Source organism: Delphinus delphis, chromosome 1 (assembly GCF_949987515.2).
Source record: "Delphinus delphis chromosome 1, mDelDel1.2, whole genome shotgun sequence".
NCBI lineage: Eukaryota > Metazoa > Chordata > Mammalia > Artiodactyla > Delphinidae > Delphinus > Delphinus delphis.
In genome coordinates, this window is record NC_082683.1 from 19,044,482 (window position 1) to 19,188,660 (window position 144,179).

The following is a 144,179-nucleotide window of genomic DNA, read 5'->3' on the forward strand; positions in this document are numbered from 1 at the left end:
TTCAATTTCAAATTCTAGGAGAGTGAACCTGATTGGCCAGCTGAGGGGCCACCGCCCATGACCTAGTGTTGTGGGAGCAGACCCTGAGAATGGGGGTATGGTTGCCTTCTCTAAAAGACACGTGGAGGGTGGAGGAAGTGATGCCTTCCCAGCATCTAATCCCTTCCCAGCCCCCATTCTGCAGACAAGAAGTCTTGAATATCTCCTGTGATCATGCTCTAACTACCCATACAGCACAATGCCATCCATTGTCCCTTATTACTCATTATTGGTTGAGGGCTCTTAAGTCATCCCTTCTTCTGAACTAGCCATTGCTCATTTGCTCACGTCTGTGGCTGCACTATTTACACAATTTTAAGTCAAGGCAACCACCTGTTCCCTCATTCTGCTTCTTTGGCTGTCATAAACCATGCTTACACCTTCTAGAGCCAAACCTCATATAAGACAGGATCTGACTGGTTCTCTCACTCGCCAGTTTGTCACGGCTTCCCCTGTTGGCCAGAGCATTCACACCAACTCCCCCATTGGTTGCCATCCAACCTATAGAATGGCTGTCCAAGGACCAGAGGCCCACTCACCCCTGGACACTGACGTTTGGGGTCATTTTTTAGCTTTGTCTTTTTCAAGTGTTTTCTCCTCTTATCCGGATTTTCCTGTGGGCCTGAGCCAGCTTCCTGGCTCCTACCCCCACCCCAATTCTTTGTTCATTGGTTACGGAGGCTTATTCTTCTCCTTCCTGGTGTTTCCCCACCTTTTCCCTGCCGATTGCGCATTTTGGACACAGCTCTGATCGTTTCAAGCAATGGCCACATGTATTGCTTTGGGCAAGTCTCTTCCCCTCTTTGAGCCTCAGTTTTCCTGTGTATATATTGGGGCTACTAATTCCCAACTCACAGGGTTATTGAGAGGATGAAAGGAGTCCATGTATTGGCGAGCTCCTGCCACAGAACTGGACCCTAAACAAACTCAGTGTCGGTTTTTCCTTTTGGTGTCAACCCTTAGTTAAAGCAGTCAAAAGACATGAGAGGTAGAGCTGGACCAGGAGAGAGGTTTGCATTCAAGCCTCAGCTGGGCATCTAACTTGCTGTGTGACCTTGGGAAAGTCCCTTCCCCTCTCTGGGATCAGTTTTCCCATCTGTTAAATGAGGATTGGACCAGAGAAGGATTTCCCAAACTACAAAACAGGGGTTAATAGCACACCATACGCGAAAAGAGAAAGAGATTGAATCTTTGATCAAGCATGTTGGGAAAAGCCGTTTAACACCTATTAGAATATAAAAGGCTTTGGGGCTGTGTTCTCCAATATGGTGCCCACTAGCCAAATGTGATTATTTAAATTAAATTAATTTAAGTGAACTAGATTTTTTTTTGGCTGCGTTGGGTCTTCGTTGCTGCACATGGGCTTTTCTCTGGTTGCGGCAAGTGGGAGCTACTCCTAGTTGCGGTGCGCAGGCTTCTCACTGCGGTGGCTTCTCTTGTTGTGGAGCACAGGCTCTAGGCATGTGGGCTTCAGTAGTTGTGGCACACGGGCTCAGTAGTTGTGGCTCGCGGGCTCTAGAGCGCAGGCTCAGTAGTTGTGGCGCACAGGCTTAGTTGCTTCGTGGCATGTGGGATCTTCCCGGACCAGGACTCGAACCCGTGTCCCCTGCATTGGCAGGCAGATTCTTAACCACTGAGCCACCAGGGAGGCCCTAAATGAACTAGAATTTAAAATTCAGTTCCTCACCAGCCACATTTCCAGCGCTCAATAGACACATGTGGCCAGTGGCACCGTATTGCACAGAAGTGATCAGAGGCTTCCCTTGATAGCAGGAAGGCGTCTGATGGTACTGAAGTCAGAGGAGGCCTGCTTCACGTGAACCCAGCATTTCCCACACACATTTGATCACACTACCTCTACAGAACATCTATGAGCAGTGTAAGAAATAAAACTGCTCCCAGGAACACGGTCTGGAAGATGTTGAGCTAGAGGATGTCTCAGGGCCCCTCCAACTCCAAGAGCGGAGAAGGGGAAATGTTCTGGCCCTTGATTTCCTCTTAGGGGAGGGAACTGCCTGTTTCCAGCAGTTCTCTTGGCTAAAAAGACATTGTAATTGTGGGAAGAGAACCCCCTGTATGCTGCTGGGATGCCCTGGGAAGGAGAGGGGGCAGAGAACATAATTGTTCAGGGAAATAATAATAATCTGTACACAGCTGCGTTGCCAGGCAACTCCCCTCACCCACCACCCATGAATCAGTGAATGTCTACCACATCTTGACACGTGAACTTGGGGAAAGTTTTTACAAAGGGAAGGCTATGTTCAACCTTTGGGCTGCCAGTGGTGCGGAAAGAGCCTTCAAGGGAGTTGAGAACTAAAGGAGATAAAGGATTCAGCAGAAGCAGGTTATAGGGAAGGAGGAAGTGAAGAGGTTGACTAAGAGAAATGGACCCCTTCCTAAGAGTCCTCAGAGAGATTAGGAGGTGTGGTGGTTCTAAAACGTGGTCCCCACATGCTTTATACTCCTCCCATCAAAATGTGGGGTTGTGTATGTCCTCCCCTTGAATATGGATTTTGTGACTGCTTGACCAATAGAATACGAGAAGTGACCCAAATCTTAAGAGACTGGAAGGTTTACTTCCTATTTCTAGGAACACTTATTCTTGGAATCCAGCTGCCATGCTGCGCCCAGGGCACATTAAGAGGTCACGTGTAAGTGTTCTGGCCAACAGCCCCAGTTGACATCCCAGCTGACAACCAGGGTCAACTGCCAGATGTGTGAGCGGAGGAAGCCTCTACGTCACTCCAACTCCATCCACCGTCTGATCACAGCCACACGAAGAACCCTGAGAAAGAACCCAGCCTAGCTGAGTGCAGTCAGCCCATAGATCCGTGAGACATAGTAACAAAATGATATTGCTTTAAGCCACTAAGTTTTTTGGTTAATTCATTTTCCAGCAATAGTTTAACTGGAACAGGAGACCAGCCACGAGTCCCATCACAGTGAGATAAGATATGAAAGCCCATTTTTCATGAAATCCTAAAACACAGGGGGCCCCTAGCAAGCTGTTATATTTGGAGGATGAGACGGGTGACATCTGGAGGAAATTGCTGTGAGATAAAGTTTCTGCTGTGATCTTGAGCAGTTGGCCAGAGACTCGCCAGGTGAGAGAGAGAAAAGTGTCAACAATGACTTGGAAGTTTCTATCTTGAGCAACTGTCCTCAGTGGTAGCAGGAGCTGAGATTGGGAAAGAGGAGAGGAAGAGGACGAGCAGGTTTGGAGGAAGATGATGAGACCTGTTTTGAACACAATCTTGCATTTGCAAAGTGTCTTCTATAAACACCAGAACTTGCTGATAGACTGAGAAAAAAGAGGAATTCTTGCTGGAAGCTTCAGCTCATGTTCCCAAAGCAAAGATTTGCGGACCCTGAACCCCAAACCTCATTCATAAATGCCCATGCTAATTCATTCATTCATTCACTCATTCATTCATTCACTCATTTAGTAACTCAGTCAGACAGGCATGCTTAAGAACCCAGGCCCTAGAGCCAGACTGCCTGGGTTCAAAGCCCAGCTCTACATCTTACTGCCTGCATGGCCTTGGGCAGGTGACATAATCTCTCCGTACCTCAGCTTCCTTATCTCTAAATGGGAATGATAATAACAGTGCTTATATTATTATAAAGATTAAAAGAGTACATACTTGGAAAACTTTAGAACTGTGCTTGGAACATAAGTACATGTTACATGTTAGCTATTAATATTCAACAAGTAATTTTTAAATTTTTTATTTATTTTTATTTTTTTGGCCGCATCGGGTCTTTTGTTGCCGCGCGTGGGCTTTTCTGTAGTTGCAGCGAGTGGGGGCTACTCTTTGTTGCGGTGCGTGGACTTCTCATTGGGTGGCTTCTCTTGTTGCAGAGCACAGGCTCTAGGCACGCGGGCTTCAGTAGTTGTGGCACTCGGACTCAGTAGTCGTGGTGCACGGGCTTAGTTGCTCTGCGGCATGAGGGATCTTCCCGGAGCAGGGCTCGAACCCATGTCCCCTGCACTGGCAGCCGGATTCTTAACCACTGCACCACCAGGGAAGCCCCAACAAGTAATTTTTGTGCTGGACCCCAGCAGTGAACAGGCACTGCCCCATGAGGTTTACCTTCTTGTCCTTATCCAACACCTGGGCCCTATGCTTCCTCAGGTTTTCTTTCATGTGTACTGTTCCATTTGATCCTCAGAAAGGCCCCCTGAAGTTGGCATGACAGTGACCTTCTCCCCATTTGATAGAGGTAGAAACTGTGGCCCAGAGAGGAGCATTGATGTCCTCTTTGCACGGCGCCTCAGTCTGCTGGCACAAATCGATGTGTCCCTTTAACAAAGGCACTCTGACTTGAGCAGCCCCCTGTCTCCTGTCAGCTAGCTCTGCCTCCTCTGCCCAGAAGCCCTCCAGCAAACGAAATCTCAACCATGACTAACCTCTTGCCCCCCAGCAGGGATCTCTGCAGCCCTCTTGAGGCAGAGGTTCTGGAGGCATGAGGTCAGGGCCCTGTGTTCACGTTGCCCCTCTGCTTGCTTGGTCTCCTAGGCAAACTGGGTGTTTTTCCACTTGGTGGGACCACACTAAACCCCACCCAATATCGTCTTCATGGATGCCTGAAATTCTACCATCCATGATTCATTCTTTCAAGTTGAGCAATGGCCCCCAGGAACATCTTGTAATAACCAAAATCCCTCTGGACTGGGTTACTAACACCTTAGTGAGCTAAAAGCTGGCCTTGAAGATGATCACCTTCCTCCTACAGATGAAGAAACTCTGGTCCAGAAGGAAAAGTGAACTGCCCAAGGGCACATAACCAGTCAATGGCCAAGCCAGGGGCCCTGAGGCGGGACCCGTGATGCTCCCGTGCGTCTCCTGCTCCTTTACAGCCTGCAAAAGCTTCCCCACCAGAGCTCGCCTGATTCAGGCCATCCCTACAAGCAGGCCACCCTCCTCCCAGATGCGCACATGAGTTGCTTTGGGCTGCCGCAACCATGCCCTCTTCTTCCGGTAACAGGACCTGGTTTATTATTTAGGGAACTAGGCTAAAGGTGCTGTTCATTGGTCCCTGCTGCTGGATGCCAGTGGCCCTAGTTCAGCTCCTCCTTCCATTCTCCGGGCAGCCCCAGATCCTTCCGAGGCATTCCTTTTGTTTGTTGTCATTTAAGGAAAAGCCAAAGCTGCTTTCTGTTGCTGGCTTCTCAAGAACTCTAACGGACATACCCACATTACAGATGAGAAGAATGAGGTGTGGAGAGGAAACGTGAATAATAAACGGTAGAACGGGGACTGCAACTCAACCCAGGTGAGTTGTCCTGCCGCCCTGCACAGGCTTTTCCTCCCCACCACAATGGCGGCTCTGCGCAGCCGGGGCCAGAGGAAAGAAGATGGTAGAGAGGAGTGCAAGTGAACAGGCCTGAACCCAGCACTGTGGTTACTGGAGAGGTTTAGGAGTCAGATAGCTCTTTTTTAAAAAAATTTTTTTATTTACTTATTTAGGCTGCAAAGGGTCTTAGTTGCAGCATGTGGGATCTAGTTCCCCCACCAGGGATAGAACCTGGGCCCCCTGCACTGGGAACGCAGAGTCTTACCCACTAGACCACCAGGGAAGGCCCAGGAGTCCGGCAGTTCTGAGTTTAAATACCAGATCTGCCACTTACTAGTTAAGAAGCCTTGAACAAGTCATTTAATTTCCTCAGAACCTACCTTCCCTCAGCTGTAACGTAAAGAGAAAAGAACATTTTAAAGACACAGACCTCCGGGAATACCATTGGTGATTAGAGCACTGGGTGGATTGGAGTCTTCGCACACCTGCCTTGGCTGGGTCCCCTTGTTCAGTGAACAACCTGCATTACTGTACACAACAGCCCTACAGATAGATAACGCCCGCCTTATATGGTTGTTCTAAGGACTAAATGAGATAAAGTCTTCAGCACTGTGCTCAATAAATAGTAGCTAAATATTATGACATCGTCATCACAGGCTCTGTCTGGAAGGTCTCTGGCAGTCAGTGGTGAAACTGCTAGTCCTAGGTTCCTCCCTTCTCCACCGTCCACCCCCAAACCTCATAACCTTTCCTAGATGGCCTGCCTCTCCCTCCAGAGCTCTGCAGGCTTGGCTGGCCTTTCTGGGGAACAAGGTTCTGGCCTCGTCTAGCACACCATGGCTTTCAGGTTGGTGAAGGCCCCAACTATGCCAGGACCAGATGACAAGTGCTTCCTGCTCCAAGGTTCTAAAGGTACCAGCAGAGTGCTCTGCCCTCCAGCCTCCTCCTTCAGCCCTGAGGCAGGTTTAAATCAGAACATATCTTCGGGGCCCCCCTGCAGGAGGCCCAATAGCCCCGACAGCAGCCCAAGCCTCCTCACGCCTCCTCCCTCCCGTCCGGGCAGGCCCAAGCAGCCAGAGGCAGGAACGGCTGGACTCAGGGCCTCTGGGAGAGCCACGTGTGCCAGCCCAGCGCCTGCCAGCTCCCAGGCTGATCTCACAATGGCTCCTTTCACCAGGGGGAGGAGGTGGCCCCTCTGGAGCCCGAGGGGTGATGTCCCAGGCCCCAGGGGCATGGAGGAGGAGGTCAGAAACTCAGGAAGGGGTGGCTAAGGCGGGAGAAGGGAAGGTGCTTAGCCCCTGCCACCACTACCACCTGATGCTGAGGTGACCGCCCCATAACCAGGCCCACAGAGATCGGATTCCCTGGGGCCTGGGGGCGGGGGGACGAGTAAGTGTGGGAGCAGATGGAGGGAAAGAGTTAGTCATGGGGTTCTAGGGGGAGGAAGGGAGGCTGGGCCCTCAGCCCACACTCTCGCTGGCATCTGCAGGCCCATAGCAAAAGGGTGACGTGGTCTTGGTCCCTGAAACAGCCCTTCCAGTAACAGCTGGGGCATCCCAGCCAGGCATCTTTTGCCTCTCCCCCTGGTCTCCATGCCTTCTGCCCCGGCCTGGCACATAGCAGGGGCTCAGGAAATACGTGTGAAATGATCTGAATTGCCATCAGACTGGGCAGGCCCCGGCTGGGTGTTGGTACGGTGGGGATGGGACCCTGACTCTGGCACTACTACCAGGCAGCTCTATGGCCCATTCCCCCCTCTGTGCGAATGCTCTTTCCTCAACTTAAAATGTCTGTCTCCCTTCCATCTAAAATCCTCCTCACCCATCAAGGAGCTCGATGCCCTTAATGTGTGATGTGAGGGCTGCTTTGAAATTGAACAGACTTGAGTCCAAGTCCTGGCTCTTCCATGTGGCACTCGTGTAATATGGGGCAAGTCATAGAACTTCTTTGAGCCTCAGTTTCCTTAAAATGGCAAATGCATAGTGCTTATTACGTGCTGGGCGTTGTTCTAAGTGCTTCACATGTCCTGGCACCTCTAATTTTTTGTCCACCCTCTGAGTGTAGGCACTAGTATTTTTTTTTTAATTTATTTTTATTTTATTTTATTTTTGGCTGCGTTGGGTTTCCATTGCTGTGTGCAGGTCTTTCTCTAGTTGAGGTGAGCGGGGGCTACTCTTTGTTGTGGTGTGTGGGCTTCTCATTGCGGTGGCTTCTCTTGTTGCAGAGCACGGGCTCTAGGCACATGAGCTTCAGTAGTTGTGGCACACAGGCTCAGTAGTTGTGGCACGCGGGCTTAGTTTCTCCGCGGCATGTGGGATCTTCCCGGACCAGGGCTCGAACCCGTGTCCCCTGTACTGGCAGGCGGATTCTTAACCATTGAGCCACCAGGGAAGCCCACTAATATTATCCTCATAATAGATGAGGCAACTGAGGCCCAGAGAGATTAAGTGTTGCCTGAGGCCGTGACTAGGAGACGGAATTTGGAACTCTCACAGCCTGTCTCCAGAACTGTCCTGCCCCTTGCAAAATGGGGACAAAACTAGAACCTTCTTCATAAGGTTGTGAAGTTCAACCTTCATATAATGTGTGTGGAGGATCCAGCAGAGCTGAGCACTGCTGTTCCCACTAGTGTGTTCTGAGCCTGAGAGAGTCCAGTCTTCCCAGAGAACCCTGGACCTCAGGGTCAGGCTGGAGGGAGTGGGGCTGTGGCTGGTCCAGGACATCGTCCACTTGGCTCTGGCTACATTTTAGGGCTTTCTGTGCTTGGCAGAAGGACTCGACTCATAATGCTCATTTGTCCAGATTGTGGTTCAATGGCTTCTGTATTCTCTGCACGCGCTCCCTTGGGCCCAGAAAGGATGGAGGGGGACAACACGGGCTCCAGCCAGGCTAGGAAAAGCTGCTGGGAATTAATAGTTCTGGGGTGGCCAGATGGTCTAGTTTCTAGAAACCCCAGCTCTGGCACTGCCTGGATGTGAGAACTTGACCACATAATAACCTTGGGCCTCAATTTCTTCATCTGTGAAATGGGGACAGTAATGGTACCTACTTGATCCGGTGGTGTGAGGGTAAAAGAAGATGATGTGTTTTGCAGTGTGTGTTGTGGGTACTCAGTGAAAGACAGTTGATTATTAGTCTCATTTTGCTGTTTGCTCAGCCAGGCTGTCTGGGGCTCAGTCCTGGCTCTACCATTTCCTAGCAGTGTGACCTTGAGCAAGTGACTCAACCTCTCTGTGCTCAGTTCCTCTCTTGTGAATCGGGGACAATGACAAGACAATAATAAAACAACTATACGTCTGGCACATTAAGGATGCGCTTGTTTTTATCATTCTCCAGCTATAAGACTTTGGGCAACAACCTGTCCCTCCCCAAGGCTTACACTTGGCTATCAGGGCCATTTCCTAAGAGATTACGGGTTCCAGCCTACCCTACTGAATCACTCACTCTGGGAGAGAGGCCAGATTTCCTTTCTTCAAGGGAGCTGATGTGTCCTTCTTGTTCTTGCTTTGCTCACCACTGTGTCCCCACAGAGCCTGGCCTGGACCTGGCACATGGTGGACCCTCACTACATGTTTACTGAATTTATGTTTTTCTATGAAACAAACACTGACTTAGTGCTTTTTATGTTCCAGGCACTCTTCTGAGGTCTTTACAGATATAAATGCATCCACTCTTTGCAATCTTGGAGGGAAGGACTCTTATTATCCCATTTTTTCACAAATGAGGCAACTGAGGCAGGGAGTTAGTGTACTCGGGATTCACACCCTCTGGCTCCAGATTCAGTTTCCGACCTTCTCTGATCCTGTCCCCTCTGTTCAGGAGCTGAAGTGCACAGATTCTCCCATCCTTGGGGTGAGAGGCGGGGCTTGGCCGTGAGATGTGGAGAACTGAGCAATGGGTCCAGGCTCTGGGCGACAGCCTGCCAACACCTGCCACTCTGTCAAGTCAAAAAGCAGCCTGGGAGTAGCTCATATCCTGCTGTTCTTCCGGAGCCCAAGGAGAGAACAGGAAAGGCTGAGAGGCCTGGCTTCGCTGCTGACTCACCAGGAGGTGGGGCAAGCAGCCAGTAGGAAAGGGCGAGGAGTGCATTAAATTCATCCTTCCTTTCTCGGACACTCACTGGAATAAGGCTGTGCCCTGGAGCCAGAGGCCCGAATCCCCCCAACCCAGAGCTGCAGGATGCTCCCAGACCACGGGGGGAGGAAACATGTGTTCGATTAAAACCTGGACATGGCACCCCTCCGGGAAGGTGAGGGTCTCTGCAAGGCCAAATACAGTAATGGCCACCTTGGGCACTGCCCTCTCGCTGACCACAGCTGGAGGCCTGGAGGGTGGAGGGAGGCCTTGGGCAAGAACATAAGGGGAGACTTGAGGCCTGAAAGCAGGAGGAGGGGATGAGAGCAGAGAAATGCAGCTGCAAGAAAGAAGCAACCTGTCTAGAGGCTGAAAGTTCCTAGGATGGAAATGTTTGCTGGACTTTTAAGAAGAAGGATATTTAATATTCAAATTTTATCTTTTACTGGTGGCTCTCCCCATGGTCACCACCAACCTTCCAGACCATCTGCCATACCCCAGCCTCGTGGGGTAAATTGTGAGGGTGGGAAGGATGGAGCCGTGTTCCAGGAGTGGGACTGGGGGTGTGTACAGCACACACAGGACACTAGAGTCATCTGGAGACTGAGAACTCAGTAAATGCAGCCCTGGGAGGCTGGTGAGACAGGCTGCCTATAACCTGCACATCTCCTGGGCTTCTTACCAGGCAGGCCCTGGGGGTTTGAGCCATGTGGTTAAGACTGCAAACTTTAAAGCTAAGTTATGCAGGTTTGATACACTTACTACGTGTGTAAACTTAGGTCCTGTCATACACTCCCTGAGCCTTGGTTTCATCTGTAAAATGGGAATAATAACACAAAGACTAATATTTTTCAGCCCCTACTATGTGCTAGGCACTGATATTAGTATACCTTATGTGGATTACCCTATTTTAATTCTTACTGCAACCCTATGAAACAGGTTCTATTTTCGGATGAGGAAAGTGAGGCATAGGAAGGTTAAGTTTATATAATAAGTAGCAGAGATGTGAAAACCCAGGAGGTCTCACTCCTGAAAATGTACTATTAACTATGACACAGATCACATCTACCTATTAAGGTAGCTGTGTTTAATGGATTTATGCATGTAAATCTCTCGGAACAGTGCCTGGCACATAGTAAGTGCTCAATAAATTAGATGTGAGCTCTTGTGCTGGGATCAGTGAAGATGTGAACACCTGACTCAGTTGGCGTAAACATTAAGGGAATTTGTTATTTCACCAACAGGAAGTCCCTGGGCATTCCTGGCCTCAGGAGTTGAACCTCAGTGGTTCAATGATGGCATAAGGACCTAGAAGCTTTCTGCCTCCTGCACTGCACATTGGCTTCAATCCAAGGGTAGCTACCCTCTTGGTGGCAAGGTGGCTGCCAGCAACACCTGGAGCATCCTGCATCCTCACTCTTCCTGAGCAAGAGAAAGAGGCTGTGTCCCTAAACCAGACAGTAAAGGCCTTCCCTTCAGTCTGATTGGGCAAGCTGTGTCATGTGGTCATCCCTGGTCCAATTACAGCACCAGGACAATGCCAGGAGCTGATTGGATTAGCCGCCTCTGGCTCCACCCATGGAGCTGAAATTGGGGCAAGCTTTCCCAGAATAGGGGGGCTGGCAGGAAGAGGACTCTGTTGGGAAGGTATAAGGGGGATGTGGATGCAACTTTAAATAACTAGTGACCCTAGTTAGCTGAGGACCTGGGGGACCCCTGGGTTACACAAATAATTTCAATACAGTGTGCCCATCCAGTGTCCGGTGGTGCTGGATCCAGAGGAGGAAGAGGTTTATTTGGACTGAGGGTGGAGGTGTGTTTCTGGGAGGATCCCTGGAGGCTTCGCCTCTGAATCCTGAAATGTGAGAAAGATTTCCTCAGCCTGGAAAGCCTGGGAAGAGGGTCAGAGGGTACAGCATGAGCAAAGATCTTGGGCTTGGGGAAGCTGGGGCTTGTAGGCAGAGTAGCCTGGGGCAGGGACGTGGAATGTGAGACAGGACCCTCAGGGCACAGAACTCACTCTTCCCCACCTCACCTATAGGCTGAGAGGACCAGAATAACAGCTAACATTACTGAGCACTTGCTGTGTGTGCATACTTTCTGGGCATTTAATCCTCATGACAGCTCTAGGAGGAAGTACTATTACTATCCCATTTTACAGATGGGGACAATAAGACACAGAGAGATAAGTAATTTGCCTAAGATCACACAGCTGGCCACGGCAGACCTGGGCTTCAAATCCAAGCAGTCTGACCCCAAACCCTGTGCTTTCAACATGCCCTGTACCTTCCTCGCTGGTCACCATCCCAGCAGGAGGAGAGCAGCAGTGGAGAGAGAGACGTTCCAACAGGCCAATGCGTCATTCTGTGAGTCACTGCAGCTGGTGGTGGCTACAGCAGGGGGACCTGCCTCTGGCAGACAAAGGTTCAAGAAGGTTTTGTCTCCAGTGGGCAGGGAGCTGGCCCCCCTCCTGAGGCCTGGGAGACAGGGAGACGGTGGGGGAACTGATGTGAAAGAGGCTCTAGAGCCAGGAGACCTTCTTTCCTAGGACTTGAGTTCTCCAGGTCTCCGTTCTCTCTTTTGAAATAATAATAATTCTCATTATTTCAAATATCATGCCATTAGGAGGAGGCAGGTGGAACTTGGTAAAGAATACAAAGTTTGGGCTTCCCTGGTGGCGCAGTGGTTGAGAGTCCGCCTGCCGATGCGGGGGACACGGGTTCGTGCCCCGGTCCGGGAAGCTCCCACATGCCGTGGAGCGGCTGGGCCGGTGAGCCAGCCATGGCCGCTGAGCCTGCGCATCCGGAGCCTGTGCTCCACAACGGGAGAGGCCACAACAGTAAGAGGCCCGCATACCGCAAAAAAAAAAAAAAAAGAATACAAAGCTGCTTTTTACCATGCCATTCAAAGGTTAGTTTTTCTTATTAAAGCAGAGATCCTGGGTTGGAAATTTTAGCAGTGATTGCCTTTGCAGCTTAGTTCTTTGTTCTGCTTTTCTTTTCTTTTAGTTTAGTTTTGTTTTTTCCCAACCTTCTCTACAATGAATATATTTTACATTTTAATGATTCTCCCCCAACAAAGAAGAACATTAAAATTCATTTTCAAAATTCCTCTATTGGCTGTATCTACATAAACCTATGCACACGTGCATAGAATATCTTTGGAAGGAAACCCAGGAAAATGATTGTGTGCAGCCTGAGGAAGGGGAAATGAGAGACTGTGGGGGAGGGGCTGCCCTTGGGCTGTAGGCTCCCTGGGCTGCTTGAATTATTATTTATTTATCTTACCATATGCTTGCATAACCTCTCAAAAAAATTTTGTGATTTTTTTTTTTCAATCAAGAAGAATAACCAGACCCAAGCCCCAAACTCCCACTGGGTCCCATGGTTGCCATACTTGGGATCCATCTCTGGGCTCCCCCCTCCACTTCTCTGTTCTGGTTCTTTAAGAGACATCCCTTTGGGAGAGACCCTGGGTCAGACTGGAAGGCTGACTTGCCTTGTCTCCCAGCCAAGTGGCTGATTCCTCTGAAGTGGGTGCCAGACAGCTTGGGGAGCAGAACTGCAAAGATGCCCCACCCCCCTGCCTGCCCCACTTTGCACTCCTTCCCCCTCAAAGTGTTTGAATTCATGAGGTTTCTTCCCCCTCTCAAACCTGGAGCTCCTCACTGAAACCGCCACACCATGGAGAAAGGGCACATTTCTTAGGGCAGTACAAGGCCCTCCCTGAATGACCCTACCCTCTGTCCAGCTTCATCCTCTCCACTCCCTGATCTCAGACTGATGGCTGGTGCCAAAAGGGCACCTTCTCTCACTTCAGGCCCATGCACAGGCTGTTCCCTCCACCTGAACAGTCCTTCTCCCCCATCTGCACAGCTAATAGCTACCATCTTGCAAACCTCATCTTAGATGGGACCTCTTCCAGGAAGCCCTCCTTGATCCATCCTGTCAGGGGCGGGCCCTCTTCCACACTGGGATTCTTTAGTGCAGAATTCTAGCTGTACCACTTTTACACTGACTGTGTAACTCAGGGCTAATGACCTAACCTCTCTGGGCCTCAGTTTCCTCATTTGTAAAATAGCACTTAGCTCAGAGTTGTTGTAAAGATTATACGGCTTAATACAGATAAAATGTTCAAAATAGTGCCTGGTACATAGTAAACTCTGAATAACTCTTAGTTCTTATCACACGATATTTGGAATGGCTTGTTTATCTGTCACCTCCACTAGGCTATTATGAGCTTCACGACTGTGGCTGGGTCATGTCCTAATGTTCACTCAGGGTCTGGTACATATTAAAACATTCTTGTTAAATAAATGAAATAATCCATTCGGATTAATAAACATTTCTTGAGCACTTGCAAATCATGTACAGTACCTAACACTCCTTATCAGACGCTGGGCTACTAAGTACCTTCTATGCAATATTTCATTTGATCATTGTCACAGGGGTTTAAGTTAGGTACTTGCAGTATTCCCATTTCATAGATGGGTAAACATTCTGTCCCCTTAACCTGTTTCATTTTTTTATCATAGCACATCACCTCCTGACATATTACGTGTTTATTCATCTGTTTGTGAGGAGCCTGCCTTCCCCCTAGAATGACAGTTCTGTGAGATCAGAGACTCTATTTTGTGTTCTATTTTGCGGTGTTCACAGGGCCCTAGCAGTGTCTGGCGCAGAGCAGATGCTCAGTTTATGTCTGTGTTAAACACTCTTCCCTCTTGAAAAAGCTTTCTTGACTGTCCTCCACCCCAGACTAAGATAGATGCCCCCACTCTGTGCTTTCATAACACCTGGAAATTATGTGTACTTCCCCTAACCCAGCAGTTATCAGGCTTTACTGATATTTCTTCTTAAATTTGTGGTTTTCTTGGCCAGCTGCAGACTCTGAGAGGGCAGGACCTGTGGTTAATAATAACAATAACAACGAACATTTGTTGAGTATTTAGCATGGGCCAGCTCTTTCCATGAGGTATCTATCCCATTCAGTAGTTTCAAGGAGCCTATGAGGTAGCACGTTGTCCTCATTTTACAGAGGAGGAAAACTGAGGCTCGCAGAGGTGAAGAGACTTACTGCAGGTGAAGTGGCTAGTGAGTCACATGCTAGCAGTGCCTGGCTCAGGCACTCCGAATTTAGCACTGGGCTCCTTAACCACAAACTGCCTCTTCAGAAAAGACAACAGTCATTTATGCCACAAACTGAATGGGGAGCACTTGACAAATGTCTTTTGAATGTCTGACTAGCAGGAAACAAAAAGGTGGTTCCCAGTTCCGGTTCTGCTGATTCCTGGCCCACTCAAGACAATAGGGGGTGGGGTGCTGGACCAGTCTCTGCGGAGAGAGGAGTCATGAGGGGCTTTTTGGAAAGGGCATAACGGTGCTTCTTCCCCCTCACTCTACAGCTCGGGTCCCAGAGGCTCCAAATTCCTGGAAAGGCCAGTGGGTGAGCCGACCGCCCAGCCCCTACAGCCAGAGTCGGGGTGGCCCCAGTGGTGATGATCTAAGAGGCTGGTGTGTCTTCCTGGCTATTAACAAAAGGGAAACCAACCAACCCACAAAAAAGTCTTTCGGAAGAGAGAAGTCATAGAATGAGTTCTGCCAGTTCAGTCACTCCAAGATGAGGGGAAAAAATTCCCTGGATTTCAGTTAGGGACCCAGCTTTTCCTCCCTCTGGACTACTATGATGTTTATTTTAATTTAAAATAATTTCAAACCAACAGAAAAGTTGCACGAATAATACAAAAGCTATTAAATATCTTTCACCTGGAATCATAAATTTTTTACATTTTGCCATGTTTATTTTTCTCTATATACATAGACAGATAGAGATAGATAGATGATAGATATTAGATATAGGTAGGTAGGTAGGTAGATAGATAGATAGATAGATAGATAGATAGACACATATAATTCTAGGATACATACTCTGGTTTCTGAACCATTTGAGAGTAGATTGCAGACATCACATCCCTGTACCCATTAACACTTCAGTACGTATTTCCAAAAAACAAGGATATTCTCTGACATAGCCACAGTACGACAATGAAATTCAAGAAATTTAACATTGATATGATACTTTAATTACTATCCATGTTGCAATCCTGTCAATTGACACAGTACTGCTCTTTATGGTATTCTTTTCACTCTAGTACGAGCTCCAGGCCAGGTTGTGTGCTGCACTTGGCTGTCACATCTTTTTACTCTCCTCTAATCTGGAACAGCACCCTGCCTTTCTTTGCCTTCGTGACATTGAAATCTTGAAGAATACAGAGCAGTTATTTTATAGACTGTTGCTCGATTTGGGTGTATCTGATGTCTACTCACGATTAGATTCGGGTTATGCATTCTCAGCTGGTATATTACCAAAGTGATACTGTGTGTTTGTCAGGATATCACTTCCCCGAAGCCCCCAATGCCTCTGCCTGGAGAGGGTACTCATTTTGATCACCCCATTAAGAGGTGGTCTGGTTTCTCCACCTTATAATTTACAATTTCCCCCCTTGCCAGGAAAAAGCAAGGGGAGACTTTAAGGTCATGTAAATATCCTGTTCCTGCTGTTTCTTGTAGTGTTTATTTCTGCTCTGCAGGAAGAGGTGCCTAGTCCCCTTTCACCTTCTTGTCCCAGTCATCTTCCTCACTGTGGAACTGGGATGTGGCCTCTCCTAGCATACTATATCAGCATTATGTGGGACTTGGACATGTTTACCCCACTTGGGAGCCCTGTTGGTTGAATCCAGGGACTCTGGTCTCTGCCTTGACAGGGTGGATCCAGCTGAAGGGTATGGGCATGTTCCGGGGAAGAAAGGGCTCCCTTTAGAGCCTCACTCGAAAACGAAGAGGCGAACCTAATGGGAAAGAAAATAAGTGTTGGGCTCAACCTTCAGGACCCTGGCCATGTCTATGATCAGCTCAGGAAAGGCTGTTGGCCTTCTGTTAGGGACTGTCCCCTGTGTGTACACAAACACTGGCGGTCCTGGTCCAAATACGGACACTGCGATAGGAAGCGCAGCACTATTTGAAGAGATTAGCAGCTGTTTTATATGGGAAACAAACAAATCAACCAACCAAGCCTGCACCTCCAAGGATCACCAACAAGTGAGGGAACTGCACCACGGGGCATGGGATGCAGCTGGGAAAACACAGACCCGCTGCATCTCCTGTTCCCCTGCTTGCGGGTCTCCTCTGGCTGCTGAGATTCAGCACAGCTCCAGAGCTGGGGATGTGTTTATTCTTTTGAAGCGTGAAGGACACTTCTCAGCTTTGAAAAAATACACTTGCCTGCTTGAATTTCAAATAGTTTAACGCCCCCCTCTGCTACCTAGCTGTGATCTAAAGAACCGACTGTTCAGGCCTCAAAGTACCAAAGTACCACCCTAATAAATGAGCTGTGGCTACCCAAGGAGGGAGAAGAAATGTCCTTATTCAAATCAAATTTTATGGCTGGAAAGGATTGTCAATTTTTGGTCTGATGTTGCAGGGAAGCAGCTGGGTGGTGGAGACCCACCCCTGACATTCTCCTGGGGCGACAGCTGGCTGTCCCTGCACCTTTAGGCAGTAGGAAATGGGCACCTTATCTGAGTCAAGGTCACCATATCTAGCGGTGAGAGCTATTTCTCTATGTTGAAGGTCGTGTCCGTGGTCTTAGGTCAAGGGGCAAAGGGCAGAGCAGGTACATGGGGGAAGACTGCTGAACGCAGGGCACTGCCCACAGGGTGTCTGTGGGCGATGGGAGGCGGCAGTGTAATAAAGTGCACTGTCTGGAGTCAGAATAGACTTGGATTCAAATCCCAGCTCTGCCTCTTACTTACCAGCTATTTGACTTGGGCGAGTGATTGAATTTCTCTAAGCCTCAGTTTCCTCCCCTGGAAAATGGGGTTCAATAATAATACTGGACTTGGGTTGTAGGTATTAAATGAGATTGTATATGCAGGCACATATTAAGTGTAAACTCTAATAATAATAATAGTGACGATGATGGTGGTCATTATTATTATTTCTGAGCCTCCAGGCTATGTTAGGCTTGGCTAGGAGGTTGGAGCTGGGGTGGAGGTAGGAGTGGGGATGTGGGCTGAGGGAGCAGTGAGTGGCACTGAACTGAGGCCACCAGGCACAGAATGCCATCATCCTGGTGGCCAGCTCCACTAGTTCCTACCACCATCAGCAGCTCCATTCTCAGCAACCTTAAACATCATTTTAAGTGACTGTGTATTATTCCATTATATAGATGAACTATAGTTTTTTTTGTTTTGTTTTTGTTTTTGCTGTACGGGGGCCTCTCACTGTTGTGGCCTCTCCCGTTGCAGAGCACAGGCTCCGGACGTGCAGGCTCAGCGGCCACGGCTCACTGGCCCAGCCGCTCCGCGGCATGTGGGATCCTCCCGGACCGGGGCACGAACCCGTGTCCCCTGCATCGGCAGGCGAACTCTCAACCACTGTGCCACCAGGGAAGCCCTGTAGTTTTTTTTTTTAACTATGTTTTATTTTAGTAATTTTTAAGAGTTGCTGAATATTCCAATGATTTGTTGGATCGTATTTTGACAGGGAAGCAAAGTGGCGTATGAGAATCTGAACAGGCTTTGAAGATAGAGATTTTCAACTGTTTAGTCAACATTTTTTGAGCATCAGCTTTGGGCCAGGCCCTGTGTATGTGCTGGTCATACAAGGGTAAAGCAGATAGATATGGATCTGTCCTCACAAGCTTAGGGTCTAGAGGGGGTGACAAGCATACAAGTGCACCTGAATTTAAACCCTGGCTGTGTGATCTTAAACAAGTCTCGTGTCTTCCCTGAGCCATAGCTTCCTCCTTTATGGAGGCTCAGTGTAGAGTGTTATAAGCACAGTGTTCCACCTACAAACATTAGTTCTCTCTTTTAATCATTAGTGGTTTTATATAGATATAGATACGCATACATATAAATATTTATATATGCATATCTATCTATGTATGTATATAACATCTATATTTTATATATATAATATATATACATATCTATGTTATATATACAACAATAGAAACATAATTATTAATATGTAAATTTTTTTTGCCCTTATGGGTAATATAGCCATGGATAGCCTCCAAAAATATCAACTTTTTCTTCTGGGGAGGGGTTATTTATCATCATGGAATAATTTCTTTGTCCAGCTAAAGAAGTTTTTCTTGTTTTTGGCTGCACCCTGTGGCTTATGAGATCTTAGTTCCCCGACCAGGGATTGAACCCAGGCCCCAGCAGTGAAAGCACAGAGTCCTAACCACTGGACTGCCAGGGAATTCCCTAAAGAAGTTTTTCTAAACCCTCTGTTACTCTTCAGTGTTCACTAGACAAAGAAACGGACAAGAGCCACTGAATTGGTAGGAGGTCTCAGCAAACAAGTCAGACCTTTTATTTCTCATCTGCCTATTTAGTGTTCCTCCAACACACCAAGGAAATTCTTGCCTCAGTGCCTTTGCACTTGCTGTTCTCTCTGCCTAAAGCACTGTTTGCCTAGATATTGCCTTCCCTTCCTTCAGCTATTTACTTAAATGTCATCTTATCAGAGAAGCTGTTCCTACCCCCAACGCACAGCACCTCTCTCCATCCTCTTCCTCTGATTTATTCTTCTTCACAACTCTTATTACCTCCTGACATAGGCATATCGGCCTGGGTGTTGGTTTGTTATCTGTCTTCCTAAATAGAATGTAATGTTTGTGAAAGCCAAGATGTTGTCTGTCCTGGGCCTGGAACAATGCCTGGCATATAGGAGGCCCTCAATAAAAATTTGTACCATGAGTAAATAAAGAGATCAAATGTGACTACTACAATGCTTACAGTGTATGCTAGTGTCTGGAAACAGTAAAGAGCTGTTCAAATGGAAGGGAGAATAAAAATAATTGGAAACTTAATACAGTACCTTATTTGGGTGGTAGGCCACTGAAGATCTTGGCTGGTGTGTATGTGAGTGGGGACTGGGGTTGGGGAGGCAGTATTTCCTCCCTGCCAAGCTGGAGTGAGAGGCTAATGGCCTTCATAGGGATCCAATCCAATTAAGGCCCTGGCTCCAAGTCAACTCGGGTTCCCTTCCTGGCTGCAGCAGCTTCCAAGTGACAAAATGAAACCTGTAACTTTCCCAAGACAAGACAGTCTCCAGGCGAGCAGGGCAGAAAGGGGCTCAGGGTAGGGTTTCTGCTCCCAGGGGAATAGCTCTGCATTGCACCCACATGGTTCTAATATTGTATGTGTGTGTGTGTGTCTGCCAGGCACAAAAGCTTGTCACCATCCTCAAAACCAGTGCTCACAGAAAAACAGCTGGATGCAGTGCAAAGGCATCAGAGGCAAAGCAAGGGGACGTGGGTTCTCAGTTCTGCTCCCACCCAGCTGTGTGACAGGGCAGGAAACCAAGAAGGTACGGAGGGTGAGCCCTGCCCCGAGTCACATACCTCCCTACTGCAGAGCTGGAAAGGTGACTGTCCACAAGTTTAGGCTTATTTGCACTCACTCAGAATGGTCTTTCAACTGTTGTTTTTTTTCCTTTTTTTTTTCTTTTGTGGTATGCGGGCCTCTCACTGTTGTGGCCTCTCCCGTTGCAGAGCACAGGCTCCGGACGCGCAGGCTCAGTGGCCATGGCTCACGGGCCCAGCTGCTCTGCGGTATGTGGGATCTTCTGGACCGGGGCACGAACCTGTGTCCCCTGCATCGGCAGGCGGACTCTCAACCACTGCACCACCAGGGAAGCCCTTTTTTTTCCTTTTTTAAGCTAATTTTTGGGAGACATAATACATACCCAAACAACAAAATTTTAAATTTATGTAAAAACAGTATATACTAAACAAATCTACACCTCTGTCCTCAGTGACCTAGTTTTCCTTTCTGGGGATAAACACTTGTGCCCAATTCCTTGCGTATCCTTCCAGAGAGAAATGCACATGTGATATATAGTTATGAAAAGATGAGTATGGTATGAGAATATGATATACAGGCATGCAAAGATGATATATGAGGATCACATTAAATTTTTGACTAATATATCGATAGAAAGACCTACTGTCACAATGATTTTGAGTCTTCCTATCCAAGAATAGATTATGCTTCTCCATTTATCCAAGCATTTTCAAGGGTTTTTTGGTGAATATATATATCGTCTCACATATATATGTTTCTCAAAAGCATTAACATTTTTTCGAATAGAACTTCACATATTATTGAGATGATTTCCTATTTCCCAGATAGTTTTATGTTTTTGGTTGCTTTAATAATTGGGACATTTTCTTCCAAATTTCTAACTAGTGGGGCTTTGAGTATAGGAAGGCACTGCTTTCTAAAAAAATATTAACTTGATACCTTATCACATTCATGAGGTTGTTTATTGTTGGTAATAGATTTCCAGTTGTTTTTCTTTGGAACTAACATTGAAGACAGTCAGCCCAGTAGATCCTGCACCCATGGATGCTTCGTTAATAAACTCTTTTTGATGTGAATGGTGACCTCTCACATCTGTGTAAACTTTCCCTTCTCTCCCTGACTCAACATAAGCCTCTGTTATAGACATTATTCCCACACTTGACAGAAGAAACTGAGGTCTGGCAAGGTGAAATGATTTGCCTTAGCTGGTGAGTGGCAGGGTTGGAATTTGAACTGAGGTCTGTTATGTAAAATTTTCCATCTTAGGATGGTGAAACAAAAGAGAGAAGGGGTTAGAGAGGGGTTTGTGCAGAAGCAGCAGAAGGTGACATATTTTGAATGCCTACCCTGTGCCAAAAACTTTACGTACCATCTTTCTGAATGCTCCTAAGAACTCTTGGAGGCCAGTATTATGAGCAGATGGCTGGCCAGGGCCTGGGCACAAGGACAAAGAGATCTGGGTTTGATTATTGGCTCTGCTGCTTTTCCAGCTGTGTGACCCTAGGTACACTGCTTGAGTCTCTGAGCCTCAGCCTCTCTGCTGTATCCTTGTTACAAATGGTACCTGAATGGTCCCCCTTTCAATAAAGGTCTGTGTAGTAGAGCCTGTGGCCGGGAAGAACACCTCAGTCCTTGGACCCACACACTGGAGCTCCATTTCTAGAACCTAGAAAAGCTGAACTGAAATGTGTCTCCAGCTCCTATGTTTGTTGAGTGACTTTGCTTCCTCCAGGGGAGTCCATATCTACAGGGAGGCTGGAAAGTTGGTGCTTCTGTGGACACAGCATTCAGGTTAAACTTTAGCCAAAATGATGGCTAAGTCACAATTAGCAGGATTTTATAGGACCTAATTCATATCATTGGGACACATTTGAAGTTCAAAGCTGCATTGGAATTTTCCATAGCTGGGTTGACTGACATCACTAGAGATTAATTAAGCACCTATTATAGGCGCAGTGAGAGAAACAATGATGTGAAACTTAGGACATGGGAAGTTAAAGGCAATGTTTAAATTTTATTTATTCTTTCACTCAATCTTATCAAGATTATTATTTTATTATGCCCCAGGCACTGAGTTAGGCATAGGAGAGCATAAATAATGACTATAGGCATACATGATCTTATCATACTTTATTGTGCTTTGCAGATATTGCATTTGTTACAAACTGAAGGGTTTTGGCAACCCTGCATAGAGCAAGTCTATTGGCACCATTTCCCAACACCATTATTTTAATTTATTTAATTTATGTATTTTTAAAATGTATCTCACACCTATAATGTGCCAAGTACTCTGTTAGATCCTTTACATGTATTATCTCACTTAATCCTTACAATTACCCTGTGAAATTAGTATTATTATCATCCCTATCTCATAAATAAAGAAACTGAGGCTTAGAGACTAATTTGCTATTTTTCCCATTGTCACTTAGCTAGCAAAGAAAAAGTATTTGAGACCCAGGTCTAGTGTACCAACAGCATTATTTTTTATTTTTAAGTAATTAATTTTTAATTTATTTTAAAAATTAAAAAATTTAATTTTTAATTAAAAATTTGTTTTAACTTTTTATTTTATATTGGAGTATAGGAGATTAACAATGTTGTGATAGTTTCAGGTGCACAGCAAAGTGCACTCAGCCCTACATATACATGTATCCATTCTCCCCCAAACTCCCCCCGACCCGGGCTGCCAGATAATATTGAGCAGAGTTCCCTGTAGGGAACCAGTAGGTCCTTGTTGGTTATCCATTTAAAATATAGCAGTGTGTACATCCTAAACTCCCTATCCCTTTCCCCCACCCTTCCCCCCACCCCCATAACCATAACCATAAGTTTGTTCTCTAAGTCTGTGACCCTGTTTCTGGTTTGTAAATAAGTTCATTTGTATCATTTCCTTTTAGATTCCACATATAAGGGGTGTCATACAATATTTCTCTTTCTCTGTCTGACTTACTTCACTCAGTATGACAATCTCTAGATCCATCCATGTTGCTGCAAATGGCATTATTTCATTTTTTTAATGGCTGAGTAATGTTCCGTTGTATATATGTACCACATCTTCTTTATCCACTTCTCTGTTGATGGACATTTAGGTTGCTTTCATGTCTTGGCTATTGTAAACAGTGCTGCATTGAACACTGGGGTGCATGTATCCTTTTGGACCATGCTTTTCTCTGGATATATGCCCAGGAGTGGGATTGCAGGGTCATATGGTAGCTCTATTTTTAGTTTTTTGAGGAACTCATACTGTTCTCCATAGTGGCTGCACCAATTTACATTCCCACCAACAGTGTAGGAGGGTTCCCTTCTCTCCACACCCTCTCCCGCATTTATTGTTTGTGGATTTTTTGATGATAGCCATTTTGACTGGAGTGAGATGATATCTCATTGTAGTTTTGATTTGCATTTCTCTAATAATTAGTGATGTTGGACATCTTTTCATGTGCCTCTTGGCCATCTGTATGTCTTCTTTGGAGAAATGTCTATTTAGGCCTTCTGCCCATTTTTTTTTTTTTTTTTGCGATACGCGGGCTTCTCACTGTTGTGGCCTCTCCCGTTGCGGAGCACAGGCTCCGGACGCGCAGGCTCAGCGGCCATGGCTCACGGGCCCAGCCGCTCCGCGGCATGTGGGATCTTCCCGAACTGGGGCACGAACCCGTGTCCCCTGCACCGGCAGGCGGACTCTCAACCACTGCGCCACCAGGGAAGCCCCTTCTGCCCATTTTTTGATTGGGTTGTTTGTTTTGATGATATTAAGTCTCATGAACTGTTTGTAGATTTTGGAGACTAATCCCTTGTTGATTGTGTCATTTGCAAATATTTTAACTTTTTTTGGCTGTGCCGCGCGGCTTGCAGGATCTTAGTTCCCCATCCAGGGATCAAACCTGCACCCTCGGCAGTGAAAGCACAGAGTCCTAACCACTGGAACGCTGGGAATTCCTTAACAGCATTATTTATTTATTTAAAGAGCTTTTTTTAAACATAAATTTATTTTATGTTGCGTTGGGTCTTCATTGCTGCGTGCGGGCTTTCTCTAGTTGAGGCGATTGGGGGCTATTCTTTGTTGCGGTGCATGGGCTTATCACTGCGGTGGCTTTTCTTGTTGCAGAGCACGGGCTCTAGGCGTGCGGGCTTCAGTAGTTGTGGCACGCGGGCTCTAGAGCACAGGCTCAGTAGTTGTGGCGCACGGACTCAGTTGCTCTGTGGCATGTGGGATCTTCCCAGCCAAGGGATCGAACCTGTGTCCCTGTGTCCCTTGCATTGGCAGGCAGATTCTTAAACACTGCGCCACCAGGGAAGCCCCAAAAGCATTATTTTTAAATTAAGGTATGTACATTATTTTTTCAGGCATAATGCTATTGCACACTTAATACACTACAGTATAGAGCAAACATAACTTTTATATGCACAGGGAAACCAAAAAATCTGTGTGACTTGCTTTATTAAGATATTCACTTTAGGGCTTCCCTGACAGCCTCCTGGCATTTACTTCTTTCCAACAAACAAGCTGGTCTTGGAGGCACTTGAATATGATGCCATCCTAGCCTACAGGGGTGGACAGGGACAGTACAAGGCCCAGTGCAGTGATAACAGCTACCACTGACTGAGCAGGATGTGTGGTAAGGCATGGACCAGTAACAGTCCCACCCCCCATCTAGAGAATGAAACTGAGGCTTAGGGATTTCAGGATCTTGCAGTTTCAGGACTTAGTCTGACTCCAGATCATGTGCTCTGGGGTAGGATGCTTCTTTAACAGAGTCCCTGCAAGAATATTTGAGCAACTTGCTACAGACTGGGAGAGGGAGAAACTGCAGGTTTCACTGTATTTTCACGCATACCTTCAGTTTGTTCAAACATTCTGACATGTGCTATGCACTGAGGATGTGGAAAGACAAACCTAGGGCTGGCCCTCTCAGGACTCAGCCTTCAACTTAAACTGAAAGGTGAGGAGAGGCTGAGTCATGTATTACCGAAAGTCAGAAGAGGGGACAAGTAACTGTTTCCAGAGGGGGTGACATTTGCCCCAGGCATTCAACAGTAGCAAACCCAGACCCGGTTCCTGGCTCAAAGTATCACAGCCCCTGTCCTCAGCGGCTTCAAACCCCAGTACAGTTTTTCCAGTTTGAGGACCACCTACATCAAAAACGTCCTGGTGCTATCTTTAGCAAACAGTAGACTCTGTTGTTAATCAGCCAAACGTATTCATTGACTAAGATTGAAAGTGTAGGTAGATTTAGAGCAACAGTACCAAGTAACAGTGAAAAAAAAAAAAAGTCCAGGTGCTTGTTAAAATGTGAATTTCTTCCTTCCCCACCGGAGGAGAATCAGAGAATTGGGTAAAGCAGGTCTGGCAAACCACACTCAGGTTTGCCAGGTGAATGGGGAAAGAAATCACGCCAGGAAAGGGGAACTGTATCGACAACGGCTTGGGAGTTCGTTGTAGCCTTCAGGCACTGGGGTCGCCGTTCAAGACTGTAGGCTCTCAGAGGAGAGGGATCGCGTCCGTGCTGTTTATCACCGTGGGCTCGGAACACTGTAGGGCCTCATAAATATTTGTGAATACGCTGGCTCCCAAGGCAGAAGTGACGGGAGAGTCAAACGGGAAAATGAAGAAGTCAGAGGAGGGAAAAAACGGTGTTTCTAAGGGGATGAAAACTTTCCCAAAAGGGAAAAGGGAGCTCCGCCTAACACAGGGCGTTGGGGAGGCGACTAATGCGGGCAAGGGCGATGAGTCCTGGGGGCTGCAGCGGGGTAGAAGACGGGAGGCGCCTTCTTGCCTCTCCAGGCGACGGAAAGCTGAGGTCACCTGGCACAGCGCCAGCAGCAGCTGCGAGGACGCGCCCGCGCTTCGGCGGGAGGCGGTGTCAGGCGCTGGTCCCCGGGGGACTTTCCCTTCCGTCTCCTCTGGAGGCGAGGCTTAAGAGTTCCGCCCACCGCCCGCCCAAGCCTTGGCATCTTTCGGTCCCCACCAAGGCCGCTCCCCCGAGCCTAGGTCAAGCCGCTATAGCTGCCTCGAGGAGCCAGAGCTGTCCGTCCACCTCCCTCACCCGAGACCACGCCCCCGAGCCCGGGCTGTCCTCTTTCCTCACGGAGTCCCGAGACGCCGAGCTTTGGCCCCGCCCCCAACGGGGCCCCGCCCCCGCTACTCCGCCCAGCGACTTGAAAAGGCTGGGGCTGCGGCTCACTTAAGAGTCGCGCGCTGGGCGTGGGGCGGTGCTGAGGCATAGATCCTGAGGCGCCGAGGCTGAGGCGAGTTAGACGCCGGGAGTGTCCAGGGAGGCGCTGCGCCACAGGAGTCCGTAGCTAGAGCAGCCCCGGAGCAGAAGCAGCCGCCGCCGACCGCGGAGTCCAGCCGAACCGGCCATGGCGTTGTCGATGCCGCTGAACGGGTTGAAGGAGGAGGACAAAGAACCCATCATCGAGCTCTTCGTCAAGGTGAGCGCTCGCCTCCGTCCCACCCTTCCGAGCCCCCGGCGCTCGCCCGGCCGCGGGGGGCGGCGTCCCTGGGCGCTCCTTAGCCGCAGCGCCCCCGCGCGGCGCCCCGCGCCCGGGCCGAGGGGGAGCGCCGCTCCCGCGCCCCCGGGCCATTGTCTTCGGCCGCCCGCGCCTTCCAGCCGCCGAGGCCCGTCGAGGGAGCCGGGTTGGGACCGGGACCCCAGAAAGACAGCACTGCTGGACGAGGGGGGGCACCGCCTCCCGCCGCGCTGGCCTCGGCGGACGCCGCACCGTCGTCCCGCGTCCGGGTGGGACGAGCTGCCCCCCTCCCGCCGGGTGCCCCGGAAGCCGCCAACCCGTGGGACCCGTGCACGGCCGTGTCCTGTCACCCCCTCTCCCCCGCCACCGCCCGGACGCCCGACCTCACCTCACCCCACCCCAGCCCTCGGCTCTCCCAAGTTCACCCCCAGCCCGAGAGGCGAAGCCTCGAGCCCGTCGTGAGCTGATGAGCTGAACTTTGAACGCTTTCTGAGCGTTTCGCTCTCGGCTGGTAGGAAACTGTAACTTTAATTTTCGATTCCATCTGAAACAATTTTTCAAAAAGAGCAGACATTCCTGGGCCTCAGGAAAAAGCCGAGATTCCCAACTTGGGTTTTTCTGTCTTAGTTATATTACCACCATCTGATTTTCTTGTTTCTCAAGCGCGAGTGTTTTGTATGATGCAACGTTTTGGCTGCTCCCCTCGGTGTTGCTGCCTCGGGAAAGATTGTGTGTGCCCTTTTGTTTTGAAAGAAAAACTGATGAGGGAAAGAACTCCTCACTTGCTTTGGCTTTAAAGGGTTGATTTTTCCCTTCTGGTCTTTTCAGTTTATATATCCTGAAACTACCATATTTGTAGACAAGTACTACCTCTAGCCCTTTCCTTTTTTCTTTAATATTTTTCGTTTTAGCAAAGATGAAAGATAGAAGTTATGAACATCTGGATTCAACTGCCTCCCTCAAAACTTCTTTAAAATCCTCGAGATTTTCTTTCTTAGTCACTTACTTAAGCAGGCTCTTTCAGAACCAGGCTCTGAATTGGAGAGTTTAACAGAAATCCAGAACAATTTTATTCTTTTTTTCCTGAGTTTTTATTTTAAAGAACGGGAGACACTGAAGGGTGTGTTTAAGACATGGAAAGAAGAAATGATCTGCAAGTGATGGAAACAGTGTTTGTTTTAGGATTTTCTTTCAGTTATCAGTTTTAGAAACATTTGATTCAGGGAACTGAAACAACAGACAGGTATAGAACCCCCAGAATATCTTCAAAGAGTCTCAGTTGCTTCGAGTGGCAGATATGGTACTTTGAGATGCAGGGAATGTAGGAAGAAACCTGAAATAAGAAAAAGGAAGAGGAGTGGGAGACAGCATGGAGAAGGGAGAAGAGTGGGTCAGAGATAAATGTTAAAAAATTTTAACTGAGCCAGGAATAGGAATGAATTTCCATAAATTCAAAAACAGTGTATCTACTAAATACCTAAAAAACATGTTACTTAAACATGTTACTTTAGAAGTATCATTAAGTTTAGTGTCAGATAAGGGTACTCTCAGTAATGGCTTCTTTTCAGCATTGTACTGGAGGTCTAGCCAATATAATAAGACAAGAAAAAGAAATAAAGTATATGAATTAGAGACGAGTAGATCAATGCTTAATGCCCTACTTACTATTAATTTAACTTTTGTTAGAAGGAGAGAGGTGTTTCCCGAACTTTAGTCACTTGCATACCCCTTCTTAGTTTTCCATATATGTGTTGAATTGGTATTATTATTTACTAAATTCAGCCCGTTTTTTAAAAAATATAAACACAATGCCCTAAGCAATACCTGTGAAAATGTGGATTAGGTGTGGTGACTATATTTCTTATGTACGTAACTATTTTTTTGTGTGTGTGTGTGTGCGTGCATAACTATTAAAAGAAAAAATGTTCGTGAGCCACCTAAAAGCATCCTGCTTATCACTAGTTGTAAGCCTCTGTCACTGGGCTTGTTGACAGAGAACCAGGTTCAAGTCACAGTTTTGCACTCACTGGCTGGTTTAACCTGGGCAAGTTGTTTTCCCTCTCTGAGACTTGTTTTCCTCCTTTGTGGAGTAAGAAATGAAGTGTTTTCTGCTGTCCTGTGGTTCGGCATAGGTAAAACTTTGTACTGATGTAAATCAGGATAGCTGTTTCAAAGGGGAAAAAGGGGCCAGGTAAATTGTAGTAAAGAGTGTTCTTATAGTTTCTAAAATCTATGTGTGGGAAATGCAAGTGGGGGAAAATCCCCTTATAAATACAATTATTTTGAAAGCAGTGAAAGGGCAGAGGCTGTGGTTGTCCAGTGTGGTGTGTTAAGCAGTGTTAATTATTCTGCCAAGAGATATCTGAGTTTGTAGCAGAAACCTATTATCTACACTTGAAAGAAATGAGTTTAAAAGTGCCACCTGTTCAGGTAGCATTAAATTGAACAGAAATAGGCTAGGACCTTCCCAACTAGTGTGACTGGACTCACAGCTACATTTCTTTCCTTGTGTGTATTGTCTTTGGAGATGTCTGTCCATGAGCCCAGTGAATCCTCATCACTTGTATAACAGCAGTGCTCCATTTTTGTTTGTTTACCGCAACACCTATAGGATAGGGTATCCTCCCAATAGTAAAAGAGGCTTACAAAGGCAGTCATCCTCAAGAGTTAGAATGCCCTCTTTCCCTACCCTGCGGGGCCTAGTAGATGTATATATTTTGATACACCAGCCCCACTTGGGGACCACTGATTAATAGGGTGAAGTTCAAACCCTTTAGCAAGGTCATAAGGTCTCTTATCTGCTGTCGGGTTTCTAATCCAATTTGTCCACTTACTAATTGTGTGTCCCAGGACACATAAACCTCTCTGCCTCATCTGCATAGGTGGGATATTAATAGACCAACCTCATGGGATTAAATTAGTTAATATATGTGGTGATAATAAGCTTAGAATAGTGTCTAGTATACAGTAAGTAAATAAATGCTAGTTGTGTGTCATTTTGTATATACTTATTTGTATGCTCATCTCCCCTGCTAGATAGGCAGTAAGTTCCTTGAGGGTAAGGTCTGTATATTGTTCTGAGTCGGTACCAAACTGGGTAGCAAATAGTTGAAATGAGATTGTTTCCTTCTTTCTGAGCATTTTGGTGTCAATATATGCATCTGGCATGCTTCGGAATTGAGAGCTACTTACTTATTAGAACCTGGTAATCTGACTCTCAAACCTTGGTCCTTCATTTGTTCAACTTTGCCTAGCCTCCAGCCTCCGAAACTCTGTGTGGTTTTATCTATCTTTTTTCCCCTCCATTTTTTGGGTACTTCTGAGCTTTTCATGTATCTGCCATATATTTTCCACCAATATTTCTTCTTGGTTATGTTCAGAATTCGGAAGCCAAGATTTCTGTATTGGGTAAAAGTAAATATTGTGTTGAACAACAAAATGAGAGAAGTTGAGAAGAGACTGAATTTTTGGATTTTTCCTTTCCTTGCATATGCCTAACTCCTATTGACGCTGCTGCCTTCCCCCCAGCCCCCACTAGAATCTTTGGTATGATGTGATGGTATTTCTGATTTTGGTTTAGGAGGAGTCCCTTTGCAGAGTTTAGTTTTATTGGTTGGAATTTAAAGTTGTTGGCATGCCATTTTGCATTGGGACACTCACTGTTGGCAGTCATCCCTAAACTGTTAGAATTGGGGTGGTGTAAAAAGTTAATCTGGTGCAGAGTGGCTTAACACATAAGAATGCTTCTTTTCAGATATTTGGCAGGATTTTTAATGTGTGTGGACCCTGGAGCCAGACTGCTTGGCTTGAATCTGGCTTCTAGTAGTGTGTCAGGGAAGTTTCTTCAGTTCTCAGTACCTCAGTTTCTTGACCTCTAATATCAGGATAATAATAATAACACAATTTTATAGGGTTGCCGAGGGGATTAACTGGTGATCTACGTCTATTAATTAGGGTAGTCTAAGCTTCTGTAAGAAATACTGTAATCTGCCTCAAACAGTGGTTCAGACAAAATGGAAGCTTATTTCCTTTCTCACTTAGCAGCCCAGGGAGGGTGTTCTAGATGTTAGTGGCTTTTCTCCGTAGAGTCATTAGGGACCAAAGTCTTTCCAGCTTCTTTTTCCACCAACCCCCATAGCATTGTCATCCTCACAGTTGACAGAGCTGGTTGCTGAGAAGTCCTGGTTGCAGCAGTGGGAGGTGAAGAGTATGGAGGAGGCTCATCTCAAGACCCGCAGCCCAGAACTTCTACCTGTCACTTCCTTTCATACTCCAATGGGGAGAACTTTAATCACATGGTTTCGTCTAACTGCAAGGAGTGCTGGGAAATATGATCTAACCATATATCACGCTATGTAAAGTATTAGGAATAGTGCTTGGTACACAGTAGACACCTGTTTTTGTTGTTGATGATAGATAGTATATTCTTTTTTTCTTTTGCTTTCTTTTTGGCCATACAGTGTGGCTTTGCAGGATCTTAGTTCTCCGACCAGGGATTGAACCCAGGCCCTTGGCAGTGAAAATGCAGAGTCCTAACAGGGCTTCCAGGGAATTCCCAAAAGTATATTATTCTTTTTTTTTTTTTTTTTTGCTGTACGCGGGCCTCTCACTGTTGTGGCCTCTCCCGTTGTGGAGCACAGGCTCCGGATGCGCGGGCTCAGCGGCCATGGCTCACGGGCCCAGCCGCTCCGCGGCATGTGGGATCTTCCCAGACCGGGGCACGAACCCGTGTCCCCTGTATCAGCAGGCGGACTCTCAACCACTGCGCCACCAGGGAAGCCCTATTCTTTAAAAAAAAAAAAAAAAAATATATATATATATGTTTATTTATTTGGCTCTGTCGGGTCTTAATTGCAGCACAGGGAATCTTTCATTGCAGCACGTGGGCTCTTCCTTGTGGCGTGCGGGCTTCTCTCTAGTGGTGGTGCAGGGGCTCCAGAGCGCATGGGCTCTGCAGTTGCGGCATGTGGGCTTTCTAGTTGTGGCCCGAGGGCTCAGTAGTTGTTGTGTGCGGGCTTAGTTGCCCCACGGCATGTGGGATCCTAGTTCCCTGACCAGAGATCAAACCCACATCCCCTGCATTGGAAGGCGGATTCTTAACCACTGGACCACTAGGGAAGTCCCCCCTCCAATAGTATCTATCTATCTATCTATCTATATCTATCTGTATAGATATCTTTTTTTTAAATAGGCTTTTTTAAAAAAATTAATTTATTATTTTTGGCTGTGTTGGGTCTTTGTTTCTGTGTGAGGGCTTTCTCTAGTTGCGGCAAGGGGGGCCTCTCTTCATCGCGGTGCGCGCGCCTCTCACTATCGCGGCCTCTCTTGTTGAGGAGCACAGGCTCCAGACGCGCAGGCTCAGTAGTTGTGGCTCACGGGCCTAGTAGCTCCGCGGCATGTGGGATCTTCCCAGACCAGGGCTCAAACCTGTGTCTTCTGCATCGGCAGGCAGATTCTCAACCACTGCGCCACCAGGGAAGCCCCCTCCAATAGAATATTATTCTTAAATGTGGGCTTCATTAATAGAATTCAGGGGATTCTGTAAATCCTTGAAATTACATTTAAAATTCTATATTAGTCTTTTTTTTGGGGGGATTAGGCACCATTATTTTTGGGGGGGATTAGGAACCATTGTTCTAAATGGTGGCATTCTGAGTGTCGAACATAATTCATACAGGCAAGGTATAGAAGAAAGGTTTGGGCTACATGATCGTTAAAGTCACTTGCATTTTATTATCTGTGATTTAAAGCATTTGTTGTCATGAAGGAAGTGCCTAATACTGAGTTAGGTACTATGGGAGATATAAGAAATTATGGGAGATATAAGAAATTATTAAACATTTTCTACCTTTAGGTTTATAAATTTTATTGGAAAGAAAACAATACAGGATGGTACATACTTAACGAGCCAAGTGTGGTTCACATTAAGTTGGGCCAGGACATATGGGGAAAGATGGAAGTAAGCTTTAACTTGACCTTGAAAAAGTGGCTGGAATAAGTGAATTGGGAATAGCCAAGAATGGGAATATTAGTTTTGACATCATTCGTAAACTCGTTATGCAGGAAACAGTAGACAGATGATACTTTCGAAGAAGAAGGACCCAGCAATGATTCAAACCCATAGTGCCAGGGAGAGAAGTTATTTAAAAGTTGAGAATGAGACTTTTAAAACCTAACTTTTAGTCTTGTTTGTCCTCCCAACACTTCCCTACTTTTTGGATTGCTGTCTATTCAACAACTTCCCAGCAGCATTTGGGAAGGTGCAAATGGATTGTACAGATGGACAAACTCTCAGCTGTTTTTTTACAGTATAAAATGGGAGTTCTTTTTTTAAAAATTAATTTTATTTATTTTTGGCTGCATTGGGTCTTCATTGCTGCACACGGGCTTTCTCTAGTTGCGGCGAGCGGGGGCTACTCTTGTTGAGGTGCGTGGGCTTCTCATTGCGGTGGTGTCTCTTGTTGCGGAGCACAGGCTTTAGGGGCGTGGACTTCAGTAGTTGTGGTGCATGGGCTCAGTAGTTGTGGCTTGTGGGCTCTAGAGCGAAGGCTCGGTAGCTGTGGTGCACGGGCATAGTTGCTCCGTGGCATGTGGGATCTTCCCGGACTTCTCGGTAGCTGTGGTGCACGGGCTCGAACCCGTGTGCCCTGCACTTGCAGGCGGATTCTTAACTACTGCGCCACCAGGGAAGCCCAGGAGTTCTTTATATTTTGTTTTGAGCGCAGGCTTTTTTTAAAAACACAGACAGATGAAATAAATTTTCTAAAGGCAATGATGCTGAGAACTTTGTTTTAATAATTGAACAAAAACTAACTCAACGTCAAGACAGTGTTACATTGGATGAATTGGTTTGACATTCATTTGAGGTTTCCATAGGGGAAAATTCAGGAGATAGAAATGAATGTAAAAATGTGAAGTTAATGGGAACTCTATTCTTATTATGTTTTGTCTGAGCTGTTCTTGAAGACCTAACAGTGCCTCTCTGAGCAAAGGCCAAGGTGATAATTTTGGTTAAATGTAAAATTCTGAGAGAAAGGGGCCCAAAATGGGTAAGAGATGGGAGGATTCTGAGACAAGGTGACTGAACACATGAAAAGTCTAACGGTAAGGGGAGGGTGGGTGGGAGGGATAAATTAGGAGGTTGGGATTAACATATACACACTACTATATATATAAAGGAGATAACCAACAAGGACCTGCTGTATAGTACAGGGAACTATACTCAATATTTCATAATAACCTATAAAGGAAGAGAATCTGAAAAAGAATGTGTGTGTGTATAAAACTGAATTACTGTGCTGTACACCTGAAACTAACACGGCATTGTAAATCAACTATACGTCAATTAAAAAAAAAAAAGCCTAATGGTATGAATAATAATAGGAAAGAGGCAATGTGGAGGACCTGGCTGTCACTAAAAATCTGAGTTGGTTTGGAAGGATGCTAACAGAGATGCCTGGAAGCTGGTAAAAGGATGGTGAGCAAGACTTTCCCACTTCCTGTTTCATTGGCACTATGGAGCCTCAGTGTTCTAATGTCTCCTGAATAGGGAATTAGTGAGTCTATAAAAGGGAAATTTGTTAGTCAGGATAGGAAGTGTGATTAAGGCATGAATTAAGATTTTGATCAAGTAGTGGAGTAAGTTAGGATAGGTTTGCCCATTGTATAGGTTCCTGTAGAAAATGGAAAGGGAGTTTCTGAAGGAAAATAGCATTAAGGTCGTGATTATAAACTGTCCAAGTATGATCTAACAGAAATCTAAACTTAATTCAGGGCATCAGTTTGTGAATTCTCTTGGAAGTTTTAATCCTTTTGTCTTTTTGGAGACCTGACTTTTATCCATCAGTGCTCAGTACCAAGAAATGGTGTAAGGAATATCAGTTAACCTTGTTTGGTTTCTGTTATTTTCCTTTATTTAAAATATAAAACCAGGAGACTGTATTAGTCTAAATTTATGAAAATAACTTATGTAGATAAATGAGACTATATTTGAAAGTTGTGCCAAAGATGGCCTAAGAGTCTTTTATATTTTAATATCAATATTTTGAAGAGGGCTTCCCTGGTGGCGCAATGGTTAAGAATCCGCCTGCCAGTGCAGGGGACACGAGTTCGAGCCCTGGTCCGGGAAGATCCCACATGCCGCAGAGCAACTAAGCCCGTGCGCCACAACTACTGAGCCTATGCTCTAGAGCCCGCGAGCCACAACTACTGAAGCCCGTGCGCCTACAGCCCATGCTCTGCAACAAGAGAAGCCACTGCAATGAGAAGCCCGTGTACCGCGACGAAGATCCAATGCAGCCAAAAATAAATAAACAAATAAATTTAAAAAAATCTATTTTGAAGAAGTAACAATATTAGAACCAGGGCCATGTATTGACCCTCAGAGCATAGATTTTGTTCTGTAGATTTTTTTTTTTTTCTTTGCTTAGAGCTGAAATACAGTGTAACTCTAAGCAAGAGGTGTAACAGGTTTTTTACACTTTTTTGGTAATAAAATTATTACTTCCAACTTTACAGGTGAAATAATTCATTTTTGTGAAAAGGATTAAGTTTTCATTAGAATAGTAAAAATGTCAATCGTCTGTAATAATTTAAGTATTGAATTTTACCATCATGCAGCATAGCTATTTATTTGTATGTGTGAGAGAAGGGAAAAGGAGAATCTGAACAAACATTGGAGAATACAAAAACAAACAGATGAAAGCTGAAGTAATTAAGAACTTTTTTTAACAATATGTGAGTTCTATGCATGTTTTCCTCAGCTAACAACCAGTTAATTAAGACCTTTAGAAATGATTTATGTGGCAACCTACATGACATAATTGACTTAGAGATGAGTGAAATGTTTATGTTGTATTCTAACAGATGAAGAGTAGTTAGTATTACTGAATCTACCAAGTACTGTATATTATCAGTTTGGAGAAACTTTTATCGTTTCCCTCAATAATTAGTTGTGTTATATTCTGTAATTTTGTCTAAAATAAAACTGTGATACTTCTTGCCATAAATCTTAAATGGATCCTACTTTCTCTAGTTGTTTATTGGATTAGATACAAACTCCATGATCTAGCATTCATAGTCTTTCAGATCATGATCCTGACTTGTGTTTTCAGTCTTTTCCCCCACTGCAGCTGCAAATATACCTCATGTTCTAGGCAGATTGGTCCTCAACATGCCCTGTACTACTTTGCCTTCATGGAAGATTTTTGCTCTTGTTTCTTTCGGTTGAAATATCTTCGGCTTTCCCAGCCTCTCCCCCTACCTTCAATTTCTGCCTGCCAGAATAGTATTTGTTCTTTTTTCATTCAATCGTTTAACAAATATTGAAGCACTGTTCTAGGGACTTGGATACATCAAAGAACATTATGGCATTCATATTCAGTTGGGGGAGGCAAAAAATAAATGTATGTCTACTAGTGAAAAGTGCTATGAAGAAAAATGAAATAGGGTAAGGAGTATAGAGAATGATAGGGGGGTGTGCTCTTTTCGATTTAACAGAACATTCTGTTGAGTATGTAGCCTTGCAGAAAGTAGCATAGGGAGGCGAGGGCAGAATCAGGGAGACTCAATAGGAGGCTGTTTAGTAATTCAGGTAAGAAATGATGGTGGCTTGGACTGAGGTGAGAAGTAGTCTAATTCTGGATATATTTCTAAGATGGAGATCACAGGATTTCCTGATGGATTGGATGTGGAACGTGAAAGAAGGAGAAGTCAAAGATGATTCTGAGATTTTTGTTCTGAACAACTAGAATGATGGAGTTGCCATTAACTGAGATGGGGAAGCCTTTGGGAAGGGCTAGTTCTGGTGGAGAGATCAGGAGTTTAGTTTGTGATGTGTTAAATTGGAATATTTTAAGACCTCATGGAACCTGTTGTCTAGTGAGAGAGGCATACGTTAAAAAAATACACAAATATAGTATATAATTACATTAAGGACAAGAACAGGGTGTCTTGAGAAAGAATGACAGGAAATTCAATTTAGATGGAAGCTTAATGAGGACTTCTTTGAGAAAATGACTTGTAGGATGAATAGTAATTAGGGGAAGAATGAGAGGAAGAGCATTCCAGGCTGGAGGAATTGGCATATGTAAAGGCTGGAAGTATTCAACAAATTGAGAGTGTGGCTGGAATAGAGAGAACAAGACTGAGGTATAGAGTGAGGTAGACAGGCTACATCATGGAGGTTCTTGTGTGTCATGTGAGTTTAATATAAATTTATTTTATTTATTTATTTTTGGCTGTGTTGGGTCATCATTGCTGCGCACGGGCTTTCTCTAGTTGCAGCGAGTGGAGGCTACTCTACGTTGCGGTATGCGGGCTTCTCATTGCAGTGGCTTCTCTTGTTGCAGAGCACAGGCTCTAGGCACGCGGGCCTCAGTAGTTGTGGTGCATGGGCTCAGTAGTTGTGGCTCGCAGGCTCTAGAGCACAGGCTCAGTAGTTGTGGTGCACGGGCTTAGTTGCTCCGCGGCATGTGGGATCTTCCTGGACCAGGGATCGAACCCATGTGCCTTGCATTGGCGGGTGGATTCTTAACCACTGCGTCACCAGAGAAGTCCCGTCATGTGAGTTTTATCCTTAGTAAAAAGGAAGTTCTCAAACGGAGTGTCATGATTTGATTTGCATTTTAGGATGAGTAGTCCAGCCGTTCTGTGGAAAATGAAGAGAGGCAAGAGTGGAAACAAGGAACACTACTTGCAGGCTGTTGTGATGGAGAAAGATGATGGTGGTGGTTTGGATTAGGATGGTGATGGAGAGAAGAGAATGGATTTGAGATAAATTTTGGAAGTGGAGTACATAGGAAGATACTGAAAAAGGAGTTCTGAGAAAGAGAGAAGTGTGAAAAATGACTTGAGTATTTTAGTAGAATCACTGGTTGATGGAGGTACCTTTTATTGAGATGGAGGAGGAGCAGACAGTGTTCAGTTTTTGACTTAATGAGTTTGAGATGACCGAGATGTCTAGTAGAAAGTTGGATGTACAGACCTGATGCTCAGAAAGAAGTCTAGGCAGAGTAGGGAGATTTGGGACTTGAGTGTGTGTGTGTGTGTGTGTGTGTGTGAGTGAGTGTGTGTGTACACATACTTTAGTTGTTTGTTTGTTTATGTGGCATTTAAAGTGTGTGAGATCATTCTGTGGAGGAGTGAAGAATAGGGAGAATGCCCAGGACCAAGTTCTGAGGAACTCACAACACTAAGGGGTTGTAGAATCGAGAATCTGGAAAAGGAGAACTAGGAGGACTTGCAATCAAGCGGTAGTGGGAAGAGGAAAACTATGAGAGCCAGGCACCAAGGAAACTAGGAGAAGTTTGTAAGGAGGAAGCGACCAGTTGTGTCAAGTCAGATGAGTGTGTATTTGCTTTATCAGCCTGGAAGTCATCGGTAACCTTAGCAGTAACAGCTTTGGTGGAGTGGTGGTGGGGAAGCCATGATAGAGTGGGTGGAAGAGTGAAGAGGAAGTAAGAGAGTGGGGTCAATGAGTAAAGCCAAATTCTAACAAGAAACTTGGCTGTGTAGAAGAGACAGGTTGGTAGGTAGAAGGGGATACATGTCAAGGGAAGGCTTTTAAGAAAAAAAGTATCAGCTGTAAGAGCTATAATGTAGGAAGGAACACTTACACCATCATCTTAAAGGGGAAAATATTTCCCATGAGAATCATCATAATTCACTGACTGGGAGAACTTTTTACTGCAAGGAAGATCTGGTTTGTGTATATTTAGAATAGATGCTTAATCTCACTGACTTTTTCTGTTGCATTTTCCAAATGCATGAGATAGAAATATAGAAGAGTACTTCATACTTACTTGAACTAATATAAATATTTACGAGGTGCTTTCTATGTGCCAGGCACTGTTTACTGCATTACATGTATTAACTGATTTGATTGTTCTTCAAGAAAGTATTTGCTGAAGGAATATACAGAAGCTTTTTTTTTTTCCCTCTTCCCATGAACAGAGTTGATTCCAGAGGAGACTGGGGGGAAAAGAAGAAATAAAAGATCACATTATTGGGGAAAAGCAGATGCCTGTTAAATTCACAGAAATCTTCATATAGAGAAGCCAGAGAAATAAGCTGGGAGTAGAATGCAAATCACTGGGCTCAGTTCATATTTGCAGTTTTGATTTAGAGCCTCAAAATCATTGTTACTTTAGATTGAAATGAACAGTTACCTTTTTTTCCTTGCAAAGTAAAAAAGATTGAAGGGAGAGTCCACAGCTGTGTTCTGACCCTAAGTTTGTGGTTTGACAGCCCACAAGCCCCAAGAGTTGCTGTCATTCTCCTGATGACTCAGCAGGGACCCGTGTGCTAGATTATGGTGTTGCCTCAGTGTTGTTTGTAAAGGTTCTTTCTGTCCTGTGTAATATTTGAGATTCGAGATCCCAAAGTCAGACCCAGGGGATGATTGTGGACTGGAAGTATCATTTGTATTCCCTATGTAGACACTGAAATAGTCTATTTCAGAATTGAAGATAATTAGAATTAATACTTCAAGTAGGCAATTGAGGTGTCATTTGGAAGACTGGATCTTTGTGTTACATTGTTGTTGTAGGGTAGTTGTTAAGAGCATAGGTTCTGGAGCAGTGTTTCAACCCTAGTTCTCCCTTTGTGCCTTAGTGTCTCCACTGGGGTAATAGTATTTACTTCTTGGGTTTTTGTGAAAATTGAAAGAGTTAATATAAGAAAAGCACTTAGTGTCTGACACAGTAAGCATTGTTTGCTTGTCATCCCATGGACCTTTGGGAATGCTGAGTTAAGACTGCCCATGGATAGTTTGTATGTTTAACATATATGCTTTCAACCTCCAGGATGTTACTGTGAGAAGCATCTGCCAGTCTGCCGTTACAAATAGGTGGGGAACTTTCCATTGTTTATCAGAAGAGCAGGTTTAGTACAAAAAAAAAGTCCAAGATTAGACCTGAACTTATTCCTGAATTAACTTCAGTGAACCATGATCCTGTTGACACTTGTTAGGTAACTAAAGGACAGTCAGATTGGACTCTGCCATCTTAGAACATCTGCCTCAGCAGCTCTTTCTGGACTTGTAGCTAAAGCTGAGAGTCCATTATTATCAAGAGTGTTTTTCTTGTTTTTTATTTCTTTGTTTTGTCTTCTTTTTCTTCTTATTCTTTTCTGTGAGAGCATAAAAGAAATAAAGAGGGATAATCTAAAACATATAGGATCTAGTGGTTCTGCAGAAGTACTTTTGACTTATGGATCTTGGCATATATATAGGTTTCACTTAGCTCCCTTGTGCTACTACATTTCACTGTTCTTTGATTTTTTTGGTAAACTTTGGCATGGCTGTAATTGATAGATGATGTAAGGATCATAAAGTGACTTAAAAATCCTTCATTTTATAATGTTATAAGCGTTTTGAAACTACTTAATTTATTCCTATATAAGATAGAGTACACTGGTGTATAAAAATGAGCAGTAGGTTTTTGTTTTCCTATTAAAGTCAGAGTAATAGTCGTAAGATAATAGGTAGCATTGAGTGCTTACTGTGGTTCAGGCACAGTGTGCCAAGCCCTTTACATATGTTAGGTAATTTAATCCTCATATAAACTCAGAAATAGGAACTATCAGTACTGTTTTACACATGAGGTTTAGGTCATTTCTTGTATGTGCTCACAGGGCTGGTAAGTAGCAGTACTGGGATTTGTACCAAGGTCTTTGTGATTCAGAGAGACTGACTCTTAACCGCTAAGAGCTTTTTTATTTGTTTATATCCTTTTTCTCTGTTTGAAACTTAAATTTTTACCTAACAGAGTTTTGTTTTCACTATTTGCTGTTTTCAGTCACCCTGAAAAATAAAAAAGAAAGAATTCAGAGAATGTTTAAGAATATTTCGAAAACACTAACAACCGGTGAGCCTAGATAGTTGTTAAATGAGTTTGGTGCTTCCAGTTCTCTTGGTTAAATTTGAAAGGAAACTGTAAACTTTCCATTACCTCATCTCTTTGCATTTTGGGGGCCTGGTTAATTAGTATTTTTAAAAGTACTTTAAGGGTTTATTTATAAACTTGTTGAGGGACTTGACTTGAATATCACATATTTGATTTTAGGATTGTTTTTTCCAGTTTAGAAGTGTCAAACAGTTCCAAGTTTAACAAAAATCATGTATTAAATTGTTAGTTTTACTGTTTTTTTTTTTTTTTTCCTTAACCTCTCCCTTCAGAGGAGCCTACACTAATCTTTGCATTGTTGACAGAAAAAAAGCAAGGAAGTTTCTTTTTGTGGAGAGAGGAAATGGCTGTTAGTTCAGGACTTTATCCATATTAGGTATAAACTAAATATAGATGTGTATTCCAGGAGTGAAGTCACATCTATAAAGTTTCTTAAGCAGAGCTAATGAGATCAGCCAGTGCTTTTGGATCTGGGTTTTTTTCTTTAATTTTTGGCTCACTAAAAGGTCACGAAACTGATTAGTCCTATGGTCAGCCTTCCATGTCCCTTAAGAATTTTTTTAATAAGGAATCTTCCTTTAAGCAAACATAACTTTAAACTATTCTGCTTTGTGTATAAGGAATAGTTACTTATGCCTCTTTTTTTGTTTTTTAGGCTGCACTGCGGGTCTTGCGGATCTCTGTTCCTTGACCAGGGATTGAATCCCGGCCATGGTAGTGAAAGCCTGGAATCCTAACCACTAGGCCACCAGGGAACTCGCGCTTAAGCCTCTTTTTGAGGGGGTGTAATAAATATTTTAGTTTCTTGACCCTCTTGTTATTTTCCTATCTCTATTTTTTGTTTGTTTGTTTGTTTAGTTAGTTTTACCCTTAAGTCTTTTTCACACATATTTTTACTGTGAGGCTAGACTCTTATTGTCTTGTTGTCATCTGTTTTACTTAGTATCTTCTTGGTTTATTTGGTGTTTAATCATTAAGTCAGATCTCAGTGTGGCCAGGTAGTAATAGGATTCTTCTGATTGGTTGGTTAGAACAGGTATTGTAGTAGAACAGAATGAAGAAATCTCCCATTTCTGGCCGAAAGCACAGGTCGTTCTCAATAAGGACTTCTTTTTTTTTTTTTTTTTTTTTTTTTTTTTTGCGGTACGCGGGCCTCTCACTGTTGTGGCCTCTCCCCCTGCAGAGCACAGGCTCCGGACGCGCAGGCTCAGCGGCCATGGCTCACGGGCCCAGCCGCTCTGCGGCATGTGGGATCTTCCCGGACCGGGGCAGGAACCCGCGTCCCCTGCATCGGCAGGCGGACTCTCAACCACTGCGCCACCAGGGAAGCCCCTCAATAAGGACTTTTAAAAGTCCCTCCAAAGCATTCTTACCCACAATAAATGTTTTCAGCTCTTGTGCTCCTCCACAGAGCCCTTTGTAAGCATGCCAAAACATTCAGGCACTTGGCAATGTACTATGCTGCTGAAGAGAAGAATGATCTACCTTTATAGCATATCTTTATTAGAAATATTTTAAAATACAACTAACTCTGTAAAAAGTTTATCTTAACATAGTTCAAGGGTTTTAGTTCATGAAACCAAATGCTCTCCAAGGTTTAGTTCAGGTATCTTCTGAATCCTTCTCTGATCTTTGTGCTTCCTCAGCAGAGCTAACCCTTCCTACCATCTGTCTGGAGCACCGTGCAGTTGCATGTTCTGTCACTCATCTGAATCATTTTCCTTCATATCATTGTTCCAGTTAGAAAGTGAATTCCAGGAGATGAGGGGTCAGGGATTATTTTCTTCATCTTTTATTTCTCACCTAACACAAATCTTGTCATATAGGAGATAACTCATCAATTCAGTAAGTATCTATTAACGTTTTGGGACAAATTGGTATCTGTAGTCTGGGAATAGAGGCAAGTAAGAGAGTATTAAGTCTGTTTCTGGTACTGTGTTCTATATTAACTCATAGTAAAATACCAGAAATAAAAATAGTGTTCAGTTATTGAATTTGAGACTTGTAATTTAGGTTTTATGACTAAGCTGCTCACTAGATAGATAGCCATTGATCTAAACTTAATAACAGATTGGTTTAGAGGTCAAGAATCTTCAAATTATATAACTGAAAGATCAGGTTTAAGTTGTTGTTCTCATCTGTAAAGTGGGTGTGTTTCTTAGAAGTGATGAACATTCTAGTCTGGATTTATTTTATGTACCCAAAGTAGCCTGAGTCTGGGGTGTTTAGACCCACACAGAAAGTTGAGACTTGAGATTTCAAAGTCAGGTCCAGATAATTAAATTTTCATAATTGGAAGCAGTTTATTAGAAAACAAATATAAATGGAGCCAATAAAATTTATCAGTGGGGTTTCCCTGGTGGCGTAGTGGTTGAGAGTCTGCCTGCCGATGCAGGGGACACGGGTTCGTGCCCTGGTCCGGGAAGATCCCACATGCCGCGGAGCGGCTGGGCCCGTGAGCCATGGCCGCTGGGCCTGCGCGTCCAGAGCCTGTGCTCCACAACAGGAGAGGCCACAACAGTGAGAGGCCCATGTACCGCAAAAAAAAAAAAAAAAATTATCAGTGATAATGGGGACAGTTTGCCAGAGAAATGAAAAATATTTCAAGAGTAAATTATTTGACTAGAAAGATATTGTATTTCCAAATGAACTACCTGAAAGATAAATATTTTGTTGTGTCTAAAATAAAACAGATAAAGCATTGTTTTAAGTTAAAATTTGCCTTTATCATATTTAAGGCACCTGTGCATTGAAATGGTAAGTAACTTTTCACAGCTGCAGTATGTTGTTGCATATACAGTTTTAAAAGAAACTTATTTTGTAATATGTTTTAATGAAAAATTTAAATATAGATAATCCAAAATAAAATACCAGAGTCATTCATTCATATGTTTATTGTGTTTGAGTATTTTATATTAAAATAGTCTATAGCATTTTTATGACTTCAGTTTTGCATTGCTTATTGTTGTTATTAATCCTTTGTTCTTAGTCATTTAGAGGTCCAAAATTTAAAATAATACTATAGTGTAATGAGCACATGAAAAGATGCTCAACATCGCTAATTATTAGAGAAATGCAAATCAAAACTACAATGAGGTATCACTTCAACCTGGTTAGAATGGCTATCATCAAAAAGTCTACAAATAGGGACTTCCCTGGCGGAGTCCAGTGGTTAAAACTCCGCGCTTCCACTGCAGGGGGCATGCGTTCGATCTCTGGTCGGGGAACTAAGATCCTGAATGCCGTGCGGTGTGGCCAAAAAAAAATAAAAAATAGAAAGTCTACAAATAATAAATACTGGAGAGGATGTGGGGAAAAGGGAACCCTCCTACACTATAGGGTAGGAATGTAAATTGGTACAATCACTATGGAGAACAGTACGAAGGTTCCTTAAAAAACTAAAAATAGAGTTACCATATGATCCAGCAATCCCACTCCTGGGCATATATCTGGAGAAAACCATCATTCGAGAAGATACATGCACCCCAGTGTTCATTGCAGCACTATTTGCAATAGCCAAGACATGGAAGCAAACTAAATGTCTATCAACAGAGGAATGGATAAAGAAGATGTGGTACATATATACAATGGAATATTACTCAGCCATATAAAGGAATGAAATAATGTCCTTTGCATTATGGATGGATGGGCCTAGAGATTATCATACTAAATGAAGTAAGTCAGAGAAAGACAAATATCGTATGACATCACTTATATGTGGAATCTAAAAAGATGATACAAATGAACTTATTTACAAAACAGAAACAGACTCACCGGCTTTGAAAACAAACTTATGATTACCAAATGGGAAAGGTAGTGGGGAGGGATAAATTAGGAGATTGGGATTAACAGATACACACTACTATATATAAAATAATCAATAAGGACCTACTGTTTAGCACAGGGAACTCTATTCAATATTCTGTAATAATCTATATGAGAAAAGAATCTGAAAAAGAATGGATATATGTATATGTGTAACTGAATCACTTTGCTTACCTCTGAAACTAACACAACACTGTAAATCAACTATACTCCAATATAAAATAAAAATTAAATTAAAAAACACAATACTGTAGTGTAATGAGCACATGGAAAGATGCTCAACATTGCTAATTAGAGAAATGCAAGTCAAAACTACAATGAGGTATCACCTCAAACCAGTAAGAATGACTATCATCAAAAAGTCTACAAATAATAAATGCTGGAGAGAGTGTGGAGAAAAGGGAGCCCTCCCACACTGTTGGTGGGAATGTAAATTGGTGCAGCCACTATGGAAAACAGTATGAGGTTCCTTAAAAAACTAAGAATAGAGCTACCATGTGATCCAGCAATCCCACTCTTGGGCATATAACTGAAAAAGGTGAAAACTCTAATTTGGAAAGATATGTGCATCCCAGTGTTCATAGCAGCACTATTTACAGCAGCCAAGACATGGAAACAACCCAAGTGCCCATCAACAGATGATTGGTTTACAAAGATGTGGTACACACACACACACACACACACACACACACACACACACACACACACAGTGGAATATTACTCAGCCATAAAAAGAATGAAATACTGCCATTTGCAGCAACATGGATGGACCTAGAGATTATCATACTAAGTGAAGTAAGTCAGACAGAGAAAGACAAATATTATATGCTATCACTTTATGTGAAATCTAAAAAATAGTACAAATGAATCTATATATTACAAAACAGAAACAGACTCATAGACATAGAAAACAAATCTATAGTTACCAAAGGGGAAAGGGAGGGGTGGAGTATGGGATTAACATATGTACACTACTATATGTAAAGTATATAAGCAACAAGGATTTACTGTATAGCATAGGGAACTATATTCAATATCTTGTAATATTCTATAATGGAAAATAATCTGAAATATTGATATATATATATATAACTGAATCACTTTGCTGAACACCTGAAACTAACACAATATTGTAAATTAGCTGTACTTCAATTACAAAAAAAAAAAAAAAGGAAAAATAAATAAATAGCTTAAGAAAAAAACCACCAGTGCTGTAATGTGTATCTTTATAGCCATTTTTCTGTGCATAACCGCGTCATGTAATTGTTCTTTTTTGGCTGCATCAGGTCTTTGTTGAGGCATGCGGGATCTTCGTTGAGGCACGCAGGATCTTTGTTGAGGCATGCGGGATCTTTAGTTGTGGTGTGCAGGCTTCTCTCTAGTTGTGGCGTGCGGGTTTTCTCTCTCTAGTTGTGGCGCGTGGGCTGTAGGGTGCATGGGCTCTGTAGTTTGCAGCATGTGGGCTCTCTAGTTGAGGCACGCTTGCTTACTTGCCCTGCGGCATGTGGGATCTTAGTTCCCCGACCAGGGATCGAACCCACGTTCCCTGCATTGGAAGACAGGCTCCACCATTGGACCACCAGAGAAGTCCCCATGTAATTGTTTTTAAAGTCCCTCACAAATCTCATTTATCCTCTGAATTCTTCATTTTCCTTTTATTTACCTGAAGTGTAATCTCTTTAAAAACTTTCTGGAGAATTTAGATTCTTTACAGAGGGAGAAATTTTTGACTCTACTGCTGACCTCTTGATGGAATTTCTAGTTAAAATTGCTTGGTCTGGGAACTTGTTGATAAAGAGAAATAGCTCCGCGCTAAAGTTAGGTAGTTGCTGTAAGCGCAGATTGGGGAGGAGGAGTATTTTTTGAACACTTAATTGTTTTCTTTCTCTCCCAGGACTCTTTCTGAATTTAGTTTATACTACAGCATGTATATTTTTAACTTGCCCTTAGGGGAGGTGGGCTGCTGGATTTTGCCTTGCATAAGAATTTCACTCACCGACCCGCTCTAACATATTTGTCTTCAGCTGATAAGCAGGGGAACACTGGCAGTTAGTGAGTTTATCTTTGGTTAGAAGATGTTAAAAGAATGAGGCTTAGCCACTGAAAAAGTTTGAGATACATTTTTTTGTATGTGACCAAAGTGAGAATATGTAATTGTACAGGGCACCTGTTTCTTTTTTTAAATAATATAATCATGCCTTAATATAATAAACATTAATTAGTTTTCTGTGTTCCTGAAATTAACTCATTTAAATGTCACACATTCAAATTCTACATAGTTTTATCTGAAAATGTCTTGATTTCACTTCCATTCTTTAAAGATATTTTTGTGGGATGTAAGATTTTGGGGTGATTTTTGTTGTTGTTTTTATTTCAGTATTTTAAAAATGTAGTTCCATGTTTTCTGGCCTCCATTATTTCTGATGAGAATTCAGCTGTCATTTGAATCATTATTCCTTTGTATGCAGTGTAGTTTTTTTTTCTAGTTACATTTAGGATTGTCTCTTTTTGCTTTTTAAGCATTTTAATTATGATATACCTAGGTGTGACTTACTTTATATTATTCCTACTTGATGTTAATGAAACTTCTTGAATCTGTAAATTTGTCTTAATTTGGGAAAAGTTCAGCTGTTATTTCTTGAAAATTTTTTGCCTCATTCTCTCCTCTCCTTCTGAGACTCTATTTAAATATATAGACGTTTTGAGGGCTTCCCTGGTGGCGCAGTGGTTGAGAGTCCGCCTGCCGATGCAGGGGACACGGGTTCGTGCCCCGGTCCGGGAAGATCCCACATGCCGTGGAGCGGCTAGGCTCGTGAGCCATGGCCGCTGAGCCTGCACGTCCAGAGCCTGTGCTCCGCAATGGGAGAGGCCACAACAGTGAGAGGCCCGCGTACCGCCAAAATATATATATATATATATATATATATATATATATATATATATAGACCTTTTGATCTTTTCGTAGGTGTTTGAGGCTCTGTTGATTTTTTCACTTGTTTGTTTTTATCTCTTCTTCAGATTGAGTAGTTTCTTGCATCTGTCTTCACATTCATAGACTCTATTCTACTGTTAAGCTCATCTTGTGGTTTTTAAAACTTTTCAGATATTGTATTTTTTAATTCTAGAATTTTACATTTTATTTTTTTTGTGGTTTCTCTCTACTGAGATTTCCTATCTTTCTTTATCATGAGCTTATTTTCCTTTGTGTCCTTGAACATAGTTATAATAACTGCTTTAAAAATCCTTGTCTGCAAAATGCAGCATCTAGGTCTGTTTAGCGTGTATCTCCTTGATTATTTTTTCTCTTGAGAATGGGTCATGTTTTCCTGTTTTTATGGGGAATCATTTGGATTGTATTCTGATATTGTGAATGATAAGTTGTATCAGTAGAAACTTTGGATTTTGTTATGTTCTTCTGAAGAGTATTGATCTATCTATCTTTCTTTCTCTCTCTTTCTGTCTCCCTTTTCTTTTTCTTCCCTCCCTCCCTCCCTTCCTTCCTTCCTTCTCTTTCCCTTTCTTTCTTTCTTTCGTTCTTCCTTCCTTCCTTCCTTTCTTTCTTCCCCTTCCTTCCTTCCTTCCTTCCCTCCTTCCTTCCTTCCTTCCTTCCTTTCTTTCTTTCTTTCTTCTCTCTTTCTCTCTTTCTCTCTTTCTCTCTCTCTCTCTCCCTCTCCCTCTCCTGAACTTAAACTGAAAAACTCTCTCTTCTCTGGTGGGTGGCAGCTCAAATTTCAGTTCAGTTCTTTTAGTTGGCCTACTTGGAATCTGCCCTATGCATATGTACGCCAGGGATCAGCCAGATATCTGGAGAGAGTTTTGTGTAGATTTTAGGGCTCCCCCTCTCTGGTTCTCTTTTTTGTGGTGTTCGACATTATTTTCTGGTGGTGATGGTTTCTCTAAACTCTGTCCTTTGGTTCTTCAAGCCAGCAGGACTGTGAATCGTTCATTGGAACTTTAGCTGCCCTGCATGGCACAAGGTTAAAAGATAAAAATTGGGGAAACTTGTCCAGTGTATTTCCCTTGCAGTTATCAACTCCATCCAACATCTGCTTGCTTATGTTCATTCTCCAGTGTAGTTCACCCCAAGTGGTTTTTTTTTTGTCTAGATGTTATCATTTTTATGGGGGCAAAGGGTTGATCTTATGGGAACTACTTGGCCATACTAAAAGCTTCAAATTGATTTTTAAAATTAACTTTATAACTTTGGAATAGTTTTAGATTTATAGAATATTTGCAAAAATAGTGTAGAGTTCTCGAATTGATTTTAAATGAAAATATTTCTAAAATATACTAATATTTCCTTGACTTCTTAAAATGCTGAATTTAACTGTCAGTGTCAGCATTCTGAATACAAATTCAGTAATGCAATGATGGCCTAAGGAACTATTGAGGTATGTAAGACTATTTTTGCCTTTCTGCTGAATGGCCTCAGCGGTTGTGCTTTTTGAATCTCCTGTGTGTATGCATGCATGGGTACGTGTTGTGTTTCTGTGTGTTTTCTGTCTTCCTTTGTCAACTGGTCTCTATTGATGCAGCCCATTTCCTTTAATTTTCTATTGTAATCTTTTGTGCTTTGGGTAAGCCAGATAAACTTGTTAAAGTTTGTTTGAAATAAGAGTAAATAATTTCTGAGAGTTTGAATGTTGAGTTGATGAGTCAGGTACATGACCTTTAGTACATGGTCTTGGTGACATACGTTAGTGTTTGTTGTTCAGAGGCTTTTTCTCTAGCCATGTGCTGTCTATATGATACGTGGCTAGCCATATGTGGCTATTAAGTGCTTGTTTGAATTGAGATGTACTCTAAGTATAAAACATATACCAGATTTCAAAGATTTAGTACAAAGAAAAGAATGTAATAACTTTATGTTGATTATATGTTCAAATGATAATATTTTAGATATATTGAATAAAATATTTAAATTAATTTCACTTTTTTTTTTCTTTTTAAAATATGGCTGCTAGAAAATTTAAAGAACAATTCTGGATCACATTGTAATGGTTGTGGTTCAGGTAACTTATCTTACTTGATAATAGTCGTGTCCATCTGTGTGAGTTGGTGGTTGTACCACACAAATCATGAGACTAACAGGTACAATTCCAGCATTTCCTTCTTATCTTGGTGTTAGAAGCTGTAAAAGCGGTTAATAGCATGGACTTAGAGTTCAGACTTCAGTTTTACCACTCCTCAGTTGTGTGACCTATGGCAGGTTACTCAGTTTCTCTAAATCTCAGTTTCCTTGTTTGAAATATGAGGAAAACAATACCTAACTTCATGTGGGTATTGTGAGGATTAATGTATCTATATAAAGCCCTTTCAAATAGTGCATGTTGAGTGAGAAATCAGCTGCTAAATTAAACACTGGCTATTAACTTGTTTGCAGGCAATTTTGGCAGCATTTTCATTTATTGTAGTTGATTCTTATAGGGAATAGAGTCAAGGTCGATCCAGACAATAAAAAGGGTTATACCTTTGGCTATCTTTTTTTTCTTTCTTATCGTGCAGTATTTTTAGTTATATGGGTTATAATTTGTTCTGAAGAGATAATAGACTTTGTTCCTCCTATTTTAGGCTTTTGATGAGTGAATGTAAACATTCCAGCAGAGCTTGTTTTTTCCATTATGGTTCTGTTGTGCTTAGATGGAAAGTCCGGTCATTGTATATCTGGCACTTAGTTTTAACAAACGATTCTGGCTGAAACATTTCAGATTTGATTCTAGTATGGATTAGAGCCTTTGTTTTCATTTTCAGCATACAGTTCAAATATGTAACAGAGAACAAAAGTAGTACTTAGTAGAATCTTTTTCAACTGTCATTAATTCCCTATGTTATTTCCATTAGTAGTTTTTGAGTAACAGCTTTGTATTCAGAATTTCTTTTGAATTCTTCATAGTGCTTGAAAAAAATGCTGTCGTATTTAAACAGCTTAATATTTTGACAGTGATTGGGGCAGGAATAAGATTATCATGTATAAACATTTTCTTTAAAAACTTTCTTAAATCTAAAAAAAAACAAAACAGTACAGAGGTCTATAAAGTTAATACCCCTGTTTCTACCTTTCCCCAAGTCTGTCCTGAGATATAAGCAATGTTAATTTTGGTTTGTAGCCTCCCACACCTGAGAAATATTTTCAAGCCAAGATTATAGCTCTGTAGTTATCTCTTGAAGGGATTTCTCTTTCTCTCCTTCAGCAAAATATAGGCAGACAAACCCTCACCTCCATCTTGAGGCTTTTCTCTACCTAGTTGCTCAAACCAGAAATCTAGGAGGTACTTGATTTCTTTCTTTCCCTCAGTTACCACATCCAAACCATCCACAACTCTTTAGGATTATACCCTTCCCAGTTCAATTTAATCTATGCATTTCTTTCCATCTTCATTGCCTCTACCTAATCCAAGCCACATTCCACTGGGACTATTACAGTAGGCATCCCAGCTTCCATTATTCATCAGCTTCATGCCCCCAACCTGTTTTCCATATGGTAGCAAGTGTTATTTATTGTCTTAGAATTGAAATCCGATTTTACCTTCATATACCTCCGCCCACCAAAACCCTTCAGGGGTATCCCATTATCCCATTCTGTGGCATATTCTCCCCTCCCAGCACACACACACACACACACACACACGCACGCACGCACGCACGCACGCATGTGCGTGCTCCGTGAAGTAAGGAATATATTCTCTACTTGGCACATACTTTGTTACCAAGCACTTACCACATGCTGAGCAATATTATAAGAGATTTTGATATATTAACATTTAATCTCATAATAATTCTGTGAAGTAGGTATTATTCCCATATTACATATGAGGAAACTGAGTTCCAGAGAGGTTAAGTGCCCAATATCATACAGGTGGTTAAGATGAACCCATATATCAGCCCAGGCTTTCAGCCTTCAGAATCCTTGCTGTTAACCATTGTGTTGGATGATTTCTTTCTACATAGTAGGTACTTGGTAAACATTTGTTAAACGAATGAAAAATTATTCCCTCTGTGAATGTAAGTTTGAACTCCTTAATTTGGTCTAGAAAGTCTTTCATGATCTGGCCCCTCCCAATACCACTTTCTCTAGTACTTATAGCAATCTAGTCATACCGGCTCTTTGCGGGGCTGGCTTCGTCTCATTCTTTAGGTCTAAGAGATCTTTTATGACCATCTTATCTAAAGTAGGTGCTGCTTGTCATCTCTCTTAGTACTTTGTTTCCCTTTAGGCACTTATTGCAGTTTAAAGTTTTTAACTCGATATATTTATTATCTGTTTCTTCCATAAAAATGAAGGTTTCATGAAGTCAGGTCTTATCTGTCTCATTCACAGCTGTTTCTCCAGTGCCAGCTCCCAGTGCTTGGGAGGATAGTAGGTCCTCAGTAAATATGTATTGAATGTTGAATAAATATACCTGGGTCCTAGGCAAGGAGGTGTATAAAAGGTGTTCTGTGAATGAGGAAATACAGCCCATAGCTTGAACTTCAGTGGCAAGTACTACACAGACTACTGAAATCCTAGAGTGAAGTCTAAATGGCAGCCTATGAAAATAGAATTAATTGTAGACAAACCAGAGCCCTGGTTATTATACCTCCTTTCACTTATATTGAGAGTTTTCCTTTTTCATTCCTTACCACACTTACATATTTTCATTCTTCCTGCTAGTCTTAATTGGAGACAAATAGAGATATTGGTTTGGATACTTATGATTGTAAGTAACAGAAAACTTTGCCCCAAATTGTCTTGAACCACTAAGGCAGCGTATCTAAGAAAGAAGTCTAATAGGAAGACTGGCTCCCTTGTGATTCTTTTGGATCTGTCCTCTTTTGGTATTGGTTGCAGCCTCAGGCAGTATCAAGTTGGCCACATCAGCCACAGTTTTCTCATCGAAGGGTTTCTTCTTCTGCTGTCTTTATCTTAAGAGTGAGAAACTTTTCTCAGGGGACTGTTTTGTCGATTAGAACTGAGTCACATGATTACAGTAGGTCTGTCACTGGCAAGAGGACTGGAACTATCATGACTGGCTTAGAATCAGTCAGGATTTACCCCTAGAATTGGGGATTGGGTTATCATCTCCTGTATCACTTGGGGGAGGGAGGAATGGATTCCTGATAAAAAAAAAGTTGCAAGTTCTACCAGCAAAAGAAAGGGGAGAATGGCTCTCGGGCAGGCAACTATCAGATTTTGCTGTGTGGCTTCTGTGGTTGGTTAGCTCTATCCCAAGGTGATTTGGAGACCTAATTAAATTTTTTGAGAAAACTTATTAAATCAGAAAGATTTAACTTAATAAGTTTTTTCTATACTGATAACCTTTTTTTGTAATTCAAAGGCTTTCACTGTTAGTAATCAACAGAAAGCTAATAAATAGTAAGGCATCTGCAGTAGATGAAGTCCTATAGAAAGAAAAAAAAAGTACGGGGTGTCGATAAGTTTGTAGTCTAGTTCAGGAGATGCAGTGCAGAGATATGAATATTAAAGTAATAATTCACAGTAGTGATTTAAGAGATCACAAGGCAAGTCATGATTTTTAAATTTTTTTTATTTTATTATTTTTTTTTGCGGTACGCAGGCCTCTCACCGTTGCGGCCTCTCCCGTTGCAGAGCACAGGCTCCGGACGTGCAGGCTCAGCGGCCATGGCTCACGGGCCCAGCCGCTCCGCGGCATGTGGGATCTTTCCGGACTGGGGCACGAACCCGTGTCCCCTGCATTGGCAGGCAGACTCTCAACCACTGTGCCACCAGGGAAGCCCCCATGATTAATTTTTAAAAAATAACATAGAGTTGCTGTTCCCTGGGCGTTTGTAAGAGATGCAGAATCTTGGGCCTCACCCTGGATCTACTGAATAAGAATTTGCATTTTAACAAGATCCTCTGCTGATTTATGTTGACATCAGGGTTTGAAAAGCTGGGCGGGTAATTGGACAGGTAATTGGTTTGGGCTAGAGTGATTTAGAAAGTTCTCTTGGGGGAGAGGCTTGAGCTTGACCAGAAGGGCAGGTGCAGCAGGGGCATTTCAGATGGAGGATAATGTGATTTTAGTCACAAAAGTGTCCAGATTTATGCTGACTATTGTACAGGATGAATGGGAGGGGATAATGGAATAGTAGTATGGACACTCAAGGATATCGGTGGGGAAGGCAATAGGAAAGGAGGAGAGAGACCTTTTTCAAGACCTCATTTTTAAAGGCTATTGTACATGTTTACAAGTTAAAAAAATTAAATTATTAGGTATATTAGTTGAATCATAATTTGATCACTTACTGAAGGAAACAGAAACCAGCAACCTTTGAAACTTCTGGAATTGAATTGTCACTCCCATTTGACAGGTTTAACTGTGGATAGTTGTGGGAGAGCTTTTTCACTAAACCTTGACATTTAGCTAAAACAATTGGCTAAATTGTGTATCTTAACTATTTCTTCTAACAGCATTCAAGTAACTTTGCATCTTGATGACTTTAGTAATAACTATAGATTTTAGTGGGTTATTTCAGATAGGTAAGCATGATAAATTTTGGCTGTCCTTTAATTGTTCCCTCCTTGTTTAAAATTTAAGAATAAAGTGAAGAGACATATTTGTATAGTTTTAAATGATTTCTCAATTCACAGTGATTTAGACTAAAGCAAGAGAACATCAAGTCTCCTGTTATAAGTTGAATCACCAACTCAGAGGAGGAGACATGGCAAGCCCTTAAGACTAAAACTCACAAAATCATGATTTATTGGGGGATGTTTATGAGAAAATGCTAAACAAGTATTATTACAGTTGTGATAAAGTTGGGGGGTATATTTTGAGTTTCACTGTATCCTATAGTGACATTTTTACTTTGTGTATTCTCAAATTTTTAAATTATTCAGATTAAACTTTGTAGACCACAGGTAATACAAAAGCAGGAACCATGTCTTTTCTTGTTTATCACTGGATTTTCATTGTTTAGTGTAGGCCCTCACTTGGTTGATGAATGATTAAAAAATAAAAATTTTAATTAAAAAAGACTTTCTGCCCTTGGAGATAATACATAAATGACATAATAAAAGTGGGTTTTAATATAGTTAGAAACTATTTAGAATGGAAGTGGAAACTAGATTAATAATTGAAAAAAACTTTATTTGGAAATAATTTCAAACTTACAGACAAGTTATAAGAATAGGAACAGTACAAAGACACCTTTTACCCAGGTTTACCTATTGTTAACACTTTACCCCATTTGCTTTGTTATTTACTCTTTCTCTTGTAAGTTGTGTACATTGTAGCCCTTTACCCCTAAATACTTCAGTGTGCATTCCCTAAGAGTAGGGATATATCTTGTATTACAGCATAACAGTTATTAACTCTGTAAATCAGTCTCCACCATACCCCCCAACCTCCCCTTTCCAGAATAGGAAACTAAGACCCAAAGAGATTAAGTGATTTACCCATGGTTATATAGTTTCTCAGTGGAAAATGCAGCCTATTTTGCAAGTCAAGTATTGGTTCTCATCCCTAAATCACAGCAGTATCTTTTCTTTTTTCTCTTGACAAGTCAAATCACTTAACAGTATAATAAACTAATTAAAATTTATAATTGTTCTTCTAAAACCAGATATAGCCATCCTGCAGCAAGCATAAAGGACTTGATCTATAAAGGACTCTGGGTCATCATAATTGTCCTTGACATTGTATTTGGTCTTAAGATAAGCTGGGGCATCTCTGGTGGTGCAGTGGTTGAGAGTCCGCCTGCCGATGCAGGGGACATGGGTTCGTGCCCCGGTCTGGGAAGATCCCACATGCCGCAGAGCGGCTGGGCCCGTGAGCCATGGCCGCTGAGCCTGCGCGTCCGGAGCCTGTGCTCCGCAACGGGAGAGGCCACAACAATGAGAGGCCCACGTACTGCAAAAAAAATAAATAAATAAAAAATAAAAAAGAAAGAATAATAAAAAAATAAAGAAACATTAATGTTATATTGTTTTGCACTAAAAGGTACTTGCCTCTGCTCCTTAGTTTTTGTGGAATGAGAGTGTTCTTGAATTTGAGTGTCTAGGTTTTAAGGGGCTCTAGGCTAGTTTGGTTTAAGTAACTTGGCTTTTGCCAAGTGTGAGGCAAGGTAGCATAGTGTGGCATTACTTAAGAGTATGAGAGGAGGCTGTTACTTATCAAAACTGACCCTAACAAATGGTGACTAGGTTGCTGGCTTACAAAGAGCAGAGTCCAGAAGGCATCATGAGGAATTCAGAGTTTAACCATGGAGTAAACATCTTTCCAGTCTTTTTTTTTTTTTATTTTTTGGCATGTTTTTCCTCCATGTCAGTGTTTACCAAAATATGGTCTGCCTACCAAACGCATCAGAATTAGAATTGTTTGGAGAGCTTGTTAAAAATTGCAGATTCCTGAACCCTACCACAGACATACTGAATTAGTGTCTGGAGGTGAGACCTGGTAATCTGTGTTTTAAACCCATTTCCTTATGGATTTTTATGTATCCTAAGAGTTCTAGAATCCTGCTCCTATGTAGGTGTCTTTCGTTTTCAGGGCTTTTCCACATTCATTCTATAACTTGTGTTTTACCTAATTTTCATATGTTTAGGGTGGGAAGGTTTTTGATTGCTTGCTTTTTTGTTGTTAAATGAAAGATTCATGTGCGTGGTACAAATATCGAAAAGTATGAAAGTGTATACAATGCACAGTTCCCTCCCCGTTCCCCTGTTGTAGAGCATTGTGCTGTTCTAAGCCCTTTAATATAGTAATTCATTCAGTTCTTCCAAACAATCCAGTGAGGTAGGTCATGTCACTGTTCCCATTTTATAGAAGACAAAAACAGGCCCAGAGAGGTTAAATCACTTTTTCAAAGTCACACAGCTAGGAAGTGCTGGAATTGTCTGGGAGTCTGGCTCTTAACTCTTAACCACCATCCTCTGCTGAGTGAGAGGATATAAGGATTAACTAGATTAACACATGTGAAGAGCTTGTTTTGGGAGAGTATAGAGTTCATCTTCAACATGGTAAGTGTTTCATATGAACTGTAACAGCCTACCCTGGAGTTTCATCTAAGCCTGGTATCTAATCCTTAATCAGTTCTCTAAATTGCACAGGCTCTCTTCTGGAGAGTAGACTTCATGAATTGGTGATACTGAACAAGAAAATGGTAGCAACTGAGGTCCTTTCAGTGTCCTGTCATTGGCTGTCTGTCTTTTATTTACATAAAATACATCCCAGGCAGAGCTTGGGATACGGTAATTCTTCCATTACATATCCTTTGCTTTATTTATAGAATTATTTCTATGATATGGTTATGGCCAGGAAACAGTGATACATTCTTTACATGGCCAGAGATTTTTGACACCTTCTCAAATAGAGGATATCTTTGCTGAACTCCATTTAGTGGAGTATTTAAACTTTATATAGACCATATTTCTTAAAGCATTAGGGCATAATATATGTCATTTGGAAGAACTTAACGTAGAAAATACTTAGATTCATTCCCTTCTCTTATTTTCTAAATGATAGAACCTAGGGATTCTAATGACAGTGCTAGAACTGAAGAACCTGTTGTTAGGCCTTGAGTTCTGTGCATGAAGTATCTTTAACGTCAGGTAACATTTACTGAACTCTTACCATGTGCCAGGAACTGTGTGTACCTTAACTGATTTGATCCTCATGATATCACGTAAGTTTCACAATGTTAAGTATTTTACCAAAGGTCACACAGCTAATACTTAGTGAAGTCAGGATTCAAATCCAGATGTCTTAATCTAAACATTGTTATTTCCTCCATACTCTGCAGACCCTGTAGAAGGATAACAGCTTATTAAACGTGTGGACTCTAAACCTTGGTTCCAGCATGTTTAGCAAAAACTCTGAAGAAATAGATAATAGAAGCCAGGTGACTTCGCCCATTTATTGTGTTGTTTTGTGACTTTTTAAGTTAATCTAAATCAAAGGAAGCCATTTTGTGAATTTAGACAGCTAATTTAGATAGAAACCACGTTAAAGGTAAGTGAGCTCTTAAAGTTTTAAAGTTCATTCTTTCAGCTACACACTGTTCTCATACCTTCCCTTGAAAATATGTCAAGGAAAATATTGATAAGTTAATGGTCAGGAGCCCATTCTTACCTTCAGGTCCCAGCTTCTCTTTCTCTTCCCCTAGTCATAGTCATCCCTCACCCCCAGTCCCTTAAACACAAAGAAATAAAGAGGACCAAGTTAAAGCTCTCTTTCTAGGGTGTTTTTTTTTTTTTAATTTAGTTATTTATTTTTGACTGCGTTGGGTCTTTGTTGCTGCACTTGGGCCTTCTCTGGTTGCGGTGCATGGGCTTCTCATTGCGGTGACTTCTCTTGTTGCGGAGCGCAGGCTCTAGGTGCGTGGGCTTCAGTAGTTGTGGCTCGTGGGCCCTAGAGCGCAGGCTCAGTAGTTATGGTGCACAGGCTTAGTTGCTCCATGGCATGTGGGGTCTTCTGGGACCAGGGCTCGAACCCATGTTCCCTGCATTGGCAGGCGGATTCTTAACTGCTGCGCCACCAGGAAAGCCCCTCTAGGGTGTTTTAAAATCTGACTATTCTGAAAACTGATTAAACTGGGTTTTCTAAGTGAGCAGTTCCTTAACCTTGAATTAGTAAAACATTAAAATATTTATGGCACCTACCACTGACCCCTGTTCTTCAATGTAGGAGTTAATCAAGTAGTTTCTGAATAAATAGTGGTATTAGGCAATTCAAGAATTACAACAGAGGTGGGGCAGGGGAAGGGTGCGGAACAGTGAGTGTATGAGAAGAACCCTAGATAGCAAATTAAACAAAACTACCCCTTTTGTAAGAACAAAACCTAAATGAATGCTAAGATTCATTATTTGTCTGGAATTGGTGGTTATTTCTGTCAGTGGTATTGTTCATGTTTTTGCTTTGATTATTTGGATTTTCTAATTTTTAAGAAATATAGACAAGTATGTTTTCTGTAATATGAAGTTATAGTTTAAAAACTATGTATTGCAAATTAAAATTTTGTCCAGTATGTGATATTTATACTTGTAATCTGTGTCTATGTATTTTATTTATTTTTTTATAAGATTAAAAAAAATTATATATATATATTTATTTATTTTTGGCTGAGTTGGGTCTTCTTTGCTGCGCGGGCTTTCTCTAGTTGTGGTGAGCGGGGGCTACTCTTCATTGCAGTGCGCGGGCTTCTCGTTGCGGTGGCTTCTCTTGTTGCGGAGCACAGGCTGATGCACGGACTTCAGTAGTTGTGGCACGCGGGCTCAGTAGTTGTGGCTCGTGGTCTCTAGAGCACAGGCTCAGTAGTCGCGGCGCACGGGCTTAGTTGCTGCGCGGCCTGTGGGATCTTTCCGGACCAGGGCTTGAACCCGTGTCCCCTGCGTTGGTGGGCAGATTCTGTGCCACCAGGGAAGTCCTGAGTCTATGTATTTTAAAAACAGCTTTACTGAGATATAATTCAGATATTATTCAGTTCAGCCATTTAAAGTGTACAATTCAGTGTTTTTTTGGTATATTCACAAAGTTATGCAACCATCACCACAGTCTAATTTTAGAACATTTTTATCACTCCAAAAAGAAACCTTTTACCCATTAGCAATCATTCCCAACTCCCCTTTCTTTCCTCCCCTCTACCAGCCCTAGGCAACTGCTAATCAACTTTATGTCTCTGTGGATTTGCCTATTTTGGACATTTCATATAAATGGAATCATATAATATATGACCTTTTGTGACTGGTTCCTTTTATTTAGCATAATTTTTCAAAGTTCATACAAGTTATAACATATATCAGTAATGTATTGCTTTTTATTATCAAATAATATTCCATTTTATGTATATATATCACCTTTCATATATTTTTAATTTTGTTTTTTAATTTTTGTAAATTTTATAGAAATATAGTTGATTTGCAATGTTATGTTAATTTCTGCTGTACAGCAAAATTATTGTTATACATATATATATTCTTTTTCATGTTCTTTTCCATTATGGTTTATCACAGGATATTGAATATAGTTCCCTGTGCTGTATAGTAGGACCTTGTTGTTTATCCATCCTATATATAACAGTTTGCATCTGCTAATTCCCACTCCTTCCCTCCCCCCCACCCTGCCTTGGCAACCGGAAGTCTGTTCTCTATGTGAGCCTGTTTCTGTTTCATAGATATGTTCATTTGTGTTGTGTTTCAGGTTTTACATATAAGCGATATCATATGGTATTTGTCTTTCTCTTTCTGACTTATTTTGCTTATCATGATAATCTCCAGGTCTATCCATGTTGCTGCAAATGGCATTATTTCATTCTTTTTTATGGTTTAGTAATAATCCATTGTATTAATTTTGCTTTTCAAATTTAATATATCTGAGAAACCTCCACCTGGGAAGATGGATTAGATGGCGGTGGTGAGTTTCATGGGTTTTTGCTTCATACATCCCAGACTTGGCACTATAGAACCCAGCAACCCAGAAACTCCCAACAATTGTAGACAGAAACAACAACAACAAAAACTCTGACAAAAGGCTGCTCTCTCTAGCCAAAAAACCAGGAAAAGGGGCAGCCTAAGCAGGACAGAAAACTTTCAGACAATAGCTGCTCTATTCCAAACACCACAGGAAAAATCTATGGTCCTGTTTTCCACCCATGCCAGCGAAGGCCGAATGGGTTAGCCCTGACTCCACCCTCTGGTGGTGTGATGTCAATTAACAAATCCTTTACTGATGGGCATTGGGAGATCCCCAGTGTTTTGCTATTATAAACAGCACTTTATTTTTCCTTCCTCTTGTATCCTTGGACATCTGTATAAGTGTTTCTATAGAATAAATTTCTAGACATGAAATTGTTGGGTCAATAGCATACAGTGAAGCCTTCAAAAATGACCATTAGATGACATTAAAATATGGAAATATATAAGAAGTATTAAATTTTCTATCTTCTTTCTGTTGTTCAGATTGGGTAATTTTTATTATTCTGTTTTTCAGTTCACCAATTCTTTCCTCTGTCCTCTCCATTGGCTGTTGAGCCCACCCTCTGAGCTTTTTATTTCAGTTATTGTATTTTTCAGTTCTTAAATTTCTGGTTCTTCTTTGCATCTTGAATTTCCTTGCTGAGGCTATTTTTATGTTTATTTTAATCTGTTCATAATTGCTCATTGAAGCATTTTTATCACGGCTGCTTTAAGATCTTTGTCAGCTAATTCTAACATTTATGTCATCTTGATGTTGACGTCTTTTTTTTTTTTTAAACATCTTTATTGGGGTATAATTGCTTTACAAGGGTGTGTTAGTTTCTGCTTTATAACAAAGTGAATCAGTTATACATATACATATGTTCCCATATCTCTTCCCTCTTGCATCTCCCTCCCTCCCACCCTCCCTATCCCACCCCTCCAGGCTGTCACAAAGCACCAAGCCAATCTCCCTGTGCCATGCGGCTGCTTCCAACTAGCTATCTACCTTACCACGTTTGTTAGTGTGTATATGTCCATGACTCTCTCTCGCCCTGTCACAGCTCACCCTTCCCCCTCCCCATAACCTCAAGTCCGTTCTCTAGGAGGTCTGCGTCTTTATTCCTGCCTTACCCCTAGGTTCTTCATGACATTTTTTTTTTCTTAAATTCCATATATATGTGTTAGCCTACGGTATTTGTCTTTTTCTTTCTGACTTACTTCACTCTGTATGACAGACTCTAGGTCTATCCACCTCATTACAAATAGCTCAATTTCGTTTCTTTTTATGGCTGAGTAATATTCCATTGTATATATGTGCCACATCTTCTTTATCCATTCATCCGATGATGGGCATTTAGGTTGTTTCCATCTCCGGGCTATTGTAAATAGAGCTGCAATGAACATTTTGGTACATGACTCTTTTTGAATTTCGGTTTTCTCAGGGTATATGCCCAGTAGTGGGATTGCTGGGTCATATGGTAGTTCTATTTGTAGCTTTTTAAGGAACCTCCATACTGTTCTCCATAGTGGCTGAACCAATTCACATTCCCACCAGCAGTGCAAGAGTGTTCCCTTTTCTCCACACCCTCTCCAGCATTTATTGTTTCTAGATTTTTTGATGATGGCCATTCTGACTGGTGTGAGATGATATCTCATTGTAGTTTTGATTTGCATTTCTCTAATGATTAATGATGTTGAGCATTCTTTCATGTGTTTGTTGGCAGTCTGTATATCTTCTTTGGAGAAATGTCTATTTAGGTCTTCTGCCCATTTTTGGATTGGGTTGTTTGTTTTCTTGTTATTGAGCTGCATGAGCTGCTTGTAAATTTTAGAGATTAATCCTTTGTCGGTTGCTTCATTTTCAAATATTTTCTCCCATTCTGAGGGTTGTCTTTTGGTCTTGTTTATGGTTTCCTTTGCTGTGCAAAAGCTTTTAAGTTTCATTAGGTCCCATTTGTTTATTTTTGTTTTTATTTCCATTACTCTAGGAGGTGGGTCAGAAAGGATCTTGCTGTGATTTATGTCATAGAGTGTTCTGCCTATGTTTTCCTCTAAGAGTTTGATAGTTTCTGGCCTTATATTTAGGTCTTTAATCCATTTTGAGCTTATTTTTGTGTATGGTGTTAGGGAGTGATCTAATCTCATACTTTTACATGTACCTGTCCAGTTTTCCCAGCACCACTTATTGAAGAGGCTGTCCTTTCTCCAGTGTACATTCCTGCCACCATTATCAAAGATAAGGTGTCCATATGTGCATGGGTTTATCTCTGGGCTTTCTATCCTGTTCCATTGATCTATCTTTCTGTTTTTGTGCCAGTACCATACCGTCTTGATAACTGTAGCTTTGTAGTATAGTCTGAAGTCAGGGAGCCTGATTCCTCCAGTTCCTTTTTTCGTTCTCAAGATTGCTTTGGCTATTCGGGGTCTTTTGTGTTTCCATACAAATTGTGAAATTTTTTGTTCTAGTTCTGTGAAAAATGGCAGTGGTAGTTTGATAGGGATTGCATTGAATCTATAGATTGCTTTGGGTAGTAGAGTCATTTTCACAATGTTGATTCTTCCAATCCAAGAACATGGTATATCTCTCCATCTATTTATATCATCTTTAATTTCTTTCATCAGTGTCTTATAATTTTCTGCATACAGGTCTTTTGTCTCCTTAGGTAGGTTTATTCCTAGATATTTTATTCTTTTTGTTGCAATGGTAAATGGGAGTGTTTTCTTGATTTCAGATGTTGACGTCTTTTTTTTTTTTTTGGTGGTATGCGGGCCTCTCACTGCTGTGGCCTCTCCCGCTGCGGAGCACAGGCTCCGGACGCACAGGCTCAGCGGCCACGGCTCACGGGCCCAGCCGCTCCGCGGCATGCGGGATCCTCCCAGACCGGCACGAACCCATGTCCCCTGCATCGGCAGGCGGACTCTCAACCACTTGCGCCACCAGGGAAGCCCTGTTGACGTCTTTTGATTGCATTTTTTCATTCAGTTTGATATGGTTCTTGGTATGACAAGGGATTTTCAGTTGAAACCTGAACATTTTCTTATTATGTTGTGAAACTCTGGATCTTGTTTAAACCTTCTGTTTAAACTTCTCTGACACTCAAATAAGACTTCTCTGACATTGCTCTGGAGGGGGGTGGGAGAGAAGAACGGCAGTGGGAAGGAGAAGCCAGATGGACATAGACATCCAAGTGGAGATAGAAGTCCAGGTGCCCCACTCGGCCTCCATTGATACCCAAGGTGGGAAGTCTCCTCATTATTGTTGGGCAGGGGTGAGGGTTCCAGCTCCCCATGTGGTCTCCACTGACACCCCAGTCGAGGTGGCCTCATTACAGCTGGTTGATGTTGAAAGTCCTAACTACTCTACTAGGCCTCCTCCTCTGACACCCCTCTGCTTCCCTCTCTTCCAACCAAGAAAAAGGGGGATTTCTCATTACTGGCTGGCAGGGTTTAAAGCCTGGCTCCCTCTTTGGCCTTCTCTGATACCATCCTGGTGGGGGCATTACAGCCTCCAGAGGGTTGATTATATTAGTTTGGGAATAAAATATTTTAAAAAGCTGTATAGTGTGATCACACGTTTAAAAGAAAAAAGTAGTGTGTACACAGAAAATAAAAATCTAGAAGAATAACTAGTGAATGGTTCAAGGGTAGGGGAACTCTGACTTTCTGTAGTGTTTCAGTTTTTATTTTAAAAAGAATAGAGGTAAAAGACTTATACTCAGAAAACTGTAAAACACTGATGAAAGACATTGAAGACAACAGAAACAGATGGAAAGATATACCATGTTGGACTGGAAGAATTAATATTGTTAAAATGACCATAACACCCAAGGCAATCTACAGATCAGTGCAATCCCTATCAAAATACCAATGGCATTTTCCACAGAACTAGAACAAATAATTAAAAAAATTGTATGAAAACACAAAAGACCCCAAGTAGCCAAAACAATCTTGGAGAGAAGAACAGAGGGGGAGAAATCATGCTCCCTGACCTCAGACTATACTACAAAGCTATAATAATCAAAACCGTATGGTATTGGCACAAAGACAAACTTATAGTTCAATGGAACAGGATAGAAATCCCAGAAATAAACTCACTCACCTATGGTCAATTAATCTACGACAAAGGAGACAAGAATATACGATGGAGAAAAGACAGTCTCTTCAATAAATAGTGTTGGGAAAACTGGAGCCACATGTAAAAGAATGAAATTAGAATACTCTCTAATACCATACACAAAAATAAACTCAAATTGATTAAAAACCTAAATGTAAGACCAGATACTATAAAACTCCTAGAGGAAAACATAGATAAGTGAGGTTTTAAAGTTTTACCTTTAGCATGGATTCTATCTAAATTAGCTGTCTAAATTTATAAAATGGCTTCCTTTGATATAGATTAACTTAAAAGTCACATAGAACACTCTTTGACATAAATTGCAGCAATATTTGTTTGGATCCGTCTACTAAAGCAAAGGAATCAAAAGCAAAATAAACAAACGGGACCTAATGAAACTTAAAGCTTTTGCACAGTGAAGGAAACCAATGACAAAATGAAAACACAACCTATTGAATGGAAGAAGACATTTGCAAATGATATGACCGATAAGGGGTTAATATCCATTAATATACAAAATATATAACCAGCTCATACAACTCAACATTAAAAAACAATCAGATTAAAAAATGGGCTGAAGAACTGAATAGACATTTTTCCAAAGAGGAAACGCAGATGGCCAATAGGCACATGAAAAGATGCTCAACATCACTAATAATCAGGGAAATGCAAATGAAAACCACAATGAGATATCACCTTACACCGGTCAGAATGGCGATCATCAAAAAGAACGCAAATTGCAGATGTTGGCAAGGATGTGGAGAAAAGGGAACCCTTGGACACTATTGGTGGGAATGTAAATTGGTGCAGTCACTGTGGAAAGCAGTATGGAAGTTTCCCCAAAAACTAAAAATTGGACTGCTATATGACCCAGGAGTCCCATTCCTGGATGTATATCTGAAAAAGCACAAAAACACTAATTCAAAAAGATACATGCACCTTAATGTTCATAGCAGCATTATTTACAATTGTGATGGTATGGAAATAACCTAAGTGCCCATCAACAGATGAATGGATAAAGAAGATGTGGTGTATGTATACAATGGAATACTACTGAGCCATAAAAAAGAATGAAATTTTGCCATTTGCAGCAACATGCATGGACTTGGAGGGCATTATGCTAAGTGAAATAAGTCAGACAGAGAAAGACAAATACTGTATGATATCACTTATATGTGGAATCTAAAAAATGCAACAAACTAGTGAATAAAACAGAAGAAGCAGACTCATAGATATAGAGCACGAACTAGTGGTTACTAGTGGGGGGGGAAGGGGCAATAGAGTGGTAGGAGTAAAAAAGGGTTATTTTGGGATTATATGAAATCATGTGTGTGAAATTTTTGAAAATTTTAAAGCAGTATAGAATTTAAAGAATTTCATTTAATAAAAAAAATTTAAAATGAGTGTATATGTTACTGTTAGAAGCAGTAAAAAAAAAAGCATACTTTTTTTAGATGCTATGTGTTCATTTTTAACATTAATAAAAACTGGATGCAGAATAAGATACCCTGATTCCCAGTGTAGTATGCTTTCCATTATACCATAATATCCTCCTCACCTCCTCAGTCAGTTGTACCAATAGGTTGTATTTATTGTAATTCATACTGGAGAGAGTAATTTTGATTCTTTAACTTTGTTGAAATGGAATTTTATTAGTACAACTTGGATTAAAGGAGGGAGTTTTTGATTTATGACTACTGGACATCCGAGTTTTTCCACAGTTTCACTCTACTTTATGAAAACATCATCTGGCTAGTAGCTGCCAATTTTCTGGTGCTGTTATGACTTTGGAAAAACTTAATCATGGCAGTACTTCTTATTTGAATTGTCATGAGTTTTAGGAGAGCAGTTAATACAAAGGCGTTTTCCAGATTTATCCTGAAGAGTGCACATGCTAAGTTATTTATTTATTTATTTATTTATTTATTTATTTATGGCTGCGTTGGGTCTTTGTTGCTGCACATGGGCTTTCTCTAGTTGTGGCGAGCAGGGGTTACTCTTCGGTGCAGTGTGCAGCCTTCTCATTTTGGTGGCTTCTCGTTGTGGAGCAGGGGCTCTAGGGTACATGGGCTTCAGTAGTTGTGGCACACGGGCTCAGCAGTTGTGGTGCATGGGCTTAGTTGCTCCGCGGCGTATGGGATCTTCCTGGACCAGGGCTCGAACCTGTGTCCCCTGCATTGGCAGGCGGATTCCCAACCTCTGCGCCACCAGGGGAGTCCCCTGTATTATATTTAATCAGGTAACTGCTTTTATTTTTTTTTAACTCCCCTCCATTTCCCCAGTAGTTTAGGAATTAATGACTTTACTAATGTAGCATTTTACTGAAATGCCTTCTGAAGTTTTTGAGACTTACTTCAGGATAATAAACAGTACTTCTACCAGCATCTTTGAGTGACTTGTTGAAAGTTAGTTTCTGGCTCTATTCATAGACTTTATGGTGAAGAGGGCTGTGTTGGCTGCTAGTGAGTGTCAGAATGTTCTCTTCCAGCCTGCTTGCTCGCTCTTTTCATTTCCTCCTCCCCCTTCCCTCCTTTTTAAACTTGGGGGGCATACTTGATGGAATTCAAGATTTGTCCCACTCTAATTTTTAGGAAAATTGTGTTATCGTAGAGCTCAGGGAAGTCAACTGCTTCATTTATTAAGTAGGATTACAAATAACTTATTATAAAGATATCTTTTGTTATTTTCTTGTTCCCTGAAGGAATGTGTAAACAAGGTATGGGATTTTTATAATGAATACTTTTTTAAAAAATATTTATTTATTTGTTTGGCTGCACTGTGTCTTAGTTGTGACATATGGGATCTTTTAGTTGCGGCATGTGGGCTCTTAGTGCAGCGTACGGGATCTAGTTCCCTGACCAGGGACAGAAGCCAGGCCCCCTGCCTTGGGAGTGTGGAGTCTTAACCACTGGACCACCAGGGAAGTCCCATGAATAATTTTGCTTAATGTGGGGGAGGTTGGCAGTTATTTTACCCTTTGGAGAGAGGCACACGTTTCCCTTTTCATGTTGCCCTGTAAAGAATACTGTTTCATAGAACAAGAAATGACTTACGCTTCATAAAACCTATGATAGTCTTTGCCCTGACGAAAGGATATATGTACCCCCTAGGGATTGATTGGACCTGTGCTGTCCAATAAGGTTGCCATTAGCCACGTGTGGCTGTTTAAATATAAATTAATTAAAAGTAAATAAAATTCAGTTCATTTGAACTAGCCACATTTTAAGTACTCATTAGCCATATATCACAAATAACTACTGTATTGGACAGTGATAATTCAGATCATTTCTATCATTGCAGATAGCTCTCTTGGACAGCGCTATATTAGACTGGCCATTTTTAAGAAAAAGAGGCGGGAATTCCCTGGTGGTCCAGTGGTTAGGACTCTGTGCTTTCACTTCCGAGGGCCTGGGTTCAATCCCTGGTCAGGGAATTAAGATCCTGCAAGCCAGTGCAGTGTGGCCAAAACAAAAAAAAGAGAAAGAGGCAAATGAAAGACCTGAATTTCTTCCTTCCACAATGCAACTTTTCCTGTCTCCTAGTACCCTTGACTAAAATTCAGGAAAAGGTCTATTGTTTTGTGTATCATCACTTTGGCCTTGTTTTTTAATGTTTATTTCTGTTTCCAGGCTGGCAGTGATGGTGAAAGCATAGGAAACTGCCCCTTTTCCCAGAGGCTCTTCATGATTCTTTGGCTCAAAGGAGTTGTGTTTAGTGTCACAACTGTTGACCTGAAAAGGTAAGATTTGGTTGTAGTTGGGGATCAACTTGATGTTCTCAGTTTGATCCTCTCCTCATCCCTCACTTTGCTTGCATATGTTCTATAAAGAAATGTATTAAAGTTCAGCTGATTTATGGGCACATTTAACTTGTATAAGTATTATGGATAATTCACAATGTAAGTATATTGCTTGTGGCCTCTCAGTCTTTTTAGGAGCTTATTGTATGTTTACCTTATAATATCAAGAGCAGCACCAGGAGCTGTTTTAGGGTAGAAGCAGTGAAATCTTTGACTTTACAGATAAACATGTAACTATGCAGAACTTTCTAAGCAGACGACTCCTCAAATGTGCTCGTAGACACATGGCCTATACAATCTGGATCTTTAAAACCAAGAGTGGGATTTTTGGAGGCTGATTACTGCTGTGGTCTTTTTCATTTCATCTACTTTTCAAAACATAATGGGAGTTTTCTGTAATATGATTTTAACCATATTTGGTTAAACACAATTATAGAATAAGAGCAGTTATCTATGGCCCTGTGATTGTTCTTGCTAGGTGAAGGGTTGTTTCTGACTTTCTCTTTACAGACCAAAGTGGAGAGGGCTGAGAAGAGCCCTGAGAGCAGTAAGCTTTTTTTACTCAGTAACTTCTATTCTCCCTTAGCAAACAGGTCTGAGGCGAAGAACATTCATACTTAAAAAAAAAAAAGATTTAACCCAAGGGTTGAGAACATTTTTACCAATAGAGAATCTGGGATTTGGCAGTGGAAATGTATTCCTCTTGACACAAATGCCACAAAGCAAAAAATGCTTTGCTACTTATTTTTTAAGCTTATTAGACATGTGCAGTGTCCAAGAAAAAATAATGACAGGCTATCACTGGATGGGGAGCAGAATTCATGAACATTCTCCTTCTGGGCATCACAATGTGAGAATTACCTGACAGCTGTAATCCCATTCCCTGTTCTAGGTTAGCATTCTCTGGGACCCCTGTCAGTTCCTTAAAATTTATTTTTTACTTCACTTAATTGAGATTTTGCAGACTTAAAATCTATTTATTGAAAATAAGCCATAAAGTCTTCCAGGAACCCCTTTGGTTATATATATGAATGTAGAAATAAGCCTTTGGGAATTGTAAGAACTACAGGCTCATTTGAAGACATACCTAGCTCATATTGGACAGAGCTATTGTAAGAATGAAATAATTTATATAGTTACCCTTCTATTACTGTTTTTTTCCTACATGCATTCACAAAGGGAGTTTCCCAATATAACTCCTAAAAATAGACCGTGCCGCCAAGAACACACCCTTAGTGTGTCTTAAAATACTTGGATTTCTCCTATTCCATTTTTGGCTTGGAGCAAGTGAGTTGACTAACATGCTTTGAAAAAGCCTTCTTTGAACAGCTCAATACAGTGCTTGATTGTGGTGCACACCAGTAATAGAACCATGGGAATGGGAATGGGAATCTGGTTCAGAAAAGGAAGTGAACTCATAACGGCTGTTTCTAAGTCATCTGTTTCACTTTTCGTTTACAAAGTTTTGATGGCGTTATTCTTGGAAGTTGATTGATATTTGGGGATTTGTATATGTTTAGGAGTAATGTGCCCTACATGTAAAAGGTGACACATGGGAAGTAGGATGAAAGATTCAGGGCCTCCTAATTAGAAAATTTGCTACTCAAAGAAGACGTGTGTTTATTTCCTAGAGCTTTGTGTAAAATCTACAGAGAACACTTAATACCGGAGCCTATATTCTTTAGCTTTCTTTAAAAGTCTTAGGTCTACAGTACATATAAAAAAATCCTTCTTAAGGTCAATTAAAAGTGTACAAGTAGTACATGATAATGAGTCCCCTTCATCCCTAACCTTGGTCATCAGGTTCCCCTTCACAGAGATAACTGCATTTAGGTTTGCTCTTTACCATCCTTCCAGACCTTTTCTATGAGTTTACATGCTTATATATATAGTCTTAAGTAAGATTTCAAAGAGAAGGTACCCCAAGAGAGTGAACGTTGGCTCAAAAAAAAAACCAGTATAAATAAAATAAAGTTGTCACAGAGGACTAAAACATGCTGTAGTAAAAAGTACCTTTCATAATATATTCTTAACTTTAAAACTTTAAATATGATTGTTTTTAGAAAGCTGTGGGGGAGAAAGATTTGGTGCCTATAGTGCTTATTTTCCTGCTTTTCCTGATAATTGCCTAATTTCTTAGTGAAATGTACTGATCCCAGAACAAACTGGCGGAGAGCAATAGAACTCTACTGAGAGCTTTTTAGAAGCCCACTCTCTGCTCTGAAAAAATTATTGTTAAATGACATTTCATCCATAAGAACAAGCCAGTTTCTAGTTCCGGCAGTGTGTAACACGTTCTCTTTGAAGCTCAGTCGGTGTTAGTGACTATGCTGGTGGTATGCATATGCCCCTGTGAGGCTTGGAACAACCTCCCATTGCTTCCTGCGAGTGCTGCCTTCATACTTTTGTGGGAGTAATTTCTAAACCTAATTTTTTGTTTATGCTGCAGTCGTATTACAGAACTTTCAGATTAAAAAAAAAATAGTTCCCAGGCTTTAGGAATTCAGGTTTATATCAACTGCCATTTGAACAAAAGCTTCAGGTAAATATAAGTGAAAATATTAAAATATGGGACACATTTCAGGATGTTATCATGTGTCATCAAAAGGGGAGCAACCATGGCATAGCAGAAAGTGTTAAGGGTAGAGACCTGGTTCTGTGTGGAGAGAGCCCTGTCTCTGATTTCGCTGGGCAAGCTGTCTCATCTTCTTGGAGGTCAGTTACCTCATTTTTAATCTCAGTAAGAAAGAAGGGAAAAATAAACTAACATTTCTTCATTGTCTATTACGTGTTAAACACTGTTCAGGGTACTTTTTACTACTGTTATCAGACCATTTTCAGACCTATTATTGAATAGAATTTATTATTTTTATCACACTGGTGTTACAGGGCCTTTGTGGCTGACAGGTTCATGGCAGTGATCAAGAACTTTATTTGAAGACTTCCATTATCTTCATTATGCTCAGAAGTTCTTAAATCAGAGATCAGCATCATTAGAGCACAGATAAGCCTGAGAGGTAGGCTGGGGGAAGAGAAAGAAGGAAGCGTGAGAACAGTAATAAGAGAGAGTGACAGGCACACATACATATACACACTGAGACACTGACTTGGATATAGCTGAGTGTGGCCATAGAGTTGTTACGGTAAACGCTTCTGGTTTTGGGAAATGAGAGTGGAAATGATAACTTTAAGAAATAAGCTTTTTATTGTAAAAGCAGTGATATCTGCTATATTACCAGTGAATAAAATTCCTCCTCCATGACATTCTCTGAGAAAATAGATAAATTGGAGAAGACCACTTTAAAAGTCTGGGAAATATTTGTTTTCATTTTTCCCATTCCCACCTTAAACATTGAAACTGTCTCATCCTTTGTGGTGTCACCAGTTCCTTCTGCTTCAGAAGTCAGCATACCATTTGTAACATTGTATGAGTCAGACCCACAAGTAAATTGCCATGATCATGGCATAAGGTTTTGCATTATTATTATAATAGTTTAAACTTTAACAATTTTGTTATAGTTCAAAATGTTACAGCAGAACTATAAAACTGATAGTTCTGTATATCTTAAAAGGAGTTATAAACTCAGAACAAAATCTGATTTCCAAATAGATTCTTCAGGTAATTTGCTTTCATTATCATGTCTCTGTGGTTCTACCCTTCTGAAAATAGTCTTCAGCAAGTTGAGAGATCAGTTTTGAGTTCCAGGTACATCTTCAGTACACAGCAGCATGAATAACACATACAGAGAGACTAAGTGGAGTGGAACAGGCCAGCCTTTTAGAGAAATCATTTCCTGCTGCTGGTCAGTCAGGAAAGTACAGACTCTGTTCTTCCCCTTTGTAAAGTTGACTTGGGCTATGTGAAGACCTTGTTAGAATGGTCCTACAATTCAGGATATGGGTCTCATGAATGCATTTTGAATCACATGTATACATACCCTGTGTGTGTGTGTGTGAGAGAGAGACAGAGAGAGATAGAGACAGAGAGAGATAGAGACAGAGACGGACAGAATTTCACTGCCACTGCCACATGTCTTTATGTTCTTTTTCAAGATAATTTCAAAGATGAAAAATCCTGTTGGGGCCACTAAGAGCTGAAATAGAAAAATGGATTGTTAGTGAAAGATTTTCTAAACCTGTTGTCAGTATAAACTCTGCTTATAAACTATAAATAAAATCTGTTGAGTATTATAAAAGCTGAATTTGATACCTTTCCATGGGTGCTATTTTGTTCTAAAATGATTGCTCCACAAGTTGACATTAAAGTAGACAGAGATCAGCAGTATACCACATTTAATCACAATAAATAAAATCCTTTAACTGGTTGAACAGGACACACAGACAAAATACTTAGTAACTGGGACCTTGGTGTGTGTGGTTTGATGTTCACAGTTCAGTCATTCAGTTAGTGACTTTAGTATTAGTCAGAATATAGCAAATCTAGTGAAGGATAATTAATAGGAGTAAAGTGATCTGAAACCAAAGATTTGTGTTGTTACCTTTTTTTGCTTATTTGCCATCTGGTGTCCAGCATTCTCTTGATTTGTATGAAATAATTCTATGCCTTGAAAATCAACACCTTTAAAGTTTTAAAAGGGAACTCAATTAACGTGTAAGTCTACATACTTCGTATTTTTTTCTCTCCATTTAGTGAGTCAGCTAGTTACAGTAGGTCATTTTTAAGGACCAGCTCCAGTGTCCTGTGGCTGTGCTGTACTCATTTTATACAAAGCAGCTGGAACCGAGCCACCAGCCCGAGGGCCTCCAATTGTTTGTGCTGAATTAAATTTTAATTGCAATTAAGCCACTTAAGTTGCTTAAAGTATTAGCTCCTATAAGATGTCTCCTTTTCATTCCTGTCTTTCCCTTTCTTTCTGTATCTTATTTTAGTTTTTTCTTTTTTTTTTGATGAGTATTCACCATCCAGTTTTTTAAAATTAAAAAAAATTTTAAACATCTTCATTGGAGTATAGTTGCTTTACAATGTTGTGTTAGTTTCTGCTGTATAACAAAGTGAATCATCTATATGTATACATATATCCCCATATCCCCTCCCTCTTGCGTCTCCCTCCCACCCTCCCTATCCCACCCCTCTAGGTGGTCACAAAGCACTGAGCTGATCTCCCTGTACTATGCAGCTGCTTCCCACTAGCTATCTGTTTTACATTTGGTAGTGTATATATGTCAGTGCTACTCTCTCACTTCATCCCAGCTTACCCTTGCCCCTTCCCATGTCCTCAAGTCCATTCTCTACATCTGTGTCTTTATTCCTTTCCTGCCCTGCCCCTAGGTTCATCAGAACCATTTTTTTTTTTTTTTTTTTAGATTCCCTATATATGTGTTAGCGTACGGTATTTGTTTTTCTCTTTCTGACTTACTTCACTCTGTATGACAGTCTCTAGGTCCATCCACCTCACTACAGATAACTCAATTTTGTTTCTTTTTATGGCTGAGTAATAATCCGTTGTATATATGTGCCACATCTTCTTTATCCATTCATCTCTTGATAGACATGTCTTGGCTATTGTAAATAGTGCTGCAATGAACATTGTGGTACATGACTCTTTTTGAGTTATGGTTTTCTCAGGGTATATGCCCAGTAGTGGGATTGCTGGGTCATATGGTAGCTCTATTTTTAGTTTTTTAAGGAACCTCCATACTGTTCTCCATGGGAGCTGTGTCAATTTACATTCCCACCAACAGTGCAAGAGGGTTCTCTTTCCTCCACACCCTCTCCAGCGTTTATTGGTTGTAGATTTTTTGATGATGGCCATTCTGGCCAGTGTGAGGTGATACCTCATTGTAGTTTTGATTTGCATTTCTTTAATGATCAGTGATGTTGAACATCCTTTCATGTGTTTGTAGGCAATCTGTATATCTTCGACAGAGAAATGTCTGTTTAGGTCTTCTGCCCATTTTTGGACTGGGTTGTTTGTTTTTTTGAAATTGTGCTGCATGAGCTGCTTATGTATTTTGGAGATTAATCCTTTGTCAGTTGCTTTGTTTGCAAATATTTTCTCCTATTTTCATCTTGTTTCTGGTTTCCTTTGCTGTGCAAAAGCTTTTAAGTTTCATTAGGTCCCATTTGTTTATTTTTGTTTTTATTTCCATTTCTCTAGGAGGTGGGTCAAAAAGGATTTTGCTGTGATTTATATCATAGAGTGTTCTGCCTATGTTTTCCTCTAAGAGTTTGATAGTGTCTGGCCTTACATTTAGGTCTCTAATCCATTTTGAGTTTATTTTTGTGTATGGTGTTAGGGAGTGTTCTGATTTCATTCTTTCACATGTAGCTGTCCAGTTTTCTCAACACCACTTATTGAAGAGGCTGTCTTTTCTCCATTGTATAGTCTTGCCTCCTTTATCAAAAGTAAGGTGACCATGCGTGTGTGGGTTTATGTCTGGGCTTTCTATCCCATTCCATTGATCTGTATTTCTGTTTTTGTGTCAGCACCATATTGTCTTGATTACTGTAGCTCTGTAGTATAGTCTGAAGTCAGGGAGCCTGATGCCTCCAGCTCCATTTTTCTTTCTCAAGATTGCTTTGGCTATTCGGGGTCTTTTGTGTTTCCATACAAATTGTGAAATTTTTTGTTCTAGTTCTGTGAAAAATGCCATTGCTAGTTTGATAGGGATTGCATTGAATCTGTAGATTGCTTTTTGTAGTATAGTCATTTTCACAATGTTGATTCTTCCAATCCAAGAACATGGTATATCTCTCCATCTGTTTGTATCATGTTTAATTTCTTTCATCATTGTCTTATAGTTTTCTGCATACAGGTCTTTTGTCTCCTTAGGTAGGTTTATCCCTAGGTATTTTATTCTTTTTGTTGCAATGGTAAATGGGAGTGTTTCCTTAATTTCTCTTTCAGATTTTTCGTTGTTAGTGTATAGGAATGCAAGAGATTTCTGTGCATTAATTTTGTATCTTGCTACTTTACCAGATTCATTGATTAGCTCTAGTAGTTTTCTGGTAGCATCTTTAGGATTCTTTGTGTATAGTATCATGTCATCTGCAAACAGTGACAGTTTTAATTCTTCTTTTCTGATTTGGTTTCCTTTTATTTCTTTTTCTTCTCTGACTGCTGTAGCTAAAACTTCCAAAACTATGTTGAATAATAGTGGTGAGAGTAGGCAATCTTGTCTTGTTCCTAATCTTAGCGGAAATGCTTTCAGTTTTTCACCATTGAGAATGATGTTGGCTGTGGGTTTGTCATATATGGCCTATATTATGTTGAGGTAGCTTCCCTCTATGCCTACTTTCTGGAGAGTTTTTATCATAAATGGGTGTTGAATTTTGCTGAAAGCTTTTTCTTCATCTGTTGATGATCATGTGGTTTTTATCTTTCAACTTGTTAATATGGTGTATCACATTGATTGATTTGTGTATATTGAAGCGTCCTTGCATTCCTAGGATAAACCCCACTTGATCGTGGTGTATGATCCTTTTAATGTGCTGTTGGATTCTGTTTGCTAGTATTTTGTTGAGGATTTTTGCATCTATGTTCATCAGCGATATTGGCCTCTAGTTTTCTTTTTTTGTGACCTCTTTGTCTGGTTTTGGTATCAGGGTGATGGTGGCCTCGTAGAATGAGTTTGGGAGTGTTCCTCCCTCTGCTATATATTTTGGAAGAGTTTGAGAAGGATAGGTGTTAGCTCTTCTCTAAATGTTTGATAGAATTTGCCTGTGAAGCCATCTGGTCCTGGGCTTTTGTTGGAAGATTTTTAATCACAGTTTCAATTTCACTGCTTGTGATTGGTCTGTTTATATTTTCTGTTTCTTCCTGGTTCAGTCTCAGAAGGTTGTGCTTTTCTAAGAATTTGTCCATTTCTTCCAGGTTGTCCATTTTATTGGCATATAGCTGCTTGTAGTAATCTCTCATGATCCTTTGTATTTCTGCAGTGTCAGCTGTTACTTCTTTTTCATTTCTAATTCTGTTCATTTGAGTCTTCTCCCTTTTTTTCTGGATGAGTCTGGCTAATGGTTTATCAATTTTGTTTATCTTCTCAAAGAACCAGCTTTTAGTTTTATTGATCTTTGATGTTGTTTCCTTCATTTCTTTTTCATTTATTTCTGATTTGATCTTTATGATTTCTTTCCTTCTGCTAACTTTGGGGTTTTTTTTGTCCTTCTTTCTCTAATTGCTTTCGGTATAAGGTTAGGTTGTTTATTTGAGATGTTTCTTGTTTTTTGAGGTAGGATTGTATTGCTATAAATGTCCCTCTTAGAACTGCTTTTGCTGCATCCCATAGGTTTTGGGTCATCATGTTTTCATTGTCATTTGTTTCTAGGTATTTTTTGATTTCCTCTTTGATTTCTTCAGTTATCTCCTGGTTATTTACTAGTGTATTGTTTAGCCTCCATGTGTTTGAATTTTTTACAGTTTTTTTCCTGTAACTGATATCTAGTCTCGTAGTGTTGTGGTCGGAAAAGATACTTGATACGATTTCAATTTTGTTAAATTTACCAAGGCTTGATTTGTGACCCAAGATATGATCTATTCTGAAGAATGTTCCATGAGCACTTGAGAAGAAAGTATATTCTATTGTTTTTGGTTGGAGTATCCTATAAATATCAGTTAAGTCCATCTTGTCTAATGTGTCATTTAAAGCTTGTGTTTCCTTATTTTCATTTTGGATGATCTGTCCATTGGGGAAAGTGGGGTGTTAAAGTCCCCTACTATTATTGTGTTGCTGTTGATTTCCCCTTTTATGGCTGTTAGCATTTGCCTTATGTATTGAGGTGCTCCTATATGTTGGGTGCATAAATATTTGCAATCTTCTTCTTGGATGGATCCCTTATAGTAGTCTTTATTTTAAAGTCTATTTTGTCTGATACGGGAATTGCTACCCCAGCTTTCTTTTGATTTCCATTTGCATGGAATATCTTTTTCCACCCCCTCACTTTCAGTCTGTATGTGTCCCTAGGTCTGAAGTGGGTCTCTTGTAGACAGCATATATACAGGTCTTGTTTTTGTATCCATTCAGCCAGTCTGTGTCTTTTGGTTGGAGCATTTAATCCATTTACATTTAAGGTAATTATCGATATGTATGTTCCTATTACCATTTTCTTAATTGTTTTGGGTTTGTTTTTGGAGGTCTTTTTCTCCTCTTGTGTTTCCTGCCTAGAGAAGTTCCTTCAGCATTTGTTGTAAAGCTAGTTTGGTGATGTTGAATTCTCTTAAGTTTTGCTTGTCTGTAAAGTTTTTAATTTCTCTGTCAAATCTGAGTGAGATCCTTGCTGGGTAGAGTAATCTTGGTTGTAGGTTTTGCCCTTTCATCACTTTAAATATGCCCTGCCACTTCCTTCTGGCTTATAGAGTTTCTGCTGAAAGATCATGTGTTAACCTTATGGGGATTCCCTTGTATGTTATTTGTTGCTTTTCCCTTGCTGCTTTTAATATTTTTTTCTTTTATAAAATTTATTTATTTATTTATTTATTTATGGCTGTGTTGGGTCTTCGTTTCTGTGTGAGGGCTTTCTCCAGTTGCGGCGAGCAGGGGCCACTCTTCATCGCAGTGCGCGGGCCTCTCACTATCGAGGCCTCTCGTTGTGGAGCACAGTCTCCAGATGTGCAGGGTCAGTAGTTGTGGCTCACAGGCCCAGTTGCTCCATGGCATGTGGGATCCTCCCAGACCAGGGCTCGAACCCGTGTCCCGTGCATCGACAGGCAGACTCTCAACCACTGTGCCACCAGGGAAGCCCAATATATTTTCTTTGTATTTAATTTTTGATAGTTTGATTAATATGTGTCTTCGCATGTTTCTCCTTGGATTTATCCTGTATGGGACTCTCTGTGCTTCCTGGACTTGATTGACTATTTATTTTCCCATATTAGGGAAGTTTTCAACTATAATCTCTTCACATATTTTCTCAGTCCCTTTCTTTTTCTCTTCTTCTTCTGGGACCCCTATAATTCGAATGTTGGTGCGTTTAATGTTATCCCAGAGGTCTCTGAGACTGTCCTCAATTCTTTTCATTCTTTTTTCTTTATTCTGCTCTGCGGTAGTTATTTCCACTGTTTTATCTTCCACGTCACTTATTGTTCTTTTGCCTCAGTTATTCTGCTATTGATTCTTTCTAGAGATATTTTAATTTCATTTATTGTGTTGTTCATCGTTTGTTTGCTCTTTAGTTCTTCTAGGTCCTTGTTAAACGTTTCTTGTATTTTCTCCATTCTATTTCCAAGATTTTGCATCATCTTTACTATCATTACTCTGAATTCTTTTTCAGGTAGCCTATTTCCTCTTCATTTGTTTGGTCTGGTGGGTGTTTACCTTGCTCCTTCATCTGCTGCATATTTCTCTGTCTTCTCATTTTGTTTAACTTACTCTGTTTGGGGTCTCCTTTTCGCAGGCTGCAGGCGTAGTTCCCGTTGTTTTTGGTGTCTGCCCCCAGTGGGTGAGGTTGTTTCAGTGGCTTGTGTAGGCTTCCTGGTGGAGGGGACTGGTGCCTGTGTTCTGGTGGGTGAGGCTAGATCTTGTCTCTCTGGTGGGCAGGGCTGCGTCTGGTGTTGAGGTGTCTGTTAACTTAGTATTAATTTAGGCAGCCTCTCTGCTAATGGGTGGGGTTGCGTTCCTGTGTTACTAGTTGTTTGGCATGGGGCATCCAGCACTGGAGCTTGCTGGCCGTTGGGTGGAGCTGGGTCTTAGCGTTGTGATGGAGATCTCTGGGAGAGCTCTTGCAGATTGATACTACGTGGGGCCAGGAGGTTTCTGTTGGTCCAGTTTCCTGAAGTCGGCTCTCACACCTCAGAGGCTCAGGCCTGATACCAGGCTGGAGCACCAAGATCCTGTCAGCCACACAGCTCAGAAGAAAAGGGAGAAAAAAAGAAAGAAAAATAAATTATTAACTTAAAAAAAAATTAAAAAAAAAGAAGAGAGCGACCAAACCAGTAAACAAATACACCAATGATAACAAGTGCTAAAAACTAAACTAAGATAAACATAAATATCAGAAACAAATCAGTCACAGACAGCAAACCCCAAGTCTACAGTTGCTCCTAAAGTCCACCACCTCAATTTTGGGACGATGCGTTGTCCATTCAGGTATTCCACAGATGCAGGGTACCTCAGGTTGACTGTGGGGATTTAATCCGCGGCTCCTGAGGCTGCAGGGAGAAATTTCCCTTTCTCCTCTTTGTTTGCCCAGCTCCTGGGGTTCAGCTTTGGTTTTGGCCCCGCCTCTGCATGTAGGTTGCCCTCAGGCATCTGTTCCCTGCCCAGACAGGAGGGGGTTAAAGCAGCGGCTTATTAGGGGGCTCTGGCTCACTCGTGCCAGGGAGAGGGAGGGGTACGGTAGTCATAATTGGAATGCAGGGCGAGCCTGTGGCGGCAGAGGCCGGCGTAATGTTGCAACAGCCTGAGGCACCGTGTGTTCTCCCGGGGAAGTTGTGCCTGGATCACGGGACCCTGGCAGTGGCGTGCTGCACAGGCTCCGGGGGCTGTGGTATGGATAGTGACCTGTGCTTGCACACAGGATTCTTGTTGGCAGTGGCAGCAGCCTTAGCGTTTCATGCGCGTCTCCAGGGGTCCGAGCTGATAGCCATGGCTCGCGCCTGTCTCTGGAGCTCACTTAGGTGGTGCTCTGCCTACTGTGGGCACACGGGAAAGGAATCCCTTCCTCTTCCGCACCCCGAAACAATGGTCTCTTGCCTCTTCGGCAGGTCCAGACTTTTTCCCGGACTCCCTCCCGGCTAGCTGTGGCACACTAGCCCCCTTCAGGCTGTGTTCACGCAGCCAACCCCAGTCCTCTTCCTGGGATCCAACCTCCGAAGCCCAAGCCTCAGCTCCCAGCCCCCGCCCGGCCCAGCGGGTGAGCAGACAAGCCTCTCAGGCTGGTGAGAGCTGGTTGGCACCGATCCTCTGTGCGGGAATCTCTCTGCTTTGCCCTCTGCACCCCTGTTGCTGTGCTCTCCTCCGTGGCTTCAAAGCTTCCCCCCCCCCGCCTACCCCTTGTTTCCACCAGTGAAGGGGCTTCCTAGGGTGTGGAGAGTTTTCCTCCTTCACAGCTCCGTCCCAGAGGTGCAGGTCCCATCCCTAGTCTTTTGTCTCTGTTTTTTCTTTTTTTTTGCCCTACGCAGGTACGTGGGTATTTTCTTGCCTTTTGGGAAGTCTGAGGTCTTCTGCTAGCGTTCAGTGGGTGTTCTTTAGGAGTTGTTCCACTTGTAGAAGTATTTTTGATGTGTTTGTGGGGAGGAAGGTGATCTCCACGTCTCACTCTTCTGCCATCTTGAAGGTCCCCCCTAGTTTTTTCTCTTTATATATTTCCTTTTCTTCATCTAGAAACAAACTTACTCTGGTAAGTAGTGGTGAAAATAAAAAGCCCCCAAAATATTGGAGAATATTCATGCTCTCATCTCAAGGCATGAATTCTATGCATTTTGTTTTTCCTAGATATCACTTAAGGGAAACATTTGAATGAATTCTTGAATATTTATTGAAGACCTTTTATGAAAAAAACCAAAGATGCCCTGAAAATTTTAGCCATTGCTTATTCAGTTTCATTTTTCTCACACTGCAGTTCTTGAAATGTTAAGTTTCTGCGAAGCATCTGTAAAAATGAGCCTTTGTGGGTCAGATGAAACACCTGAGACCTTAGAGTGCCAGTGAGGAATTGAAGTTGAAGAATCTTAGATTCTATCTGGTTGCAGACTTGATAACAACTTCTAAGTGAGTCACTTCAGTGCGTACAGCTTGTCCATTTATTTGACGTCTACTGATCTGTTAGGGGCATTAAAGTTTCTTCTCAAATTTACTTTCACTTGGAGTAAGGACCTAACATGATTGTGCTTCATCTCAGCAGTTAATCCTGAAAATAGTTTTATCATCTATAAAAAAAAATCTTTATAGCCTTTTAGCAGAAACAAGAAAGACTATTCGCTAGTCATTAATATTAAGGAAAATTGGTAAACATACGCCTGGTTTCACTTTACTTACATATCTCTATATTAATCAGATTTCTTATTACCAGTTAATGCTAGATAACCAGTTTTGAACCATCAGACTCAAATAGAGTTTAAAACTGCAATTTCATCACTTGCATAAAGTTTAGTTCACTGTCACACCCATTATTTGATTTGATCTTTACAGGCAGAGCCAGTCTTATATCCATAGTACAAATGAGGAAATCTAGACCCAAAGAGGTTGTGATTTACGTAGTCACATAGCTGGTGAATGGCAGAACTGTTCAATTTGGGACTTTAACCAGGTCCTTTTTTATTCGGTCTTTGGTTCTTTCTTCTCTACCATGCTAACTTTATCCCTCCTCTAATAAATACTTTTGTTTTGAGATCTTGAAAGCTGTCATAATTTATTATAGAAGTAATAGCTGCTATTTATTTTGCTGCCCTCCCTTATGGGTTATTTTAAAGCATTGATTTCTTTCTTCTCCCTTACCTAAATCCACCCTGTTCATGAAAAAATTATTACCTTATATTTAGGCATTAATGGACTGTTTGTTAGTCATAAAAATGTTGGTGGATATATTTTATAACTTTGGAATGAGAAAAGTGTCTTCCAGGTGATCACAGTTTGTGTATGATGAGATTAAAGAACATTCTTATTCATCACCGGCGTTGATGGGAAATGTGTGTATTCTCTTTCTCTTGTGTACTTTATAGAGTTTTATTAGCCCTACTTGCTGTGGTGAGATACTGTTGTTCTTGCTTACCTTTGTGCTACCTTTTTAAACTTTAAAGTGTTAGGATTAGAAAATAAATATATAAACCCTAAACTGTTAGGACTTCTAGACTCTTGATTATGTACAAGGTCTTCCTGAGTTGAGTAGGAAGTAAATTACAAGTGGGAACAAATGTGAGTCTGAGTGAGAACATGAGTGGGTGACTTGAAGATTAGAGATGACTGTGGTCTTGGGCATGCTGGACCCTTTAGTGATCAAAGAACAGGTGGTTAAGATGATGAGTAAGAAGGAATAACAAAAAGAACCAATGAAATGTGGAATTCCTTGGCAGTCCAGTGGTTAGAACTGCGCACTTTCCTTGCTGAGGGCCCAGGTTCAGTCCCCGATCAGGGAACTAAGATCCTGCAAGCCGCATGGTATGGCCAGAGGCGGGGAGAGAAAAACAGTGAAATGAAAAACAGAACAGGATTAGTTCTGACTTGGAGCTGAATATTTATAAAAGTTACTGAAACCTTATAGGCATACCTCACTACTTAAATAAATGTGCATCTGGAAGACTTACTCAAGTTTCATGTATTCCAATCATTTCGTGCTCAACTTTACCTTGTCCAACGAAGGAATGCTCAGTAAAAGAATCAAGAGTTGAAAATCAAATCAGATTTTGACTTTAAAAAGTTCTCTTTGGGAGCTGAGGTTTTTGTAGCAGTTGATAGATAGTCTTATTTTTCTTTGGCTTGGGAAGGAGATAGGCTCTAGAACTTGAGTAGAGGGAGGCTCTGAGTTAGAACATTTGGACTAATTGGATAATTAATAAGTCTTTATATATTTGATTGGAATGTAGTAATAGATGAGGCACTTTCCAAACCTAAATTGAGAGACAAGGGGCTGTGTGCAGGGCAATGGGAGGGAAAGAAAGGGAGAAAGAGAGAGAATTGATATGAATAAGACCATAATTGAAAATCTGGGCTGAGTATAGATTTTAGGGTACACTCTATTTTAAAAATTCTTTTTAATGACAAAGTATTTCACCTTCATGATACATTTAAAGATATCCTTTATTTATTCAAATTCCATGCATTTGTGGTAAGGATGGAAGGAAGGAAGGTCTATAGTAGGGGGAAAAGTTCTTTGAAGCAATATATTATATTATAATATTTTTTTAAGTTTAAGTTTTTTAAGTTCATCTTTTTAATTATGAAAGTATTCAAACATATACACAGAAAGAATAAACTTCCCCATAACTTCAGTTCTGTTAAGATTTTGCTCCCAGTTGCTTTGTCCCCTTTTTGCTTCTTGTTCTTTCTTTTCTTTTCTTTTTTTCCCTGAAATATTTTAAAGCACATCCCAGGAATCCTGTCATTTCACCTCTACTCATTTCAGTGTACATCTCCAAACAATAATGACAGGTCCTTAACTATCCACAATGCCATTATAACATCTAGTTCCCAGTATACAATCCAGTTTCCCCAGTTGTCTCCAAAATATCATATCTTTGGCTGGTTTGTTCAAATTAGGATTCAAACGAATTCTATTCATATTTGGTTGTTATGTCTCTTAAATTTTTCTTAATCCATAACAATCCCTTCAAACTCCCATTTGTGGCTTTTTGTCCCCATGCCATTGACTGGTAGAAATCTAATTAGTTGAACTGTACACTGCCCCAAATTCTGGAGTTGGCTGATTGCTTCCTTGTGGTATCATTTAACTTTGTTCTGTAACTCCTTGTGTTTCCTGTAAATGAACTTTTTGGTCCCAGGACCCGTTTATACACTTAAATTATTGAGGACCTCAAAGAGCTTTCAGTTATTATTGATTTTACTATATTAGAAATCAAAACTGAGAAATTTAAAATATTTACTAATTCATTTAAGTAAAACAATCATGAACTCATTGTTATCACAAAATTTTTTAAGAATTAAAAATATCTGTATTTTCCAAAACAAAATTAGTGAGAAGAGTGGCATTGTTTTATATTTTTGTACCTATCTAATGTCTGCCTTGACAGAAGACAGATTCTCATATCTGCTTCTGTATATATTACCTTGTGATGACACACACCAAGTAGCCTATGGGAAACTCCACTGTACAGGCATGAGAGAATGAGAGTGGAAAAGTTAAACGATGTCAGTATTATGCGAATGGTTTTGACCTCATGGACCATCTGATGAAAGGGTCCCCTAGATCACAATTTTAGAGACAGCTGCCCAAGGAGACTTAATTTTAGAGTCAGGTTTGACTTATTTGGTAAGAATATTTCATAGGTGGTGATGTATGCCTCATATTTTATCATTAGGATGTACACCATATCTGTCATGTTATTGACTCTAGGATTCATTGGTAGGCTTAGGTGAGCCATTTTGCTTTTTAATAGGGTAGCATACAGTTTCACCATTTTTATCAGTGTTCTGTGTATTTTCAGTTTCTCCTAATTCATAGGAGGAAAATTTCTTCATTATTTAATTTTGAATTTCTTTGATGATTGGGTTCTCGGACACTTTTCCACGCGTTCACTTATCTATTGCTTATCAATTTATTTTCACCCATACCTACTTGAATTTTTGATGAATTTGGACAAAATCCTTCTTATTTACTATACTATTTTTTCCATTCTATGTTGCTTTTTACCTTTGTTTATGCTATTTTTTATATATTGAAGTAATTTTGATATTAGATAGTCAAATCTCATAATCTTTTTCATTGTTAAGTCTGGACTTATAGGAAAATGGAGAAGTAGCATTTGAATTTGAAATCTTATGGAAAAGGACTGTAGGAATCAGCTGCTTTTCTTCCTTATTAAAAAACAGAAAAGAAAAGGAAGGCCTAGAGAAGTAGAGAAGTTATAGTTTGCCCGTCTTTACACAGTGAGTTGGTGCCAGAGTTGAGACTAGAGACTGACTTTCCCAAGTCTTCTTCCCCTCATTCCACCTCCATTTCTAATAAGTACCTCAGTTACATTTGGAATGAGAATGAAGAACTTTGTCTTTGGTTAAAATCAAAGACTTTTAATTTTTTTATCCTAAATTATGTGCTTTGTGGATGTTTGCTTCTTACTAGAGTACTATTGTGGCTGTTATACTTAGTGGAAAAAATACTATTTCTTATTCATTTTTATATATTTTAAAATTTAGAATCACTCTGAGAATGTAAAGTATTGTTGCTTCTCAGTTAGAGTAAAAAATGACCTGATTTTGACCACTATTTTGTCTAACAGGAAGCCTGCAGACCTGCAGAACTTGGCTCCGGGGACCCACCCACCATTTATAACTTTCAACAATGAGGTCAAAACGGATGTAAATAAGATTGAAGAATTTCTCGAAGAAGTCTTATGCCCCCCCAAGTGAGTATTGAAGAAAATATGCATGGAAATATTGCCATCTCTTTAAAGTTTGTCTTATCTGGCCGTTAGAGACATTTCTCCTGATTGTACTTGAGTTAAATTGTCACAGCATTAAGTTGGAATGACTAGCACTTCTCTTCATACATTATAGTGCTACACAAGTGACAGAATTGGCTGCCAGGTAGGCCAGTAAGCCACACTAAGAAAGGTAGGAATCTGATTAAGCTATAGAATACCTTGTGAAAGTAGGTTTGAGACACATGAGATAGGTCAGGAAAGACTGGTTATTTGAGGTCCCAAAATGAGAGAGAAGTTTAGGGAGAAGAAAAGATGGGGAAAGACTGAACTGAACCCAGCCAGAATATCTAAGCAGGAGTGTGGTACAGGTTGCTGGGAGATTTCCTATCAGGCCATTTTAAAGGTAACTTTCTGAAGCTACCACCCAAGGGAATTAACTTTTTAGATTGTGTCCCTGGGATTCCATTTTTATTTATGTATTTCTTTGAGGTATTCTGGATCCCGCAGTCTTGCATATTAGCCCACATGGTTAATGATTTTAACGTACTCAATTATTTACTATATTGTGAGGTGTAGTTGAGGAATAGATGTACTGTAATGACAGTTACCTAAATTGCAACTATTCATCATAATGTAATCTTGGCATAGATTCAAAGCATCATTGGTTTCTTTTAGGCTTTTCCAGTTTCATTATCCTGAAAACTGGAATGTTTCTTCTGGCCCAAACCTTTTCTTGTTAGTTGTTTTTCACCCTCCATATATACAGATAAATTTCCCTGAATTGGGATTAATGGGTCAGAGAGTTCTAAAATAATAGTTAATCAGTATTCATTCCTTCATTCATTAGTTTATCCTGCAAACGGTTACTGGGCAACAAAGCCCTATGGATGTAATAGTTAATAAGATAGCTCCTGCTCTCAAGAAGTGCAGTCAAATACGTATGAAGAGATAGTGGTGCCGTGGGAGAGTGAGTAGAATCAGAAAAGGCTTTATAGAAAGAGATAACACTTGAACTGAGCTTTAACTGAAAAACAAAAAATGTGGCCTTTAGCAGGTGAATGAAGGGATGACACGTTCCAAGCAGAAAAATAATTTTGAATATATAGTGTTTCTTTGGGGGACCTAAAGCTGTGGCTGGAGCATAGCATGCAGGGTTGGGGATGGTAGGCAGGAAGGCTGCCAGGAGACATATGAATAATGACACCTCTGTCTACAACTAGCCCATCTTCAATTGTGAACAGAATTGCCCTCTGTTTAGCAATCTTATACTAAGCTTAAAATTCATTTTCTTTTATTTTTTTAAAGCATTGACTAATTTAATCCTCACATCCACGGTGGCATTGGTACGTTTGTTTTTAATTAATTAATTTATATTTGCTGTGTTGGGTCTTCGTTTCTGTGCGAGGGCTTTGTCTAGTTGTGGCAAGCGGGGGCCACTCTTCATTGCGGTGCACGGGCCTCTGACTATCGCGGCCTCTTTTGTTGTGGAGCACGGGCTCCAGATGCGCAGGCTCAGTAGTTGTGGCTCACAAGCCTAGTTGCTCCGCGGCATGTGGCCTAGTTGCTCTGCGGCTTGTGGGATCTTCCCAGACCAGGGCTCGAACCCATGTCCCCTGCATTAGCAGGCAGATTCTCAACCACTGCGCCACCAGGGAAGCCCCAAAATTCATTTTCTTAATCGTGTATTCTAAAGCTTATTCTCTGCCTTCCTTCCTGTCTTTCTAAGACCCTCAAACTTCTTTTTTTTTTTAATTTTTATTTTTTTGGGTGTAGTTGCTTCACAATGTTGTGCTAGTTTCTGCTGTACAGTGAAATGACTCAGCCATATGTAAGCCTCAAAACTTTTTTATCTCTACTGTCCAGGAGTCCTAACCTTCCTTCCATCCCTAGTAAAGTTTCTCTAGACCAACATTAATAAAACCATATTTGTCTTTTCCTCCAGGCCATGTATATAGTTAGAATACTGATAAATTGAAACTGGGATCCTTGTAAAAATATAAATTGAAGGTGTATACACATAAGTAAGGAACTGTTATGAACATGCACTCAGCTTAGTAGAAATAACTTTTCAGATATTGTTTTGCATCATAGAACCTACTGGATCTCTTTTACTCTTTTTATGTATGTATGTATATTTTACCCTTTTTATTCTTAAAGTCTGTCAGCTCTAAGGAAAGCTCCACATTTGCCATCTTATCCTCAGACACTAATGGAAGTGATCGTCCTCTCATAACTGATGATCATTGTATCAACATTAAATTATAAATAGAGAAACAGGGCTTCCCTGGTGGCGCAGTGGTTGAGAGTCTGCCTGCCGATGCAGGGGACATGGGTTCGTGCCCTGGTCCAGGAAGATCCCACATGCCGCGGAGCGGCTGGGCCCGTGAGCCATGGCCGCTGAGCCTGCGCGTCCGGAGCCCGTGCTCCGCAACGGGAGAGGCCACAACATTGAGAGGCCCGCGTACCGCAAAAAAAAAAAAAAAAAAAAAATAGAGAAACAGTTTGAATGACATTCATTCTCTGTGAAGGAAGTTGTATGTTGTTTTAAAGCATTGTCTAAAATGTTTGTTGTGTAAATCCTTCCAAGGATATTTACGTTTTTGAAATCAGTATGCTGATAACATTATATACCATTTCAGTAAAATGGGCATTTTCTCATATTCTCTTCTAGCCTTCTGCTTCAACAATAGCAGCAATAACAGCAACAAAAATAATTTTCATTATTCTTTCTTATTTTTCTCAGAGGGAATAAATATTAACAGAAGTAGTAGAACTAATATCAAAATATTCAATTTTTTTGGCATCCAGTACTCTGTAAGACACCATAGCTTTTTGAATTGGACCTTGAAAATAAACATTTTCACATTGCTTTTTTTTGTTTTCTTTTTTTTTTTTTTGGCTGTGCCGTGTGGCTTGTGGGATCTTAGTTTCCCAGCCAGGGACTGAACCTGGGCCCTTGGCATTGAGAGCGTGGAGTCCTAACCACTGGACCGCCAGGGAATTCCCTCATTTTGCTTTTCATATAGAGAAAATTTAGCTTCATTTCATTTGGGCATATTCATAGAGATACTCTAACCAGGAATGATCTTTTCTTTCGGTTTAAATAATTTAATTTAAAACTTGGAGATCTTTCTGTTATAAAGGGTTCATAATCCACTAAATTCTCTCTGTGGTTAATTTTCCTTGTTTTTATGTTGAAGTTTATATTCTGAAGAGTTTCTAAATAAAGTTTAAAATTTTACTTTATATAGAAGGGAGTATTTTTGATGTTACTAATGCCTCTGCTATTATTAACTAACATTCAAGTGCTGATGATGTGCCATGCACTGTGCATTGTGGATTATCTCAAAGACTTTATGAAAAAACTGAAGATGAGTAATCCAAATAATTTGTCCAAGATTTCACAGTTCATGGTGGCAGAGCTGGCATACTTACTTTCAAAGCCACGTAAAAACAAAAACCTATGTTTGACTTTTATAAAAGGTAAAATGTGAGTCTTTAATTGTAATTGTGCTTTAGTGAGTACAAAATTGAAGGCTAGCTCAAATTTAGAGGAAGGGTAATATAGAAAGCAAAGGTAGTTTGTTCTACTGTGATGACCAAGTGGGACTGAAGGTGTTTTTCAAACTTAATTTAATGAATCCTTTTTTAAAAGTAGATGAGGTTTAACTTCTGTTGAGTTTTTATTTATATGCATTGGAACAGCATGTTTGGATTGGGAGTACCTTGCCCTTAGTGGGCTCTGTAACACATAATGTGAAATGCGGATCAAACAGCATATTCTCTGTCATGCAGAATTGCTTCTAGAGGATGAGAGGGGGAAGTGTTTCTGGGACCACCACATACATTCTTCTTCCTTTCTTCTGTTCTAGGGCAGCCAGGGACTGTCTGCCTTTTCTCTGTAGGATAAGGAGGTCTTCAGGTCCTTAGCTGACCCTACTCGCACTGATTGTAAGCCTTCTTGATTCCAGATAGGATGAGGACAAAAGGCAGAAGAGTTGTAGAAGCTGGTGGACTAGAATCTAGCATTTCTAATAACATGTTTTTGGCATTTGATGATACTGAGAACAGAGGGGTTTTTATGTGAGCATTTCTGATTTAATCATGACAAGTACAAATACAGGCAACTGTCTATTCTAGAGTTGTTTAGAATTTAGAGACTAATGAAAAGATAAAATCAAGGAACTTTTGCTGGTCTAGGTAACTATAGGTTTTAAAGAAGAAACTATCTTTCTTCTCTTCTAGGGATATTTTTTTCAGTTCCCCTTGCTTGAAAGAAGGAACTACTTTGCCCAAAAATAGCTTTCAAAAAAACTTTGAAATTTGGGTTTTTAACTGAAGCAGGCTTGTATACTTGGCTAACTTACTGATAAAAGGATAGAGGAAGCTAGATAATTTTGGAGAAGAGTTCTATAAACTATTGTTAAGGCTTTTTTTTTTTTTTTTTTTTTTTTTGTGGTATGCGGGCCTCTCACTGTTGTGGCCTCTCCGGTTCTGGAGCACAGGCTCCGGACGCACAGGCAGGCAGACTCTCAACCACTGCGCCACCAGGGAAGCCCGCCTTTTTTTTTGTTTTTTAAAGAAAAATATAACGAAACTTGAGTTTACAGGGATAATTTAATAGACTGTGTAACCACACTTTATTCTTTCATTAACACAAGGAAGGAGAAAATGTTTGAGATCTTTCTTAAAGGATGGAAGTATTCTTAGCTAGTCTACCATTAATAGTCAGTGATGTAATACAGGATGTGATAAAGGACTGATCTGAAAGTCTACCCTGGATGCGCATGTCTATTCTGTTGTTGACACATAGCCTTTTATTAATTATTTGCCTTCCTTTTGTTAAATGTTTAAGTGAATGCTCATAATAATTGAAAAGTATTGCTTTGTCAAGCAGTTTGCTAAAACTACTAATAATGAATTATTAAAATCCAATGTTTGGGGGAATGCAAAAAAAAGTTGACAGCTGATTTTGGACCTACCAGTTTAGCATTTGATTTATCTTTTAGAACTTGATCTTTAATAAAACAAAAACAAAACAACACTGGACCTGGGGACAGGAGATGTGAGTTTCAGTTTGACAATACTTTTAACTAGTCCAGTGATTTTGGGGCCAAATATGTAAGCTTTCTGGAATATTATTTCCTTTTAGGCAAAATGAGAGATTGAGGTGAGTGGTCTCTTGTAACTATAGTATTGTATGCATTAAATTAATAGTACAAATTTAATTGTCTTGGAGGAGGAGAATAGGGCATGTTTAACCTGCTTTAGAGAACACTGTTTTTCTTAAGAATTGTAACAGCATCTATTTACATATGAATAAAGGATATGCTGATTGCAAGTCTTTGATTTTTACCTGTTCATTAAAACAGATCTCTAGTAAGCATGCTTCTGTGTGTTGATCATTACAACCCCAGTAGTTAGTACAATTCCTGACACATGGTAGATACTTAATAATTAGAATAAATGAATATATGCATGAATAATGAATATATAAATAATCTGTAATTCAACCCTATGAGAATTATGAAGTTAACTTCATTAGAAAAAGTTGGTACTGCTAAATATTGGTTGGGGAAAAGAAGAGTAAATCTGGAAACTTGGCTAGAGGAAGTCGTAGATATATTGGAGAGGCACTTCAGTATATTTTGTTCCTTGCACTATTTTTTGTTTGGAATGAGTCAGTGAAGGTACTGTATTATAAGCGGTGGAAACATTTAAATTAGAGGCTGGTTGTTTTCATAGTCAAGGGAAATTCAGGAATGTTGAAGCTGGAATTAACTGTTTCAGCTCAGGCAGGGAAAATAAAAAGAGAGAGAAGGTAAAGTTTTCTATAGTTAGCAGGAAAAAAAATACATATATATACACATATACACATATATATAATATACATATACATACACACACAGGTGAAATTTACTATAATCATTCACTGAAAAGCTTGTTATGTAATTAATTTCATTTCTAATTATGAAGAACTCTTTAAGCTTAAAAATAGATATTAAACAGGAAAATAACTTGAGCATGTTGGTATTCAATAGATATTTTATATTCTCCTTACCAATATAGTACTATGTCTAATTTAGAAGATATATCTTTTCTTGAATTTAAAATGGCAAACGTAAAAGTTACGAATATAAAAACTAACCTGAAACTACAGCTTACAACTGAACAAATTTTTTTCTAGAAATACCTCACTTTCATTTTTAATTTAAAGAAAAGTAGTAAGACAGCATCTTAAAATATATGAATAAATCTAAACTAGTTCAATGTAAGATTTTTTCCATAGTCTTACCGGCCCCCAGCCCATTTTGCAGGGCTTTTAAGCTGATCAGTCTTCCCTAAAGTGGTGCTCAAGAGTCTGGACTTCTCTAGTCCTGACTCCCTGGAGCTGATACAAGCTCTGCTGAAGGGAGAAGTAAAGAATTGGGCTTTTTCATATGTATTTTCCAATTTGAGGAAGAAATAAACATTGGGTATGTGTGTTTGAAAATTTAAGTATATGACATACACATTTGTGTGTGTTTTTTTAAAAAAGCTGTTGTGTCATGAATGTCTTTTCTCAAAGTAGAAAGACTTTGTAACAACACAACAGAGCACTTGTTAGCAAAATTCCTGATGTCTTATTTTTCTGTTGCTCATTGTCACCCTTACAATATTTAATATATGGGAGGTTTTGGAAAATCCTGAGTGTAGGAAAGTGAATGATCGGCCTCCTGCTGTTTTTGTCCTTAATCTGTGCTTGGGCAGCTTAGACTCTTCCTCCTGTCAGGGTTCTGTGGTACTGCTTTACATGGCTGGCTCAGTGTGTGGCATACCCAAGATCTGTCTGTTTGGCATTCCTATTTGAGAAGGCTCTACAGTTGAAATGTGGCTAGTGTAACTGAGGAAATGAATTTTAACTTTATTATGATTAATTTAAATTCATATTCAGATAACCACAAGTCACTAATGGCTACCATCTTGGACAATTCAAATATATAACATTTCCATCATCACAGAACGTTCTCTTGGACAGCTCTGCTCTAGAGTTCTCTTTCTAAGACGGCCATGGGCTTGGCACAAGTCTCTGAACAAGTAGACTGTTTCCCCAGCCTTCTAATTTATAAAATGGAGGTGGAGTGTGGATGAGCTTTGGTTGCCAAGAATATTAATATGTGAACAAAAACACTGTGTAGAACTTTGTTTCCTAAGGAAAAAACACATCTTAAAAATATCATGGAAAACAGATGATGGCATTTCTTAGAGTAATAACCGTTAAAAGATGTCTAGTAACTGCTAGCACAATGGTTTGATTGAGAGAATTTATGCTAATGTATCTTTGGAGGATCTATAATCCGTTATTACATTTTTCATTTAGGTACTTAAAGCTTTCACCAAAACACCCAGAATCAAATACCGCTGGAATGGACATCTTTGCCAAATTCTCTGCATATATCAAGAATTCAAGGCCAGAGGCTAATGAAGGTAAAAAAACCCAAATGATTGAATTAACACTGTAGAACCATTCCCCCCTCCCCGCAAAAATACCCCAAAACAAAACAAAAACAGGAACAAAGACCAAAACCCCCTATTATGACAGTGATTATAAATGATTACTTTGGAGGCCAGACATTCCCATAAGTATCAAAAACTGGCTTTCAGAGTTCATCAGAGATTTGAGGATAAACCAGGGTAAGTCCTTAAATTGCTTTTTTCTCTGTTTCTTGCTAGTGGGACCGTGCCTAGCATAAAGTAGATGTGTGATAAAATGTTTATTGAATAAATTTATTCTCATATTCTTCTGAGAAGTTACCACTAAGGGAGCTATACAGAAAACTACGGCCTCAGGAACAGTGGCCTGGGTGGTTGAGGAGGTTGGAATAGGTGGATACAGTGCAATTTAAACTGTTTCCAAATCTTTGTTTATTATCTGTGCCAGCAACCTGAAGTCAGCCTGGGTGGATTTTTGTGCTAATTACCCTTAAGAGCAGTTTTTGGAGTTGCTCTAAGAGAGATTTGGACTCACCAGCCTTCCAAATTTCTCCATATCCTAAAATTAAGATTTTAGTTTCAAGTCATATTTTCATGGTGAGAATTGTTTAGGTAGTACAGATGTAACTTCCTTCTTTTATTTATTAAAAGACACTATCTTATTATTTCATTTACCAAACTTACATATAGTAAAGGGAAGCCTCTTAGAAAGAGGTCCCATTTAATGAACCTTGTCTTAATGACACCATTCAGTCATTTCCCCTTTTCTTCTCTTTAGGGTGTTAAGCATTGTTCTTCCTGGGGAAAACTATATAGAGAGAGCATTAGTGTTTAATTAAAAGTAACAATAATAACCAAAGAGCCAACTCCTGAAGACACTATAATCCATCATAATTTTAGACTGGTAGCTTGGGTGGATTTCTTTGGGTAGAGTTTATGGCAGCAAATGAGCAAGAATACCAAAGGGGAAAAAATATCAGTGCTGGTTAAGCAAGAATAAACATTTTAAAAAATTGAAACATTTGCTGATTTCCTTCTGTTATTTCAGTGGGTAGATTTCCAAGCTATTCAGGCTTTTATTTTTTCTATAGCGAAGGGAAAAAAGGGAAAACCTTAGTGCTCAGGCCTGGCTTATTAAGTGTGTTTCAGTAGCCGCCTTAGTTTGGGAGCAATTTTCCTTAGTAATTGGCTTTTCTCTTTGACTACTGTTTCTGTCTGAGAATTTTATATACTAGGTAAACAGTTATACTGGAGCCCCTCCTATCCACAGACAGTATCTTTTCTGTTCTACCCTCCTTCCTGCAGGTGACTGTTCTTTTTACACCCAGATGCTCTTGCTGCATAATTCTTTGAACTCTCTTAGTTAAAGTCATAATGTTTTTATTTCTCTGTGTGGCTTTTGGAAACTAGAGGGTGGTTGAATTTATTTTGACACTTGGTGGGGAGGAGAGGGAAATAAAATGTGTTTGCTTAAAAAAACCCAACAAAACCAATTGCTTTGAGGGATGGGATGGGGGTAGAGAATAGGGGAGAAAGTGACTCATTTAAGTATAACTTTGTGTTCTATTTTTTCCTATCAATTTGTTACTGTCTTAAGTAGCCACCTACACTTACTGTCCTTAGAATGCTGTAACCAATAAGAACAAACAACATAATGGACTACACAGTGCAGAATTTAGAAGGCTTTTTACATTAAATTACCTATTGGTAAATAAGAATTCCAGTTACCAAGCAACTTCCCCCCACAGTGGCCTGTCACTGCCTTGGGACTTTAGAAAACAGTATTCCAAATCACTTTGGAGCTTAACGGGTCTCCCTTATGTATGTTTGTTGCAGGTCTCTTATCTGTCTGTTTAGTGCAATTAAATGCCTTAAATAAGCCTTAGTCATCCACCTCCTAATTCCCCCAAACAATAAACAACTTACATGAAGATGGATTTGTCATTTTACATGGTAAATCAGAGTAGGCAAGCCTTTGATTAGTTTTAAAAACCTATTAAATGTTTTACAAAATCCAATGTGTTTGGACAATTTTAAGACCTTTTAAGAGCTAATTCTATCTAAGTAAGGGATTAGCTGCCTAGATGCTATAGCAATTGGGCTAGTGAAAGTGAAAGAGAAGGGCCAATGCTTATATTGGGGTACAGAGTAAGCAAGTATGATTTAAAGAATAAAATAAATGAAAGGAAACATAGATAGATAGATAGATAGATAAAACATATAATTCTTTCGGTAACATGTCTGAGGTGATTGGGAGTAACAGCTTGTTTTTTTTGAAGCATTAAAAGAGAAATTAATGGGTAATTCCTTTTATGGGATGGGTTCATTATGACCTGTCCCAGATCTCCTAAGTTTTTTTCAGTTCTGTGATTTCATTCATTTATATAACTTATTAAGCTCCCAAATGTAACTAATAGATAATTTATTAGTCTGTTGATGTTTATAATATTCTTAAGAGATCAGTGAATTTAGCAGTGATGAAATCTGCCATTATAGCCTCCGAGACATATTTCATAATGTCCCAATTCACACTTTTAAATGGAGGCAAGGAATCTTTAGATTCTGATCGGTTCCTTTTTATTCAAGATTTATTCTCCCTCCCTACTTGCCTCCCTCTCTCCAACCATCTCTCTCTTTCTGTCTCTCTCCGGAAAAGTGTGTGGAATCAGAGGATGGTTGTTCATCATTGTAGCAATGAAACTGCGTTGGGTATTTAATCATGTTTAAATACTTATTACCTCTCCCTGTTTTCCACTGATGTGTTACCTGGCATTTAAAAATTGCTTGTGTAAGATTACCCTTTTATTAAAACTAGCAGTAGCTTTAAAATATAGTTTTGTCCATGTAAGTGCTCATAATTTTTTTCTTCACTGTAAATTATATTGTTTTTCTACAACAGTAACTGTCTTGTTACATTTAATGCTTTTTGCCTTGCACTTTTACTCATTCAAATTATACAAGTAGTAGAATAATGCATGCTTTTTGAAGAAGTTAAAATAATACAGAAATTAATAAAATTTCAGTGCCCCTTCTTAGTCATATCATATAAACTCTTCCCCAGCAGCTAGTATGTATCCTTCTTTTTTTCTATGCACACATTGTACTTAAATGTGTATTTATGTGTGTATATATATATATATATATATATATATATATACACACACACATTCCTCAGTTATCTTTATCATGTACTATATGGTAGAAATACTTTAATATCAAAATGTAGATCTACCTCATGTTTTAGAAATGCTGCTTAATATTCCATAATATGGATTTTTAGTTAACTATTTCCTTACTGATAGACATTTAGATTGCCTCAAGTTTTTTATTATGACAAACTGTGCTGCCAGTGTCCTTGTGCTAGATTTCAAATAGGTCAAAAGGTTTTGTTCTCCAAAGACTATAATAGTTTTTATTCCCACTAATGTGAAAGTATTCATTTCCCCACACTTCTGACCCTGGTGTGTTTGTGTGTGTCTGTGTAAGAGAGAGAGTATGTGTTAATATTTTGATTTTCACAGTTAATTTAAAAACTGATTGTATGGCCTCTGGGGTACTTAGTAATTTTTTTGAGAACTTTTGAAATACCTCCTTAGAGATACGGCATTACTACAGTAGGGGTATTAGAGAATAATAGTGCTACTTTTTAATTACAAAAGACAAGGAGCTAGCAAGAGGGAAGAGATATGGGAACATATGTATATGTATAACTGATTCACTTTGTTATAAAGCAGAAACGAACACACCATTGTAAAGCAATTATACTCCAAAAAAAAAAAAAAAAAGGAGCTTAAAAAAAAAAAAGAGCTACTTTTTGATGGACTGCTACTGCCTTCTAGTGGTTAATCTTGACATTTTCTTTATTTTAACCAGTTTCACATTCCTTTGTGATGGTTTGTCTTTAAGACTTTGTTACCTCGTTTTTCTTTGTTTTGTTGTCCATTCCTTAGTTTGATACATAAAAATTGTATCAAACTAATTCAGCATTCTTTGTTTTCATTAATATACCCTTTACTCTGACATTCTTTTTTTTTTTCCTGACATTCTTAACTATGAAAAATCACTAACACTCTGGTCGAGTACAGCAGTTCAACTTCATTGCAGGTACTTTGCTACGTCCAAAATTATAGAGCAGTAATTGTAATGTTCTGCTAGCTTCTGAATTTTAGTCCATGCCTTACAGCTAGGATCATAAGCGTTGTATGTTATAAACCTTGGAAATTTAGAATATTTTATTTCTCTATTGGATACTTTTGAGAATTAATTCAGGAAAAGGATTAATTTACAGTAGATCAGAGATCATAAACTTGCTTGCACTTGTTATACCACTCAAGTGCCATTTGAGACATTATTTCAGTGTTTGAATTCAGTATTGTCTTCCTTATAGGTCATGATCCTGTTCATTGTAATCTGATCAAAGAACAAGTCCTTATATCTAATATGTGTTTATTTTGTATTCACTGCTTTTGACGGGAAGCATATTGAATCTTTAAAAGTTTGTTCTTTTACAGTCCTGAGATTCTGCTGTCTCCTTTTTTTCTTTTTAAGTGCAACCGTGTAAATTTTCCATCATGCCCTGGACTCCTTACTAACGTAGCTGTTTCTCACATTGCATTTTCTTGTTAATTTATAAACTTTACATTTCAGCTGACTGCATGCATTATTAACAGCTTGTATGTAATTAATAAAAGGTTATATTTATTGTCTTTGTATTTTTGATCTTTTATCTTTAAATGGCTTGATTCCCTGTCACTTCCCCAGTTGCAGTTAAGCTCCCCTAACTCGTCAACTTTATTTTACTGGGTTCTATTGGCCTGTTTCTTAACTATTTTCTCTAAGAAATAAACTAGCTTGATCCTGGCTGTGGCTAGAGCGACTTTCTGTTAATAAAACAGGTAGTTCTTTGATCTTAATCTTGTTGTCTATCACTTGGCATAACACATTCCAATTTGTTTGATATTTACCTAGGTAAAAAATATTACCAGTTCTTTTTTACATTTTTTAAATGGCTACGTGCTCTATAGCAATATGTAGTACCTACCTTATTCTCAGCTTCCCACGAAGATATAAAAGTCAAGTATAAATATCTTCAATCATCTGACTTGAAAAGTGTCTATTCTACATTTTCACCTAATTGCCTTTTGAACTTCATACATTTATGAAACTCAAAACTCTTATACTTAACTATTGGCCTTTCTCAGTCTCCTCCAGACATTGACCAAGTGTCCACCATATGCTGAGGTAAAGTGCCATGAATTTAAGGGGATATGCAGAAGAAGAAGCACAAGACACAGACTTTACCTTCAAAGAACATATAGTACGGTTGGGGAGCAAGAACGATGCATTAATTTTAACAAGAATATGAAGAAAGAAGTTCATGACTTAGTAGACTATCATTTTAATATAAACCAGCTCTGAGTTTAAAAATTTACCAGCTTTAAAAATCTAATAGTAATAGAAAGTACCCGTATCAAGGACTGAATACAACTAATACATTTTATGAAACCATTTTAAAAACTACAAGGTATTCAGTTATCAGATACTTTAAAATAACTTATATATATTCAAAAGTAAAAGAACAAGGTGAAAATTACAGCAAAGGACTGGACATTATAAAAAAGAATCAAATGGAAGTTCTAGAATTTAAAAATACAATATCTGCTGAAATTATGAACTCAATAGATGAATTTAATAGAGTAGACAATGGTGAGAAAGTATTAGTGAACATGAAGATAGGTCAGAAGGAAATAGCTAATGGAAGCACAGAGAGATAAAAAGACAAATCCAGCAAAAAAAAACAAACCACAGAAAAGAGTGCAAGACATGTGGGGCACAATAAAAAAGTTTGACATGTGTATAACTGGAATCCCAGAATAAGAGGAGAAAATGGAATTGAAGCTATAGCTAGATAATTGCCAAGAATTTTCCAAACTGATGAGAGATAACAAGCCATGGAGTCAAGCATTACAAAACCCAAGCAGGACAAATAAAACTATACCTGTATAGATCATAGTCAGATTGCTGAATACCAGAGGTAGAATCTTAAGAGTGGCAGAGAGAAAGAAAGCTCTTCAAGGTAAAAGCAATAAGACTGAGCACTGATTCTTAACAGAAACAGTGAATCCAGAAGACAGTGTTATGAGATCTTCAAAGAGTTAAAAGAAAACGAATTAGAATTCTGTAAGCCATGAAATACCCTCCAAAAGTGAAAGCAAACACATCCAAATATTTTATTTTTGCCTCAAGATGTGACATTTATATTTACAGCCCTGGATCCGTATACTTGTTGACCAGTCAGCTTTCTCTTACTGCCTCTTCTGTGAGCCTCTAAAATTCACAGTTCAATTTATAATTTCAGGTAGTCGTAACAAGTCGAATTCCAACATGTCAGATCTCCTTTCTTTGATTTTGAGAAAAGGCAAAGTCTCTTCTTTATTTCAGTATCTATAAGATAGGATAATATCTACCCATCCTATGTCCCATGGCTGCTCTGAGAATCAGTTCTCTTAACATATGTTCACCAAGTTTTTCAACTGAAAATTACTATAAGAATGTAATGATTAATATATTAGTTTTTTATTTATGAATTTTAAATGGTAAAAGCAAAATAGACATTTTCAAATAAACAAAAACTGAACATTCATCTCAGCAGACTCACACTAAACAAAATACTAAAAGTAGTTTTTCAGGCAGAAGGAAAATGATTTCAGATGAACACCCAGAGGTGCAGGAAGGAAGGGAAAGCAAAGAGTAGTATAAATATAAAATATAAATGAATACTGTCTGTATAGAACAGTAGTGTCTTCTGGGATTTAAAATATATGTCCAGGGACTTCCCTGGTGGCACAGTGGTTAAGAATCTACCTGCCAGTGCAGGGGACATGGGTTCAATCCCTGGTCTGGGAAGATATCACATGCCACAGAGCAACTAAGTCCATGTGCCACAACTACTGAGCCTGCACTCTAGAGCCCACAAGCCGCAAGTACTGAGCCCGTGTAGGGCCCGTGTGCTGCAACTGCTGAAGCCCGCGTGCCTAGAGCCCGTGCTCCGCAGCAAGAGAAACCACCACAATGAGAAGCCTGCGCACCACAACGAAGAGTAGCCCCCGCTCACCGCAACTAGAGAAAGTCTGTGCACAGCAATGAAGACCCAATGCAGTCCAAAAAAAAAAAAGTCAAATTAATACACAAAACAATAGTAGCATGTGAGACAGAAGGGAAATTAAATACAGTTAGAGTGTTCTAAGGTCCTTGCATTATCCTGGAAGTGGTAAAAGTTATAATTAAGCTTTAGTAAGTCAAGGAAACAAAGTCTAGCAAAAGAATGTGTGATACTATGATCCAGCAATCCCACTACTGGGCATATACCCAGAGAAAACCATAATTCAAAAAGACACATGCACCCCAATGTTCATTGCAGCACTATTTACAATAGCCAGGTCATGGAAGCAACCTAAATGCCCATCGACAGATGAATGGATACAGAAGATGTGGTACATATATAAAACGGAATATTACTTAGCCATAAAAAGGAACGAAATTGGGTCATTTGTTGAGATGTGGTTGGATCTAGAGACTGTCATACAGTGAATAAGTCAGAAAGAGAAAACAGATATCGTATATTAAGGCATATATGTGGAACCTAGAAAAATGGTACAGATGAACCGGTTTGCAGAGCAGAAATTGAGACACAGATGTAGAGAACAAATGTATGGACACCAAGGGGTGAAAGCTGCGGGGGTGTGGGGTTAGTGGTGTGATGAACTGGGCGATTGGAATTGACATGTATACACTGATGTGTATAAAATGATGACTAATAAGAACTTGCTGTATAAAAAAATAAATAAAATTCAAAAATTATATTAAAAAAAGTATGATACACAAGTAGAGGGGGAAATGAATAATAATTTAAAAAAACCCTTAATCCAAAAGAAGGCAAGAAAGAAGAAGAGAACACAGAACAGGAGGGCAAATAGAAAACAAACGTATGATGGCAGTTCTAAACCAAAGTTTGTAGTCATTACGTTAAATGTAAATGATTCAAATACTCCAAGTAGAAAACAGAGTTTCCTAACTGCATTAAAAATGTGTTGCTTATGTACAAGAAGGAATTCTTTCTCCCTCCCTCCCTCCCTCCCTCCTACATTTGAAATACACACCAATAGATAAATAGACAGACAGATAGGCTGACCGACCCAGGAAAGTTGAATGTAAAATGGTGTAAATACTAACCAAAAGAAAGTTGGCAAAACTATGCTGACATTGCACAAAGTAGACTTTGAGGAAAGAATCATTGCAAGAGATAATGAAACATGTTTCAGACTGATTTAAAAAGATTAACCTACCAGGAAAATAAAATAATTCTAAATTTGTGTAACCAAATAACTACCCTCAAAATATATAAACCAGATTGACAGAGCTAAAAGAGAAATAAACTAATCCACAATCTCGGTGGGAGATTTTAACTTACTTCCTTAGTAACTTAGAATCTGCCAAAAAGAAAAACTCAGTGAGAATACAGAAGAATTGAATAATACAATGAAAAAATTAATCTCATCGATATATAAATTTAATCTCATTGTGCCCCACAACTGCAGAATATACCCTTGTTTTTCAAATGCACATGGAACACAAAATTGACTGTAAAGCTGAGCCATAAAGCAAATCTGAAAAATTTTCCAAAAAATGGAAATTGAAATCATATAGAATATTTTCCCTGACCACAAAGAAAAGCTAGATATCAGTAACAAAAGTACAGCTGGAAAATTTCTACATGTTTGAAAATTAAGCAGTGCATTTCGCAATAACCCATAGGTTGAAGAATAACATGATGAAAATATAGCATGTCTAAATTTATATGCTACCACTAAAGCTGTGTTTAGAGGAAAATTTATAGCTCTAAATGCATATATTAGAAAAAAGAAGGGACTTCCCTGGTGGTCCAGTGGTTAAGACTCCGTGCTCCCAATGCAGGGGGCCTGGGTTCGACTCCTGGTCAGGGAACTAGATCCTGCATGCCGCAGCTAAAAAGATTCCGTGTGCTGCAACTAAAGATCCTGCGTGCTGCAACAAAGACCTGGTGCAGCCAAATGAATGAATGAATGAATGGCAAAAAGAAGAGCTAAAAATTGGTAACCTTAAAGTATCCACCTCAGGGGTTTAGTTAGATCAGCAAATCAAGAAGGTAGAAGGAATGAGATACTAAAAGTAGAATTTTATGAAAAGAAAACAAATGTGACAGGATTTGGAAAGCTAAAAGTTAGTTCTTCGAAAAGTCTAATAAGAAAATTGATAAATCCTTGACAAGAAAAATTAAGAAAAGTGAGAGAAGGCAGCAATAACCAATATTAGGAATAAAAGGGGATTACTACAGATCTTGCATTTAAATGACTTTTGGAGGATATTATGACAATGTTTATAAATTTTTTTAAAAAATTAATTTAATGTATTTTTATATTTGGCTGCGTTGGGTCTTTGTTGCTGCTCCTGGGCTTTCTTTAGTTGCGGTGAGCGGGGGTCACTCTTCATTGCAGTGTGTGGACTTCTCATTGAGGTGGCTTCTCTTGTTGCAGAGCACGGGCTTTAGGCACGTGGGCACAGTAGCTGTGGCTTGCGGGCTCTAGAGCCCAGGCTCAGTAGTTGTGGCGCACAGACTTAGTTGCTCCGCGGCATGTGGGATCTTCCCGGACCAGGGATCGAACCCATGTCCCCTGCATTGGCAGGTGGATTCTTTTTTTTTTTTTTTTTTTTGCGGTACGTGGGCCTCTCACTGTTGTGGCCTCTCCCGTTGCGGAGCACAGGCTCCGGACGCGCAGGCTCAGCGGCCATGGCTCACGGGCCTAGCTGCTCCGCGGCATGTGGGATCTTCCTGGACCGGGGCACGAACCCGCGTCCCCTGCATCGGCAGGCGGACTCTCAACCACTGCGCCACCAGGGAAGCCCTATGCTTATAAATTTGAAAACACTATTGCATAAATATACAGAAAGTACAGTGTAAGAAAATTGTTGCAAGAACGGATTCAAGATGTGAATCAGCTTTTATCTATAATTAAAAACCATTTCACAAAGATGGCTTCACTCTTCTAAGCATTTGGGAAAGATGTAACATCAATCTTGCATATACTCTTCCAGGAAACAGAAAAGAGGAAATACTTTCCAACTTGCTTTTTGAGGTCAAACCACACAAAAACATCAAAAGAAAGTAACTTTCAGGCCAGTCTCTCTGAAACATAGATGTAAAAGTCTAAAACAAAATATGCCAAATCCAGCAATATGAGAAAAGATAATGCACATAACCACGTTGAGTTTAATTCAAGAATGGAAGATTGTTTGGACATTCAAAAATCTATTCGAATTATCACAATAATAGAATAAAAGAAAAATTATGTGGTCATTTCAATTGATGCGGAAAAAGTGCTTGATAAAATTTAATGCTTATGATTAAGATGTTTATTTTTTAAAAATTTGCGAAAAAGATACAGCAAGAAATTTCCTTAATCTGACAGAATCTACAGAAAAGTTACAGCAAGCATCATAATAGGGGAGTAGTGAAAGATCTCTTGAAATTGAGAACTGAAGAAGGATGCTTACTGTCAGCACTTCTATTTAGCATTGTACTGGAGGTCTTGGCCAGTATAATAGACAAGAAAAAGTAATGAAAGCTATGAGACTTATAAAAGAAGGGATAAATTTGTCATTATTCTTAATATAATTGTACATGTAGAAAATCTAAAATAATCTACTGATGAACCATAAGAATAAAAAAAGTGAATTAGCAGGGTGGTTGCATATGAAGCTATTATAAAAATCAGTTGTATTTGTGCATGTTAGCAAGAAACAATAGGAAATGTGATAAAAATATTTATACAATAAAAAATGTCAAATATTTAGGAATAAATTTAACAAAAATGGGCAAGGCCTCTACATAGAAAACAAAAGAAATTGAAATTTCTTTCAATTTCATAAAATAAAAAGAAAAATTTAGAAGAAATAAATGATATTCATAGATTGGGAGACTCAAAATTATAAAGATGCCAGTTTTCAAGTTGGGGTTGTGTTGAATCTATAGATTATTCCAAAGTCCAACAGCATGTGCGTGTGTGTGTGTAAATTAGCATGCTAATTGTACAGTTTATTAGGGAAATGTAAGGAGCCAAGAATAGCCAAGATGATCTTGAAGAAAGATGTGTTTGAAAACTTCCACTACCTGATATCAAGACTTGTTATAAAGGTACAATAGTTAAAACAGTGTGATATTAACAGAAGGGTAGGCAAATAGAACAGTGGAACAGAATATAGAGTCAAGAAAATATCCCTATCTCACACCATACACAATCAGTTCTAAGTGGATTGTAGATATAAATATGAATGGTAAATAATATATCTCCTAGAAGATAATGGGGAATAGCTTCATAATTTGGGAGTAGGTAAGGTTTCTTAAGCTGAACACAAAGTACTGATCATAAAAGAAAAAAAATAAATTGGACTACATTAGGTTTAGTAACTTAACGTTCATCAAAAGTCACCATTAAGCAAGTGAAAAGGGGGAAGGTATGCATAATACATATAACCACAAAGGATTTGCATCTGCATATATAAAAAGACTGCAAGTCAGTACAACAGACAGTCCAAAGGAAAAATGAGCAAACAGCACTTTACAAAAAGAGGATATCCAGAGAGTCAATAAATATGAAAATATGTTAAACCGAATTTGTCATACCCAAGAATGGTTAAAATTAAAGAGACCAACAATACCAAATGTTGTTGAAGATGTGAAGTAACTGGAACATCCATACACTGCTGCTTGCTGTGCTGAACTTGGAAAACTGATCACAGTTTCTACTAAACCTGAACACACACATACCCTATAACCTACATCTCCTTTTAAAAAAATTGAAAAAAAATTTTACTGAGGTATCATTGACATTTATTAGTTTCAGATGTACTACATGGTTTGATATTTGTATACTGTGTGAAATGATGACCACAATAAATCTAGTTAACATCAATCACCACATGTAGATACAAATTTTTTTTCTTGTGATGAGAACTTTTAAGATTTACAACTCTTAGCAACTTTCAGATATGCAGTACAGTATTATTAACTGTAGTCGCCATGCTATACATTACATCATTGTCACTCCATCCATTTTGCCCACCCCCTGCCTGTGGCAACCACAAATCTGTTCTCTATATCTATGAGCTTGTTTGTTTGTCTTTTACGAGTCTACATATGAGTGAGATCATATGGTATTTGTCTTTCTCTGTTTGACTGACTTGACTTAGCATAATGCCCTCAAGTTTCATCTGTGTTGTTGCAAATGGTAAGATTTCATTCTTTTTTGTAGCTTAATAATATTCCATTGTATGCATGTGATGTGTGTGTGTGTATACACCACATTTTCTTTATCCATTCGTCAGTGGGCACTTAGGTTGTTTCCATATTGGATAAATATCCAGAATTGATATTGCTGGATTACATGGTAGTGCTGTTTTTAATTTTTTGAGGAACCTCCATACTGTTCTCCACAGTGGCTGTACCAATTTACACTCCCATCAACAGTGCCTAAGGGTTCCCTTTTCTCCACATCCTCACCAACACTTGTTATTTCTTGTCTTTTTGATTATGACCATTCTAACAGGTATGAGATATCTCATGCACAACTCCATTTTTGATAGGAATATGAATAGATGCACACCAAGAGATTTGCACAAGAAGCCCCAACTGTAAACAACACAAATGCCATTAACAGTAGAATGGATACGTATTTATTCTATAATCATATAATGAAATGCCAAATAATGACAAAAATGTATTATCTGCCTCACACAACACCGTCAGTGATGTTCCTTAGGGTTCTGTCCTAGGCCCTCTGCTTCTCCTTCATTTCCATGGCTTCAGCGTTCATTTGTGCTTTCAGGACGTACAAATATATTGCCCCAGCCTAGTCTGTTCCAGACTAGAACTCAACTGTCTGTGGACATCGCTGCTCAGGTGTCTTACAGACATCTCAAAGTCAGCATATACTGAACTCATCTCCACATTTCCTGAATCTGCTTCTCCTCTAGGAAGGTACATGTCTCAGCAATGGTACCAGCGTTCACCCTGGGAATCTTTTGTTGATGAGCTTCTCTATACTACTTTCATTCCCCAAAATATAAACTGAGAGTAGGAACCTTTTATGTTTTATTCAGTAGTGAATTTAACGATGCTTGGTACAAAACTTGACATGCAGTAGGGCCTCCATTTGTATTTTGTTGAATACTTCTATCCTCCTTTTTCCATATTCAGTTTGGTTTCCAAGCTCGGTAGGTTTTTATCTCCTCTGTACTTTATAAAATCCTTGTAATGCCTACAGCCCCTACCTAGCTAAGACTACCATCTGTTGTCTGGACTACTTTGAAGGGATCAAGGGATGAGTCAGTGGGAGCAGTTTGGAAGAAGAGGTATAAGGTTAGGACATTTATGTTGCTGGTGAAATATCTAATATACAGCATGTAAAACTTTGCCTTTTTCTGTGATGGATCCAACTTTATTCAAAGTTATAACTAATATGGAGTGTCACCTCATGATTTTAACTTTCTTTTATGGCCAAGTACTGTACTCATCAGTGTGAACTCATCTATTCTGGGAGTGGGAGGTGAAGGTGGGTTGAGAGGATAAAAGACAAAAAGGGATAAGGGAGGATCTGTCTTTTTAACGTTAGTTTCATATTCCTTTCTAATGATGTTCGCATCCCCTCTTTGCTAAGGGTCACTAACCTTGACTTTCTAGATATACAGGGTGGCTGCATCCTGCTTCTCTCTGAATTATAACATATAGTATCTTGATCTATTTTGCTAATGAGGCCTCCAATTCAGATTGTAAATTGAACTTTCTAATCTGACCCCTATTTTTCATGTTATTATAGTGCTATTTTTGGCTTCTTACGAATATTAAGGCAGTGCAAAAACTTCAGGCTTCTCTGCTTGGAGTGGAGTGCTTAGATTGGAGTTTCTTAACACAGTTCATGGATATAAATCCAAATATTTTTACGGGAGCAGGACTTAAAATTGAGGGCAAGAATCTGTCTTGGCAAGATTTTCTTTCCTAGATTTGAAATAATAGGTTTGCCTTTTCTCACCCATTTTTTCCCCCAGTTTAAATATCAACTGTATTGGGCCATGATGTGTTTGTATATGGGGCATTTAGTTATTAACAAATTTTTATAGATACCACTATCTGAAATTATCATGCTTTTTAAAATATTTATCTATAATTTTATCTATAAATTTGTTTGTCTTATCTTTCTCCCCCAAGTAAATAAGCTCCATGAGAGCAGGAACCTTGTCTGTTTCGTCCTCCTGTGTCAGAGAAACATTTGACAAATAGTTATTGACTGAAGGAGTAATGCTTCTACTTGGGGCTTGGGTGGTTTTTCTTCTTAGAGTATTTCCATTTTTCTTTCAGCATTGGAGAGGGGTCTCTTGAAAACACTGCAGAAACTGGATGAATATCTGAATTCTCCCCTCCCTGATGAAATTGATGAGAATAGTATGGAGGACATTAAGTTTTCCACACGTAAATTTCTGGATGGCAATGAAATGACACTAGCTGATTGCAACCTGCTGCCCAAACTGCACATTGTCAAGGTAGGCCTGCAGGATGTGGGGCACTATTACACCTAGTATCTGTTTACTAAGGCAGCACTTCCTCTGTGTAAAACTTGGCTGATCTTCTGACACGCACTATTTAGCACCCCCCAAATAGTGTAACTTAATGTTGTTCAGGCAATAGTTGAAACACCCTAGGGTTGATTAAATGGAAAATTATGTCTTAAAATCAAGGCATATGAGAAATAGGATTTTTTTTTTCTGCGACTGCATAAAAATTCAAAGATGTAACAGGTAACTTTGAAGTGGTGGCTACACTGACTTATAGCATCAAACTTTGTTCTCTGATCACCTGGCTTTTTCTTTTCAAGGCAGAAAATATTTATTGAGCATTTATTGTGTGAAACACTATGCTGTATAGGATGGTTGTGCAGTAAAGATCAAAATCAAGAAAAACAGAGATCTAGTGTATGTGTGTTTCAAGTATTTATCCAGTGATTATACTTGACTGTTTCTCTGGATGGCCAAGGCAGGCATTTGCGATGACCATCACACTTCTCAATCTCTGGTGTAGCCTGCAGCCCTTATTTAAAAGTCTAGTTAGAATGAAGGTGACAGACTTCAGGTAGAAGCAGTTTTCAGAGATTCACAGAATTAATTTGCCCTGAAATCAGATATATGTCTGGTTTATAAGACATGGCATATAAATGTTAATTTTTGATTTCTTTGTATTTCAGGTGGTGGCCAAAAAATATCGCAACTTTGATATTCCAAAAGGAATGACCGGCATCTGGAGATACTTAACTAACGCATATAGTAGGGATGAGTTCACCAATACCTGCCCCAGTGATAAGGAGGTTGAAATAGCATATAGTGATGTAGCCAAAAGACTTACCAAATAAAATAACACTTACGAGAGAGATGTCTTCACATCTTCCCCTAAGAACATGCTTTTCCTAACAGACTGCTCCTCTTCCTATAAAATAGAAACTTTATTTTGCACAAACATGCAGTTATTCCAGATTAGGATAAAGGATAGACAAGGTATAGTAGCTATCTTTAAATATATACTCCTAAGCAGTATTATTTGAAAATTCTTTTACCCTGCCTACCTCCCCTACCCCGTATCCTCCTAATTTGGGGACACTCCATAAAAACTTTTCACTTTAAAGGCAGTTTGCCATCTCTCTAGAGCCCTCACCACTGTCTCCATTCACTGTGTATAGATGGCAGAACTTTTGAGGTGCACTGTTTAACTGTTAAAATAGTAATCACAACCTCATCAGGCCCAAACTGGTGCATAATGCACGGTACAAGGAATATTTATGTATTTTTGGAATTTTATAATATTTAGTAAGAGTATATGAAAGGATTGCTACTGTATCAAAACTCAGTTTCAATTTAGTCTATCCTGGATATGTACTAAAGGATGTTACCACCAGAGAAGAGAGCCTTCTCCAGAAAGTCACTACAGATATTGCTATGTTACTTTGTATGTGGATTTTTACTTTTGCCTAAACGCATTTATCCTTCATATCAATTATAATATCTGACACTACGTAGAAGCTAAAAGTCTAGAGGGAGGAACAATATTTGCAAGATCTTCTTCAAGCCTTTTATGCATATAAGAGAAACCAATGGGCACATGATGCTCTCTGTCTAAATATGTTACTGGTTATATGTATTTTGCCCAGTGCCATTCATTTGGAACATTATTACTTTCTTCCTTTATTTTAAAAATGCTCCTTTTTTTAGGTAGGCATCGGCCTTGCTGTTTGTAGATTGTTTGAGCAACACTACGTACACTGATATTTAGTTGATTTAGCTGTAGCAGTACAATGGTTAGTAATGTAAAAACTAACCTAAGGAATGTAGTGTGGGTTTGTCAAAATATCAGGTAGATTTTGTTTCTAAAGCACATTTAATGTGGATAATCTAAAGAATGCATTATCCATCCTATATTAAAAACAAGATAAAACACATAGATTACCACTCCACCCCCATTTACTGTTAGACTTTGGGTAGAGGATGGTTCACTTCTTTTGGACTAAACTATAGTTGTGATGGTGACTACACATTGACTGCAGTTTTGCCTAATCTCAATCATTGCACTTCCTTCAGTTAAATTTTCCTACAGCCACATTGAGGAATAGCAGTCTTCATGTTTGTTTGTTTCTTAAATTGAAGTCCTAAACCAGGAATTGTGTTGTAACAAGGGAGGATGAACTTGGTGAAAATAAAACAAAAGTTTGCTATGTATTTATTCATTAAAAAAAAAAAGACTTTCTATGTACTACTCCAAAGACTGTGATTGTGACTATAGTAATGTTTTGGTAATTTTTATACCTAACCTGTTTAAGAAATGCTATTTCTCATAGGCTGCTTTTGGAAATTTTAAGTATATTGCTTTAAAATGGCAGTGTTTTCTTCCCTATGATATGCTAACGTTTAGTAAGCACTGGCTTTATGGAAGCAGCTTGATTTTTTAATAAGCATTCTGCATTTTTTAAACCTATCAGTGACTAGCTTGGTATAGAAAGATAAGAAAAACTCCATATTGTGTCCATTTGGCTCAGGGAGATTTCTTTGCTTTACCTTTCTTAGAACTCCTTATTGCTGATCAAAAGTTTGGGTATCCACCTTTTTGTAATAAAATGTTGGATGATGATTTATCTTGTTCCAGGAAGAAGCATTATCAGGTTATATATTGAGAAATTCTATAGCAGTAGCTTCCGTGGGTGAATATGTCACCTCTGCACCAATACACAGACAGCCGTCTTCACTTTTCACTTACTTTTACGATAGTGGTAACTTGGCATCAGGTGATATTGAATCTTGCCTCATAGCTTAAAGCCTGGAAAAGATTCAAGAGAAGTGGGGGTGTCTATTTCAAGTGAACAGTGGACTAAGTGGTACAGAGTAGAAGGCTAATGAGGAAAGAGCTACAGTCCTCAAAAAGGATGAAAAAGCACATTCTGAAACTCAGTTGTGAAGTGTTTTCCACTTTGGATATTTATTCTCTTCTTCTTCTCCTTTTTAAAAATCTATCCCCTGATTGTACTTGGCTGTCTCTCTGGATGTCCAAGGAAGGCAAGGTCTATCTGTTATAATTTTGATGAAGGCAGAATTATTTTTCTGTTGAAAGACAAATCTTATTACTTTATCAGGGAAATTAGATGAGGTTGAGATTGGCAAATGAACGAAAGCTACTAAGAAAGATGATCCTAGAATATGCTTTTTACCCCATCTTACATTTGTGGAAAGATCATAGCTTCATGTCTTGGGAGATTTGGGACACAAAAGTTTTCATGGCAGTTCATGTGGTATATGGGTTGACACAGTAGAAATTATGTTATTATTTCTACAACTACTGAATCATTTTCCCCTTCATTTAAACCCCTTTTGTTCCATTTAAACAAGATTAGACTCTGAATGGAAGATCTTACTAATTTCCAAGGGATTCTGAGAAATTTTTGTGTTCAACATTTGGAAAGCTGTCTACTGTTTCAGTTGATGTAACTTCCTTTTTTAAAAAATGTAGATGCAGATTTTCTATACAGTTCTGTTATTTTCTTTTACTAGGATTGTTGGCTTTAGTGATAAAATTCATGTAAGATTTTATTTCTTGGTAACTTTGGTTTATACAACTACCTTTATTATTATTTTTTAATACAACTATCTTTAAACCCTTGAGCAATCTGTATACAATGAAGAGGTTTCTGACATTTATTCTTACACTCAGTTGATTGACTTTAGAATTTAGGCATATTTACTTCTGTTGTTTTGAATCTCTCCAGAGTTGCATGTAGATAGCTTTTGTTTCTGTGCATTTAAAATATCCATTTAGAAAATATCTACATGGTAAAAATGAGAAGAAATAGAAATGTATTTTTTCATGAACATTTTGATACACATTTCATCAAGTTTATCGATTAACCAATTTCTTACACTGGTTATAATCAGTATTTGATTCAAAGAGAGGGAAGCATTCATTATTGTTATAATATATGGGTTTTTTTATTCCATCCTTTACAAATTACTAAGGCTGGGGCTGTCAAAATTATATTTTTATCATGGAAAAAAATTTCAAATCCCCCAAATCATAATGTTGAACAGAATTGGAGTATTTTCTTTAAATTAGTTGAAAAGGAAAATGAAAGCTTATAGAATGCTTGTATTTTCTTTTTTGTCTCTGGAACCAGTATATTGCTGGCAGCTATTGTATTAAAAAATAAAGTATATTTTCACTATCATAAAAGGTTCTTTTTTACCCCCTCATGAAAATAAATAACAATTTGGGGTAAAAGTGTTTTATTTGAGACTACTTTTTTTTCATGAGTGGCGATTCAGCACATTTAGTAGATTAAAGGAGGAAAACCATATGTTCATCTCAATAGGTGCATAAAATAATTTATAAAAACTTTCATGCTACCCATTCTTAGCGAAATAGGACCAGAGATTAACTTTTTTTAACCCAATAAAGACATCTGCCAAGAACCTACAGCAAATTTCATACATAAATATGAAACAGAAGCCCTCTCATTAAAGTCAGAAATAAAACAGGATTGCCTTCCGTCACAGCTATTATTCAGCTATTTTCCATAGCTGCTTTATTAGAGGCATCCTACACCAATGCAGTAAAATCAGTAAAAAGAATAAGGAATGGAAAAGAATAGACCAAATGACTTCTTTGCAGATGATGCATATATAAAAAATTCAAAATAACCTACTATTAGAAATAATAAAATTCAGGGGCTTCCCTAGTGGCACAGTGGTTAAGAATCCGCCTGCCAATGCAGGGGACATGGGTTCGATCCCTGATCCGGGAAGATCCCACATGCCGCAGAGCAGCTAAGCCCGTGCGCCACGACTACTGAGCCTGTGCTCTAGAGCCCACAAGCCACAACTACTGAGCCCGCGTGCCACAACTACTGAAGCCCGTGTGCTCTAGGGCCTGTGTGCTGCAACTACTGAGGCCCGTGTGCCTAGAGCCCATGCTCTGCAACAAGAGAAGCCACTGCAATGAGAAGCCCGCACACCGCAACGAAGAGTAGCCCTTGCTTGCCGCAGCTAGAGAAAGCCCGCACGCAGCAACGAAGACCCAGTGCAGCCAAAAAAAAAAAAATAATAAAATTCAGATGCTTACTAGATAAAAGATTTAGGAACAAAAATCAATGTAATTTCTATATACTAATATTAACTACATTAAAAATAAACTAGGGCTTCCCTGGTGGCACAGTAGTTAGGAACCTGCCTGCCAATGCAGGGGACACGGGTTCAAGCCCTGGTCCGGGGAGATCCCACATGTAGCAACTGGGCCCGTGCGCCACGGCTACTGAGCCTGTGCTCTGGAGCCCGTGGGCCACAACTACTGAAGCCTGCATGGCTAGACCCCGTGCTCTGCAACAAGAGAAGCCACCGCAATGAGAAGGCCATGCACCACAACGAAGAGTAGCCCCTGCTCGCTGCAACTAGAGAAAGCCCGTGCGCAGCAAGGAAGACCAAACACAGCCAATAAATAAATCAATAAATTTATTTTTTTAAAAAATAAATAAACTAGTAACGTTGGTTTCTTCTGGAAGAAAACTGGGTGACTGAGAAAAATGGATGGGAAATTGTCAGTGTATACTTTTTTGAGCTTTTAGAAATTTGTACCATAAATATTACCTATTCTAAAAAATTAGAAGTGTTTTAAAAGATAATCTAATATATTTAGGATCAAGTCTAATAAAGAATGTGCAATTCCTTTATGGAGAAAAGTACAAAATATTATCAAAGGACCTAATAGAAACCTGCTTGGTGGACAGGTGTACCATGTTCATGGATGGAGAATGTAAAAGTATAAGAATTTCAATTCTGTCTTAAGTAATTTATAAATGCAATATATTTTCCCAACAAAATCCCAAGAGGACTTTTTGGGAACACAGATAAATGGATTTAAAACATTCATATGGAAGAAGTGTGGCCCCCAAATAGCCAACATATATCTGGAGGGGGGAGGGAAAGAAAGGAAACTTACTTGACAAGATATAAAGTCTTAAAATAGCTTATAGTAATTGCTGGGTAGGATATAGTAAGTCACACAAACACAGCACTCCTGCTGCAACTACCAGAAAAAAACTGGTTTAAAACACTATAATACTATGCTTAAACATCAGAAAACTGGAAGCAATAAGGACTAAATGAATTGGATTTCAGAGGAGAAAGCCTTTCTGAGGTGAACTGATGGTCTGGCCATTTTTTCCTTTGGGGGCATTTCCTGATTCTGGGCCCTGAAGTGAGGATTGGGTTTGGCCCATGGAGAGGGCTTTACTGGGTAAAAGAAAATCATAAGGCCCTTGGTGATAGGGCATACTGGAAACCGGAGACATCTTAAATATGTGACTGGTTTTCTCACAGGACATTTGCTGAATTCCAGAGCTCTACATGCCATGCTAGAAGCTAAGCCCAGGGCCTCCAAGAGGCAGAGTGAAATCTCCCACGATGACACAATACTTGGGAGACAGAATTTCATTAGAGGGAGGGCTTACCTGAAACACACCGAAAGCAGCTGCAGCTTAGTGGTTGCCAGTCACTAGGGGTGGGAGAGGGAATTGACCACAAATGGACGTGAGTGGTCTGTTTTAAACATGGATTGTAGATAAGGGTCTAGTATCCAGAACATATAAAGAATTCTTACAACTCAGTAATAGAAAGACAACCCAATTAAAAAATGAGGAAGGATTTAAATATACATGTCTCCAAATAAGATATACAGGTGACCAATAAATACATAGAAGCTTAACATTATTAGTCGTTGGGGAAGTGTAAATCAAAAACACCCTCTAGGATGGCTATAATTAAGAAGACAGATAATTATAAGTGCAGTGATGTGGAGAAATTAGAACTCTCATACATTGCTAGCGGGAATGTAAAATTGTGCAGCCACTTTGGAAAACAGTGCGGCAGTTCCTCAAAAAGTTAAGGATAGAGCTACCCTATGATCCAGCAATTCCACTCCTAGGTTTATAACCAGGAGAGTTGAAAACTACATCATTGTACATAGATGTTCATGGCATCATTCTTCACAGTAGCCCCAAATGGAAATAACCTACCTAAATGTCCATCAACCAGTGACTGGATAAACATACCCATATCATGACCATTAAAAAAGTACTGATACAAGCTACAACATGAACCTTGAAAACATTATGCTTAGTAAAGCCAGACACAAAAGGCTACATATTTTATGGTTCCACTTATATGAAATGCCCAGCATAGACAAATCTATAGCGACAGACAGTAGATTAGTGGTTGCCAAGAGCTGGAGGAGGAGAGAATGGGGAGTGACTGCTAGTGAGTACAGGTTTCTTTTTGGAGTGATGAAAATGTTCTGGAATTAGCCAATAGTGATGATTGCACAACTTTGTGAATATACTAAAACCCACTGAATTGTATACTTTAAAAGGGTAAACTTTATGATATATAAATTATATCTCAATTTAAAAAAAATTACAACGGGGGCAATTCTGCCTGCTTAAAACTTTTGGATAATCAGTGTATACACAGGTTGATTAGCAAAGTTAGTGATGTCGATTTCCCTTGTATTTGAATTAAAGTTCAATTTAAATGTTTTCCAAAATATTTTCTTAAAGAGGAAAGAGGAAAAAAAAAATTGTGCTAATGGCCGCTCAACTTTATAAATTTACTAAAAATCATTTAATTTTGTTCATCTAAAATGGGTGAATTCTACAGTTTGTAAATTATACCTCAGTAAAGCTGTTTGAGAAAAAAAAGAAATAAAAGCTCAAATCTGAAATTAAGAATTCATCATGTGGGTCTAACAGCAGAGTGCACACAGCAGAAGACAGGATTAGTGCTTGAAGATAGGCCAATAGAAAAAATCCAAGCAGAGAGTAAAAAGAATGCACAAACAAAACAAACAAAAGAGCATAAGAAACATGTAATTGAGGTCCCAGACATAAAAGAGAATGGAGCAGAAGCAATATTTGATGAAATAATGGCTGAGAATTTTCCAAAACCGTTGACAAACATCAACCCACAGATTCATAAAACTCAGCAAACTCATTATGGAATAACAGAACAAAACAAAACACAACACACCTAAGAATATCATAGTCAAACGGCTGGAAACCAAAGACAGAAAATTCTAAAGACGGCCAGAGAGAAATATCATGTAACCTTTGAAGGAGCGATGGCTGACTTTTCAGCAGAAACTTTGGAAGCCAGAATCTTTAAAGCACTGAAAAAGATCTGCCAACTTAGTGAAAATATTCTCAAAAGGGAAGGAAAAATAAAGCCATTTTCAGACGGACAAAAGCTGAAAGAATTAAGCACCAGCAGACCTGTGCTACAAAAATACTTAAGGAAGTACTTCAGCCCGAAGGAAAATGACCCCAGATGGTAGTATAGAACCAGAAGGAAGAATGAAGAGCAATGGAAAGGGTAAATATATGGGCAAATATGAAAGAGTATTGACTACTTAAGCAGCGGTAATGTCTTGAAGATATATACTGTTAAAAAATATATAATGTGGAATACATAACTGTGGCTATATATTATACGCATATAACACCATGGAAGGGTGGAAGAAAGGTTTAAGTGTATGTACTTGTATGATCCTTTCATTATTTGGCAAGCGGTAAAAGTACTAATTCAAGAAAACGAATAAATTGTAGATAAATACTGTAATCTCTAGGGAAACAGGTAATATTAAGATAATTATGAGAATAACTTAAAAATCTAAGATTCAAGGGGAAAATGGAATTAAAACAAAACCAACAATGAATCCAGAAGAAAGGACAGGGACTTCCCTACTGGCGCCGTGGTTAAGAATCCACCTGCCAATGCAGGGGGTATGGGTTCGAGCCCCGGTCTGGGAAGATCCCACATGCTGCGGAGCAACTAAGCCCGTGCGCCACAACTACTGAGCCTGCGCTCTAGAGCCTGCGAGCCACAACTACTGAAGCCCACGTGCCTAGAGCCCGTGCTCCACAACAAGAGAAGCCACCGCAATGAGAAGCCCATGCACAGAAACGAAGAGTAGCCCCCGCTTGATGCAACTAGAGAAAGCCCGCACGCAGCAACGAAGACCCAATGCAGCCAAAAATAAATAAATAAAATTTAAAAAACGAAAGAAAGGACAAAAGGACTAAAGGAACAAAGGACAGGACAACTTGGAAAAACAGCAAAAGTTTAGCTATAAACCCTACACCATTAATTATATTCAATATAAGGGTGCAAAACAATCCAGTTAAAAGGGAGTATGAAACTATTTAAAATAATCAAAGCCTAATATATGACATTCACAAGAAACAAACTTTATAAGGACATAGAATGGTTGAAATTAAAGGATTTAATTCATTGACACAGCACAAGAGAGCAGATGTAACTTTATCATAAAATGCAGGCTTTGAGGCAAGAAGTATTACTAGAGACAAAGGACATTTTATAATACAGCCATGTATAATGTACTTTTATAATGATGAAAGTTTTATTCATTAGGAAGATATAACAGTCCTAAATTTATATGCACCTGATAACACAGCCTTGGATACGTACAGCAAAAGTTAGTGACGCTGAAAGGAGGAATAGACAAATACACCATCATAACTGGAGTTTTTTTTTCTTTTTCTTTTTTTGCTGTACGCGTGCCTCTCACTATTGTGGCCTCTCCAGTTGCGGAACACAGGCTCCGGAGGCGCAGGCTCAGGGGCCATGGCTCACGGGCCCAGCCGCTCTGCGGCATGTGGAATCTTCCCGGACTGGGGCACGAACCCGTGTCCCCTGCATCGGCAGGCGGACTCTCAACCACTGTGCCACCAGGGAAGCCCATAACTGGAGATTTTTAACATAGCTCTCTTACTGACAGAATGAGCAGGAAATAAACCAGACCCACCCCCCACCCCCCCACACAGTAAGGAATAACTCAATTAAGTAATCTGACTTAATTGACATTGCAACACTACATCCAATAACTGTAGAATGCACATTCTGTTCAAGTGCACATGGAGCTTTTAGCAAAGTAGTCCATTCGCTGGCCCATAAAGCAAGTCTCGACAAATTTCAAAGGAGTGACATCATACAAAGTATGTTCTCTGACTGCAGTGGAATTGACTAGAAATCAGTATGATTGAAAGACAGCAAGAAAATCCCCAGAATAAGGAATCATTACAGCATGTGCAACAAGCCTACACCCTACAGTGAAATTTAAACATTTTAATTTAACAGACATATGTTCGGTAAGCCAGGAACGATTCTAAGCACTTTACATATATTAACTCAGTCTTCCTAACAATCCTGTGAGATCTAGACTATGATTCCCACTTTATGAATGAGGAAACTGAGGCATAGGGAGGTTAAGAAACTTGCTCAAGGTCACAAAGCTAGTGAGTGACAGCAAAATTAGAGGCCAAGAAATATAGCACTGTGCAGATCGTGCTCTGCAATCTTGAGACGTGCTTTTATTGATACTTTTCTCATTAAGGTGGACTTGGGTTGCCAGGTAAGCGGAGCCCATCTGGAGCAAACCTATTCTTGTGTTTCTTCTGTGGGGCAGGTTTCTTGCGAAGGTAGAGGATCCAGGCCCAGACAAGCCCCGCCTTCCCCTGGGGACTTACCATCCCAAGGGCGTTACCACCTCCTGCCCAGGAGGCAGTGGCCGCGCCGCGTCCCCAAGCCCTGCCGGCTTTCCTTGCCCGGGATGGTCGTTCTAAAACGACCGGCAGGAGGCGCAGGCTCCCCTCCTTTCTGCCCCGCGGGTGCAAGCAGGGCTGTGACAGCTGCAGGACCTCGTCCGTTTGGGGAGCCGGCAGCTCGGTTCAGCCACTTCGAGGGCTTCCTTCCTCTTTATCAGATCTGTCAGGGCTGCTGCGCTGTGAAGGCACCTCCGGCCTCTTCCCTCCTTCCTGTGGCGAACGGACGCTCCCCCCGAAGCCGCTAATCTACACCCCGGCGACTGCAGCCCGCCGGAGGCCGGGCCGGCCCCCCTCGCACCTTTTTCGGGGGCGGGACCCTGCTTTGAGGTCAGATCGCCGGGGGCTCCGGCTTCCCCCCTAACTGGCCAGGGCCGCGCGCGCCCGTTTTTCGCAGCCCTTTCGCACTTGTGCACGCGCTCGGCTCTCTCTGGCCCGCGAGGCGGCTGGAGAAAGCGCCTCCGAAGCAAAACTAACAGGTCTGGTGGCAGTTGGCACGAGGGGGGAAGAGGTGCTGCCGCGGTTAGTCCCGGGGCTCCTCCCCGCCTCGCCCGCGCCACAGCCGGCCGCGTGCCGCCACCGCGCCAGGTGCGGGGCCGCGGGGCCGAGCTCCCGAAGGCGCCCCGTGCGGCGCCCAGCTGACCGCCACCGGCGTGGAAGAGAACCGCCCGCACGCCTCCCCGAGAGGGGCCCTGCGCAGTGAGCTGAACGTGACAGCTAGGAGGGGGTTCCCCTCTGCAGACGGTCCTGGAGGGAGGAGTGGCCTCACGGGAGGCGAGCTGTCGTTGGGGGACAAAAAAGGGAAAGCCAGTGACTCGTTTCTGATCCCATTTCTTATAAGAAATGAACATGCTTCCGTTTTTCCCTCGTTCTCTGATTTCCTCAATCAAGTAAAAATAAATGTTTTTCCTTAAACACTATGCGCCAGTTATCGTACTGAGTTTATATACATATAGGTATAAATATGTTTTAAAAATATATAACTGTTTCAAGCCTTTTAATCTTGTCAATTGTATCTTGGGGTAGGGATGATTATTACCCCCATTTTAAAAATAAGGAGCTTTAAGCGTCCAGAGGTTCAGTAATTTGCTCAAGCTCACGCAGCCAGGAATGCATGGAGGCCGTCTGGCTCCAGAGCTTAACCATCAGGGCGCTGGATTCCGTGCTGTCACCTCTCCTGTGCTGGGAGGGGCTCAAGTTGGGGACTCAGGAAGGCTGGTTTCTTGGTCCAGCGGTGGAAGCAGCCCGGAGCTCCCCAAGCAGACTTTTCCAGTAGGAAGGCTGCACCATGCCCACTCCAGCCTCCCAAGCGCACAGGGAAGTCGGGACGAGGCAAGCAGAGCTAAGGGCTCTAATACCACGTACCAAGTGCAGGGACCGGCGCTCCATTTCTGTGTAATAAGGAGGGTCCTGCTTGGTGAAAGGGGGACTCTGGGAAGCCAGGGAGAGCAGAAGGGGCTCTCCACCTCCTTGGCTCAGAGACAGATGTGCAGCAACTCCCTGCTGTCTGCAGAGGTCACTGTAAGGTCACCCTTACAGAGGTCACCCTGCTGTGGATGAACGGGAGGTTTCCCCACCAAGGAAGGGGCTGGAGAAGAAGAGCCCAGGACCCTCTCCATTCCCTGCCTTCACTGGCACTTCAGCGATGTGATCTCATTCTCTGAAATCGTTTACTGTAGAGGAATTGTTCCTCATCTCCACAGATGCTCCAGGAATCCCATGGACCTTACCAGAACCTTAAGGTTGCCTAATTGAATTATTTTAAAAATTGAAGATAAAGACAAAATGTAAGTGAAGCGGAGCCCAGCTCACAGATGCACATTACTGACTTGATTATCAACAGAGGGTTATTGGTTTCTTTTTAAGAAGAATTCTGCCATGTTCTGAAGATACCTTTCACCTTGCTATTCCAAACCAACTTTCATTATCAGATGCATTTTAGAAATCATGGTGACCGCAGTGCTAGAAATACTCCAGCACCTTTGGTTCATCACTGAATGAACTAAGGATGAGTGACTTGCCCAAGACCCCATAGGTAGTTAATTGCGGCATGGGGACTCCTAGGACAGTGCTCTCAGGACTAGACAGCAGATTTGGCATAAACACATGATGGCTACCAGATAGGGGCAGGGTTGCCACTAAAACCCCTTCTTGATCCCCTTGTCCATGGCTTTCAGGGAGTCCCCTTACTTCATAAGACATGGGTTTAACATAGTCCTTGGCATCCAGAATCTTTATCTCATGTTAAAACACATTTAACTTATGAGATGCTCCATTCATTAAAAAATAACACTTTGAGCTCCTCCTGGATGCAAGGCACTGGCTGGATGTGAATGAATGGAGACACGTGATTTCTACCTTCTGGGAACTTCCAGGATCACAAGGGAGAAAGACATAAACACAAATAACCAGGCAATAAAAGCAGAAGGTGAGAAACAATTCACAAGAGACTTAAAAGCACTATTCATTCATTCACTTTATTGAGCCTACCTCGTGCCGATTCATAAAGGGAACAATTGCTTTTCACTAGGAAAATTGAGAGTGTATCAAGAATAATTTTTTTTTACAGGTTTTTAACTGCTTAAGTGATTGTCAAAGTAATTCTGCACATTGTAGAAATTTTGGAAAGTACAGAAAAGGGTAAAGAAGCACGTACACAAATTTCCCCCAAATTCACCACCGAGGCAGTGTGTTTTCCAGTCTATTGGCTAAAATTTGTTTCTTTAGGAAGTTTAGAGCTTGCTTCCCATTGCAAACCGATTACATCATAAGTATTTACCTACGTCATCTGGAACCCTTGACTATTACATGGCTCTTTACCCAATGCTTTCAGTCATATGGACACACGGTAATTGACTCAACAGCTCCTGGACTGTAGGGCATTTAGGTTCTTTCCAGCTTTTCATTATTACACGTTCGCATTGCAGAAAACATCTCTTTACGTACATACATCTTCGGCTGAATTTCAACTTTTAGGTTTTGGAGAAAATAATCAGAAATGTGAGTCAAAAGTACAAACATCTTAAGAAGATTGATAAATATCACCAAATTATTTGCTGAAAAGTTTCTAAAGAAATGGTAAAAAAAAATGTGAACCAAAAGTAGGAACATTTTCCAGGCTTTTGATAATCACCAAGTGGCTTGCCAGAAATATCTCATGAATTTACACGCCGCCAGTGCCTGTGCACGGATGCCATCCCTCTGTGCTTCAGCTAGCAGGGAGCAGTGTCTTTGATAACTTAATCTATCTTATTTCTATTTTCATTTCTTTGACCTTTAGAGAGATTGAGCGTTCTTTTTTCCCCCAAAATGTTTATTGGCCACTTATATTTGCTTTTTATTACGTCCTTTGCCCTTTTATCTGTGAGCATCTTTGTATTTTTTTATATTGATTTATGTTGGTTCTTTATAAAGTAAGGGTTCTAACCATCTGTCTGTGGTATTTGCTGCAAACATTTTCCCCCAGTTGTTTGTCTTTACTTTTGCTTGAATTTTTTAATCACACCAGAATTTTTTGTTTTAATGTAGTGCGGGACTGTCAAGCATTTCCTTTGTGGTTTCTTCCACAGCTTTGAAGCTTAGAAAGCCCTTCCCCATGTAAAGATCAGTTGGTGAAGGGAGTTCCCAGGTGATGGATACAGTGGGCCCTTGGCCAGGTGGCAAGAGGTGACACAGTCTGGGGTGCATGGGTTGTCTTTGTCACTTGAGGCCAGATCAGGGACACCTTTTAAGGCTGGGCTTGTGGTTACAGGTGGGGGATCGATCCACCGACCGTTTTTGAGCTGGGAGATGGCATATGGAAGTAGTTTGCCAAACAGAGTCTGTGTCTTCAAGATGCTACCTGAATATTGGAATGTGTGATTTCTACCGAGAACAATGTGGAACCTATTCTGGAAAGCTGTTATGGGAAATCCAAAGTTTATAGCTCAGTGAAACTTGAGAATTTTCTCCACTGTCTTCTGAATCTGCAGCTGTTTGGGGATTTGAGGGTGATGTTTCTGCTCTGATACTATCAGCATTGAGAGGGCCCTTCCAGGCCCGCACATTTCCTTACTTCCCAGCAAGTTAATACTTACCGCTCTGTTTGCACGTCGCTGACATGCCCTCTCTGCTTGACGTGGCTTCCCTCCCAGCCCGGCTGGACCACGAACCTCGAGAGCAGGCCTCCACTCTTCTGCTTAATGAAAACGGCAGTTTCAATAACCCGATTCTGCTAGAGAAACCGCACTTGAACAATTTGTAAAATTTCTGGGAAGGAGTTATTCTGGGTGGCCAAATTTTTGGTGAATAGAAAGCTTACTCCTTAGAAGACCATGTTTTGGTTTCTGGTTAGACACCCTGTGAAAATGTGTGATACCTCTCGGCCCTTTATTCATTCTCTTCAACAAGACAGTATAACCCATTCCTAAATGAAATACTTAGAAGATGTTTAAGTTACCCAGAATCCCTGCCTCCCAACACAAACATTTCGGGTTTTTTCCCATCCTGTCTTCCGCGTGTGTGCATTTTACAGGGCTGCAAATCATTGTACAGGCTCTCCTGAGGTTCTGCCCTTTCTGTGGACCAGAGCCTGATCATAGGTGTCTAGATGTCAAACAGTGCCCATAAAATGCTCATTTGAGACATTTCGTATTGAAATAGAGTGTGCATACAGACTCGAGCACAGATCATAAACGTACAGCTTGATGAAGTTTTGCAAACAAAACACACCCTTGATCTAAACTCTACAGCTCCCAGATCGAGGAGTAGAACATTACCAGCACCCGGAGGCCCCCTCCTGCCTGGTCACCATCGCCAGCCGCCTCCCAAAGAGAACTCTATTCGGATGGCATAGATTAACCTTGAGTGTTTGGATCTCTGTGCCAATAAAATCAGAGAATATCCTCTTTGGTATCTGGCTTCTTTTGCTTAACATCATGTTTGTGAAATTCACCCATACTGTGTGTGTAGCAGTAGTTCATTCACTTTTCACTTCCACTGCTGCATGGTATTCCATCGTGGGCGGCGTTGGTTGTCTATTGCTTTGGAACAAACTACTCCAAAACCTAGTGACTTAAAACAATGACATTTATTATCTCTCATAGTTTCTATGGGTTAAGAATATCAGGGGCAGCTTAGCTGGGTAGTACAGGCTCAGAATCTGTCGTGAGGTTGCCCTTGAGACATTGGGTAGGGCTGCAGTCATCTGAACCCTTGACCAGGGCTGGACATCCATTCCCAAGATGGTGCACTTGCATGGGGTCGCCCTTGAGACATTGGGTAGGGCTGCAGTCATCTGAACCCTTGACCAGGGCTGGACATCTGTTCCCAAGATGGTGCACTTGCATGGGGTTGCCCTTGAGACATTGGGTAGGGCTGCAGTCATCTGAACCCTTGACCAGGGCTGGACATCCGTTCCCAAGATGATGCAATTGCATGGAATTGTCCTTGAGACATTGGGTAGGGCTGCAGTCATCTGAACCCTTGACCAGGGCTGGACATCTGTTCCCAAGATTGTGCACTTGCATGGCTGTTAGCCAGAGGCCTCAGTGCCTCTCTGGGGCTTGGGTTTCTTTATGACGTGGTGGCTGCCTTCCCCCAGAGTGAATGATCAAGAGACCAAGGCAGAAGCTGCAACATCTTCTAGGACGTCTCCTTGGAAGTCATACATGATCACTTCCACCCGACCCTACAGGTTACCAAGTCAGCTCTATTTACCATTGAGAGGGAAATTTCACCAAGGCATGACTACCAGGAAGTGAGGATCATGAAGGGCTCCTTGGAAGCTGGCTACTACACACGGATAAACTATCCATTGTAAAAGGTCACTTTTCATAGCATCTCCCATCACATTGTTGTATTATAAGTTATTTGCTGTTGTAGTTAATATCGACACGAACATATTTATGCATGTCACTCGCTTTCTATTTTTTCTGCTGAAGTAGTTCTTAGAAATACATCCCTGGGAATGGAATTCCTGAGTCAAAAGATCTCAACCTGTTTATGACTCTTGCTCTACTGTCACTTATAGCTTCCAAAAGGATTGTTCCGATTTTCAGTGCTACCGCAACCAAATGGTAGACGGAGTCCACTGCAGCTTTATTAGGCATTACCCCACCAGACAAAACATTGTACATGGAACATAAAAAGACACTCTGTCATCAAGAAAATGGCAAACAATAGACACCGGTCACTGTTCTGGGATACAATACTGTGATGCCTGGAGGGGCAGCTGTATCGTGAAGAACTGGTGACTCTTTTCTAAGAAGCCCCAGATAATAGGTACTCTGAATGTCTGTAAATCCAACTGGTTTTGAAATTGCATTTTCTGCCACCTCGTGGAGAGGCAGCATGGTGAGTGGAAAGAGCAGTTGCTTTCACTCTCAGCGTCCCCATCTGTAAAATGGGGATCATGGCACCAAACTGCCAGGGTCGGTGTGAGGATTGAAGAGATAATGGAGGAGATGTTCCTAGCACCATGCTTGCAACATGCTAGGCACCCAACAGACATTGGTCGCCCCCTCTCTCCTGCTCCTATTTCCTCTTCTTGGTTTAACAAGGATGTGTTACCCTCACTGGCTGAAATACTTCGTGTGATATGTCCTTGGTTTCTCCTGGAGGGAAAAAAAGAAACATGGTAATTCTTTTCTAATTATAACAGTGATGTGTGTTCATCGAATAAAAATTTGGAAACTGTGGGAAAGTACAAAGAAGGAAATAAAAATTACCTGCAATTTCACGCCCCATATCTGCCACTGCTAACAACTGGGTGTGTCCTCAGGGGTGTTGGGCCACTTTTTTTTTTATTATTTAATTTTATTTATTTATTTTCACAAAATCTTTTCTACCGGCCTTATTTTAGGAAGGCAAGAATCTTCATTCTTGTCTAAATAATAGTAATAATACTAGAAAGTGACTATTTCAAGTATATAAAGCCACTTTTTGAAATTAATATATAAAGATAAAAGTGCCAACATGGAAATACATAGTACTAAATTAGCCTGCATTACACGTGCAGTAAGTTAATTTTGGCATTAATTTATTATGCATTTTTATTATAACATTTTTCCGATGCCAATTATTTTATTTATTTTTTTATACAGCAGGTTCTTATTAGTTATCCATTTTATACATATTCATGTATATATGTCAATCCCAATCTCCCAATTCATCACATCACCACCACCACCACCACCCCACCGCTTTCCCCCCTTGGTGTCCATAAGTTCGTTCTCTACATCTGTGTCTCAATTTCTGCCCTGCAAACCAGTTCATCTGTACCATTTTTCTAGGTTCCACATATATGTGTTAATATATGATATTTGTTTTTCTCTTTCTGACTTACTTCACTCTGTACGACAGTCTCTAGATTCATCCATGTCTCTACAAATGAGCCAATTTCGTTCCTTTTTATGGCTGAGTAATATTCCATTGTATATATGTACCACATCTTCTGTATCCATTCATCTGTTGATGGGCATTTAGGTTGCTTCCATGACCTGGCTGTTGTAAATAGTGCTGCAATGAACATTGTGGTGCATGTGTCTTTTTGAATTATGGTTTTCTCTGGGTATATGCCCAGTAGTGGGATTGCTGGGTCATATGGTAATCCTATTTTTAGTTTTTTAAGGAATCTCCATACTGTTCTCCATAGTGGCTGTATCAATTTACATTCTCACCAACAGTGCAAGAGCGTTCCCTTTTCTCCACACCCTCTCCAGCATCTGTTGTTTGTAGGTTTTCTGATGATGCCCATTCTAACTGGTGTCAGGTGATACCTCATTGTAGTTTTGATTTTCATTTCTCTAATAATTAGTGATGTTTAGCAGGTTTTCATGTGCTTCTTGGCCATCTGTATGTCTTCTTTGGAGAAATGTCTCTTTAGGTCTTCTGCCCACTTTTTGATTGGGTTGCTTGTTTCTTTAATATTGAGTTCCATGAGCTGTTTATATATTTTGGAGATTAATCCTTTGTCTGTTAATTTGTTTGCAAATATTTTCTCCCATTCTGAGGGTTGTCTTTTTGTCTTGTTTGTAGTTTCCTTTGCTTTGCAAAAGCTTTTAAGTTTCATTAGGTCCCATTTGTTTATTTTTGGTTTTATTTCCATTACTCTAGGAGGTGGATCAAAAAAGATCTTGCTGTGATTTATGTCATAGAGTGTTCTTCCTATGTTTTCCTCTAAGAGTTTTATGGTGTCCGGTTTTACATTTAGGTCTCTAATCCATTTTGAGTTTATTTTTGTGTATGGTGTTAGGGAGTGTTCTAATTTCATTCTTTTACATGTAGCTGTCCAGTTTTCCCAGCGCCACTTATTGAAGAGACTGTCTTTTCTCCATTGTATATCCTTGCCTCCTTTGTCATAGATTAGTTGACCATAGGTGCATGGGTTTATCTCTGGACTTTCTATCCTGTTCCACTGATCTATACTTCTGTTTTTGTGCCAGTACCATATTGTCTTGATTACTGTAGTTTTGTAGTATAGTCTGAAGTCAGGGAACCTGATTCCTCCAGCTCTGTTTTTTTTCCCTCAAGACTCCTTTGGCTATTCGGGGTCTTTTGTGTCTCCATACAAATTTTAAGATTTTTTGTTCTTGTTCTGTAAAAAATGCCATTGGTAATTTGATAGGGATTGCATTGAATATGTAGATTGCTTTGGGTAGTAGAGTTATTTTCACAATGTTATTTCACAATTTTCACAATATCAATTAAATCTATCTGGTCTATTGTGTCATTTAAAGCTCGTGTTTCCTTATTAATTTTCTGTTTGGATGATCTGTCCATTGGTGTAAGTGAGGTGTTAAAGTCCCCCACTATTATTGTGTTACTGTCAATTTCCTCTTTTATAGCTGTTAGCAGTTGCCTTATGTATTGAGGTGCTCCTATGTTGGGTGCATATATATTTATAATTGTTATATCTTCTTCTTGGATTGATCCTTTAATAATTATGTAGTGTCCTTCCTTGTCTCCTGTAACATTCTTTATTTTAAAGTCTATTTTATCTGATATGAGTATTGCTACTCCAGCTTTTTCTTGATTTCCATTTGCATGGAATATCTTTTTCCATCCCCTCACTTTCAGTCTGTATGTGTCCCTAGGTCTGAAATGGGTCTCTGGTAGACCGCATATATATGGGTCTTATTTTTGTATCCATTCAGCGAGTCTGTATCTTTTGGTTGGAGCATTTAATCCATTCACGTTTAAGGTAACTATTGATATGTATGCTCCTATTACCATTTTCTTAATTGTTATGGGTTTGTTTTTGTAGGTCCTTTACTTCTCTTGTGTTTCCCACTTAGAGAAGTTCCTTTAGCATTTGTTGTAGAGCTGGTTTGGTGGTGCTGAATTCTCTTAGCTTTTGCTTGTCTGTAAAGCTTTTGATTTCTCCATCGAATCTGAATGAGATCCTTGCCAGGTAGAGTAAATTCGGTTGTAGGTTCTTCCCTTTCATCACTTTAAATATGTCATGTCACTCCTTTCTGGCTTGTAGAGTTTCTGCTGAGAAAGCAGCTGTTAACCTTATGGGAGTTCCTTTGTATGTTACTTGTCATTTTTCCATTGCTGCTTTCAATAATTTCTCTTTGTCTTTAATTTTTGCCAGCTTGATTACTATGTGTCTCTGTGTGTTTCTCCTTGGGTTTATCCTGTATGGGACTCCTTGCATTTCCTGGACTTGGGTGGCTATTTCCTTTCCCATGTTAGGGAAGTTTTTGACTATAATCTCTTCAAACATTTTCTCAGGTCCTTTCTCTTTTTCTTCTCCTTCTGGGACCCCTATAATGCAAATGTTGTTGCCTTTAATATTGTCCCAGAGGTCTCTTAGGCTGTCTTCATTCTTTTTTCTTTATTCTGTTCCATAGCAGTGAATTCCACCATTCTGTCTTCCAGGTCACTTATCTGTTCTTCTGCTATTTATCCCTTCTAGTGTACTTTTCATTTCAGTTATTGTATTGTTCATCTCTGTTTGTTTGTTCTTTAATTCTTCTAGGTCTTTGTTAAACATTTCTTGCATCTTCTTGATCTTTGCCTCCATTCTTTTTCCGAGGTCCTGGATCATCTTCACTATCATTATTCTGAATTCTTTTTCTGGAAGGTTGCCTATCTCCACTTCATTTAGTTGTTTTTCTCGGGTTTTATCTTGTTCCTTCATCTGGTACATAGCGCTCTGACTTTTCATGTTGTCTATCTTTCTGTGAATGTGGTTTTTGTTCCACAGACTGCAGGATTGTAGTTATTCTTGCTTCTGCTGTCTGCCCTCTGGTGGATGAGGCTATATCTGGGCCACTTTTTATTTTCAGAATTCTAAGGTGTGGTTCCAGGCCAGTGGACACCTCTGTCCAGGCCCCAGTGATGTCTTGGATAGGGTGCGTGCTGGAGCCATCGGGTCCCAGCTGTGATGGGGTCCCCAGGCAGCCGCACCTTTTGCTGCATGTGGGAAGCAGATAGAATTTCAAGACTTGTCCTCACTGACTATGGAGAGCAAGACCAGGAACCCTGCAGTGGGAAGGACTGTCTTAGTTCTTCCCCTTTCCCTTGCAAGGCCCTGACCAAACTCATCCAGGCTTGGGCACTTCCTGTCTCTGGACCTCAGTTTCCTCATCTGTCAAATGAGCATCTGGGCTTTGATTTGCAGGATTAACACTGTGCGGCCCCAGAGATGTCTGTGTAGCCTGTATACACCCACGTCTTCTTTATTTCTCAGGTGCCCTCACGTTCTCCTTCTTAGGATGGGATGAGCCTCCCACAGCTTCGGATCGTGGTAGTACCCGGGCCATCTCGGGTCATGCTCCTTGGGAGTCTCGAGTCGGGCAAGGAGCCCCTCTGAGAGCTTCATGAGGAGGAAATGAAACAACACGTGTACAGGCCTCTGTGCGGATATAATCGAGTTGTTATGGCACCACCAGTGAAAAGGGACTGCACGGGTTCAAATCCCAGCTCTGCCACTAACTGGCTGTGTGACCTTGGGCAACTTCCTTAAAGCTCTGTGCCTCACTCACCTCTAAACTGGGAAAGATGAAGATGATAATGTGTGGACTAAATTGTATGTGGATTAACTGAGTTAAGCTGCATGACGTCCTTGGCACGTGGTAAGGGCTATGTGGGTAGTGGTATTATTACACCGTCCAGAAGGTAGTAAGTGCTCTGAGATGTGCGCTATGTCGAATTGTAAGCAGTTTCCAAAAATGCAAATGTGATTGACATGAAAAGTGAGCTTCTCCTCTGTCACCTATTCTCACACTCCAGAAGTAACCACTGAGAATAGTTCAGTGGGCCACCTTCCAGATCTTTCTCTGGAAGTACATGATGAGCATATATAGGGAGTGTTTTCTCTTAAAAGCATGATACCTTGCATATTGCTCTGCAACTTGCTTTTTCACTCAGAATATCATGGACATACTTTCATGTCACAAGATGCAGATATATGACTGTTAAATGTATACCTCCAACTCCCTGTGAGGGACAGTTAGGCTATTTCCATTTTTTTTGATTATGCAAATACAGCAAGGAGTATTGTCGCTACCCTGGGAGGGTCGAGTCAGAGATGGTGAGGGTTCTGAGTGGCTCTACCGTGTCACCCTGGGAGGACCCCCTAGATAGCCCCGAAGGAGGCAGGGGTCTGCCCAGGAGGTTCCCTCCTGGAGGTGAAGATAGCAGTGCACCTTGGAGACAGGAAAATGGGGACTCAGATGACCCTGAAGCCCCTTTCTCACCATTGCCTTTTAAAAGATATTGTTATTAAATATTTTTATTATAAAAAATTTCAATGAAAAGATGCAAGACTAGTCCAACGTATAGGTATATACCTACCATTAGATGTAATGGCTGTTGACACTTGGCCACGTGTGTTTTACCCATTTATATGATATCTCTATCTCTCTATCTCTAGCCCTATATTTTGGCTAGAACATTTCAAAGTAAGTTGTAAACTTCATGACATATCCCTCATAAATAATTCAATAATTTCTTAGGCTCAACACCTAAGAAAATTAACACGCATTTCCTAATATCATCTGATAATAAATGGATTTTCAAATTTCCCAAGTTGTCCTCCATATATATATATAGTTTTTACAAACCAGGCTCCAGTGAGCTGGGGCTGGATGACAGTCCTTGACAAACGTTGATCCTGGTCCGTTGACGGGAAGTGGCCAGGGCTCTGTAAAACTCCTCACTGCCTGTGTGGTACTTCTGGGCAGATTAGAAAACGTGCCCCTTGTGGGCACAGCTCACATGCCAGTGCACCTGGCTTAGTGGAGTCAGGTTGGATTTCAACCCCAATGCCAATGACAGCACTTTGTGCAGTGCACAGACTAGGCAACCACATGTGGCAGCCCTGACTGGGAGGGGCAGTTTGGTCAGCAAGGCAGGGCAGAGAGAGATTCCAGCCTGAAAGCGAGCAAGGTAGTGGTTCACAGTGGGCTCCCTGTCACCCAGCAACAGCAATGACAATGGTGGCGTTTAGTGAGCATCACTCTGCTGAGTCCTGCACTGAGTACTGTCTTGAATCCTCTTGTGTTTTATTCACGACCAGGTGAGATTGGTGCCAGTAGCATCCTCACTTTAGGGATGAGAACACAGGCTCGGAGAGGTTCAGTTATTTGCTCAAGGCTGCACTGCTCATGAGGGGCTGAATCAGGGCTCTGCCCTGAGTCTGTTGGTTCTTGGGACTGTACCTTAAGAACTGTGCCCCACATGGCATTGTCAGGGGGCCTAGGAGCCCCATTCAGGGCCAGGGCATCAGGGATTTCGTTTAGTAGATCTGCAGTGGGGTCTGAGCAGTCAAATTTCAAATGAGTCCCCCCAGCCACCCTGGGGGATCTTGGTTCCTGATGTGTCACTCACCGCACACCCGTTAGTAACCACTGGGTGGCAAGAGCATCCGGAAATCCAGGGCCCCAGCCCTCTCTTGGTCACAGTTGATGGCTGTTTGCTGACCTGTAGGTCCCCAAGGCAGAAGTCCCGTCACCTGGAGGTGCAAAGAGCATCAGGAGGCATTGGGAATTCTGTGACTGCAGCCACCAAGGGCCCCAGTCTTGTCACTCCCCCTCCCTGGGGCGTCAGACATGGGGCAGGATTGGCAGGAAGGAGGCAAGGTTGGGTGTGACCCACAAAGGCACCCAGCTGTCCTGGCGACCCTGCCAGCTGAGCAGCCCCTGATGGTGAGACAAGCTGGAACCTGGAACCCTTTGCTTCAGTGCTTGCACCTGAACGCACCTCTCCTCCAGCAACAAAATACAAAGAAACTGCATGGGACTAAAAATAACTGTGTGCATGCGCAGTTGGGGCAAATTCGGGACAAAACATACAAAGAGACCAAAAAACCCAACTGCAACTTTTGAAGCGCCTGGAGCAAGAGCAGGGGGTCGGGAGCAAAACCAGGGTACTGCGCATGCCCCCTGCACACACCACCACTAAACGGGTGGGCAAACCCCCTAGGCCACCCCTCCGGCCAGACCCCTGGACACACCCCTACCCTCACCCCATATAAGGAACAAGCTTGCCCGCCCCACCCCCCCCCCCCCCCCCCCCCCCCCCCCGCCATCGGGGGGCCAGCAACCAAGGGAAACTGTTGTTTGTTCTCTCTTCCCGCTGCTGCTGCAGAGGCCCCAGTAAAGCCTTGCAGGAATTTCTTGTCTGGCTTCTGATCAATTTCTATTGATTAAGGAGGCCAAGAACCCTGGTCGATAACAATGGACTGGGGAACATGACTTGCCCTGGGCTCCCCCAGAAACGGGGTGATGTTGCTGGCTTCCCTAACCCTGGCCATGACCACAGCTGGGGTCTGGGGAGCCCTGGTGGAGCTGTGGGGGCAGATGGGGGGGCTTCCCGAAGCCTCCAGCTCACAACTCTTAAAGGAGCAGCAGAGCATGGAGGCGGGGCTGGTGCGGAGGTCTCCCCGGCCCTGGTACCACCCCCAAGCCGTCCTTCAGACAATGGACAATTTACCGCCCACCTGCCCAGAAGCTGGCCCCGGGGCTTCGGGCTCTGACCGGCACTCCCTCCTGGCAGAACCCGTTGTTAACCCGTAGCATTCACTACGGGCCCTCCACAGTTTGGGTATGTGCTTAGGGCTGGGGTGCGGCCTTGAATAATTTCAATTCTGCACTCACCAGTCTACGATTTGCCAGATTACCTGCTGTCCGCAACAAACATCAGAACCCAGTTCTCTTTCTCAATCGTCAGATAAAGTAGCATTTTGTATAACTGGGCCTCAAGGAAATCGGGCAGGGCTTCAGGAAGACCAGCAGCAGACCCAAAGCGCGCTTGGATCGTGACTCCTTCTGGTTTGTTTTGGAGGGAGAGACAGTTAGTAGAACTTCCTGGCCGCTGCCTGAGCTATGGAGGCTCAGGGCGAGGCGGGGGGTGCAGGGAACACTCTTGGTGGGGCCAGTGGGCAGCGTCAGACTGAGCCATAAATCTGTGGGGAGGCGGGATCCTGAGATTCCCAGAGAGGAAACTGAGGCTCAGAATGGTCAGGGGTGAGCCCAGGGTCACACAGTTTGAGGCGAAGCTTCTATGTACAACTGAGTGGACACCGGGCGTCTTTCCAGGACACCCCCTGTCCCTCCTCCTGGTGACAGAGCCCATATTCCCCCCTCCCCCCGCCCACGCTCAGTGGTAGATGCTCAGACCCCATCCTCAGGGGACCCGCTTTGTCCCTGCTCTCATTCACATCCAGTTTTCCTTTCTGACTGCCAGTCTGGGTGACCTTTGGTGACTCTGGCCTCACACCAGCTCCCTACCCCTACTGCAGACCCTAGCTCGGGCCCTCGGGACAGGCCTGTTCTCTGGCGGGACACTGCTCGGCAGTCCCTCCCCGACCACGCCTGCTCCAGCTTCCTTGGTCCTCTGCTTCTCTCCCCCTTACTCCCGACCCCCGACACAGGCTCTCCCAAGGTCCCTGCTAATGATAATAACATGACATGAAAAATAATACCTCCCATTTACCAAGACTGTACGTAGCCCTGTGCTAAGCTCTTCCAAGCCTCATCGGGCCCTCATCCAACCCCACGTGGGGAAAAACTGTCTCTTCCTGCAGCGGTGGGGGGGGGGGGAGGGGGGAGGGGCGGTGGGGGCCGGGTGGGGGGAGGGGGAGGGGAGGGGGAGGGGGAAGGGAGGGACGCGCTGGCGATTTTGCCCCACTCGCACCCCCATGGAGGACCTTCTGATGGTCTTGATGGTTGGTCAAGATGTTTCCCCCAAGAGGAAAAGAAAGTGGTGTGTGTTTAAATGAGTGTGCGAGTGTGAAGGAGAGATGTGTCTTCAGCCAGGCCCAACACCTACGCCCTATGGGAGGGGCAGGAGGACGATAAAGTAAGACCCGGTGCTCCACGCAGGTGACCATGACCCTGGAGGGTTCTAACAAAGGGACTCTGCTGGGATGGTTCCAGAGTTCTAACCTTGCAGGTGTGTTGTCTCCCCAACCCCTTTTTTCTCGGAGCAGATACGTGTGTGTGGCACATGTGCATTTGTATTCACAGTGATCCGATTTCCTGCATCTCCCCCGACTCCCTGCATCTCCCCCCACTCCGTCCCCTAGACTTTCCGGAGTCGTCTTCTTAGCGGCTGCGTGCTTCATCGTGTGAGGGGATTTAATGCCGCTTGTAAAACACGATGTTTTCTTTCCCCCCCTGACTCTCTCTCAGCCCCTCCGCTCGGCAGCCCGGTTTCTCCCCTGCGTTTGGCCAGCTCCATAAAATAAATACATCTACTGCACAGGAGGAAATGACCTTCGGGTCTGGGGGCCTTTTTAATGGGGCCTGAGCTCCCGCTGACAGCTCCACGCTTCCCGGCTTTACCTGCTCAGCACCTAAGGCTTTGCTGGGAGCCCGGAGCTCTGGGGCGCCTCGCGGAGTCCTCCAGTCACCCATTTCTCACCCGGCTTTACCTGCTGAACCTCTGTCACGACTTCCGCCCACTTTGTGCTTGCTTTTTTTTTTCAAGTAACGAAAGAAATGTGTGTTTGTCTTTAAGACTGTAAACGGCACAGACACGAAGGTCCTCGCCTCTTCTTGTCTGAATCGCCTGCACTGTCTCCGGAGCGGCTATGGATTTCTCACCCCTCATTTGGAGTGGAAATTGCTCGAGGCCCCTGTTGGAATCCCTACCCCAGCGGGAGGCCTGGCTTGTGACAGGCCCTTGGTAAAGGCTGAATGAATGAATGAGTGAACGAATGAGTGAATGAAGATGTGCTGAGCAGTCTGTCCCCGCCTGGGTGGTTCATCTCAGGAGGCACCTGTTCAGCCTTCCTGCTTTGGGATGTGGCCCCACTCCTTCCTCCTGTGTGACCTGGGGCAATTGTCATTTACTTTTTGGAACTTCAGTTTTTTCATCTGCATAATGGGGATATTGCCTGCCCAGCTCCCATCACAGGCCTGTGAAGTTCAAGGTAGAAGGCGGCAGGGAAACACTCCATGAAAGATGAAGCATGAGGACATCTCTGAGACGAAGTGCTGATGGGAAAATCAAGTTCAGGCTGAGCCACACAGGATAGTGATGTTCATTATTTCAACTGTCCCCCCACCCCCACCCCGTCCCATCTCTCCAGGTGAGGAGAAAAGTGTCTGGAAATTTCTCACCAAACCAACAGCGGTTGCTAGGAGCTCTTTAGCTTTATTTACAATGTTTTAATATTTTTGTAACAGAAATGTACTGAGGTTCTACTTTTGTATTGAAAATATTTTAATATATTTGTATATGAATAAATAACAATAATAGTCTCCATTTATTGAACTCTGGTTCTGTAGCAGGCTGTGAGGATCTGTAAGATGCCCATTTTACAGATGAGGAAACTGAAGCCCAGAGGAGTGGGTGACTGGCCCAGGCTCACACAGCCAGGAAAGGTTGAGGCCGATTCTGACCCCAAGAACAGCTGACCCCTGTGGGAGATTATTAGTCCCTTAGTAGATATTGATCGCAACAGCCACTGGGCAACTGGCTCGGTAGGACAGGATGCAGAGCGGCCTCCTCACACAAGGGGAGAAACAGCCCAAAGAACATGTTACCAGGGACAGAATTTATGACATCGTGTTGAAGAGCAAGGGTTTTGGCGTCAGAAAGACATGCTTGTGTCCAAGCTCTGCCACTTCCTGGCTTTGTGACCTCAGGCAAGTCCCTTCACCTCTTTGGGCCTCAGTTTGCTCATCTTTGAAAGGGGGTGAGAAACCACCTACCTGCCAGGCTCTTGTGGATTGAGCGTATTGTGGACATGACAACACCGTGTAAACTGTAAAGTGCTGCTTATTCATTGCCGAAAAGAGCATTTACAATGCACCTGCTTTCATGCCAGGCAGGCCCTTCTCATGACAGACGAGGTCCTGGTCCCCCAAGGTGGCCTACAGGGCTGGAACCAGACAATCAACAGGGAAACCAGTGAGAGGATTCATGGGTGGTGGCGCGGCGGGGGGCGGAGGGCTGGTGCTGGTGGGATGGAGCCGCCTCAGAGGTTGGGCCCTGCGCGGGTGGCTGGTGGAGGCCTCTCTGGGGAGGTGACATCTGACAGCGGCCAAGACGTGGGAGGTCCATGTGTCACGCTCTTTAGGGGAAGTGCCCTGGGCAGAGGGACAGCCCCAAGGAAGGGAAGAGCTGGTGTGGCTGAGGGGTGAGGAAGGCCAGGGCGGCGAGAGCAGGGAAGGAGTCGGAAGGACTCCTGAAGACAGTAGGTGGCTTTCCCAGGGCTGTGCACGTGACTTCTCGCGCCGCCCGGCCGGGGGCCCATCAGGTGGGGTCTGTGTACACGTCTCAGGAGGTGGGCCCGTGTCAGAGGACATGTGTCCTTTCCTTGAAGCCGAGAGAGGCTTCCGCACTCAGAGAGGGGAGAAAGCAGGAGCCCTGGGCAGGGCCACTGGGGAGGCGGGAGGAGGAGGCCCCTGCCCGGAGCCCCTGGTCCCCTGGAGCGGCTCCAGTGGGAAGATGAGAGGCCAGGCAGGATTAAATGTCAGAAATGGGGCCTGGGAGCAAAGCAGGGGGGACCAAGGCGCAAGAGGAGCCTGATGTCCCCAGATGCGGGGAGATGTGCACAGGCCCAGAGGGGAGCCCAGAGAGCGGAGTCCAAGGCGGTCCAGAGGCGGGTCCGGGGGGTGCCCAGGGAGGCTCTGGAACGCATCTCCAAGGCAGGTTTCCAGGTGCCCTGGGCAGAGGCAGACGTCTAATGCCCAGCCACTGATCATGATCCTTAGCAAGATGGATCTTTCCAGAAATGTCATTTTCTCCCCAGGGCAATTGGTTTGATTAGGGGTGCCCGTGGGACGTCTCAGGAAGGTGGTTAGTGCCATCCACTGCCCTGCAGGGGTGGAGTCTGACAGTGTCACTCTGGCTCCCTGAGTCGTTTCCTCGTCTGGAAGACAGGAAAGCAGTAGCATCCCACCTGCAGCTTTGCTGTGAGGCTTGAGGTGCTAGTGTTTGCACAGCCCACTGCTCAGCACGTGAGCCAAAGTGAGGAAGCAGCAAAGGGGGCTGTCCCGGCCCTGGGTCCTCCAGTCACAGGATCACGGACTCTCAGGGTGGAAGGAAGGTCGAAGAATCCACCCCTCCATCCTGTAATTGATCACTTCTGTGGTGTCCTGCTGGGCAGTGCCAACCTCAGCTTGATCTCCTCTGATGACAGGATGCTCACTCCCCACCCCTCAAAGTAGTGTATTCCATCTTAGGCAGGTCTGTTGGAAGTTCTTCCTGATGTGGAACCCAGCTCTATATCCTGGGGGGTCTCCTCCCATGGGTTCCAGTCCTTTCTCTTGGGATCGCATGGAGCACATCGCACGTCTAATCCACATACGAGTTACAGTTATCTGGGTCTGTTCTCTGGTCCCCCCAGCCATTCTCCATCAGGATGCTCCAGGCCCCCCACTCTTCTTATCTCCCACCTCCCACCCTTCTCGTTTGTCCAGATCCTTCTTCCATGCAGGGCTGAGCACAAGACTCTGGCTGCAGAATGCAGAGAAGATACAGGGGCCTCCGGCATCCTCATATAGGGTGGGCTTACCTGACATATGACCTTTGCCAGCTCTCTCTCGCTCTCATTCTTTTCTTTCTCTGGGCATCCTAAAAGCACAGGCACAGCTGTCTGAGGCCTGGAGGTCTTAGCCAGAGGAGGGTCAGGCTGAGTCAGCCTTGTGCCCAGAGACCAGAGGAGACCCTGGCAAACCACCGTCATTTTTAACTGAAAACATGTTTTCTTCCTCTCATCTTTATTTTTATTAATTTATTTTTGGCTGCATTGGGTCTTCGTTGCTGCGCGCGGGCTTTCTCTAGTTGCGGCAAGCGGGGGCTACTCTTCGTTGTGGTGCGTGGGCTTCTCATTGCAGTGGCTACTCTTGTTGCGGACCACGGGCTCTAGGCACACGGGCTTCAGTAACTGTGGCACGTGGGCTCAGTAGTTGTGGCTCGCGGGCTCTAGAGCACAGGCTTAGTGGTTGTGGTGCACAGGCTTAGTTGCTCCGTGGCATGTGGGATCTTCCCAGCCAGGGCTCGAACCCGTGTCCCCTGCATTGGCAGGTGGATTCTTAACCACTGCGCCACCAGGGAAGTCCTTCCTCTCATCTTTAAATGACAAAAATGAAACAAGCTCACTGTAAAAATGTGAAGCAATTCCAAAGTGTATAGAGTAAAAAGCAAAGCCCTTTTTCATTGCTCTCTTTCTCCCCAAATCTTAACCTCTGTCGACAGATTGGTGAGTCTCCTTCAAGGCATTTTTCTTTCCACATGGAGAACCTTTTTTCCTCCCAGAGGTAGCACTACACATAGTGATCGTTCATTTATCAGGGACAGGTTTCCATGTCGACACATAGAGCGCAAACTCATTCTTTTTTATTTTTTAAACGAAATATGAAAAACAACTTTATTAACTCTTCTTAGAACAATGCTGTCCCTGAGGCAGCCACGTAAATAGCATAAAAGCTTTACTGTGAAAAACGAGTTATCTTCAGTCCCACCCCCCACACTGACCCCTGCTATGAGTTCTCTGAACCCCCAAACACCCAGGGGAGGGCAGGTCATACTGCATTTGGTCTAACGGCTACCCCGGGGGGCTAAGTGTGGGCGTGCCATGCTCTGTGACCGACCTCCTACTAATGTCACTTAGCTTATCTTCAGCTTTTCACTTTTAAACAAGGCTTCAGTGACCCCACTGCACTGATACGCTTAGGCTGGCGTAGGAAACCTTCCCAAGGGTGGACTGGCCGGACCACAGCATCACCAGTCACAATCAGGGTACCAGCAGACCTGAGACCCTGATTCCTGGGAGGTGGCTGGGAACAGGATGACGCAGGAGGGGAAAGAGTCCCGGGCCAGGAGTCAGGAGGCCTGGGCTCTTAGAGAGTCACTTCCCCTCTCTGAGTCTGTTTCCTCTACCTCAAAAGAGGATGCCGGCCAGAGGGCACGGGCAGCCTTTCTTGGCTTGCATCAGATGCCAGTCCACAAAACGTGGCAAGGACTCTTCTCCAGCGCCCTGCAATTCTTCCCTGCTGTCCGAAAGGACTCTCTCTGCTCTGGTGACAATGAAAGGCTCCTGGACTTTTCTGATGGCTTGGGGGTGGTTCAGTTTCTGCTCTAGGACCTCTCTGGGTGGAGCCAGTCTGTCCAATGCCCCATCAGAGGGAAGTGGGCACTGGGATGGGCAGGGGGCTGTGGACTCCTGGGTGAGAGTCGCAGGCTTACAAAGGACCTCCCGGCTCAGCCTCTGTCCATGACTTGTCAGGACAAGGCTCTTCCTGTGGCTTCAGGAAGAACTTGTGTCCTTTCAGACCCAATCGAGTAACAGACACGCTCTAGGTATTTCAGATAGAGGGACTTAAAACAGGGAGTTGGTCACCCAGGTGTATAGGAGAGCCGAGAGACCAGAGGGGTGATGAGTCAAACCAGAGGTCATTCACCGTGGGAAACTGCCACCACCCAGTGGTGGAGGGACCAGGGGAGGTGGTGGGGTGGGCAGAAGCCAGGATCCTGGGCTACCTGGTGCCAGCTGGAACCTTGCTGGGTGGAGCACAGAGGAAAAGCAGCTGCCGCCAGTGACCCCACCTGGGGCAGACTTGAACGGGGGAGGAATAGTCCAGCTTCTCTCTTCACGCCCCCCTCCTCCAGGTCCTCACCCAACTGGAAACTAGCTGGCAGGACAGCCTGGGCAATGCAGCCCGCAGGCATCAGCCCCATGCAACACAGACAGGGAGGTATTTGAGAATGGAAGCCCAGGACTGGCCTGTGACTATCTGTGCTTAAATGCTTCAGGTGCTGGGGAGCTCACTCTCTAATCCTAGAGGGAGCAGCAACAGCTCATTTCACTGCCTGCTGAGTATGAACGTTGGCTCAGGATAAGGAAAAGACGTTTGCGACTCCCACCCTGAAGATGAGGGTTTGTCTTTGGAGCAGGAGCCCTTTGTGTAAGACAGTCGCCTCATGCCTCCCGGCGTTGCTCATGCTGTCATAGCTGCCAGGAATGCCCTTCCCACCCTCCACTGCCCAGCTGACTTTCGCCCACCTGATGAGATTCAGCTCTTCCAGGAAACCTCCCAGCACACCCATCTTGGGTGACGCTACCCTTGTGCCCGTTCAAAGCACCTCGTGCCTCCTTCTCTACTTAGCACTAATTGCATCACATCACACATGAATTTCCACGTTTGTCCACCTGATTCAGCGGAGCACAGAGCTTGATGGACACGACTTTGCCTCCCCAGTGCTAACCTACTAAATGCTTTGCATGCATTGTTTAATTCTCCCAATAACCTGAACTTAGGCACTATTATCCCCATGTCTCAGCTGGAGAATCTGAGGTTCAGAGAGGAGAGGGTCCAAGCCCACTCGGCTCTGGGGGGCAGACAGGGATTTAAACCCTCTTCCCTGGCTGTGAAGACCTGGGGCCAGTCCACATGGTCTTGGCACAGCATAGCTGGGCAGTGGGGCGGAAATGCATGGGATGCCTCCCTGGGAACGTTTTCAGTTCATCTCTGGTGCCTCATTCCCCGCCCTCTGTCCAAGCCCCTACGTCAGTCCCTTACAGACGAGGAGGCCGTTCCCATGGCCACTTCTCCATTCTGAAATGACCAAGAGACCAGGCTGGGACGGGAGGTCTAACCACAGATTGACAGATGTTTCCACATGTGGAAGTGAGTTTGAGCCTTGACGTGTATTTTCACGGTTCCCTTTTCACTCTCTCCCTTGGGTGATGTGTTCCAGTCTGGTCTTGATGCTCTGATGTGTTTCTTGTCTATTGCACACACTCCTTAGACTGCTCTTAACAATCTTTCTCGTTAGCAGAACACTTTCTAGTTTGCATAGCACTTACATATGCAACAGCTCAGGGGATCTTCCCAGCAAACCTGGGACTTGGGCCCATTTGATAGATGGAGGCTCAGAGAAGCTAAGAAATGACAATGACATCAATTTGCTGCCCTTTGTTGAGCTCTTTTATGCCTCACTAAAAGCATGAGACTCAATCATGCTGCACACAGCATCTCCTTTAATCTTCCCAGGAGCTGGAAGAGGTAGACAACATTATCATCCCTATTTTAGAAGTATGGAAACTGAAGCTTGGAGAGGATAAATGACTTGCCCAAGGTCACAGAGCAGCAAATCCAGACTTAGAACTCATCTCTTGATTCCTGGCCCAGTGCTCTAAACAGTTCTTGAGAACAGCTGTAAAACTGAAAAAAATACATTACTATATTTCAGTAAATCCACAACATCACTGAACATAGATACACCAGTATTTTATATACCCTAGGATATAAAAATGCTGTCAGTTAAACCAAGACACAATACGTTATCACTTAGGAATTTTTTTGTTTCCTACTTAGTGAAAGAGCTCTTTTAGACTTAGATGCATATCATATATATGTATATATATACATATATATACATATCACTCTTGTGCATAATAAAAGGAAATTTATATGAAACTAAATTTATGTGAAAATAAACTTCTTCACATTCAAAATCTGACTCTGACTCAGAGTGGCCAAGGCTGGTGCTTTTTCACACGACATCATGCTCTGTGTCGGCCAGCGCTGGTGACGCAGACCTCACTCTCTCTTTCTATTTTTAAAAACATTTTACTGCACTAAAGCTTCCATATAATAACATGCACAAATCAGAAGTATATCTGGTGAGTTTTTTTTTTTATATCTTTTTTGGAGTATAATTGCTTTACAATGGTGTGTTAGTTTCTACTTTATAACAAAGTGAACCAGTTATACATACACACATGTTCCCATATCTCTTCCCTCTTGCGTCTCCCTCCCTCCCTCCCACCCTCTCTAACCCACACGTCTAGGTGGTCACAAAGCACCGAGCTGATCTCCCTGTGCTATGCGGCTCCTTCCCACTAGCTATCTATTTTACGTTTGGTAGTGTATATATGTCCATGCCTCTCTCTCGCTTTGGTCACAGCTTACCCTTCCCCCTCCCCATATCCTCAAGTCCATTCTCTAGTAGGTCTGTGCCTTTATTCCTGTCTTACCCCTAGGTTCTTCATGACATTTTTTTCCTTAAATTGCATATATATGTGTTAGCATATGGTATTTGTCTTTTTCTTTCTGACTTACTTCACTCTGTATGACAGACTCTAGGTCTATCCACCTCATTACAAATAGCTCAATTTCGTTTCTTTTTATGGCCAAGTAATATTCCATTGTATATATGTGCCACATCTTCTTTATCCATTCATCTGATGATGGGCACTTAGGTTGTTTCCATCTCTGGGCTATTGTAAATAGAGCTGCAATGAACATTTTGGTACATGACTCTTTTTGAATTATGCTTTTCTCAGGGTATATGCCCAGTAGTGGGATTGCTGGGTCATATGGTAGTTCTATTTATAGTTTTTTAAGGAACCTGCATACTGTTCTCCATAGTGGCTGAACCAATTCACATTCCCACCAGCAGTGCAAGAGTGTTCCTTTTTCTCCACACCCTCTCCAGCATTTATTGTTTCTAGATTTTTTGATGATGGCCATTCTGACTGGTGTGAGATGATATCTCATTGTAGTTTTGATTTGCATTTCTCTAATCATTAATGATGTTGAGCATTCTTTCATGTGTTTGTTGGCAGTCTGTATATCTTCTTTGGAGAAATGTCTATTTAGGTCTTCTGCCCATTTTTGGATTGGGTTGTTTGTTGTTTTGTTATTGAGCTGCATGAGCTGCTTATAAATTTTGGAGATTAATCCTTTGTCAGTTGCTTCATTTGCAAATATTTTCTCCCATTCTGAGGGTTGTCTTCTCGTTTTGTTTATGGTTTCCTTTGCTGTGCAAAAGCTTTTAAGTTTCATTAGGTCCCATTTGTTTATTTTTGTTTTAATTTCCATTTCTCTAGGAGGTGGGTCAAAAAGGATCTTGCTGTGATTTATGTCATAGAGTGTTCTGCCTATGTTTTCCTCTAAGAGTTTGATAGTTTCTGGCCTTATATTTAGGTCTTTAATCCATTTTGAGCTTATTTTTGTGTATGGTGTTAGGGAGTGATCTAATCTCATACTTTTACATGTACCTGTCCAGTTTTCCCAGCACCATTTACTGAAGAGGCTGTCCTTCTCCACTGTACATTCCTGCCTCCTTTATCAAAGATAAGGTGACCATATGTGCGTGGGTTTATGTCTGGGCTTTCTATCCTGTTCCATTGATATATCTTTCCGTTTTTGTGCCAGTACCATACTGTCTTGATTACTGTAGCTTTGTAGTATAGTCTGAAGTCAGGGAACCTGATTCCTCCAGCTCCGTTTTCGTTCTCAAGATTGCTTTGGCTATTCGGGGTCTTTTGTGTTTCCATACAAATTGTGAATTTTTTTGTTCTAGTACTGTGAGAAATGTCATTGCTAGTTTGATAGGGATTGCATTGAATCTGTAGATTGCTTTCGGTAGTAGAGTCATTTTCACAATGTTGATTCTTCCAATCCAAGAACATGGTATATCTCTCCATCTATTTGTATCATCTTTAATTTCTTTCATCAGTGTCTTATAATTTTCTGCATACAGGTCTTTTGTCTCCTTAGGTAGGTTTATTCCTAGATATTTTATTCTTTTTGTTGCAGTGGTAAATGGGAGTGTTTTCTTGATTTCCCTTTCAGATTTTTCATCATTAGTGTATAGGAATGCCAGAGATTTCTGTGCATTAATTTTGTATCCTGCTACTTTACCAAATTCATTAATTAGCTCTAGTAGTTTTCTGGTAGCATTTTTAGGATTCTCTATGTATAGTATCATGTCATCTGCAAACAGTGACAGCTTTACTTCTTCTTTTCCGATTTGTATTCCTTTTATTTCCTTTTCTTCTCTGATTGCTGTGGCTAAAACTTCCAAAGCTATGTTGAATAAGAGTGGTGAGAGTGGGCAACCTTGTCTTGTTCCTGATCTTAGTGGAAATGCTTTCAGTTTTTCACCATTGAGGATGATGTTGGCTGTGGGTTTGTCATATATGGCCTTTATTATGTTGAGGAAATTTCCCTCTATGCCTACCTTCTGCAGAGTTTTTATCATAAATGGGTGTTGAATTTTGTCGAAAGCATTCTCTGCATCTATTGAGATGATCATGAGAGATTAATACAGGCAACTCTATGCCAATAAAATGGACAACCTGGAAGAAATGGACAAATTCTTAGAAATGCACAACCTGCCAAGACTGAATCAGGAAGAAATAGAAAATATGAACAGACCAATCACAAGCACTGAAATTGAAACTGTGATTAAAAATCTTCCAACAAACAAAAACCCAGGACCAGATGGCTTCACAGGCGAATTCTATCAAACATTTAGATAAGAGCTAACACCTATCCTTCTCAAACTCTTCCAAAATATAGCAGAGGGAGGAACACTCCCAAACTCATTCTACGAGGCCACCATCACCTTGAAACCAAAACCAGACAAGGATGTCACAAAGAAAGAAAACTACAGGCCAATATCACTGATGAACATAGATGCAAAAATCCTCCACAAAATCCTAGCAAACAGAATCCAACAGCACATTAAAAGGATCATACACCATGATCAAGTGGGGTTTGTTCCAGGAATACAAGGATTCTTCAATATACGCAAATCAATCAATGTGATACACCATATTAATAAATTGAAGAAGAAAAACCATATGATTATCTGATAAGTTGTTGTCCACGTATGTATACATCAGTGGTGGGCTCATGGTTAAATATCTAGGAATTTTGCACACTGGTTTTTAAACTCTTGGTCACTTAAAATGAGCCATGGTGAAAATATTTACACCATGGAAATTGGCAAGCGCTACAATTCAGGGTCTCCCCTCCCCCCCTCAGAGATTGGTTTACGAGCACCTCATTGAGTGTGACCACTGTAGGGGTCAGGAGAGAGTTTTCCAGCAGCCTAAAAGGCCCCTTTGTGCTCTCCCTAGCCCACCTCCGCCAAGGAGCCTCTCTGAAGCAGCATTTCTTACAAGAATTCACAGATAAATTGAAAGCCAAGGGTCCTTACACTGGCCTTGCGTTTGTGGCTCTTCCCACATTTGATCTCCGCGTGAGGAATGCGGCTGAACACGTCTGCTTTACTGACTCCTCCACCCTCTACCCACAACCGGTTGGTTCCTAGAGGTTAAAAGAATACTCTTTTATTTTCTCTAGGGTTTTCTTCCAAGCCGCAGAAACCCATACCAGAGTGCTGGGCAGGCAATAATGACTCCATCCAGAGGGCCCCCGGCCAGCAGATACTGGGAGACGCACCCTCATTTCAGAGCTATTAAAATGTGAAAAACCATGCCTCTTAGAATGGCTGAGTTACAGTGTATTGTTACACTTTTGAACATCTTGCCTTGCTGAAGCAGTTTCCTTTGAGAAGCAGCTCGTCTTCATGATTAAGCTCCGTAAAGCAGATGTGCCTCCGTTTCCTCACGGCCAGCAGTCTCACTGGTCATCCCATCCCTAAACAGGTGGCATCTGCCCATATCTCCAGGGTGTTACTACCTCTGGCCCTGACCTGGAAAGAGAGGGAAACCGTGGCTCTGACACCAGGCTGCTTCTGGACCATCTTTTCTGGGTGCAGACAAAGGTGGGGCTTGTGCTCTCTGGGGATGGTTCAAAGTGTTCTTTATGGGGTCTCACCTCAGACAGACCCCTCTAATGACTGTTTCGGGGTCAGTGTCGTCTTCCCAACCTGGCTGTGACCTTCTGCAACTTTGTGTTCCCTCAAAACCCAGCACCGGGCT

The 144,179-nt window shown here is 41.5% G+C and overlaps 1 protein-coding gene across 2 annotated transcripts; it reads left to right on the forward strand.

Moving 5' to 3' along the window:
- Positions 1 to 25,980: 25,980 nt before the first annotated feature.
- On the forward strand, positions 25,981 to 110,616 carry CLIC4 (chloride intracellular channel 4). 2 transcript variants are annotated; one of them, XM_060016507.2, is made up of 7 exons: positions 26,198 to 26,221; positions 40,820 to 40,878; positions 67,130 to 67,239; positions 84,150 to 84,275; positions 91,654 to 91,760; positions 106,216 to 106,397; positions 107,096 to 110,616. In XM_060016507.2, the coding sequence occupies exons 2-7, from the start codon at positions 40,876 to 40,878 to the stop codon at positions 107,258 to 107,260; spliced, it is 693 nt and encodes a 230-aa protein (XP_059872490.1). In that variant the 5' UTR covers positions 26,198 to 26,221; positions 40,820 to 40,875; the 3' UTR covers positions 107,261 to 110,616. The 2 variants fall into 2 exon arrangements, with proteins under 2 accessions (XP_059872481.1, XP_059872490.1); XM_060016498.1 differs by lacking the exon at positions 40,820 to 40,878 and having other exon boundaries at positions 25,981 to 26,221.
- Positions 110,617 to 144,179: the final 33,563 nt, after the last annotated feature.

Bases quoted from the DNA above. Each gene is read 5' to 3' on its own strand.
- CLIC4 (XM_060016498.1), top strand. From the start codon at position 26,150: ATGGCGTTGTCGATGCCGCTGAACGGGTTGAAGGAGGAGGACAAAGAA. The intron at 26,222-67,129 runs GTGAGCGCTCGC...TTCTGTTTCCAG, and splicing joins TCATCGAGCTCTTCGTCAAG to GCTGGCAGTGATGGTGAAAG. The intron at 84,276-91,653 runs GTGAGTATTGAA...TTTTTCATTTAG, and splicing joins GAAGTCTTATGCCCCCCCAA to GTACTTAAAGCTTTCACCAA.